The 121,896-nt window shown below is 44.4% G+C and overlaps 3 protein-coding genes across 4 annotated transcripts; 1 reads left to right on the top strand and 2 right to left on the bottom strand.

The window, feature by feature from the left end:
- The first annotated feature begins 28,877 nt into the window (after positions 1-28,877).
- On the top strand, positions 28,878-44,778 carry SENP5 (SUMO specific peptidase 5). Of its 2 annotated transcripts, none has more exons than XM_044289855.1 (10): positions 28,878-29,421; positions 36,484-37,908; positions 38,791-38,896; positions 39,801-39,948; positions 40,167-40,214; positions 40,901-40,978; positions 41,097-41,234; positions 42,293-42,376; positions 42,880-42,930; positions 43,964-44,778. In XM_044289855.1, the coding sequence occupies exons 2-10, from the start codon at positions 36,510-36,512 to the stop codon at positions 44,072-44,074; spliced, it is 2,163 nt and encodes a 720-aa protein (XP_044145790.1). In that variant the 5' UTR covers positions 28,878-29,421; positions 36,484-36,509; the 3' UTR covers positions 44,075-44,778. The 2 variants fall into 2 exon arrangements, with proteins under 2 accessions (XP_044145790.1, XP_044145789.1); XM_044289854.1 differs by having other exon boundaries at positions 28,881-29,421; positions 36,479-37,908; positions 43,964-44,777.
- A 13,821-nt stretch (positions 44,779-58,599) lies between these two features.
- NCBP2 (nuclear cap binding protein subunit 2) lies at positions 58,600-78,599 on the bottom strand. The gene is made up of 4 exons (XM_044290624.1): positions 78,449-78,599; positions 72,991-73,172; positions 64,833-64,971; positions 58,600-58,854 (listed from the first exon to the last, which is right to left on the bottom strand). Exons 1-4 carry the CDS (start codon positions 78,578-78,580, stop codon positions 58,783-58,785), a joined length of 525 nt encoding a protein of 174 aa, XP_044146559.1. The 5' UTR covers positions 78,581-78,599; the 3' UTR covers positions 58,600-58,782.
- Positions 78,600-89,150: 10,551 nt separating this feature from the next.
- Positions 89,151-116,204, bottom strand: PIGZ (phosphatidylinositol glycan anchor biosynthesis class Z). The gene is given in 4 exon segments (XM_044291071.1): positions 89,151-90,371; positions 90,373-90,698; positions 102,081-102,200; positions 116,154-116,204. Coding segments are annotated over 3 exon segments (1,665 nt in total). The 5' UTR covers positions 102,199-102,200; positions 116,154-116,204.
- Positions 116,205-121,896: the final 5,692 nt, after the last annotated feature.

A 121,896-nucleotide genomic window follows, 5' to 3' on the forward strand; every position in this document is an offset into this window, starting at 1 on the left:
GGGGGTTCTAAATGTTTCTAAACAGGGGTCGTGCAACATTATTACACCAAAAATTGTAATAAAAATGTTTGTAAATGACCCACAGTAAGTGATGATGATGTCTGCACTACATAAGGGCTCATGTACACAACCGTAAAAAACCCGGATCGGATGCAGACCCATTCACCTCAATGGGGCCACAAAAGATGCTGTCCTCATCCACACGTCTGTTCCATGCCGTCTGCAAAATTTTAGAACATGTCCATGGAAAAAACGTATTCTGCAACATGCACAGGTGGCCTGAGGCTACTTTCACACTTGTGGCAGAGTGATCCGGCAAGCAGTTCCACTGCTGGAACTGCCTGCCAGATCCGGCAAAACGTATGCCAACTGATGGCATTAGTAAGACTGATCAGGATCCTGATCAGTCTTAAAAATGCCTGATCAGTATGTCATGGAACCATGAACCAGACGTACAACAGAGATGAGTGGAAATAAGAAGGCTTTATTGGAAATCAAGCCGTAGCAAAAGTCCAAACGGATGGCTAAACCGAAGCAGGGTCTTGCGTAGACAGAGGTCAGGAACCAGGAGGGTGGTCAGACAAAGCCAGGATCAGGAACCAACGGGGTAGTCAGACGAAGCCAGGATCAGGAACCAACGGGGTAGTCAGACGAAGCCAGGATCAGGAACCAACGGGGTAGTCAGACGAGGCCAGGATCAGGAACCAGAAGCAGCAGCAGTCTTAGAAGCATGTGAACACAGGAGGACCAAGCAAGGAACTGAAGCCACAGACCTTCTATATATATGAGCTAGGCATCCAGCTCCTCCCAGTGGGAAGGAGAAGCCGCAGGGTGGGAGGCTACAAGAAACCCAGAAACCAAGATGGCCGCCAGCACATGTCAAACGAAGGTAAGACCATGACAGTACCTCCCCCTCAAGGGCCCCTCCTCCGCGGAGTAAGGAACGGTTTCTGAGGGAAGCGTGCGTGGAAGGCTCGGAGCAAAGCAGGAGCATGGACATCTGCGGAGGGAACCCAGGAACGCTCCTCTGGACCATAACCACGCCAATGGACCAAAAACTGCAACCGACCGCGCACCAGGCGTGAGTCCAGGATATTGCTCACCTCATATTCCTCATGATTGCCCACTTGGACCGGACGGGGCCGAGGAACCGAGGAAGTGAAACGATTACACACCAACGGCTTCAACAGGGAGACATGAAACACGTTGGAGATCCGCATGCCAGGAGGAAGCGCAAGGGCATAGGCTACCGGGTTTACCCTGCGAAGCACTCGGAAGGGACCAACAAAGCGAGGCGCCAGCTTGGGAGTGGGCACTCGAAGGTTGAGGTTGCGGGTGGACAACCATACACGGTCTCCGACCTGGTAGGAAGGAGCGGGCGCTCGTCTGCGATCAGCCTGGAGTCTCTGGCGCTGCGCAGAGACCTCAAGGGACCTCTGGATCTGTACCCAAGAAGCACGTAGGACGGAAAGGTGATCCTCCACAGCCGGAGTATCCTGGGGAGAGAATACCTCCGGTAACACGGCAGGTTGGAACCCATAATTGGCCATGAAGGGAGACGTCCCAGAGGAAGAGTTCACCGCCGTGTTCCTGGCAAACTCAGCCCAAGGCAGGAGGTCAACCCAATTGTCTTGGTGATCGGAGACATAGCAACGAAGGAATTGCTCCAAGGCCTGATTAGATCGTTCTGCGGCCCCATTGGACTGAGGGTGGTAGGCCGAGGAGAAAGGGAGATGAATCCCCAACTGGGAGCAAAAGGCGCGCCAGAACCTGGACACAAACTGACTCCCCCGATCCGACACAATCTCCTTGGGCAAACCGTGCAACCGGAAGACCTCCCTGGCGAAAATCGTGGCCAACTCTTGTGCAGAGGGTAACTTCTTGAGAGGAACACAGTGGCACATTTTGGAAAACCGGTCCACAATCATGAGAATGACCGTATGGCCTCGGGATGCAGGGAGGTCCACAATGAAATCTATCCCCAGGTGTGACCATGGGCGCTCCCCGGTGGCTATGGGTTGCAAAAGGCCCAACGGAAGGTGCCGAGGGGACTTACTCTGGGCACAAACGGAGCATGCCGCTACATATGCGGCGATGTCGGAACGTAGAGAAGGCCACCAGAACAGACGTGAAACAGCCCAGGACAGCTGGTTCTTTCCAGGATGCCCCGCGGCCTTGGAGTTATGGTAGGTTCGCAACAACCGAGTGCGCAACTCCTCAGGCACAAAACACCTGCCGTTGGGTCTCCCAGAGGGAGCACCAGATTGAGCTGCCAAAATCTGCTCACCCAGGAGAGAGGTCAGGCTGGTGCGAATGGCGGCCAGGATCTGATTCGGAGGTATGACCGAAGTCGGAATCGACTCCTCCCCGGACAGCTCGGAGTACTGCCGTGATAAGGCATCCGCTCTGATGTTCTTGGAACCGGGTAGGTAGGAGACCACGTAATTAAAACGTGACAAGAACAGAGCCCATCTGGCCTGACGTGGTGTCAATCTCTTGGCCTCAGAAAGGTAGGTCAGATTCTTGTGGTCCGTCAGGATGAGAACCGGAACCACCGATCCCTCGAGCAAGTGCCTCCATTCTTTAAGGGCATGCACGATGGCCAATAACTCCCTGTCACCAATCTGATAGTTGCACTCCGCGGAAGACAGTTTCCGGGAGTAAAACCCACAGGGAAGCAGAGGACCCTCTGGTGTTCTACGCTGAGACAGAAGGGCGCCTACTCCCGTCTCAGACGCATCCACCTCGAGGACAAAGGGCAACCCAGGGTTGGGATGCGACAGAATCGGAGCCGACACAAAGGCGGACTTTAGAGCCTCAAAAGCTCGGATGGCCTCGAGCGGCCAGACCTGGAAATTACTGCCCTTCCTGGTCAGATCCGTGAGAGGCTTGGCTAGCATGGAAAAGTCCCTGATGAACTTCCGATAATAATTGGCGAAGCCCAAAAAGCGCTGCAGGGCACGGAGACCACTGGGCTGGGGCCACTGTAAGACAGCCGAAACCTTCTCAGGATCCATGGAGAACCCCTCAGCGGAAATGATGTAACCTAAGAAGGTTACCTGGGATCGGTGAAATTCGCATTTCTCAAGCTTACCGAACAGCCTGTTCTCTCGTAACCGTTGCAACACTCGTCTGACATCCATAATGTGGGCCTCCATGGATTCAGAATATACCAAGATGTCATCCAAATAGACCACCACACACTGCTGCAACAGGTCACGGAAAACATCGTTGATGAATTCCTGGAAGACTGCGGGCGCATTGCACAACCCAAAGGGCATAACCAAGGATTCATAATGACCGGTCCTGGTGTTAAACGCGGTCTTCCACTCATCGCCCGCCTTGATCCTTACCAGGTTATATGCCGCCCTCAGGTCGAGTTTGGTAAAGACCGTGGCCCCTTTGAGGCGATCGAACAGCTCGGAAATCAAGGGTATCGGGTAAGCGTTCTTGATCGTGATGCGATTGAGACCCCTGTAATCGATGCAAGGCCTCAACTCACCGCCCTTCTTTTTCACAAAGAAAAATCCAGCCCCTGCCGGGGACGAGGATTTGCGAATGTGTCCGCGTGAAAGCGCCTCCCTCACGTACTCCTCCATGGCCTCATTCTCCGCTACCGACAGTGGATAGACTTTGCCACGAGGAGGAACGGCACCGGATTGTAACTCTATGGCACAATCGTATGGGCGGTGCGGAGGTAGGGCAACCGCGCGCACCTTATCGAATACATCCCGGTACTCTTCGTATTCAGGAGGCAACAGAGAGTCCGAGGAAGTACACAGCAACTTGACAGGCCCATGGATGCAACTAACCCCACACTGCGGTGACCACGAGAGGATCTCGACCGATCTCCAATCGAAAGTCGGATTATGCTTCTGGAGCCAGGGGTACCCCAAGACCACCGAGTAGTGTGGAGACGAAATAACCTGGAGACAGACTGACTCTCTGTGAACGGCACCAATGGCTATCCCCACTGGAAGGGTCTCATGAGTCACGTGTGGCGGCAGAAGGGGTCTGCCGTCTATCGCCTCAAGAGCCAGTGGGGAACCTCGAGGCTGCAGAGGAATGGAATTGGCGGCAACGAACACTCTATCAATGAACAAACCACCAGCACCAGAGTCCACCAACGCCTGGGTCGTCACCGAGCCCCCGACCCAGGAGAGGACAACCGTGATCAGTGGTTTGTCAACACGGGAAACCGGGGACGAGGAGACTCCACCCAAGATCTGCCCCCGACAGGACCTCAGGTGCGAGCGTTCTCCCGGACGGTTCGGACATGCCAACCGAAAATGCCCACCGAGACCACAGTACATGCATCGGCCCTCGCGTCTCCGGAGTGCCCTCTCCCCCTCGGACAGGCGAGCAAACCCCCGCTGCATGGGTTCACCCCCAGACAAGTCATCCCCAGGAGGCGTGGGAGGAGAGGGAGGCACGGGTGGGACAGCAAACGTAGGCGCCAATCTGTTAGGAGACCTCCGCAGGCTCTCCTTAAAGGAAGGTCTCTCCCTGAGTCTGGTGTCAATCAAAATCAGGAAAGAAATAAGAGACTCGAGCTCCACTGGTAGGTCCTTAGCTGCAACCTCATCCTTCATTCAGGCAAGTTTTCTGTTTTTTTTCGCCGGAGATAAAACCATAGCATGCTACGGTTTTCTCTTTTGCCTGATCAGTCAAAATGACTGAAATAAAGACTCTCCATTCAGAATGCATGGGGATATGCCTGATCAGTTCTTTTCCGGCATTGAGCCCTTTTGATGGAGTGGGCAGGAGGGTCCAGGAATGGGGCAGTGCTGCAGGACCACGGCCAGGTGAGTTTTCTGTCCCAAAATCTGCCACGTGTAAATGCACTCCTAGGACAGACAACCCATTTAACGATTGTTATTTCTAGTTCCTTCATACACAGAAGCTGTGGAAATGTTAAACTCTGATATGCTATTTTACCTACTGTGGAGTATATTTTAATATTCATGTAAAACTATATAAATGTGGTAGCGCTATAATCGTACTGACCAGCAGAATAAAGCTGACATGTCAGTTTTACCACACATGTAACACTGTAAAAACCAAACACATAAAACTATAGCTCAATTGCAGTTTTTCCCCCAATTCCACCCCATTGGCCTTTTTTTTTTTGTAGCTTCCCACTACTTTATAAGGCCCCTTTCACACAAGCGGGTTTTCCGCGCGGGTGCAATGCGTGACGTGAACGCATAGCATGCGCACTGAATCCTGACCCATTCATTTCAATGGGTCTGTACACAGTTCTGCGTTGCGTAAAAATCGCAGCATGTTCTATATTCTTCGTTTTTTAAGGCAACGCAGGCCCCTTAGAAATGAATGGGGCTGCGTGAAAATCACATTGCATCCGCAAGCAAGTGCGGGTGCGATGCATTTTTCACTGATGGTTGCTAGGAGATGTTGTTTGTAAACCTTCAGTTTTTTATCACGCGCGTGAAAAACGCATCAAAACTAATTGCACCCGCTCAGAAAAAAATGAACGCAACCGCAGACAAAACTGACTGAACTTGCTTAAAAAAATAGTGTGAGTTTCACTGAACGCACCCTGAACACATCCGGACCTAATCCGTCACGCTCGTGTGAAAGGGGCCTACGCAATAATAAATGGTGTGATTAGAAAGTACAACTTGTCCCACAAAAAAAAGCAAGCCCGGATACATCTATGTGAACGGAAAAATAAAAAAGTTATAGCTCCAGGAAAGCAGAAAGTGAAAAACAAAAACCGAAAAAAAATTTTTTTTAAAAAATGAAAATTTCTCAGTCAAGAAGGGGGCTGCTGTCTACCTGAGTGAAACCAGCTTTATGCCGCTGCACATGAATACACTGGGGCACATTTACTAAAGTGTTTTCACCTGTTTTCCGTCTAAAAAATTCTGTTTTAGATAGTCTTATTTATTTAGTTGTATTTGCTTCTGAAATTGTGCCTGTTTTGGAGGCTTTTGCACCTCGTTCGTCCATTTTTTGATTTTTTTTTTAGACCAATTTAGGGGTTTTCTCATTTTTGCGACTTTTTTTATGTAGGTGCGCCTTTTATTGTGCTGAAATTGTCGCAAAAACAGTCAAATGTCTACTCCACCCCAGGGCAGGTGTAATTTTCTTCATCTGTTTTCAGTGGTGAAGTGCATTCTTTTTTGCAGTAAAAACAAAAACAAAAACACACTTTCTGGGAGACATGTGACTTTTCTCTGCAAAAGATGCTACTTTTATCATGCACAAATATATTAGACCAGAAGTAAATATGAGCCTGTTATACTGACAAACATCCACCAGAGGTCAGACTAGTAAAAATACAACTAGTCTAATTCATCAACGACTGTGACTTTTAATAAACACTCTACAAAAGAAAGACAGACAAATGAAATACGTCTGTCTAATTTTATGTCGAAAAACAGGTGCACATGATAAATGTGACCCAATGTGTATTTATGAGTAGGCATTAACCCATTCAGGAACAGGCCATTTTCCGTTTTTGTTTTTTACTCTCTGCTGGTTTAAAACAGCAGGCACCCGCTCGTGACCAGGTGCCATGTTTAAAAACTCGACAGCTAAAAATAAATGTGGAGGAAGGGGTTGTCTCATCTTAGACACTGGTGGAATATCACTAGGATATGTCACCTATATCAGATAGGTGGGAGTCCCACCTCTGGAGATCCACAGCTATCTCCAGAAATGGGACCCTCTAAGTGAGTGGTGTGCAATCGCGCCTGGAAATCCTCCCTTCACTCATTTCCATGGAACTGCCTAAGATAGCCAAGCACTGGCTCCACTATGTCTGGTAGTCCCACTGAAGTTAATGGCGCGGGGGGCTGCACTCTCAATTCTTTAACATGGGACTTCCGAAAGTAGCCAAGGGCATTCACTAGGCTATTTTCAGGACTCCCATAAAAATAAAATGGACAGCAGGTCCTATTCTAGAGATAGGTGTGGATCTCAGTGCTGGCTGCTCGTCATGGCACTTAAACTGTCATAATGAGGGAGGTCTCGGACTGGTGATCACTCTGACTGGCTAGTTTGTATAGACTAGCCAATCAGAGTATCCTAATGCTGACTGAAAGATTCTGATCCCCACAGTCCGTGACAGATTCTTCTAAAATATTTTAATACCCAGCGGTGCTTAATGTGTGAAGACCCCCCCTTTCAGGATGGCTGTCAGCAGTGCTGCCCCCCCCCCCCTCTGCGTTCTTTTTCAGGATGGCCGATCCGCGGTAAGCAGAGTGTCAGCTGTAATATACAGCTGACACTCTACTTTAAACGGCCGATATCAGCCGTTTAACCCCTTCCATGGAAGATAGAGCTCCCTCTCCCATTGGGCTGCTGCTGTGCCGTGGCAGCGACCCGATGCTTGACGAGTTCACAGAGGAAGGGAGCTCCCTCCCAAATTGGGCCGCTGCACTGCTGTGGCAGCATCCCGATGGCTACCATGGCATCCGGACGTCTTCACAGGCATCCAGCTTGCCATGGTACATCTGAGCCTGATCAGGCTCCTGCTAAAGGCAGTAAATGAAAATACACTGCAGTACACTATACAGTGTATTGTAAACCATCAGACCCACTGGATCTTCAAGAACCAAGTGGGTCTGGGTAAAAGTATAAAAATAGTGAAAAGAAGTAAAATAAAATAAATAAAAATGTAATTTCTTCTTATAGCTGCACATTTATAATTGATTAAAAATAAAAAATAAAGTACACCTATACATGTTTGCTATCACCGCGTCCATAACGACTTGATCTATAAAAAGATCACATTACTTTCCCCGAACGGTGAACACCATAAAAATAAAAATGATGGAATTGAAATTTTGCCCACATTTTTTTTTATTAAAAGTGATCAAAAAAGTCGCATGTACCCCAAAGTAGTACCAATCAAACCATCACCTCGTAAAAAATTTGCCCCTTCATAAGACAATCCCCCCAAAAATGAAAAAAATATGGTTTTCAGAATATGGGGATAATAAAACATAATTTTTTGGGTGTCAAAATGCTTTCACTGTCCAAAACCAAAAGAAAAGAAAAAAGGAGACATATTAGGTATAGCCGCTTCGGTAACAACCTGCTCTATAAAAATACTAAACACTCTACCCCCAAAAGGTAAATGCTGTAAAAAAGAAAAAATTAATAAAAACTGTGCTGAAAAAGAAATTGTCACCTTACATCACAAAAAGTGTAATACCAAGCAATCAAAAAGTCATTTGTACCCCAAAATAGTACCATTAAAACCATCACTTCATCCCCCCCAAAAAAATGAGCCCCTACATAAGACAATCGGCTGAAAAAATAAATAAAATACGGCTCTCAGAATATGGAGGCACTAAAACATGATGTTTTTGTAGACAGAAAAGTAGACATATAAGGTATCGCCTTTTCTGTATCGACCAGCTGTATTAAAATATCACATGACCTAACCCCACAGATGAACACTGTAAAAAAAAAAAAAAAAAAAAAATTATATATATATATATATATATATATATATATATATATATAAAAACTGTGCCAAAAAAGCCATTTTTTGTCACCTTACATCACAAAAAATGTAATACCAAGCGAACAAAAGGTCATATGCACCCCAAAAAAGTACTAATCAAACCATAGCCTCATCTTAAAAAAAATTAGACCGTACCTAAGACAATCGCCCCAAAAAAATAAAAAAAATATGCCTTTCAGAAAATGGAACAGTCCAAGGAAGCACTACTTACTAATTCACTTTTAGTAGATCCAAGCAGTGGCAGTGCCAGCAGTAATGAACTCTAGCCTGTCGAGTTCCAAATAATTGTACGATGAAGAGAAGACCGCAGCACTCAATGTCTTCACAATGTCTTCACCAACCGTGCAACGTTTCGACTCCTAAGGCCTCGTTCACACTTCAGTGTTTGGTCAGTGATTTCCATCAGTGATTTGTGAGCCAAAACCAGGTGCAACTCTAAACACAGAACAGGAGCAGATCTTTCCCTTCTACCTCATGTCTGTGGAGGCTCCACTTCTGGTTTTGGCTCACAAATCACTGATGGAAATCACTGACCAAACACTGAAGTGTGAACGAGGCCCAAGAGTCTTTCTCAAGCAAGTTTGTTAAACCAAAGTGAAGCAGATATATACACTAAAGTCCTAGCAGATCATAGGTTTCAGGAACTGCCCATAGGGGTCAGTCCCACCCATACAAAGTACCACAATAAATAGTAATAGGGTACATATTAAAGGGCTTCTGTCACCCCACTAAAGTGGTTTTTTTTTTTTTGGCTAGTGAAATTAGTTATATTGCGATATATCACAATATAATTGTGTTACTTACTTTGATCCAGCAGTTTCTGCAAAAAACGAAGTTTTATAATATGTAAATTCGGTCTCTACCAGCAAGTAGGGCGGCTACTTGCTGGTAGCTGCTGCAGAAATCCGCCCCCTCGTTGTGTTGATTGACAGGGCCAGCCGGGATCTCCTCCTCCGGCCAGCCCTGTCGGCATTTCAAAAATCGCGCGCCTGTGTTGATTCGGCGCAGGCGCTCTGAGATCAGGAGGCTCGTCTCCTCAGCACTCCCTCAGTGCGCCTGCGCCGATGACGTCTTCTATTTCGGTGATGTCATCGGCGCAGGCGCACTGAGGGAGTTCTGAGGAGACGAGCCTCCTCATCTCAGAGCGCCTGCGCCGAATCAACACAGGCGCGCGATTTTTGAAATGCCGACAGGGCTGGCCGGAGGAGGAGATCCCGGCTGGCCCTGTCAATCAACACAACGAGGGGGCGGATTTCTGCAGCAGCTACCAGCAAGTAGCCACCCTACTTGCTGGTAGAGACCGAATTTACATATATTAAAACTTCGTTTTTTGCAGAAACTGCTGGATCAAAGTAAGTAACACAATTATATTGTCATATATCGCAATATAACTAATTTCACTAGCCCAAAAAAAAAATATCACTTTAGTGGGGTGACAGAAGCCCTTTAAAAAGGGAACAAAACATATACCATAATCAGACTGTTGGAGATTAGGGGGGGGGGGAGAATCAGTTCTTCAGGATCCGTAATGGTCGTCTATTTGTGATGACAAATAGAGCTCATGATGGTGGGTGTATTTCAAAAATAAAGATTGTGGGGATTGTTAGGATTAGCGGGTGCAGCACAGAGGCAAACTATAAGTTCTTGGTTCAAAACATCAGTGTTTATTCACATGTGAAAGCAAAACAAAAACACAAGTTGCTGGGTGATCATTCACACACACATGAAAAGTTAATATACAAAACAGTTACCTTTTCTCCTGAGTGTTACTTCACAACCTGTTGGAGGTTCTGCCTTTTCAAGTCCACAGGCAGGCCTGTTCACCCACACAGGGGTCTGAGCTCTCTAGCCCGGCTCAAGCCGCAGATCCCAACACAGCCCTCAGATCACAGCACCCAGACCTCCTGAGCTCCACTGTCAAATGGAGGTAATCCTCTCCACCTGGCAGTGCTGGCTGGTTTTTATGCCTGGCAAAACCAGGCCTGGAACATGGGGAGTAGTCCCCCCCCCTTCCCCCCCCCCCCAGCACTTTGACTAAGAGCTGTCCCAGATCAGCTATTATAGCCATACTAAGTATCAAGGTGTCAAACAGAAACTGCTGCTGACACATAAAAACGGCTCTTACTCCACTGAGGCCAGGAACCATGGTGACACGTACCTATCATCCATGATGATTCCTAGTACCTTCTTACAAGATGTAAAGGAACATATGGTCTTGGCATCCAGTGTCCGAAGCGGAACATGTGCACGGGCACTTCCACTGTTGGCGTGCACGTCTCCAAGCAACAGGGACGCTCCTACTCCCGTGCGTCCTAAAAAGTATGGGCAAACGGGAGGTTGATGTTCCCTGTATAAGGTGCACTTGTAATGTGTGTACAGGGCATATATCTGATGTTAGTATGTATCTTACTATATTGCTAGGTATCTGTTGATAGTATAGGAGTTGGCCTACTGTAGATATATAAGATAATTCAACATGATTTGAGGCATCAGAATGAAACTATGTGAGAACAGAGAAATTTTTATAAAAAAAAGAAAGATATTGCCCTAAGGCCTCATGCACACGACCGTTGTGTTCCGTTCCGCAAAATGGGGTTCCGTTGTTCCGTGATCCGTTTCCGTGCTGTCTTCTTTTATTTTTGGAGGACCACCAGACATGAAGGAAAGTAAAAAAAAGTCTAAGACAGGTTTGCCATGCAAATGATCGGAAAAAAAACGGACACGGATGCACGGACACGGATGACAATCTTGTGTGCCTCCGCGTTTTTTAACGGTCCCATTGACTTGAATGGGTCCGTGAACCGTTTTCCATGAAAATAATAGGACAGGTTATATTTTTTACGGACTGGAACCACGGATCACGGACGCGGATGGCAAACGGTGCATTAGCCGAATTTTCAACGGACCCATTGAAAGTCAATGGGTTCGCAGAAAATCACGAAAAATAGCACAACGGACACGGAATAAAACAACAGTCGTGTGCATGAGGCCTAAATCAGAAAAACCAGAGGAGATCCCCGGAGGTACAATAAATATCACTTTACTGGCCTATTTTGGGGGGGTTGCTGTCAATCATATAGTGTGACCCGCCAGATGTGCTCCAAATGTGCAGTGATATAAATCCTGGGCATGGAACAAAGCAGTTACCATACACACACCGCTTCTCACACTATCCTGGCTAGTGTTCTACCCCATTTATATGATGAGCACCTGCAAAGGAACCGTCCCGGTCACAACTTACATGTACGAACGCAGCCTAGGAGTATTATAATCTTCCAACAGTTGAGGCCAGTAATAATTAATCCTACGGTATCAGCCCAGTGGTATGGATGATTCACATTTAGTGGACCATCCACAACCCCCGGGAATCACTGATCTTACACACATGTTATATATCTCCTCGCCTGTAAGGATCTAAGAACCATGTACCATGTAGCCAGTGTACTCGGGGGGTTCCAGAGGATATCTTCAAAGTATTGTAATCACATAGATCATTATTGGATTAGGGGTGTTTAAATAGTAGGCCAAATCCGTTCTATGACAGTACCAGGCTTAATTATCAAAGCTTTGTATAGTCACCATATATCAATGGAGGAAGTCCAAATAGTCTGGTCCACCAGGTAGCTCGTAAATGGAATATGGTTGGATAACTATGAGTCTGATCCCTCCTTTGCAAAGGTTGTCCATCAGCATGAAAGTGGTACCCACTAAAATATAAAAAGAGAAAAAGTATTAAAAGCAAAAAGAACACAGTGTGAGCTGGGCAAATACTTATTAGGTATAACATACAGCAACTAGATATGCATAACTTATTTGGGAGTTTAGAAGAGAGAGCCATCAGATTCAAAGATCCATCTGAGTTCCAGTCTCTTCAGTAGAAATTCATGGTCATCCCCTCTCTTTAGAGGAGGGATGCCGTAAATAATCCTAAATCTGAGCTGAGCTACATTGTGTTTATCTTTCAAAAAGTGCTCTGGTACCAGTAATTCCATCTGACTATTTTCCTTTGTTTCATGTTTCCCTATCATAAATTTCCATATAGAATACCTGTGTTGGTTGAATCTATGCTTACACGGTTGCGTGGTCTACCCACATATAGTAAACCACAGGGCCTTTGCAAAATATAGATGACAAAGTCTAAAAATCTTTGATAGAATATCGTCTTCCAATTCTTGGGTGAAAGTATTACCCTCGATGAGACTGTTGCAATTGCAGCAGTTCAAACAAGGATATCAACCTGTCCTGCCATTTTTATGTCTTGTATTGTCAACTATGTCGGCTTGTATCAACCTATCACCTAAATTTCAAGATCTCTTATATGAGGGGTGGGGCTTGGAATTTCTCTATGTCTGGAAAGACACAAAAAAATGATTTTTTTCAAAAATGCTTCATTATGTAAAACTGAAACAAACAAAAAAGTAGTTGTAAAGGATCTCCTGGCACCCCGACTGGGTACCTCCGTTGATGTATGCTCCTCGTGCTTCCCGAGGACTCCAAGCACTCCACTCGACACTGTAACCACCACAGGAACAAGGAACAGGAACAGCTCTTACAAGAGCTAGGGGTTATAGCCAGGCGAGAATACGGTGTATAGCAATCCCCACACACATGAGATGAGGCTCTATGTTGAAGGCCAAAACAGGAACTCTTTAATGACCAGACAAGCATTGCCTTTTATACACATTTTCCACCAAGGTTACCACCCCAGTGGACCTGGTTGGGAACTGAGGACATAACATAGCAGCCAATAATTTACAGTTTTACAGTTTAAACACAAAAACTATACATTCAACAAACACAATGGCATTGCCTGTGACGCAATTAATAACAGAATAGTCATTGTCTGCGACGCAATTAACAACACAATGGCACTGCCTGTGACATATTTCACAAACACAATGGACTCTGCCTGTGATATAGTTAACAAACACAATGGACTTAATTACTCACAGGCATAAAATACACATTTTTTCCCAGCCACAGAAAACACCCCAAAACACCACATATCCCCAAAAAGTCACATCTCCTCGATCTGGGTGAACAACCTATCCAAAAATTACCCAGATTGGCTCAGAAATTTCCTGGAAGTCTTATTTTTGCCCCACCGTGCACATTGTCACATGCCCCAAATAGTTCCAGTAAAAAGTCCACGGGCAGAAACAGAGCCTTTGAAATCCAATATGGCCAAATAATGTCCCAGGGCCATAGTCACAGGGCAAGAGACTGGCAAGCAGGCCTCTCCAACTCCCAGTGACGAAGGTGCTTTCATCACACATCTTCCCTCCCAGGGGGAGATTAACCAGGTACCTGACCTCCTGTCGGTAAGTACCTGAGTTAGTCGAAAAGCCCACCCATAACCAAGTACTGCACCTGTACAGTCGTGGCCAAAATTTTTGAGAATGACACAAATATTAGTTTTCACACATTTTGCTGCTAAACTGCTTTTAGATCTTTGTTTCAGTGGTCTCTGTGATGTAGTGAAATATAATTACACGCACTTCATACGTTTCAAAGGCTTTTATCGACAATTACATGACATTTATGCAAAGAGTCAGTATTTGCAGTGTTGGCCCTTCTTTTTCAGGACCTCTGCAATTAGACTGGGCATGCTCTCAATCAACTTCTGGGCCAATTCCTGATAGCAACCCATTCTTTCATAATCACTTCTTGGAGTTTGTCAGAATTAGTGGGTTTTTGTTTGTCCACCCGCCTCTTGAGGATTGACCACAGGTTCTCAATGGGATTAAGATCTGGGGAGTTTCCAGGCCATGGACCCAAAATGTCAACGTTTTGGTCCCCGAGCCTCTTAGTTATCACTTTTGCCTCATGGCACGGTGCTCCATCGTGCTGGAAAATGCATTGTTCTTCACCAAACTGTTGTTGGATTGTTGGAAGAAGTTGGTGTTGGAGGGTGTTTTGGTACCATTCTTTATTCATGGCTGTGTTTTTGGGCAAAATTGTGAGTGAGACCACTCCCTTGGATGAGAAGCAACCCCACACATGAATGGTCTCAGGATACTTTACTGTTGGCATGACACAGGACTGATGGTAGCGCTCACCTTTTCTTCTCTGGACAAGCCTTTTTCCTAATGCCCCAAACAATCGGAAAGAGGCTTCATCAGAGAATATGACTTTGCCCCAGTCCTCAGCAGTCCATTCACCATATTTTCTGCAGAAGATCAATCTGTCCCTGATGTTTTTTTTGGAGAGAAGTGGCTTCTTTGCTGCCCTTCTTGACACCAGGCCATCTTCCATCTTCTTGGACGCCCTGAAGCCTTCTTAACAAGAATTGAACCTCTTGAAGTTCTTGATGATCCTATAAATTGTTGATCGAGGTGCAATCTTAGTAGCCACAATATCCTTGCCTGTGAAGCCATTTTTATGCAACGCAATGATGACTGCACGGGTTTCCTTGCAGGTCACCATGGTTAACAATGGAAGAACAATAATTTCAAGCATCACTCTCCTTTTAACAGGTCAAGTCTGCCATTTTAACCCAATCAGCCTGACATAATGATCTCCAGCCTTGGGCTCGTCATCATTCTCACCTGAGTTAACAAGACAATTACTGAAATGATCTCAGCAGGTCCTTTAATGACAGCAATGAAATGCAGTGGAAAGGTTTTTTTGGGATTAAGTTAATTTTCATGGCAAAGAAGGACTATGCAATTCATCTGATCACTCTTCATAACATTCTGGAGTATATGCAAATTGCTATTATAAAAACTTAAGCAGCAACTTTTCCAATTTCCAATATTTATGTAATTTTCAAAACTTTTGGCCACGACTGTAGTTCTTGGGTGTCCAGCTTTTTTCGGTCTGTCCTAGGCTGCAGAGGGTAGGTCTGCTGCCTCTTATCTTCCTTGTGTACCCAGGCATGGAGCTGTATGTACATGGTGGGCAGAAGCCAACTGTGCTCTGCCCTGGTGCCAGCACTTCTGCTAGGACAACCTGTAAGCAGTCAGGCTCTGGATCATGGGAAAGGGTAGGGCAGAGGCTAGCAGCGCTCTGCCCAGATGCCAGCTCTTCCGCTGGGGTATCCTGTGGGGAATCAGCCTCTGGACAAGAGGATAGGGGAGGGCAGAGGCCGACTGCGCTCCACCCAGATGCCAGCTCTTCTGCTGGGATGGGGTCAGGGAATCCTACCCCCAGGATCTTGTTGCGGATCAGCTGTGGAGAGGAGGGATCGCTTACCTCCTCCTCCTGGCATTCCTGCAGGGCTGGTGGGGGATCTGTACCGGCCGTCCAGCATCCCGGTAGGCATAGTGCAGAGACCGCGGTCCCATCTGCACCATCGGAGTTAGGGGTGCTGTCCCCCTGTGGTTGGGGAGAGAGACCAGTTGTCTCCTCTCCCTTCAAGGTACACTGCTGCTGGGGAATGAATCAGATTAAAGGAGGAATGGAGCTCAAAAAGCCAAAGTAATAAATGTTGTGAATACTTTATTATATTAAAAAAAAAGACATCAATAATTACATACACATAGATGCAATAGGACAGGGAAACAAAAGAAACAGGGAAAGAAACAACAGCGCCACCCTGGGTGGAGAACTCTGGTCATGAGTCATAGAAGGTGTAGTCAGCAGGATAAATACATAATGGTAAAAAGAAATGCTATAACATAATGATGCTGCCGATACACAATAAGTATGGTAACAAGGGTGAGTCCCAAAGTAGGGAAGGAAAGTAAAGGACCCAGACAAGGGACCACTGGAATCCGACTTGCAAGTTGAAAACCTAACAACAGAATAATGATCCGTGTGGAACAAGACCGGATGTACAGGTGAATGGATGGAACTCACCAGAGAATTGGACCAAGAGAGGACCAAACCAAGATGGCGCTACCCCAACGCGCGTTTCGGCGTGCCTTCGTCAGGGGGTAGCGCCATCACTGCGGATCAAACATTTTAAAATCTGTACGAACCAATCATACTCCAGCACTTGCTTGTCCCCAGGTGTGATGTCTTCAGGCGCGCGATCACTCCGGAAGCAAACCACATACGGACACCCCGGACCCGGCGTCAGACCAAAGAACCTGCCCCCCACGTGACCAAGCATATGATCGGGCGGGGATGATGCATAGACGCACAGGCCCAGGGCGTCGGAGGCGGCGCCAGATGACGCGCGCACACGTCACACTAGGGGAGGAGCAACAGACAGCCGTCTGTTTAGAATCTATGCCAAGGACTCAGAGCACCCTTATCGCAGAAAAGAAAGGAAGGAGGAAAAAATTGAAGAAGTGGGAAGGGAAATGGAAAGCATTATAAGTAAAATACTTATCTGATAACTACAGAAGTGAATGTAGAGACTAAATATATAGGGTGACATGTGATAACATGCCCGGAATGGTGAGTAAAATTCATTAAGATACGCATGTATATACAAACATATACAATGTACAAACATATACAGACATATACAGACATGTACAAAATTAATAGGTACAAGTGACGGCGATTATAATACATAAAGTGCAAATGCATGTGTATACATGTCAGATAAAACTAATAAATACATATCAAATAAACATGGTAATAGAATCCCATATAGGTAATATGCATCAAGAATACGCCATAGATTATAAATATACAATGGATGAAGATGAAAAAATGAGGAGAAAAATAATGAAAAAGACCTGAATGAACACAAGATATATGTAAAACATTATGATGATACAAAAGAATGGTGAATGTGGGGTAAGACTGTGACAAGAGTGCATAGATATAAATTCGTGAAGAAAAGGACTAGAAATAGTGAAAACTACAACCAAGCAAAGTGCTGACATAATCCGTGAGTGAATTGAAAAGACCCCAAGGAAAAGGGGAGTCAATTGTAATGATTGCAGGTAGAAACCTGCAGATATGTAAAGTGCTAAGTGCAAATAAGTTGGGATATTTAAACAAGGAAAAAAACACCAGAAAATGGATCATCAGGAAAAATAGAAACGAAAAAAGGGGAGGGGGACAAAAAAAGGAATGAGAAAAGAAAGAAGGAAAAGGGAAGTAGGAAGGGAAAGAAACCTTCATGCGTCAATATATTGATGCAGATATAGCTGTACATTCTTCTAGGTCCAAGATGTTTTACGGCTATTTCAAGCCCATGAAGGGGACCACTTATACGAAAAATGGTGCATAATAGTACATAGAGAGAAGTACTGATAAAGACAGTATCTTGCAAATAAATGATGCAAATACAGCTGTGTATCCTTGTGGATCCAAGATATTGCAAATATTCAAGCCCGTAGGGGAGGGCCAATGGTAAGGATCAAAGAATGAATCGAACATTGGCATCGATAGAAGAGGAATCCTATAAAAAAACTTAAAGAGTGCTGGAGAAGACAAATAAAAAATAAATAATAAGTCAATAACATATATTCATAAAAATGACATACTAACTGTTAAAACAAGATGGAATCCACAGTCGTAGACCCAGCGACTACAAGAAAGCGGAGAAGCCCAGATTTTCGTTAAGACCCCTGGGGCGTAATGTCCCCAGGGTCCAAATCCAGCGGCTTTCCCGTTGGGCTAGCCGCTTGGAAGTATTGCCAGCGCGCAAGTCTACTTGGATACAATCAATTCCCCTCACTTTGAGAAGCCTGGGATTGCAAGAGTGGTGTGCCTTAAAATGTCTGGCGATGGGTTTAGAGACCTCAATCTCCTCCAACTCCTGCACCTTCAGGATATCCCTCACGTGTTCCCTCACGCGGACCCTCAGCTCCCGTGTGGTCAGCCCCACGTAGATCATGGGACATGGGCACTGGGCATAATACACCACCTGAGTGCTGGAACACGTGAGGGAATGTTTAATCCTGAAGGTTCTAGTGCCAGAGGAATTGGCAAAATCAAGGGAGCGCTCCATGTTTGGACACGAGGCACATCTACCGCATGGTCTGAAACCCATCCTGGGGCCATCCTGTCCGGCAAAGAGTTGGGGAGAGGTAGGCTGTAAATAGCCTCTTACCAAATTATCTCGCAGGGTGTTAGCCCTGCGTGCCGTGACAAGGGGACGTATGGGCAATATTTTTTCCAGAATTGGATCAGTGCGCAAGATAGGCCAATGCGTGGTCAGACAAGACCTCATATCATCCCAGTGCGAGTGGAAGGTGCTAATGAATCGTATTTTGCCGTCCGGTATTCTTTCTTTCTTAGTAGATAGCAATTGGGACTGGCACTGTTTTTTTGCGCGTCGGTAGGCCTTCTTAATGGACCGATGACTGTATCCTCTCCTGAGGAACCGATCCTTGAGGTCACTGGCCTGTTTCTCAAATGTCGCATCATCGGAGCATATCCTGCGAATACGCAGGAACTGACCCACCGGAATCGCCGAGATAGTACTTTTGGGATGGAGAGAGGTAGCATGTAGATATGAGTTTACGGCCGTCTCTTTCCGGAAAACATCCTTCCTGAGTTGGCCACCACTGCCTCTGAACACCGATACATCGAGGAAATCGACCCTTTGTTTATGGTACGTATACGTCAACCTGATGTTTTTAGAGTTGGTATTTAGGAGTTTAAAGAAATCATGAAGCTGTACCTCAGTTCCTTGCCAGATCAAGAAGACGTTGTCTATGTACCGCGCCCATAAAATGGCGCGGTCCATAGCGACATGTCTATCTGACAGGAACAGGTCCCTTTCCCACAGCCCCAGGAACAGGTTGGCATACGCGGGCGCACATGCCGCCCCCATAGCTGTCCCCTGGAGCTGCAGGAAAAAGGACCCGTTGAACGAGAAAAAATTCCTCGTGAGTACGAACTTAAGGAGTTGAAGTAAGAACGATGTGAAGTCTCTCGGTAGGCTGCTGGTAGAGAGGAAAAACTCCACTGCCAGCAGCCCATCTGTATGTTGAATGCTCGTATAGAGAGACTCCACATCGCATGTCACCATGATATGGTCCTCCTCCAAAATGATCCCCTGTATCCTCTGTAGAAAATCAGAAGTGTCTCTGATATAGGATGGCAGAGTTTCTACAATTGGTTTCAGATGAAAATCCAACAATCTACAGATATTCTCCACCATACTGTTACAGCCAGATATAATAGGCCTACCTGGGGGTACTGAGGCACTCTTGTGTACCTTAGGTAAGAGGTACAGGGTTGGGATGGATGGATCCTGGATGATAAGGGTTTCGTACATTTGTTTTTAAATGGTGTTCCTCTCTAGACCAGTGTCCAAAATTCTCAATAGCTCACTTCTAAAGGAAATGGAAGGATTAAATGTAAGTTTTTTATAACATATAGGATTATTGAGTTGACGATACACCTCCGTCAAATACATATTGCGTGGTTGTCTGGCCACGCAATATGTATTTGACGGAGGTGTATCGTCAACTCAATAATCCTATATGTTATAAAAAACTTACATTTAATCCTTCCATTTCCTTTAGAAGTGAGCTATTGAGAATTTTGGACACTGGTCTAGAGAGGAACACCATTTAAAAACAAATGTACGAAACCCTTATCATTTGGTAAGAGGCTATTTACAGCCTACCTCTCCCCAACTCTTTGCCGGACAGGATGGGTTTCAGACCATGCGGTAGATGTGCCGCGTGTCCAAACATGGAGCGCTCCCTTGATTTTGCCAATTCCTCTGGCACTAGAACCTTCAGGATTAAACATTCCCTCACGTGTTCCAGCACTCAGGTGGTGTATTATGCCCAGTGCCCATGTCCCATGATCTACGTGGGGCTGACCACACGGGAGCTGAGGGTCCGCGTGAGGGAACACGTGAGGGATATCCTGAAGGGGCAGGAGTTGGAGGAGATTGAGGTCTCTAAACCCATCGCCAGACATTTTAAGGCACACCACTCTTGCAATCCCAGGCTTCTCAAAGTGAGGGGAATTGATTGTATCCAAGTAGACTTGCGCGCTGGCAATACTTCCAAGCGGCTAGCCCAACGGGAAAGCCGCTGGATTTGGACCCTGGGGACATTACGCCCCAGGGGTCTTAACGAAAATCTGGGCTTCTCCGCTTTCTTGTAGTCGCTGGGTCCACGACTGTGGATTCCATCTTGTTTTAACAGTTAGTATGTAATTTTTATGAATATATGTTATTGACTCATTATTTATTTTTTATTTGTCTTCTCCAGCACTCTTTAAGTTTTTTATAGGATACCTCTTCTATCGATGCCAATGTTTGATTCATTCTTTGATCCTTACCATTGGCCCTCCCCTACGGGCTTGAATATTTGCAACATCTTGGATCCACAAGGATACACAGCTGTATTTGCATCATTTATTTGCAAGATACTGTCTTTATTAGTACTTCTCTCTATGTACTATTATGCACCATTTTTCGTATAAGTGGTCCCCTTCATGGGCTTGAAATAGCCATAAAACATCTTGGACCTAGAAGAATGTACAGCTATATCTGCATCAATATATTGACGCATGAAGGTTTCTTTCCCTTCCTACTTCCCTTTTCCTTCTTTCTTTTCTCATTCCTTTTTCTTGTCCCCCTCCCCTTTTTTCGTTTCTATTTTTCCTGATGAATGATGATCCATTTTCTGGTGGTTTTTTCCTTGTTTCCCAACTTATTTGCACTTAGCACTTTACATATCTGCAGGTTTCTACCTGCAATCATTACAATTGACTCCCCTTTTCCTTGGGGTCTTTTCAATTCACTTACGGATTATGTCAGCACTTTGCTTGGTTGTAGTTTTCACTATTTCTAGTCCTTTTCTTCACGAATTTATATCTGTGCACTCTTGTCACAGTCTTACCCCACATTCACCATTCTTTTGTATCATCATCATGTTTTACATATATCTTGTTCATTCAGGTCTTTTTCATTATTTTTCTCATTTTTTCATCTTCATCCATTGTATATTTATAATCTATGGCGTATTCTTGATGCATATTACCTATATGGGATTCTATATGATATGTATTTATTAGTTTTATCTGACATGTATACACATGCATTTGCACTTTATGTATTATAATCGCCGTCACTTGTACCTATTAATTTTGTACATGTCTGTATATGTCTGTATATGTTTGTACATTGTATATGTTTGTATATACATGCGTATCTTAATGAATTTTACTCACCATTCCGGGCATGTTATCACATGTCACCCTATATATTTAGTCTCTACATTCACTTCTGTAGTTATCAGATAAGTATTTTACTTATAATGCTTTCCATTTCCCTTCCCACTTCTTCCATTTTTTCCTCCCTCCTTTCTTTTCTGCGATAAGGGTGCTCCGAGTCCTTGGCATCGATTCTAAACAGACGGCTGTCTGTTGCTCCTCCCCTAGTGTGACGCGTGCGCACGTCATCTGGCGCCGCCTCCGACGCCCTGGGCCTGTGCTTCTATGCATCATCCCCACCGAACATGTGCTTGATCACGTGGGGGGCGGGTTCTTTGGTCTGACGCCGGGTCCGGGGTGTCCGGATGTGGTTTGCTTCCGGAGTGATCGCGCGCCCGAAGACATCACACCTGGGGACAAGCAAGTGCTGGAGTATGATTGGTTCGTACAGATTTTAAAATGTTTGATCCGCAGTGATGGCGCTACCCCCTGACGAAGGCACGCCGAAACGCGTGTTGGGGTAGCGCCATCCTGGTTTGGTCCTCTCTTGGTCCGATTCTCTGGTGAGTTCCATCCATTCACCTGTACATCCGGTCTTGTTCCACACGGATCATTATTCTGTTGTTAGGTTTTCAACTTGCAAGTCGGATTCCAGTGGTCCCTTGTCTGGGTCCTTTACTTTCCTTCCCTACTTTGGGACTCACCCTTGTTACCATACTTATTGTGTATCGGCAGCATCATTATGTTATAGCATTTCTTTTTACCATTATGTATTTATCCTGCTGACTACACCTTCTATGACTCATGACCAGAGTTCTCCACCCAGGGTGGCGCTGTTGTTTCTTTCCCTGTTTCTTTTGTTTCCCTGTCCTATTGCATCTATGTGTATGTAATTATTGATGTCTTTTTTTTATATATATAATAAAGTATTCACAACATTTATTACTTTGGCTTTTTGAGCTCCATTCCTCCTTTAATCTGATTTATGCTCGGGAGCTTTGGCCGAGTCATTTTCTTTGGGGGTAGCATCTTGGGTATATTATTGGGGGAGCACAGGCCCCCCCGGACTTTTCTGTCCCCCTTGTTGTCCGATGCCCCTAGGGTAACCCCTTTCCCTTTCTGCTGGGGAATGAAGACAATGCTCTCCTCTCCCTGCAAAACATACTGCTGCTGGGGAGCAGGACCAACTGTCCCTACTCCCTGAAACTCTGGGTGCCGTTGGGGATCTGGGCCGACCGCTGAGAATCCCTGTAGGGGTGGTTGAGAGACCTCGGTCCCATCTCCACCTGCCATATGGGGTTCCCCCCAGGACCAGTCTATGAGGTCCCCTACCTCCGTAGCTGGTACTGAAGCAGGGGATACTTCAGTCGGGTCTTCCCAGCTGTAGGGTTGTAGGTCTGGGACTGACACCCAGCTCTCTGGCAGTGTATATTGGGGCAGAATTGAGCTGAAGAAGTATTGGTAATTTTGCTCCAGCTCCCCCTCCATTGTCGCTAGAGATGCCAGGTCTTGTCTCACCTCTCTCGCTGTAGCCCAATCATGCATAGCCTCCCTGTAGTCATGGATATCCCAGAATCGGGACTCTCCAGCATCTCCGAACTCCGGTTCTGCGAAGGCCTCAAGCAACAGGCCAGGGCCATCATAATCTTCACCCTCAGGTCTGTCATGCTCAGCCATCCCGGGGGAGTGCCGAATCACGTACCACCAGAGTGCCTGGTAGACGTCGTCTAGCCAAAGCTCCTTCCATACCAGGCTCTCGAGTTCTGTCACCCACTCATCCAAGGGCTGCTTTCCCAGAAGGGGCATTCGTAGGGCCACTCGCATCTGCAACCGCTGCTCCTCACTGGGGAGACTCTCGCCTGCCGACGCTGTATGTCTTCCAGGGCCTCGTGCCAGACGCCTTTCCGGACTGCATCCCTCCAGTCCGGGTCATCCTCCTCCTCATAGTGGAACACTGTCTGAAAACTAGCAGATTCCATCCTGCTGTAGCCAGGGGCTCTGTATGGATACTAGCGTTGCCCTCAATATACTCCACGAACTGTGTCTCTAAGCTGCTTCTCCTCGCACTAGGACGCTATCCCACTGCTGCCACCACTGTAACGGATCTCCTGGCACCCCGACTGGGTACCTCCGTTGATGGATGCTCCTAGTGCATCCCAAGGACTCCAAGCACTCCGCTCGACACTGTAACCACCACAGGAACAAGGAACAGGAACAGCTCTTACAAGAGCTAGGGGTTATAGCCAGAGGATTATACGGCGTATAGCAATCCCCACACACGAGACGAGGCTCTATGTTGAAGGCCAAAACAGGAACTCTTTAATGACCACACAAGCATTGCCTTTTATACACATTTTCCATCAAGGTTACCACCCCAGTGGACCTGGTTGGGAACTGAGGATATAACATAGCAGCCAATCATTTACAGTTTAAACACAAACACTATACATTCAACAAACACAATGGCATTGCCTGTGACGCAATCAATAACAGAATAGGCATTGTCTGACTCAATTAACAACACAATGGCATTGCCTGTGAAATATTTAACAAACACAATGGACTCTGCCTGTGAAATATTTAACAAACACAATGGACTTAATTACTCACAGGCATAAAATAAAAAAATTTTCCCAGCCACAGAAAACACCCCAAAACACCACATATCCCCATAAAAGTCACATCTCCTGATAGCCTCGATCTGGGTGAACAACCTATCCAAAAATCACCCAGATTGGTTCAGGGGTTCAGGAATTTCCTGGAAGTCATATTGTTGCCCCACCGTGCACATGGTCACATGCCCCAAATAGTTCCAGTAAAAAGTCCACGGGGTAGAAACAGAGTCTTTGAAATCCAATATGCCCAAATAGTGTCCCAGGGGCCATAGTCACAGGGCAAGAGGCTAGCAAGCAGGCCTCTCCAACTCCCAGTGACGAAGGTGGTTTCGTCACAGTAGTCATACTTGATATAGTCATGTCCGTAACAACTTGCTCTATAAAAATATCACATGATCTAACCTGTCAGATGAACACTGTAAAAAAAAGAAAATTAAAAACTGTGCCAGAACAGCCATTTTTGGTTACCTTGCCTCACAAAACCGTAATATAAAGCTATCAAAAATCATATGTACCCTAAAATATCAAGAAAACTGTCATCTTATCCTGTAGTTTCCAAAATGGGGTCACTTTTTGGAGGTTTCTACTGCAGGGGTGCCTCAGGGGGCTTAAAATGGGACATGGTGTCTAAAAACCAGTCAAGAAAAATCTGCCTTCCAAAAACCATATGGCGTTCCTTTCCTTCTGTGCTCTGCCGTGTGCAGTTTACAACCACATATGGGGTGTTTCGGTAAACTGTAGAATTGAGGTAATAGAGTTTGAGTTTTCTTTGGCTGGTAACCTTTGATGTGTTACAGTAAAAAATGGATTAAAATGTAAAATCTGCCAAAAAAGTGAAATTTAGAAATGTCATCTCCATTTTCTTTTAATTCTTGTGGAATACATAAAGGGTTAACAAAGTTTGTAAAATCAGTTTTGAATAACTTGAGGGGTGTAGTTTTTAAAATTGAGTCATTAACCCTTTCATGACCAAGGGTCATTGATGCCCCAGTGTCCAGGTCAAAATTTACAAATCTGACATGCGTCACTTTATGTGGTAATAGCTTTGGAACACTTTTACTTATCCACACCATTCTGAGATTGTTTTCTCGTGACACATTGTACTTCATGATAGTCATATATTTGAGTCAATATATTTCACCTTTATTTATGAAAAAATCCCAAATTTACCAAAAATTTGGAAAAATTCACAATTTTCCAAATTTTAATTTCTCTGCTTCTAAAACAGAAAGTCATACCTAATAAAATATTCATTACTTAACATTCCCCATATGTCTACTTTATGTTGGCATCATTTTTGAAATGTAATTTTATTTTATTAGGACGTTAGAAGGCTTAGAAGTTTAGAAGCAATTCTTACAATTTTAAAGAAAATTTCCAAAACCCACTTTTTAAGGACCAGTTCAGGTCTGAAGTCACTTTGTGGGGCTTACATAGTGGAAACCCCCCATAAATGACCCCATTGTAGAAACTACACCCCTCATGTTACGCAAAACTGATTTTACAAACTTTGTTAACCCTTTAGGCGTTCCACAAGAATTAAAGGAAAATGGAGATGAAATTTCTAAATTGCACTTTTTTGGCAGATTTTCCATTTTATAATTTTTTTTTCTTTAACACATTGAGAGTTAACAGCCAAACAAAACTCAATATTTATTACCCTCATTCCGCGGTTTACATAAACACCCCACATGTGGTCGTAAACTGCTGTACGGGCACACGGCAGGGCGCAGAAGGAAAGGAATGCCATACAGTTTTTGGAAGGCAGATTGTGCTGGATTGGTTTTCTGAACGCCATATGTTTTTTATTTTTCTGCCCATCGTCTTGTGCAGGGGCTCGTTTTTTGCAGAAAGTGTCGAGGTTTATATTGGTACCATTTTTGGGTACATAGGATTTTTTGATCATTCATTATTACACTTTATGGGGCAAGGTGACCCAAAAATTGGCTGTTTTGGAACAGTTTTCATTTATTTATTTTTACAGCGTTCATCTGAGGAGTTAGGTCATGTGATAGTTTTATAGAGAAGATCGTTACGGACGTGGCAATACCTAATATGTATACTTTTTCTTATTTATTTAAGTTTTACACAATAATAGCATTTCTGAAACCAAAAAAATGATGTTTTAGTGTCTCTATAGTCTGAGAGCCATAGCTTTTTTATTTTTTGGGCGATTGTCTTAAATAGGGTATCATTTTTTGCGGGACGAGGTGACGGTTTGATTGATGCTATTTTGGCGGTCAAACGCCTTTTTGATCGCTTGCTGTTGCACTTTTGTGATGTAAGGTGACAAAAATGGCTTTTTTTTACACAGCTTTTATTTTTTATTTTTTATGGTGTTTATCGGACGGGGTCTATCATGTGATATCTTTATAGAGACGGTCGTTACGGACGCGGTGATACCTAATATGTGTAGTTTTTTCATTTTTAATTTTTTTATAGGAAAATGTTATTTTTTTTAATTTTACATTTTTATTTAATAATTTTTACTTTTATTTTTTTTTCACTTTTTTTTTATCAAGTCCCTCTTGGATCATGAAGATCCAGTGGGGCTGATGGCTGTACTATACTTTGCAATGCTCTTGCATTGCAAAGTGTAATACATTCAGATGCCCTGTAGGTGGCAACAGCGGACGCTTTTGCAAAGCGTCCGGTTGCCAGGGCAATCATCGGGGCTGCCATCGCAGCGCAGCAGCCCCGATGGTGGAGAGAGGGAGCCCCCTCCCTCTATTAACCCCATAGATGCCGCTGCCGCAGCATCTATGGGGTCACAGAATTTACAGCAGAGTGTCAGCATAGAGCTGACACTCTGATGATGGCGGCGGCTCAGGAATGGAGCCGCCGCCATAAAACAGCAGGGGGGCAGACGGGGGTCAGCGCTGGAAGGGGGAGGGGGGGGTGGTATGACAAGGCAGCAGGGGGCGGACTCAAGGAGGGGGCAGTGCCGCAGCACTAGGAACAGACGGAGGGGGCACAGATGGGCCTGCACAGATCGGGGCAGGGGGGTAAGTGTCTGCAGGCACAGATTGGGGGCGGGGGGCTGCACAGATGGGGGGCTGCAAGGACACTGATTTCAGGCTCTGATCTGCAGAGCGCAGATCAGAGCCTGAAACCGGCATTTTAACACTGCCGCGATCCGATTGGTTAGTCTGCACAGACTAACCAATCGGATCGATTGCCGGCAAGGGGCCACTCTGATTGGTCCCTTGCCGGCATTACTGCACTGTATGCTGTCCGTGACAGCAGCAGGGCAGGGGCAGAAGCTTTAATCCAAGCGCTTTGCAGCGCTTGGATTAAAGAGCTGCCAGAACGTATATATACGTGGTAGCTGCACGGGGTATGTGCAGCTATCACGTATATATACAGATTGCGGTCGGGAAGGGGTTAATCGGTGTTTCAATCATGTAAGCCCCACAAAGTGACTTCAGAACTGAACTGGTCCTTAAAAAAGTGGGTTTCAGAAATGTTTTTAAAAATGTAAAAATTTGCTTCCAAAATTCCAAGCCATATAACATCCTAATTTTTTTTATTTTTTTTTATAATTAAAGGTGAATTATATCGACTCATATTTTCCATTATTATGAAGTGCAATGTATCGCGAGAAAACAATCTCAGAATGGCTTGGATAAGTAAACGCATTCCGAAGTTATTACCACATGATGTGACCAAAAAATGTCAGGGTCCTGAAGGTAAAAAATTGCAGGGTCCTTAAGGGGTTAAAACAGCAGGCAACCGACGGCTTTGGTGTTGGCTGATCTCGTGCGCCATGCTTAAATAGCTGACATAAATGTGGAGGAAGGGGTTGTCTCATCTTAGATACTGGTGAAATATCACTAGGCTATGCCACCAATATCAGATAGGACCTCTGAGATCCACACCTATCTCCAGAAATGGGACCCCCAAAGTGAGTGGTGTGCAGCCGCGCCTGGAAATCCTCCCTTCACTCATTTCCATGGAACTGCCTAAAATAGCCAAGCACTGGCTCCACTATTTCCAGCAGTCCCACAGAAGTGAATGGCTCGGTGGCTGCTCTCTCCAGTCTTTAATATGGGACTTCCTAAAGTAGCCGAGTGAGTTCACTAGGCTATTTTCGGAACTCCCTTCACTGTCCTGTAGGTTTGCCCCATTCACTTTAACTGAGCTGCAATACCAGACATGACCTGCAGACATGTGTGGCGCTGCTAATCTCTTACAACACCATCTTTATACTTTGAGGACTAAGATTTGATTTTTATTAAAAACACACTTCCAGGGGTGGTGTCTGTAAAGTGCGCTCCCTAGAGGCACACCCGAGTACTGCAAGGAAAATGAGATTGCCATGAAAGCTCTAGGCTTGTTTTCGTCTGCACGGTAACGGTAAGGGCTCGCGCTCACGGGTTGCCACGGTAATGTCATTGTGACATACCTGAGAACCCCCAGACTGACGGTTCTCCACACAGAGCGGACGCCCGCCTCGCTGCTCCGGCAATTATTCTGGTAAATTTGGGAATTGTTTCGCTAGAACCCCCCGCAGGACAGTAAGTGAAGTACCATAAAACTCCCCAACATCCGACGGACGAGCGCAGTGAGTCCTCGCGGCCACTAGGGGGCCCCGCGCCTCGTCTGACCTATCAGACGAGCCGAGACCACGTGACCACCGCAAACACTTCAGTGTTTTTTTGGCCAAAATCGAGCGCTTTCTGTCTGGCGCTTGGTGTCTCCCCTTCCACACTCAAAATACGCGACCAATTCGCGTAGGGGGCGGTAGAGAGCCCCGCGCACGGTCAGAAGCGCCTCATGTAAATTGCCCCAAATTCCCATGGAGGCTTCGCCCCTTCCATTAAACTCGCAGGGGGCTGGACCACTGGCGGATCACTTTCACTGTGCCCTTCCCCCCAGAAGAACAAGGGGCAGCCCCGGGCCAGTGCTCAGGCGGTCACGTGCTCCTCGCCGGCTATGGTTCGCACTCTGCTGGTTGTTTGTCCCTTGTGAGGCTCCGTACAGGAGGCGTCGTGCTGTGTTTGGCCAGGAGGAAGCCAGGGGATTGGGGCAGTTGTGTAGTGCGCTGAGTGTACCGGGTGCCCCCCCTCCTCTAGAGCGGACATAGCGGCGGAGCTCCGTGTTACACGTACCGGGCACCGTGCTCCCAGCCTGCCGCTGTACGGGCCTCGTTCTGTAGCCCCAGTGGTCTCCCCTCACAGGCTCCCCTTTACCCTGGATCCAGAAGCTGTGGCCCGTGTATTGACGTGTGCTAGCATGGATGCGAGTTGGACACGCCACATGGCTTGCTCTGCTGAGGTAAATGCATGCAATGTTCTGTTTACCTGGGGTAGACTGCATCCCAACACCTGCCGGGTCAATGAAGGAGGCGCAGCTGTGGCTCCTTGTTGCTATGGGTTACAGCACCATACACTCACATACTGATCAGTTGCTTCTTAGGATTTTCTGTACATTTGATTTTATCATTAAAGGTGATCTGTGTATTGTGGGAACTGGAAGCGTTCCATGTAAAGCCTCTGATTGCTGATCTTGGGGCGCAGTGCAGGGGAATTGGGGGCTGAGATTGCACATACACATTCCTATGGATGAGATCCCCCATCAATGGATAATCCCATGTAAAGGAATGTGCCCTTTTTCTGCCGCCCCCTCTGGATCATCATCCCTTTGTTAAAAGGATTTCCACCAAGGTCTGAAGGTTGGCCATATATTAAGTTTAGATTCAGCCCATGTTAGGTATTTGTCTTATCTACTGTCTGACAACAGGAAGTGCAGCCATTTTGGTGGTTGAGCAACTGGTATTTCTTTCTTAACAAGTACAAAGATATACCAGTTGGTTGGCCACCAAAATGGCTGCACTTCCTGTTGTCACTTAGAACTATGGCCGCTGAAGCAAAAAAACGCTAATTCAAAGTTAACCGAACGTGGCGGAGGACTTCAGACGGATAAGAAACGAGTCTGATTTCTAGATGGTGAAGACGGGCAGGTTTTTAAGCATTCACTTCAGTGGGATCCGAGCTGGATGGTGCATGGCACAATTTTCTTGGCACCCTTTCAATTTAATGGGTCATGGTTTAACTTGGGCCTGATGCATCATTTATGACTTGTGCATCTGACACAATTTTCATGTGTTTGACTCCAAGAGGCTTCTACATAGCTTCGGTGATCCACCGCCAGATATAGGGTTTATCAAGACCAGCGTCTAAAATGCCGGTCTTGGGGTCCATTCACACGTTCGCATCCGTGCAGACCTATTCATTGTCAATGGGGCCGGAATATGCTGTTTGCGGATCCACACTTCCGTTTCCGAAAAAAAATAGAACATGTCCTATTCTTGTCCGCAATTGCGAACAAGATTAGGCATTTTCTATTATAGTGCCGGCGATGTGCGAATGCACATTGCGCGTGTCCGTGTTTTGCAGAACACTTAAGGATGTGTGAATGGACCCTTAAGAGGACCTGTCGCCACTCCTGACGTGCCTGTTTTATTAGCTCCATGCATTCTCCATGTAATAACAATTCTGGAACATCTCTTCTTATGGCTCTATGTTGTGCTGTTCTTTTATTATTTCTACAAGAAGTTATGAATGAATTGCTGGCAGTCTGCAGTAAGGGTACAGAGGGGAGGTAACCAGTTGGGGGGGGGGGGTGTACAGTCTGAAAATGGCAGCACTGATTGGATAGAGTGAGTCTGTGGCGGTACACACCCCCAACTGGTTACCTCCCCTCTGTACCCTTACTGCAGACTGCTAGCAATTCAGTCAGAACTTCTAGTAGAAATAATAAAGGAATGGCACAACATAGAGCCATATGAATAGATGTTCCAGAATTATTACATTGGGAATACATGTAGCTATGAAAATAGGCATGTCAGGAGTGGTGACAGGTCCTCTTTAATAAATGTGCCCCAAAGTCTTAAACCAAGTCTTAAAGGGTTATTGTCATGAGATCGGAACAGCCGGGCACGCTATGTTACGCTGTTGCTATAACTTCCATAGATGTAAGCAACTTGCAGCCAGTTTAGATTACATTCAGAAGTTAAGGCGCATTTATACAGGCACAGGAGCAGCCAACAGTCAGCTGCTCATTCAGTTGGGGTGAAGCACTGGATTTAAATGCAGTGATCTCCTCCACAGTATGCAGATGAGGGATGGCTATTGTGATCGCTCGTCCTCATACAGTTGCATTGTTTCTGGGCAGCAGATTGCTGTTTAGACAGCACGAGCTGCTGCCCAGAAATGATAATTTAGGTGCCCGCACGAATGACAGGATCGCCCAATTAACGAGCGTTTCATTTGTTCATTGCGAGATCGGCGGCACCTTTACAAGGACAGATCGTCAGGAACGACCGCTCGCAGGAAGTTCATTCCCTATAATCTGCCCCATCTAAATCCAGATATTGATGACCTAACTTCAGGATAAGTTGTCAGTTTTAATTTGGTGGAGGTACAGCTCCCAGCACCCCCTGATAGACTGCGTCAGGCTGGTTCTGTAGAGCCGCAGTTTAGCCATCACAGACCTATCCTGAGGAAAGGTTATCAGTATCTAAATCCCCCCCCCCCCAAAATAAAAACCTTTAAAACCAAGGTAGATGCAGAAAACGGCCCCAACAAATGGTTTTACCACAGATCAGTTTTTTTTAATTTTTATTATTTATAATTGTTAAAGGTTACTTGCAAAAACTGTGTCCCCTCACCAGTTGGTAATAAAGCTGCTTTTTGCCACCGTTGTGTCTGTCATTACAAGTGGCATTTAATTGTGCTAGCATAAGGGGGTATGGTTAGAAACGTCTTGTAGACGATGCCATGTTTTCTAAGAGGCATGCGTGCAGCGTTACTCCAGTCTTATTAAATCTTCACCATTGGGTTATTGATTAAATAGCAGTTGTCCAGTATAAATTGGCTTAGTTTAGGAGAGACACAACCCTGCAATATCTCAGGCTACGCTGCAGTAAAATATCCCTCCAGTGTTCTGCCTGTGTATTAATATTCTAGATTTTCTATACAATCTGTGCACTGACATTTACATTTCCCAGTATGTTCAGCAAAGTAGCCCATAATGGATCTGTAATGCCTTAAAGGGCTTGTGTCATCATGGACAATGGGGGCATATCGCTAGGATATGTCCCCATTATCTTATAGGTGTGGGACCCACATCTATATCGAGAATGGAGCCCTGCAAGTGAAGAAGGGCACACTGTACATGCGCAGCCGCCCTCCATTCTTTTTCTATAGGGCCGGTGTAAATAGCCGAGCTGGCTCAGCTATTTCTGTCGGCCCCATAGAAATGAATGGGAGCGGGGGCCGCGCATGCATGGTAAGGTACGCTCCTATTATTTTCTATGGGCAGCCGGTTAGGTGGTGGCTGGACCGGAGTCCTCCAGCCACCACCTTGCGGGGCTCAATTTTCGATATAGGTGTGGGTCCCAGTGGAGGGACCCGCACCTGTAAAGACAATGGATCTGTGTTTTGGAGTTCCACAATTTGTGGACCGCAAAAACGGCTACAACTGTGTGCATGACCCTTTTAGTTGGAGCTCAGCACTAACTGAATCCGGGCTTCCGCGGTAACGGCCAGAATCAGATATAACTATAGTGACAGCGGTATATAAGCAGTTAGAGGGACAGCGCTCCCTCTGCCATCATCAACCAGTTCAGCCGGGGACCTAACAAAGGCCCCCAGGAACGCCATGACTGTGTGTCTATTAGACTGTGCAGTACATACGGCCTAATAAAATGCCTGTCACTGGTACAGTGCTAGGCTATAATTCAAAGTATACCAGTACATTATAAAAACCATTTTTCCCTAGTGAGAGTAAAATAAAGGTGAATAAAGTTTATAAAAAAATATATTACTTTGTAAAGTGGTAAAAAAAACAGACACAGCATATGTACCACATCACACCGGAACCCATAAGGCTGCTTTCACATCAGCGTTTTCATTTGCGCTAGAGATCCGTCACTGAACGGAATGCACCAAAATGCATTCTGTTCCATTTGGTTGCGTCCCCATCAAGGACAGAATAACACTGTAAGCAGTGTTTTTCTGTCCGCGATGTGGTGCGGAGCAAGACTGATCCGTCCTGACACACAATGTAAGTCAATGGGGACGGATCCGTTTTCTCTGACGCAATAGAAAACTGATCCGTCCCCTATTGACTTTCAATGGTGTTTATGACAAATCCATCATGGCTATAGAAGACATAATACAACTGGAACCGTTCATGACGGATGCATGCGGTTGTATTATGGTAACGGAAGCGTTTTTGCAGATCCATGACGGATCTACCGAAAAACACTAATGTGAAAGTAGCCTAAGTGCTCTTGCACACGACCATATGTATTTTGCAGTCCGCAAAAAAACGGATCCGCAAAAAATACGGATGACATTTGTGTGCGTTCCGTATTTTGCGAAACAGAACAGCTGGCCCTTCATAGAACAGTACTATCCTTGTCCGTAATGCGGACAATAATAGGACATGTTCTATTTTTTGCAGAATGGAAATACGGACATACAGAAATAACTGAGTAACTTCAGGTTTTTTTTGCGGACCCGTTGAAATGATTGTTTCTGCATACAGTACGCAAAGAAAACGGAACAGACACATAAAATGCGTTCGTATGCATGAGCCCTTAGACTATTACTAAAAGGATACTAAATCGGTGCTTCTTATTTCCATTTTTCTGCTTAGTTATAGAAGCAGAAGAACAAAAATAACGGAATTGCCGGATTCAGCAGATAACTAAAGCTAACGGGCCCCATCTCCTATAATTGGATCTGTTAGATTTCCATTCAGGAGAACATTTTTTGTAGCGGATAAAGTCCTGCAACAGGACTTCTCTCAGTTAATTTTATCGAATTCTGTGATGGAAGCTCCAAATGGCGCTTGTGACACATGTGAAAGCAGCCTGATAAAAATAACATGTTATTTAACCTGTCCTGTGAACAATGTAAAAAAAGAAATAAATACAGAATATTTCTTTCCCCCCCTATTCACCCCGGCCCCCAAAATAAATGTTAATGAATAAGTCCCATGTACCCCAAACAATGGTACAAAAAAAAAACTACATCTTGCCCTGCAAAAAGCAAGCCCTCATCCAGCTACAACCGCATAGTTCTGGCTCTTGGAACATGGCGACATAATGAGACACACCTAGTAGTAGAAAACACCTAAAACAATACATATTTGGCAGTGCTCCACTCCAGACAAAAATAAATAAACAGGAGCCATTGGCTCCTAAACTGAATATTTTTGGAGCCAAATTACATTTTTAGTCGCCAAATTGAAAATATATATAATTATAATAAAAAAAGAGACTTGGATAAGATGAGACGCAGGTCACAGTACTGAGCCAGCACTACATATAAGGGTCCATTCACACGTCCGTATGTGTTTTGCAAAACACTGACAACGGCAGTGTGCGTTTTGCATTTTGCAGACCGCACATCGCCGACACTCTCATAGAATATGCCTTTTCTTGTCCGCAATTGCGGACAAGAATAGGACAAGTTCTATTTTTGCGGATCCACAAATGCAGATGCGGACAGCACATTCTGGCTCCATTGAAAATGAATGGGTCCGCACCTGTTCCGCAAAATTGCAAAACGGATGCAGACCCATTTTGCAGACGTGTGAATGGACCCTCAGGTTTGTCACGATACCAAAAATTTTATTCGGTTTCGATACCATAAAGTATTGCGATACTCGATACCATGCAAAAAAAAAAACATTCTGTATTTTATGGAATGTCCGGCCCATAATAGAACAGTCCTATCCTATTGGTGACCCAATTATTATTATTTTCTTTTATGACGTTCACTGCATAGGAGATATTTTTTTTCTGTTTGGACTTTTCGGATGTGGCGATATGTAATAAGTTTATTGTTTATATATTTTATAAGCAAAATTGGGTAGGGGGCGATTTTATACAAAATATTTTGGTGTGTTTTTTTTTTTTTTTTTTTTACACTATTTATTTACTAACTATTAGCCCCCGGCTACAATCCTTTTCCTATTAACCCTGATAAATCTGTATTAGGGTGAATAGGACTTCACACTCTCCCTGCTGCCCTGTGCATAATGCACACAGCAACAGGGAGATTACCATGGCAACCAGGGCTTCAGTAGCGTCCTGGCTGCCATGGTAACTGATCAGAGCCCCGCGATTACACTGCTGGGGCTCCGATGGGAACTGCCACTGAGGAGGAGGGGACCCTGTGGCCACTGCCACCAATTACTTTAACACTTTGGTGGCGCAGTGCTCCCCCCCAAATGTTTTTAATGCTGGGAGAGGGGAGGCTCAATGCTTCACCAATGATGTTAACTCTCCCATTATTTCAAATACAGGAGGCGGGTGCTGGCTGCACAATCACATAGCCGGCACCCGACCTCTGAGAGGTAGCTGCGATCTGCGGCAGTTGACCTCTATGCGGCACCTGAGGGGTTGAGTGCCGACTATGTGATTCTGCAGCCAGCACCCGCCTCCTGTATTTGAATTAATGGGTGAGTTCACATCATTGGTGGCGCAGTGGCCACAGCCCCTCCCCTCCTTTTTCCTCTCATTGTTGGGAGAGACTGCTTCCTTCTCCCCTGTGCTGCTGAGCGAACGCCTGCCCTGGGGCAAGGAATTAGTGGCTGCCATGCTCCGCCGCAATATTCAGCTTACAGCGTGGCAGCCCTGACGCAAATGGCGACAAGGCTAAAAAGTCTTGTCGCCATCTGCAAATTTCAAGGCGCATTGGCGACCATTTTGGTCGCCATCTGGAGCGCTGTTTGGTATCGCCATAATTGTAATGACCCACAGAATAACAGTAACGCACAGTTAAGTCATAAATTTAAAGTGCAAAAACCAATGGGAGGGCTGCTTTTTATTTCCCCATTACCACCCTAAAAAAAGGTAATAAAAGTTAATATAAGTTATATGCAGCCCAAATTGGCATCACTAAAAATACAATTCGTTCCACGTGTAGAAAAATCACGTCACTCACCAGTATCTAAAATTGCAGCCTCTATTAGATCCATAGCCCAAATTTTTTCAATTTTTTTTTTTTTTATGGGATAATTCAGTACGCACACAGGATGGCCTACAACCGTTTCGTGTACACAGATGATTTCTCAAGCCCTCATACGGCTACATTGACAGAAAAATAAAAAACTGCCAAGAGCAGTAGTTTTACTCTTCTAGACCCATTTATATCCACCATTCAGTCCATTTAAAGGATCCCTTTTCTGTTTCTCTGACAGAACAGAAATACTGAACACAAAATGCTGGTGTGACCGATGATATTAGGAAAGGAGCATCAGTTATAAGTTCAGGTTGATTTACTCAGCATTTGTGTTTTTTGTTTTTTTTCTTAAGGGTAGCGTCAAGCTTGTTATGTGGCAGAAAAATGAAAGAACATAAATTTTCACACCTCCAAAAAAATCGATTTTCTGGCCGTCCCTTAAAATGGTCAAGACAGATTGGAGATTTTAACAACTTTATCTCCGAAAAACAAAATCTTCCTCTATTCCCAAAAAGCAATGATGACATCCTGAAGAATGCCCACCCAGACCAGCAGATTGCAGGCAAGCAATCCAAACCTCGGAAGAGAAAGAGATTTGCTGGTCAGCCCTCAGGGACAGAATCTGGACAAGACGCCGTAAAGGAAGGAAAAATTCAGAAGACATTTTGTTTTTCTTCTGGCGATTCTCTACTTACAAATACAGTGACCCCATCGCAAGCCACAAAGAAGAATAAACTTTGTGGTAAGAAGTTGACTTCAAGACTCGTGTCCGGAAATAATATCGTACATGAAGACTCTGCTAGTGTGCCACCAAAGATCATCACCCAGGTGTGGAAGCACAAGGATGAACGTGCCCGCAGCTTCGCGGCTGCTCCGAGTCAGAGAAAGAGACGTCCTCTTTCATTAGCACAAAGACGCTCTGGAGGTTTATGGCTGCTGAAAAGCTGTGATTTGCTTAATATTGGAAGAGTACCCTTATTTATGATGCAGAGAAAACTCTTTCAGATAGCAGCCTGTGGTAAATTACAGTCTGAGAAGCTCAGAGCTAAAAAGACAAGCTTTAGACTACTGGATTTTAACTGGATGTGGTTCCGGAAAGGTTTTTGGAACTGTTGCAAGAAGACTCTGAGAAGCAGGATTCGTAAAGTCATCTCTTATCTGAAGTTTCAACTTCAGAGACACCTAAGAGCTGGACGGAGGGCATACGATATGAACAATAACACTTCAGGAATTTTATATGCACAATGCACAACCAAAAGCTGCCTACGAGGTGATGCTGTCCAGCTGCAGAGTGTGGAAGCTCAGTTTGGAAATGCTGCCGCCAGCCAGCAACCACTGCTCTGCACACCTAGCCAGTGGTGCGGCACGGACGCCATCACCAAGAGAACCAGTGATGTTCCCATTATTACCAACCAGCCTGATGACTTGTGTGTGTTGCTTACCGAAAGAGAAGTATATATATCTTGCCAGGAAGAAACAGCTGCTCATGGCGAGAAGGACAATGAACAGATTCCCCTGACTCCTGACAAACTGCAAGAATATGCAAGCGATACTTTTGGGTGTCAGGAAAATGCTTCCATGGAAATGGTAGAGAATGGTGACGAACCCTGCCCCATGGATTTGGATGACAGTACAGACTCTGACATATTCAGTGCAAAGTTGTTGGATCACCCTTACTGTAAAAGTCCCATGCAACAGACCACATGTGATGGACTGGATCTACAGAATGGACAGAAAATCACCAGCAATGTCCCAGATGAACAAGTTGCCGCCAGTATTTCTGGTAAGTTTTATTATTTTATATTCTTTACTGTATTTTTATTGTTAGTGTAGGGTGACGAGGGTGGGTCTCAGGTGGGAGTCATGTCACCTTTTAATAGTTCCACACTTTATGGCTTAATTGTCAAACTTGTCTTTGCAGCCATCGTCTCTTACGATGACAAACATTTGTAATGAGCTTTTCTCACATGGACTCAAAGTGCAGGGATAGTTGTGTGGCTGGGGTTGCCATATTGGCATTGGACAGCGATCACTGGGGTCAGTTTTGTAGGAAGCCACTGTGCCCATTTGTATATTTTTGGACTGTGGGAAGAAACCTATGCAGATGTTGTTCCTCCCCCATGAGCCCTCATCCTTACTGATGTTGTTAGGGTTTACACACAGCGGCCACTATATAGTTTTACCCCAAATTGGCATGGTATACAGCTGCCTTACCACTAAACCATACAGGCATTAGGAGCCAAATTGCATACAGCACCAGTTTGATGAAAAACCACACGTAGGCGCAGTGTTTGACCGTACCTCACCTGTGTATGTAGGATCAGTCATCTGATCCTTCTAAGATAAGGTGCTATTAAGTAAGCCTTGCAGCTATGTAATATTGTATTGCATGACACTGATCACACAAGAGGGGCGATACTCGGCTCATTTTAACCTTTCTTTAGGCCTTGTTCACATAGTGCCGCTGTCGACACCTCATAACTGCACTGTGTGAACGTGACTGATGGGGACATATTTCAGAAACCACATTAGGGTTTTTTAGCACAGAAGAGATAATCTAGTGGGGTCATAAAACCGTACCATGAGTGGACACTAAAGACAACCATAGAAGTGTACTGTATTTCTGTTCATTTAATGGGGAATGTTTCTTCCTTTTTCCACTTAGATTTTCTCGATGAACTTGTGAAGAAATACGGCAGTTTGATTCCAGTGACTGAAAAGGACATACTTACTCGTTTAAAAGAGGTTTTCAACCAGGACTTTTCCTACAGGTAGGATATTACCCTAACACAGGGCAAATCCACATGCCACACTCAGAACACTTTTATATTGTGCCCGGACAGTTCCTCAGACTATCTTTCCTTCTATCGTACATGGGGAATGAATGGTAGTCTGAACTCTCTGGTGCGTCAAACCCTTGAGTGACTAGTACATGTTGGAAGCTTTTTGTGCAAGTCTTCCTCTCTGCTGATGACCACTGATAGAGGGCCACGTGACCAGACCTGTCCCTTAGAGGTCTCCTTTGAATAACACTGACCCTGGCTTGCGCTAGTTTCCCAAAACATGTGCAGTGCTATTTAGCAGAGGCTGCGGATAGGCAGGTCTGGTCACATGTCTCTCCATCAAGGACCATGTTTGGACCAGGATGCTGCACAGAGACTGGAGAAGAGGCTACTAAACGATGGGGGTTTAGAAATAAGGCTTCATGGCTGATCTTGCATTAGTAAATGCCTTGTAATGCCGTTTACAGCTAATCTGAGAAAATGGCAATAAAGTGGCCAACTTCTTCAATACATATTGGGGGTCATTTATCACACTGGTGTGCAGTAGAACTTACCCATAGCAACCAATCAGATTCCACCTTTCATTTTTTCCGTTCCTTTGGTAAATGAAAGGAGGAATCTGATTGGTTGCTACTTTACACCAGCTTGATAAATGGCCCCTATTGTCTGTCATTTTTCATACTGCTCTCTTTACTTGGTTATTAGTTGGCTACACTTTGGACCATGCAAGTCTACACTACATAAATCGTATTCACACGACATCAGGATGATTCTTTGGATGGGCTTTGTCTGCTGACTTTTTGTACATGGTCGAGATATATAAACGCAAAAGACACATTTTAGTTTCAGCGTACAACTAGTGATTTCTGTTTTATCTTGCTTTCTCTCTCAGGATGCCCTTCATTGGCAGGGAAATGGCAAAGTACAAAGCCAAGAATTCCAGAAATACCATTTGCGGTTTCCAGATTTGCTATAATAAACACACACTTTATCTGGATGATCTTGTTACCCTCGATGAGCAACAGTGGCTCAATGACCAGGTAGAAAACACGGATATTCCCTTTTTCTTGTTTTTATTTTAACAATCTCATATATGAAATAAAATCCCATGCTACCTTGGTATACAGCCAGTACTTGAATGACCGCCACTTTTGGGATCAATCCTGGAGTACTTACTCTGTCAAAGGACCTTGCTGTTAGGATTTTAATCTTTGATATTTTTCATTACTGTTCTAATATTTTTCTTTTTTTTCCGTAGGTCATTAACATGTATGGTGACCTTATAATGGATTCTGCGCCAGATAAGGTGTGTACAGAGTTATTGGTTGTATGTCTCTGTGCTACAGTTCTCTCCATGTAACTTATTTGGTGTTGGAGTTAGGCTAGGCTCACATCTGTAGAGGACTATTGCAGATGCTGGCAGAAATGAAGGGCAAAATATCCCAAAGGATTCCATAATAATGGGTTCCATCTGGTGCCATTGGTATCCAGCATACCGGCGAGTTTTTAATTATTATTTTTTTCTTCCTGTTGCTATACTGGAGCAGTATACACATGTGAACCTAGTAAATGTGACGTTATCTCATGAAAGGACTTGGGGCACCCCTGTGCTGCGGATTGTGCAGTAAATATCCATGGTGTTTACAAAAGCCTATTCACATGTCGCTAAAAAAATTCGGAGTGAGCTTTAGGAAATGTTGCTGTAGATGTAGAAAAGAGGAGCCAGTGCTGTAATATTAAAAATCGCTGCCCTTTTAGTATTAAAAGGTTGTACAATAGTCAGACTTGCACCTTCAGTTGGTGATATTCTACATGTTAAAACTATAGCGTATTACCTTAGCTTTGATTAAGTGCAGACTGAGCCCATCTATGCAGTTATAGGGAATAATTGCTGGTGTTGTAGACTTAGTAGTCCTGCACACCAGTGTATTTTTTTTTTTTTTTTTTTTTTTTGCACGTTCATCACCTAGTTCTGTTTTTTGTTTCTGGCAGATTCATTTCTTTAACACATTTTTTCATAAGCAACTCGTGACCAAAGGATATGATGGAGTGAGACGATGGACTAAAAAGGCAGGTTTATTTCCTTTTCATCCAGTGTGGTTTTATTGTAAAGGTTTCTGAACGTTTAACACACCTTTACGTGTACATTGAATTGATTTTGTTTTCCTTATTCCTGCGCTTTCTCTAGGTGGACCTTTTCAAGAAGACCTTGCTGTTGATTCCAATACACTTACAAGTCCACTGGGCCCTCGTTGCTGTGAACATCCCGAATAAGACGATTACCTTCTATGACTCCCAAGGCTTACATTTGAAATTTTGTACAGAGGTGAGTGGCAGCCATCTTGAAGGCCATCTTGTCTGTCCTGTTTCCAGGAAACCACCTAAACGCAATCAGATGCTACTATGCGCAGCCTAATTCTATTGACACGGTAGTAGTCAGGAGTGTTCACAAGCAGGCGTACAATGCATTTATGTACCGGTAACTGTTTCACATGAGCAATCTTTCTGTCCAGATACGGTTAATTTTTTACAATGGACAGTATCTGGACTGAACATTGTTTTCACTGCGGAGGTGGCGCTGACCCAAAAATTGCATCTTGTTCTGTCTTCATTCTTTTCTCATGGAGGACTGGTCAATTCATTCAGTGGGTCAGTGAAAAAAAAAACTGAGCATCCTGGTATGATCTGTTTTTCACTTGTGGTTACTAGGAGAATGTTGAGTGTTTCTCTTCAAAAAAATACAATTCCATACGTGTGAAAATCAGAGCAGGTGCAATTTGGACAGAAAAAAACCGGAACGCAAGAGCAGAAAAAACTGATGCAACTTGTATGGAAAATCGCCCAATTTTGACTACACAGACTGACAGGTTCTGTATCGCTCATGTGAAACAGACCTAAGGCCACCTACACATGGGGCAGTTTTCTACTGCAAATGTGCAGCAAAATAGAAAAGAGCTCTACATTATGTTTATGCTTGCTTATGACTCCATTGAGGGGTCGCTCTTAAATACTGCTGAGTTAGAATAAAAATGAATAAGAACTCGTGCACACGGCCATAGTTTTGGTCCGCATCCGATCCACGTTTTTTGCCAATCTGATGCGGACATGTTTACAGAAGTAAAAATAAATAGGTGGCTTGCACTTGGCCATCATGAGCGCTAAGAAGAATGAGCAAGGCCTACCTACCACCAGTCTGTTATGGTCTTCAGTGCACAGGAAAACTTCAGCAGGACCTATTGATACAGGTGTTCTTAAAATCATATTGCAAAACACAATCAATAAGGGTGGAAATATCCAATTTTTAAAGCTATGTTGTCAACAGAGGAGGAAAAGAAAGATTTACCATTGATATTCTTAACCCTTATTTCTTTATACGCCCTACAGAACATCCTCAAGTACCTTACGACAGAAGCCAAGGAAAAGAACCATCATGAGTTTCTTCAAGGTTGGCAGACTACTGTAAAAAAGGTAAAAAGTTCAGTCATTGTTAAAAGGGGTTTTCCGGTGATTATTTATATTTTTTTACTCTGAATCGGTCATCAGTATCTGGTGGGGGTCTGACTCCCTGGTCCCCTGCTAAGCCAAGTGACGACACATTAATTGGTTACATGGCCTAGGCACAGCTCTATCGCTCTCTTAGAAAAACCCTTTGACCGAAAAACACAAATTCTTGCCTCTTGTTTAGGAGAATAACATCATTGTGTCTACTATCTATAAAGCTCAAAGCATCATACCAAGAATTGTTTTTGTCATTAATGCATTATTCCACCTTTTTAAGGCTATAGGTGTGGTATTTTATAGCTGGCCCAGTTAACCCCTGCATTCACTGCAGTGAAATGTTATATAGTCTTGAGAGTATAATGTCTTTATCTGTCACATGCAATGTTGACAATAACTGGTTGCATAACCCTACATTGTAAGTAAATTGTATGCCTTTTTTGCCCGTTGAGTAAATGCTTCTTGTCTTTCAGTGCATTCCACAACAGAAGAATGACTTTGACTGTGGCGTGTTTATGCTTCAGGTACGGCCATAGCTATTTACCAGAATATATGCATTAGCCATATAAAACAGCTTGAGACTTGGCACAGATCCATCACTATGTATCCCATTTAGAATGTGCCATATTTACCCACTTGGTACAGTTTCCATATATGGATAAGCTGTCACAAAATCTGAGCAGTTATTTGCATTGATAGGTGTATGTGTTTCAGACCTTAAAGGGATTCTGTCATGAGATTTTACCCCTATAACCTAAACATATGCTGATGTCCAGAGAAATAAGAATAATTCTAAGCTGGCCTTATTAAACTTCACTGTGGCTATATTTGCTTAAAAAACAAGTTTTTACAACCTGTCAATCACTCACTTAAGGTGCCCAAGGGGAGGTCCGTTAATACAGGGTGCCCGGCAGCACCCCTCACCTTCCGGTGCCCAGCGCCGCCTTCTACAGCTCAGCGCCGCCTCCGCAATCCTACCCGTCCCTCTGCCAGATACCGCACCTGCGCACTAGGCTTAGCCTGATGCGCCGCGGACTCCTGGCAGCAGATTAGTTGAGTGAAGTGCGCATCAGGCCGGCGCATGCGCACTTCGCTCAACGAAGCCGCTGCCAGGAGTCCACACGGGCGCCTCAGGGTGAGCCTAGTGCGCAGGCGCGGGATCTGGCAGAGGGATAGGGAGGATTGCGGAGGTGGCGCTGAGCTGTAGAAGGCGGCGCAGAAGATGGCGAAGGCGGCGCTAGGCATCGGACGGCGAGGGGTGCGGCTTTTTTTTGGGCAAATAGAGCCACAGTAAAGTTTAATATGGCCAGTTTAGGATTTTTCTTAATACTCGGGACATGAGCATATGTTTAGGTTAGAGGGGTAAAATCTTATGACAGAATCCCTTTAACCAATGGTTTTCTCCACCAGTTCAAGTTTAGAAAATTTACCAAAATTTAACTCTGTGCCTGTTCAGACAAAAGCTGATACCCGTGACATTGACGCATGTGACCTGTGTTGTATTGTCTGTATGGCTTATGCTTCATAAGTGACATTTAGTCGTTCTTCTCTTCTCAGTACTGCAAGTGCCTCGCTCAAGAACAGCCTTTCTTGTTCTCGCAAGAAGATATGCCTCGTATCCGAAAATGGATCTACAAAGAACTCTGTGAACGCAGACTCATGAATTGAAAAAAAAAAAAGCATTAAAGCTGCTCTTTTGTGGCCCATTTGAAAACATTCAAGCTGTACTTGAATTATGTAATACTTCCACAACTTTTAAACATCACTTTCGAAGGGTGGCTGGCCCTCCATTGTTACCTCAGATGCTCCTTTTATTTTGTTAAATTCATCTGATTTGGACATGAATTGGTTAGCTTGTGGGACATCAAGCCAAGCCACCATGAAATCTTTGTGGCTTCATTTTGATTCTGGTATTTATTATTTATTATGTACGCATGCAAATATGCAAAAGCATGCAGCAGTAAAACAAGGACTGTATATTTGATGCACCTTTGACTTGTAGATAGAAGTAATAAAGAAAATTTTAATTTTGTTTAAATATATGAAATAACAGGTACATTTTTTTTCCTGTAACTATTAAAACTGTATTTACTTTGAAATGTTTTTCCAATGGAAAAATGATTCATTACATATATTTTGACCAGGCGTGTTTTATTTATTGCATTTTTCCACTTTCCTTTTGCAGCCCATGTTTTATGGGAGGTTTATGGGATAAATGTGAACGTGGTCAATTGCGCTATGTTTGTGATTCAACAATGACACTGTTTTATTTCATGTGCCTCAGTCTGTCTTTAAGAAACAAAGTGAAAAATCAAGTCAAGGGTGGTAATAAGGTCTATATTCCTTTCAAAAGCCAGGGATGTTATTTGAAATAAAACAATGATAAAATATCATTTATTTCCTGCTCAAAATCACGTAAGACTGCTACCACACTTGTTTTTGGGAGGGGGGGGGGGGGGGGGGTTTAATCCTTTTTTTTTTTGTTGTTTTTTTTTGGGTGATGTTTTGTTATCGGTGTCTAAAGGTGGATTTAGGTGGGCAGATTATTGGGAGGGAATGTTCCTGTAAACGCTCATTCCCAACAATTTGTCCATGTAAAGCTGCCACTGAAGAACAAGGAAAATGGCCGTTCGTGCAGGCACCCAAATTATTGTTTCTGGGCAGCAGATCGTGCTGTCTACATAGTGATCTGCTGCCCAGAAACAATGCAACTGTGTGAGGATGAACAATCGCAATAGTGATCCCTCGTCCTTAGGCTTCATGCACACGACCGTTTTTTTTTAAGGTCCGCAAAAACTGGGTCCGTAGGTTCGTGATCCGTGACCGTTTTTTCGTCCGTGGGTCTTCCTTGTTTTTTGGAGGATCCACGGACATGAAAAATGAAAGAAAAATCTAAGTCAAGTTTGCCATTGAAATTATAGGAAAAACGGACACGGATCACGGACACGGATGACAATCTTGTGTGCATCCGTGATTTTTCACGGACCCATTGACTTGAATGGGTCCGTGAACCGTTGGCCGTGAAAAAAATAGGACAGGTCTTATTTTTTTCACTGCCAGGAAACACGGATCACGGATGCGGCTGCCAAACGGTGCATTTTCCGATTTTTCCACGGACCCATTGAAAGTCAATGGGTCTGTGAAAAAAAACGGAAAACGGCACAACGGCCACGGATGCACACAACGGTCGTGTGCATGAGGCCTTATACTGTGGAGGTGATCACTACATATAAATGTGGCTATTCACCTCCACTGAGCTAGCAGTCGTCTGTCTGCTTCCTTTCCTGCAATTTGCTCTTCCTCGGCGCATGCAAATGCGCCTTTACTTGCAGCTTTTCCAGACTTTTGGGAAAACCCTGAAAAAAAACCCACACCTAGAGCATGCTACAATTTAAAAAAAAAATAGAAAAGGACCCAGGAAACAGTCCTAAAATGCTTACCATTGGGTTGTTTTTTTTTTTTTTTTGCTTTTTTGAAAAAAAGTGTGAAGCTACTCTGAAACAAGAGGAGAATATATGCCCTTTTACATGGACCGACAATCGGGTGATTGCTAATTGCCCTGTATAAACAGGGATCTGCTGCAACAAGCTTTTCCAAGCAGAGAGGATAATTGCTGCATGTAAATGCAGCTCCCCCCCCCCCCCCCCTCTGTCCATTTCCAATAAAAGGACCTTACAAAGGAACTAAAGGGGGTTGTCTTACTTCAGCAAGTAGCATTTATCTTGTAGAGAAAGTTAATACAAGGCACTTACTAATGTATTGTGATTGTACATATTGCCTCCTTTGCTGGCTGGATTCATATTTCCATCACATTATACTGTCGTCATTTCCATGGTTACGACCACCCTGCAATCCATCAGTGGTGCTTGCACACTATAGGATAAAGTGTCAACCTCTCTGGTGGCCAGGACCGTGCGAGTGCACATAGGCTGGTGCTTTCTCCTATGGTGTGCAAGCACGGCCACTGCTGATGGATTGCAGAATGGTTGTAACCATGAAAACGAGCAGTGTATAATATGATGGAAAAATGAATCCAGCCGGCAAAGGAGGTAGTATAGAGGATAATACATTAGTTTTTTTACACTGTCAATACCACTGTGTGAAGCTGGTTTTGGATCATATCAAAAAAATCCAAGAAATGTTCACTGATTTCTAAAGACTTTATCCAATTTTATTTTCAACACAATGGGGGACATTTCTTAAAGCTCTTAGGCTTTTTATCACACTAGCGTTAGTCTGGTCTGGCAGGCTGCAGCGTGCTGTGGTATTTGGCATGGTGGGAATTGTAGTTTTACAACAGCTGGAGAGCGCAGGTTGGTCATCCCTGGCCTAGTCTTTTGTGCAGTTCACAGCGTTCAGTCAAAGTGTTCAGGATTTTTGGCCGGAGGTAAAAATACTGCATGCTACGTTTTTCTGAAAAGCCTGATCAGTCAAAAAGACTGAACAGAAGACATCCTGATGCATCCTGAGGGACGGACTCTCCTATCGAATGCATTAGGATAAAACTGATCAGTTCTTTTCCGGATTTGAGCCCCTAGGACGGAACTCAGCGCCGGAAAAGAAAAACACTAGTGTGAAAGTACCCTTAGTAATTGTCATATAGACATCTTGTATACACATTGGTCATAAGTAGCGAGAAAGTGGTCAACCCCTTTAACATTGAATGTATTCTTTACTATTCATGTTTTCAGCTTAAGGCCACAGTAATTGTGTGTTCAGCAATCCTATGTCATGGCTGTGGCATGCTATGTTACTCTATGGGTTTAAGGTGTATAGAAATCCAGGTCTTGATTCATTGTCCTCCTATGAGAGCCATTTTAATCAGAGGACATATGGTGCATATTCAGTTGCGGCCATTGTCTACTTTGTATATACCTCCTGTGGGCGCAGACACAGTAGAAAATATTAAGCAGCTTGGAGCCTTTCCTGCCCACGCTACGTACATTGGTAGTTAATATACAGCCTGGTTTCACCTCAAAATGGCAGCAAATACAGTCGTGGCCAAAAGTTTTAAGAATCACACAAATATTAGTTTTCACAAAGTTTTCTGCTAAACTGCTTTTAGATCTTTGTTTCAGTTGTTTCTGTGATGTAGTGAAATATAATTACACGCACTTCATACGTTTCAAAGGCTTTTATCGACAATTACATGACATTTATGCAAAGGGTCAGTATTTGCAGTGTTGACCCTTCTTTTTCAGGACCTCTGCAATTCAACTGGGCATGCTCTCAATCAACTTCTGGGCCAATTCCTGACTGATAGCAACCCATTCTTTCATAATCACTTCTTGGAGTTTGTCAGAATTAGTGGGTTTTTGTTTGTCCACCCGCCTCTTGAGGATTGACCACAAGTTCTTAATGGGATTAAGATCTGGGGAGTTTCCAGGCCATGGACCCAAAATGTGAACGTTTTGGTCCTCGAGCCACTTAGTCACTTTTGCCTTATGGCACGGTGCTCCATTGTGCTGGAAAATGCATTGTTCTTCACCAAACTGTTGTTGGAAGAAGTTGCTGTTGGAGGGTGTTTTGGTACCATTCTTTATTCATGGCTGTGTTTTTGGGCAAAATTGTGAGTGAGCCCACTCCATTGGATGAGAAGCAACCCCACACATGAATGGTCTCAGGATGCTTTACGGTTGGCATGACACAGGACTGATGGTAGCGCTCACCTTTTCTTCTCTGGACAAGCCTTTTTCCTGATGCCCCAAACAATCGGAAAGAGGCTTCATCGGAGAATATGACTTTGCCCCAGTCCTCAGCAGTCCATTCACCATATTTTCTGCAGAAGATCAATCTGTCCCTGATGTGTGTTTTTTTTTTGGAGAGAAGTGGCTTTTTTTTTTGCTGCCCTTCTTGATACCAGGCCATCTTCCAAAAGTCTTGGCCTCACTGTGCGTGCAGATGCACTCATACCTGCCTGTTGCCATTCCTGAGAAAGCTCTGCACTAGTGGCACTCAGATCCCACAGCTGAATCCTCTTTAGGAGACGATCCTGGCGCTTGCTGGACTTTCTTGGACGCCCTGAAGTCTTCTTAACAAGAATTGAACCTCTTTCCTTGAAGTTCTTGATCCTATAAATTGTTGATTGAGGTGCAATCTTAGTAGCCACAATATCCTTGCCTGTGAAGCCATTTTTATGCAACGCAATGATGGCTGCACGCGTTTCTTTGCAGGTGACCATGGTTAACAATGGAAGAACAATGATTTCAAGCATCACCCTCCTTTTAACTGGTCAAGCCTGACAATGATCTCCAGCCTTGTGCTCGTCAAAATTCTCACCTGAGTTAACAAGACGATTACTGAAATGATCTCAGCAGGTCCTTTAATGACAGAAATGAAATGCAGTGGAAAGGTTTTTTTGGGATTAAGTTAATTTTGATGGCAAAGAAGGACTATGCAATTCATGTGATCACTCTTCATAACATTCTGGAGTATATGCAAATTGCTATTATAAAAACTTAAGCAGCAACTTTTCCAATATTTATGTAATTCTCAAAACTTTTGGCCACGACTGTACATGACAGATGTATGCTGGAGTCTTGATCTTCCTGTTAGCTAAAGACCTGAAAAAAATGTTACATGAGCAAATCGTGTGACCATATCACAGGTCATCAAGACTCCAGACAGGACAAATAGCCGTGAAATATCTGGGGAAGTGTGTGTGATATATGCTGGCAATACCACTTCTATTGTCCTGTATACTGTGTGTGATTCTCAGTATCTGCTCTTATCCTGTATATAGACATAGCACAGTACCACTTCTATTGTCCTGTATACTAGGTGTAATCCCGGGTATCTGCTCTCATTCTGTATATATGGACACTGCACCACTTCTCCTGTTCTGTATACTGGGTGTAATTTTAAGCATCTGCTCTTATTCTGCATATTATGGACACTGCACATTACCACTTCTCGTGTCCTGTATACTTGGTAATTCCCAGTATCTGCTCTTATTCTGCATATTATGGACACTGCACAGTACCACTTCTGCTCTCCTATATACCGGGTGTAATCCTCAGCATCTGCTCCTATTCTGTATATATAGACACTGCAGAGTACCACTTCTATTGACCTGTATACCGGGTGTAATTCTCAGTATCTGCTCTTATTCTGCATACAGTGAGGAACAGAAGTATTTGAACATCCTGCGATTTTGCAAGTTCTCCCACTTAGAAATCATGGAGGGGTCTAAAATTCACATTGTAGGTGCATTCCCACTCTGAGAGACAGAATAAAATAAAAAAATTCAGGAAATCACATTGTATGATTTTTAAAGAATTTATTTGTCTTGCACTGCTGAACAGAAGTATTTGAACACCTGAGAAACAGCTAGAATTCTTCCTCTCAAAGACCTGTTACTGTGCCTTTAAAAAGTCCACCTCTACTCCACTCATTTATCTAAGGCTACTTTCACACTAGCGTTGTTTAAATCCGGCGTTCAATTCCGACACCGGAACTGCCCGCCGGATCCAGAAAAACGTGTGAAAACGGGTTACATTTGAATCCTGATCAGGATTTTGATTGCAATGAAAAAATGCATTGGAAAAAACGGATCCGCCATTTATGGAGTTTAACTTTTTTTTTTTTTTACATTTTTCGGGTTTAACATGCAAAAGCCGGATCCGGTTTGACTGAACACACGACGCCGGATCCGCCGTTAATGCAAGTCAATGGGAAAAAGACCGGATCCGGCGTACAGTCAAAGTGTTCAGGATTTTTGGCCGGAGGTAAAAATACAACATGCTACGGTTTTCTGAAAAGCCTGATCAGTCAAAAAGACTGAACTGAAGACATCCTGATGCATCCTGAACGGATTACTCTCCATTCAGAATGCATCAGGATAAAACTGATCAGTTCTTTTCGGGATTTGAGCCCCTAGGACGGAACTCAGCGCCGGAAAAGAAAAATGCTAGTGTGAAAGTAGCCTTAGGCCTCTTTCACACTTGCGTTGTCCGGAACCGGCGTGTACTCCACTTGCCGGAATTACACGCCGGATCCGGAAAAACACAAGTGTACTGAAAGCATTTGAAGACTGATGCGTCTTCAAAATTCTTTCAGTGTTACTACGGCACCCAGGACGCTATTAAAGTCCTGGTTGCCATAGTAGGAGCGGGGGAGCGGTATACTTACTGTCTGCGCGGCTCCCGGGGCGCTCCAGAATGACGTCAGAGCGCCCCACGCGCATGGATGACGTGCCATGCGATCACGTCATCCATGCGCGTGGGGCGCCCTGACGTCACTCTGGAGCGCCCCGGGAGCCGCACGGACGGTAAGTATACTGCTCCCCCGCTCCCCACTACACTTTACCATGGCTGCCAGGACTTTAGCGTCCCGGCAGCCATGGTAACCATTGAGAAAAAGCTAAACGTCAGATCCGGCAATGCGCCGAAACGACGTTTAGCTTAAGGCCGGATCCGGATCAATGCCTTTCAATGGGCATTCATTCCGGATCCGGCCTTGCGGCAAGTCTTCAGGATTTTTGGCAGGAGCAAAAAGCGCAGCATGCTGCGGTATTTTCTCCGGCCAAAAAACGTTCCGGAACTGAAGACATCCTGATGCATCCTGAACGGATTTCACTCCATTCAGAATGCATTAGGATAAAACTGATCAGGATTCTTCCGGCATAGAGCCCCGACGACGGAACTCTATGCCGGAAGAAAAGAACGCAAGTGTGAAAGAGCCCTTACTTAGTAGCACCTGTCTGATCTCTTTAAAGACACCTGTCCACCCCACAGTCAGTCAAACTACTACCATGGGCAAGAGCAAAGAGCTCTCAAAAGACACCAGAGACAAGATTGTGGACCTCTTCAAGGCTGGAAAGGGCTACGAGGCAATTGCCAAGCAGCTTGGTGAAAATAGATCAACTGTTGGAGCAATTGTTAGAAAATGGAAGAGGCTAAAGACGACTGTCAGTCTCCCTCGGACTGGGGCTTCATGCAAGATCTCACCTCATGGGGTATCACTGATGATAAGAAAGGTGAGGAATCAGCCCAGAGCTACAAGGGAGGAGCTGGTCAATGAAATGAAGAGAGCTGGGACCACAGTTTTAAAGGTCACTGTCGATAGAACACTACACCATCATGGTTTCAAATCATGCATTGCACGGAAGGTTCCCCTGCTCAAGTCATCACATGTCCAGGCCTGTCTGAAGTTTGCCAATGACCATCTGGATGATCCAGAGGAGGCATGGGAAAAAGTCATGTGGTCAGATGAGACCAAAGTAGAACTTTTTGGTCTAAACTTCACTCGTCGTGTTTGGAGGAAAAAGAAGGATGAGTTGCATCCCAAGAACACCATCCCTACTGTGAAGCATGGGGTGGTAACATCATGCTTTGGGGGTGCTTTTCTGAGAAGGGGACAGGACGACTGCACTGTATTAAGGAGAGGATGAATGGGGCCATTTATTGTGAGATTTTGAGCAACAACCTCTTTCCCTCAGTCAGAGCATTGAAGATGGGTCGTGGCTGGGTCTTCCAACATGACAACGACCTGAAGCATACAGCCAGGATAACCAAGGAGTGGCTCCGTAAGAAGCATATCAAGGTTCTGGAGTGGCCTAGCCAGGCTCCAGACCTAAATCCAATAGAACATCTTTGGAGGGAGCTGAAACTCTGTGTTGCTCAGCGACAGCCCCGAAACCCGACAGATCTAGAGGAGATCTGTGTGGAGGAGTGGGCCAAAATCCCTGTTGCAGTGTGTGCAAACCTGGTCAAGAACTACAGGAAACGTTTGACTTCTGTAATTGCAAACAAAGGCTTCTGTACCAAATATTAACACTGATTTTCTCAGGTGTTCAAATACTTATGTTCAGCAGTGCAAGACAAATACATCCTTTAAAAATCATACAATGTGATTTCCTGAATTTCTTTTTTAATTCTCTACCAGAGTGGGAATGCACCTACAATGTGAATTTCAGACCCCTTCATGATTTCTAAGTGGGAGAACTTGCATAATCGCAGGGTGTTCAAATACTTCTGTTCCTCACTGTACAGGTCCTTCTAAAAAATATTAGCATATTGTGATAAAGTTCATTATTTTCTGTAATGTACTGATAAACATTAGACTTTCATATATTTTAGATTCATTACACACAACTGAAGTAGTTCAAGCCTTTTATTGTTTTAATATTGATGATTTTGGCATACAGCTCATGAAAACCCAAATTTCCTATCTAAAAAAATTAGCATATCATGAAAAGGTTCTCTAAACGAGCTATTAACCTAATCATCAAAATCAACTTATTAACTCTAAACACCTGCAAAAGATTCCTGAGTCTTTTAAAAACTCCCAGCCTGGTTCATTACTCAAAACCGCAATCATCGGTAAGACTGCCGACCTGACTGCTGTCCAGAAGGCCATCATTGACACCCTCAAGCAAGAGGGTAAGACACAGAAAGAAATTTCTGAACGAATAGGCTGTTCCCAGAGTGCTGTATCAAGGCACCTCAGTGGGAAGTCTGTGGGAAGGAAAAAGTGTGGCAGAAAACGCTGCACAACGAGAAGAGGTGACCGGACCCTGAGGAAGATTGTGGAGAAGGACCGATTCCAGACCTTGGGGGACCTGCGGAAGCAGTGGACTAAGTCTGGAGTAGAAACATCCAGAGCCACCGTGTACAGGCGTGTGCAGGAAATGGGCTACAGGTGCCGTATTCCCCCAGGTCAAGCCACTTTTGAACCAGAAACAGCGGCAGAAGCGCCTGACCTGGGCTACAGAGAAGCAGCACTGGACTGTTGCTCAGTGGTCCAAAGTACTTTTTTCGGATGAAAGCAAATTTTGCATGTCATTCGGAAATCAAGGTGCCAGAGTCTGGAGGAAGACTGGGGAGAGGGAAATGCCAAAATGCCTGAAGTCCAGTGTCAAGTACCCACAGTCAGTGATGGTCTGGGGTGCCATGTCAGCTGCTGGTGTTGGTCCACTGTGTTTTATCAAGGGCAGGGTCAATGCAGCTAGCTATCAGGAGATTTTGGAGCACTTCATGCTTCCATCTGCTGAAAAGCTTTATGGAGATGAAGATTTCATTTTTCAGCACGACCTGGCACCTGCTCACAGTGCCAAAACCACTGGTAAATGGTTTACTGACCATGGTATTACTGTGCTCAATTGGCCTGCCAACTCTCCTGACCTGAACCCCATAGAGAATCTGTGGGATATTGGGAAGAGAAAGTTGAGAGACGCAAGACCCAACACTCTGGATGAGCTTAAGGCCGCTATCGAAGCATCCTGGGCCTCCATAACACCTCAGCAGTGCCACAGGCTGATTGCCTCCATGCCACGCCGCATTGAAGCAGTCATTTCTGCAAAAGGATTCCCGACCAAGTATTGAGTGCATAACTGAACATAATTATTTGAAGGTTGACTTTTTTTGTATTAAAAACACTTTTCTTTTATTGGTCGGATGAAATATGCAAATTTTTTTAGATAGGAATTTTGGGTTTTCATGAGCTGTATGCCAAAATCATCAATATTAAAACAATAAAAGGCTTGAACTACTTCAGTTGTGTGTAATGAATCTAAAATATATGAAAGTCTAATGTTTATCAGTACATTACAGAAAATAATGAACTTTATCACAATATGCTAATTTTTTTAGAAGGACCTGTATATGGACACTACACAGTACCACTTCTCCTGTCCTATATACCAGGTTTAATCCTCAGTATCTGCTCTCATTCTGTATATATGGACACTGCACAGTACCACTTCTATTATCCTGTATACTGGGTGGATTTCTCAGTATCTGCTCTTATTCTGCATATATGGACACTGCACAGTACCACTTCTCCTGTCCTGTATACTGGGTATAATCCTCAGTATCTGCTCTTATTCTGCATGAATGCTATATTTCCCCATCTCCCCAGGAAGAGTTAATAAAGGCTAATCAGTAAGTTACAGTTCCTTGAAAAAGTATTGATACCCCTTGAAGTTTTCAACATTTTTTTATGTTACACCCACAAATGTAATTATTTTATTGAGATTTTATGTCATAGACCCACACAAAGTAGCAAGTATGTGTGACGTGAAAAAAAAAATGATACATGGTTATCAAAATTTGTAATAAATGAAAATCTGGAAAATGTGATGTGCATTTGTAATCAGCCCTCTGTACTGATAACTCTAAATAACTACAGATTTTCTGTAAAGGCCTCTCAAGTTTGTTAGTGAACAATAAGTGATCACACAGCATCATAAAAACCAAGGAACACACTAGACAGGTCAGGGATAAAGTTGTGAAGAAGTATAAAGCAGGATTAGGTTATAAAAAGATATCCCAAGCTCTGAATGTCTCCCAGAGCACTGTTCAATCCATCACCCGAAAAGGGAAGGAGTAAGACACAACTGCAAACCTACCAAGGCATGGCAGTCCACCTAAAATGACAGCCCAGGCAAGCAGAGCGCTAATTAGAGAAGCAGCCGAAAGGCCCATAGGCAGTCTGGGGGAGCTGCAGAGATCCAGGTAGGAGAATCTGTCCATTAGTCGTGTACTCCACAATTCTGGAGTACATATTAACCATTTGCTACTTTGTGTTGGTCTATCACATAAAAGCCCAATAAAATACGAGAATACAAATACAAAATTTTGTGGGTGTAATGTGACAAAATGTGGAAAAGTTCAAGGGGTATGAATAATTTTTCAAGGCACTGTATGTGTACCACAAAATGGTGCAATTAAAAACTACAACTTGCCCCACAAAAACAATGGCTATATCAATGGAAAAATAAAAAAATTATAGCTATTGGAATTTGATGATGAAGAAAAAAAAATTGCTTGGTCATTTAGGCAACAAACAGGCTGGTCACTATGAGGTTAACAACACACGATTGTTTTAGCCAACTGATAGCAGACCATTATCGTCTGAAAATAAGTAGTGTTTAAAGGGAATCTGTCATCAGACCGGGGCTATGTAACTAATTAAATGCAGCCACTGCTCTCATTGTACAGCTCCCATCAGTAAGTGTTTTTATCTCCTCATAGCCATTTTGAAGAAATCCCCTTTATAAAATGTACCTGACATGCCCAAACTCCGTGACGTGGAGGCTCTGTGCGATTGGCGAGTCACAGAGCTGCCACTGCAAGACCACCCATCCAGCTTTCACTGATATTTCTCTAGCTTGATATCAGAATCGTTGTTAAGTCTTTTTCACACGTCAGTGTTCCACGTACGTGTCCTCCACGGACAGCACACACAACCATTCATTTTAATGTGTGTATTCACACTTCATTTTTTTAACCACGGTCAGTGTTTTTAGCACGGATGCATGCTCTATTTTGTCCGTGTTCACGGATCCATCACGCCCATTATAGTCTAGGGGGCTGTTAAAACCACGGATGCCATCCATATTTCACGGATCATTAGGAAGACATGCTTTTAAAATTATTTTTGAGCTGTGCAGTGTCAGCGAAACACGGACCACACACAGATCCTTCACGGATTTGAGCACAGATACGGACGTGTGAATGAGGCTTTATTCCTTGGACTTTGCATTTTTGCCACTTTGACTCATATGCCTCCTTTCTGGGTTATGCTTACTGGTCCTTATGCTGATGCTTTGTAGCTCCTGGTTCTCTGTGGGTACGGAGGTAACAGTATTAAATCATGGAATATTTTTATTCTGGATTTGTTAGAATAAAGATTATGGGGGTCATTTCTGACCAGATATACACCACCTTTGTGGCGCAGATTTTGTCACACGCCATGTTGCGTCAGAATCTGCGACTTCTTCCCCGCTCACACCAGGTTTTAAAAAAGGGGTCGTGGCATGGTCAAGGAAGGGCCAGCAGGCCTGTCTTATTCATCATTTTCTACGCCTGGTTTAGACATAGAAAAAGGTCTAAATGTAAGGCAGCGGTCTGATATTTAGAATTATTGGTCAGCGCCTCTACATAACTTCAGCGATCCACCACCAGCATAGAGGCTTATTAAGACCGGCATCTAAAACGCTGGTCTTAATAAATGTGCCCCTATGTTTTTGGAACATTTGAATATATTGTGTGGTGTCACTATTCTTAGTGTTTTATATATACAGAGCGCCACATTGTGGATGAGCAGGCTTGCAGTGGTAGCTTCATGACACAGCGATTGCATGGGGCCTCCCCACAGACTCCAGGTCACAGAGTGCAGGCGTGTCAGGTACATTTTATAAAGGCGATTTCTTCAAAACGGCTATGCAGAGATGGAAACAACAATTACCGATGGGAACTGTATGATGAGCGCAGTGGCAGCATGTAATTAGTTACATAGCCCAACATCTGATGACAGATTTCCTTTAATATTTAGTTGGACGAAAGATTTTTTTCATCTACTAACCTACCCAAAACTGATATCTCCTTCTCAGTGTACAGCGCCATCATAACACCTAGGCAGCACGCCGGCTGTCTTAGTGTTGACCATACGACCGTATGTATTTTGCGGTCGGCAAAAAAACTGATTCTCAAAAAAATACGGACGACGTCCATGTGCATTCCGTATTTTGCGGAACAGAACAGCTGGCCCCTAATAGAACAGTACTATCCTTGTCCGTAATGCAGACAATAATAGGACATGTTCTATTTTTTTGTGGAACGGAAATACGGACAAGCGGAAATGTTTTTTGCAGACCCATTGAAATGAATGGTTTTGCATACGGAACAGAAAAAAAACAGAACAGACACGGAAATAAAATACGTTCATGTGCATTGAGGCCTTACTATGGAAACTACAAAAAGTCTCATTGTTGCCCTGATGCATTCCCACCTTGATTACTGTAACTCCCTATTAATTGGCCTTCCCCTCACCAGACTCTCCCCTCTCCAATCTATCCTTAATGCACCATTCAGGGTCCAAGCACTATTTTGATGCCTCTGCCCTGTGCCAGTCATTGCAGTGCTTGCCCATACAATTTAAACTGCTCATTCTCACCCACAAAGCTCTCCACAGTGCTGCACCCCCTACATCTCCTCCCTCATCTGTTTACCATCCTACCCGTGCTCTCCGTTCAGCTAATGATTTACAACTTGCATCCACCGTAAAACGAACCTCTCACTCCTGGCTCTGAGACTTCTCCTGAGCTGCACCAGTTCTCTGGAAGGCCCTACCCAAGAAGCCATGTTAAATCACAATATACAGTTTTAGGTGCTCCCTAAAAACACATCTTTTTAGGGTGGCCTATCACATCCCCTGATCTAACCCCTCTCCATATATAGACCAATTGTTATCTGAACCTGATCCTCCAGCAAACTCTCCACCGCACCCAGGAGCACTACAGATATCAGATGGTGAGTGGCTCATGCAGCTCCCCTATTTTCCCAAGATGGCTGGACCATCGTACAAAACAAGCACTTTTACCTTTTGTGTAACCCCTAGCTCCTCATAGATTGTAAGCTCTTGCAAGCAGGGGCCCTCATTCCTCTTGTTGTAATTACTGACTTGACTGTTGCTATGTTATTTATGACCGTTTGTACATGAATCCCCGATTGTAAAGCGCTGCATAAAGATAATTATTATTTTTATATTTCTCTGAAAGAAGGTTCCTAGAAATATCTTTCATCCATGGCCTGGTTTTAGTGAACAGGTATGGGAAGTTTGTACAACTGTAACAATAACGACTAAAATATGTATGGTCGTGTCTGAGGAACAGTTGTTCACACATCAACCAACTTCTGCCCTGCTGTAAGCTGATAGCTGTTCGGGCATGCTAGAAGTTGTAGTTTTGCAACAGCTGGAGGGCCACTGGTTGAGCATGCCTGGTCTAATGCGTATGACCACCTTAAGGCCAGACACACATCAGAAAGTTCAATGTGAGAAACTTGCAGCACGTGTCCGTTCTGACCTCCACACCTCTGAAAGGATCACACAGCACTAAGCCTCATTCACAGGTCAGTGTTTTTGTCATCGATTTCCAGGGATTTTTTAGCCAAAACCAGGTGTGGCGCTAAACACAGAACAGGTGCAGATCTTTTCCTATACCTTATGTCTGTGGAGGCTCCAGTCCTGGTTTTGGCTCACAATCACTGACCAAAACACAGCCGTGTGAATGAGGCCTTATAGTGATTTATACAAGCTCCACTGGTCACACTGCGCTAACCCTTTAGTACCAGTTTAGAAGCGTCACTAACTAATCCTCAAATGTTGGGCGAGATACTTCCTGGATATAAAAGTAGAAAAGAACTTGTCATTTTTCAAGTTGTGAAATGAAAGACAACCCAAGCTTGAAGTAAAAGTGTTCAGTAACAGTTTATTTCAAAATGTAATATACGATATTACGATATTGTGTAAGCAGACACACGGAAGTATTTGTACTTTCCTTTCCATAACAAAGGACAACTTAAAACGTTATCATGGAAATGCTTAAAAAACACCAAACTCCTGTTGTAGATGTTGGAAAGATCTTTGCTTTTTCAGAATGTCTGTACGATTTTACCATAACCACCTCTTCCTGCATCGTAGTCTTTGCGATATTCATCTCTAACCTAGTAGGGAAACAAATACAATAAAAAAAGATGAAATATTAGGCTACTATGACATGTATACATCAATGTATAAGACACATTTCCAGTTTTTAACAATTAGTTTCTATAGGCTCACATGGCTCCCTACCGGATCGGTCCTAGTTAACCACAGACTGTCACTGTGAGAGCGCATACATGACGTATCAAACATGAACGGTGGGTGAGCTAGGACCCTGGCAGTATGAGATCAGAAGATAAACTGTAGCGCCGGACTATGAAAAAATGTAATACTTTTTTTTTTCTGGGTAACTACAATCCAATTCAGAGAGCTAATAAAAATACATTACAGAGTCTTATACTTGAGAAAGAAGATATCCAGCACCTCGATTTTTCATGCTTAAACTATGTTTATTCCATAAACCAAGTGTACAGCGGTAAAATCCTCAGAGTACAAGCCCCGATACGGTCTACGCGTTTCGAACCCAGTGGTTCTTAACCGCCTCCGGACCACCTAACGCAGGATCGCGGTCCGGAGGCGGCAGCTCCAGGCAGAGTCACGCAGCGGTGCGTCATCTCGCGAGATGACGCGCTTAGCCGGCCCGCGCATGCACATCGCGGGCCGGCATTTGTTCGAGGGGGGTCACGTCATCAGCTTGCCAGCCAATGATCGTGGCTGGCAAGCTGATTATTTTTAAAAAATCCAATCACAAGCCATCTAACACATTATATTTGTAAATATAATGTGTTAAATGGCTGCTGTGCTCCTCTGCTGGTCCTTTTGGTCGGTTGGTCTCAGCAGAGGAGCAGGAATCACAGTGAGTAGCACCAAACACTACACCTTAGCCCCAGATCACCCCCCAGCACCCCAATTAACCCCTTGATCACCCCTGTCAATCACCTAGTGAAAGGAAAAAAGTGATCAGTGTAAACTGTCCCTTTTTTTTTTCCCACTGGAATTGACTGTTAGGTTTTAGGATAGTTTAGGCCCCTTTGTTAGGTAGTTAGCGATCGTTTAGCGCCCAGCCCACCGCACCGCAGTCACTTATTCGCTGATTACCGTATCGCTAATCAGAATTTGTACTTTTATAGTATCTGTAAGTGATCAGAACCGATCACAATCAGATCTATAATAGTATTAGTGTCACCTTAGTTCGCCCTCCACCCAAAACGCAGTGTTCGCCCGATCAGGCCTGATCGGTCGCCCACACATGCGTTCACCCACGCCCGCCCCAGCGACAAAAATTATTATTATTTTTTTTATCACTGCACAATCACTTTACAAGCGCTGCGGCGATAAAAAAAAACCCCAAAAAAAACAGTTTTGATATTTTTTTTTATCAACCGCAGCGGCCTCCGGTACTTCGCTAGCCTCCCGTTTGTAAGACAGGCTTGCTTTATTTCTTGGGTAGTCTCAGGGAATACCCCTAAATTTAGTTGCCCAAATGTCAAACAGGGGGTATTCTTCTGAAGAGGCCTACAGGCTTCTGACCCAGTCGGATGAGGAATGGGAACCCTCATCTGAGGGATCTAGCGGGTCAGAATATGAACCTGTAGAAAGCAGTGGCAGTCTGACACAAAGTTCGGACGAGAAGGTTGAGGTCCCTGATACCACCAGGCGTACCCGGCCCCGTGTCGCTAGACCACAGGTTGTGCAGGATCCGCTTCAAGGGCAGCAGAGTGGGGCTGGCGCTGTCAGATTACATGGGGAGGCATACACCAGCAGCGCAGCCCTCCCTGGACCTAGTACCAGCACTGCCGTACAACCTGGTGAAGTGGTGAGCACCAGAAGGGCAATTGAAGCTGGTACGGTGGCACGTGCAGTAGTTACCCCGTCGCAGCCACCAGAATCCCTGAGGTGCTGGCAAATCCTGATTGGCAGTCCCCAACTTCAGCCGCACCATTAGTTCCCCCTTTCACCGCCCAGTCTGGAGTTCGGGTTGAGACAGCGCAGATCGGTTCGGCCCTGGGATTTTTTGAGCTGCTCTTGACTGCGGAGTTCATGGACATAGTCATGGCAGAAACAAACCGGTATGCCACACAATTTATAACCGCTAACCCGGGAAGCTATTATGCCCAGCCTTTCCAGTGGAAACCAGTCCAAGTTTCCGAAACTTTTCTGGGCCTTCTCAACATGGGTCTAACCAAAAAGCATGAATTGCGGTCATATTGGTCCACGAACCTAATTCATCACATGCCCATGTTCTCTGCTGCCATGTCCAGGGCACGATTTCAGGCCATCCTGCGTTTCCTGCACTTTAGTGACAACACCACCTCCCGTTCCCGGGGGCCACCCAGCTTTTGACCGGCTCCACAAAATTCGGCCCCTCATAGACCATTTCAACCAGAAATTTGCAGATTTGTATACCCCCGAGCAAAACATCTGCGTAGACGAGTCCCTAAAACATTTTACCGGGCGCCTTGGCTTCAAACAATACATCCCAAGCGAGCGCGCCCGGTATGGGGTCAAATTGTATAAGCTCTGTGAAAGGGCCACAGGCTATACCCATAAATTTCAGATCCATGAGGGAAAAGATCAGACCCTGGAGCCGGTCGGTTGCCCTGACTACCTGGGGAGCAGTGGGAAGACAGTCTGGGACTTGGTGTCACCCTTATTTTTACGTGGACATATCCATATCCATCTTTACGTGGACAATTTCTACACAAGTGTGGCCCTCTTCAGGCATTTGTTTCTAGAACAGATTGGCTGCTGTGGCACCGCGCCAACTTCCCCCAACGGCTCGTTACCACTCGTCTTGCAAGGGGGGAGAGGGGTGCCTTGTGTAAGCAAGAACTGCTCGCAGTGAAATGGAGAGACAAGCGTGACGTTTACATGCTCTCCTCCATTCACGCAGACATGACAATACAAATTGAGCGAGCAACTAGTGTGATGGAAAAGCCCCTCTCAGTCCATGACTATAACCTTCACATGGGAGGGGTGGACTTCAATGACCAGATGTTGTCTCCGTATTTAGTTTCCCGACGCACCAGACGCTGGTATAAGAAGGTGTCTGTATATTTAATTCAATTGGCTCTGTATAATAGTTTTGTTCTCTACAGTAAGGCTGGGAGAACAGGATCCTTCCTCAAATTTCAGGAAGAGATCATCGAGAACTTCCTGTATCCAGGAGGTTCCGTGGCCCCATCCACCAGTGTAGTTAGCCCCATCCCCAATGTCGTTGCTGGTACCTCAACCCAACCGTCACCCCGAAAAAGATGTTGTGTCTGTAGCAGGAGTGGAATAAGGTGCGACACCCGCTATTTCTGTCCTGACCACCCTGCCCTATGCTTAGGGGAGTGTTTCCGGAAGTACCACACACAGGTACACTTAGCATAGGGATCACATCTCACAGGACAGGCACACAGGGCTATTAGGGCCTATTCACTCACAGCTGCTGCAAACCTCTCATAAAAGGTTAAAAAACAAAAACAAACCACACACACACCAGTAAGCAGAAAAGTTAACGTTCAGTTCCAAAAGTTAAATAAAGCTTATATGTTCTGTTCAAAGGTTATTATAAAGTTAATTAAATTATTGCGTTGCGGCCTGGTTTTTTCTTTTTTGTTTTTTTTTACCTTCCAGGTGGACCAACCGATCGACTAGCTGCAGCACTAATGTGCATTCTGACAGAAGCATTGCGCTGCTGTCAGATTACACGCAAGTCGGTGTATGCGGCGCTGCAAGACGAGATTTCTCCTCTGCAGTAAAAGATACGTTTGCCGAGGCATATGAGCTGAGGAGGTGGCGGTGTTCATATGCTTTGGCAAACATTTTTTTTTTTTTTTTTTTTTTTATACAAAAAGTAAAAAAAAATCCCGGCAATCGATTGATGTGAATTGAGAAAATCGGGTTTGCCAGGGCATACGAGCCAAGTGGGTATGGATGTTGGGCGGAGCTCCTATGTCCTGGCAGACGCCTTTCCCCCCTCTTTTTTTTTTTTTGGGCAGAGATTTTTTCATCCACATTGATCGATGCGAATGAAGAAATCTGTGCCGTTCATTTTTTTCTTTCAGCCCAGAGGCTGAACGGAAAAAAAAAAAAAGAAATCTCATTACCCGTATGCTCAATATAAGGAGAATAGCAGAAACTCCTAATGCTGGCCATACATGTAATGATTGCGGAGACCCTCAAATGCCAGGGCAGTACAAACAACCCACAAATGACCCCATTTTGGAAAGAAGACACCCCAAGGTATTCGCTGAGGGGCATATTGAGTCCATGAAAGATTGAAATTTTTGTCCCAAGTTAGCGGAAAGTGAGAGACTGACAAAAAAAAAAAAAAAAAAAAAAAAAATATATATCAATTTCCGCTAACTTATGCCAAAAAAAAAAAAAAAAAAATTTCTATGAACTCGCCAGGCCCCTCATTGAATACATTGGGGTGTCTTCTTTCCAAAATGGGGTCACATGTGGGGTATTTATACTGCCCTGGCTCTTTAGGGGCCCTAAAGCGTGAGAAGAAGTCTGGGATCCAAATGTCTAAAAATGCCCTCCTAAAAGGAATTTGGGCACCTTTGCGCATCTAGGCTGCAAAAAAGTGTCACACATTTGGTATCGCCGTACTCAGGAGAAGTTGGGGAATGTGTTTTGGGGTGTCATTTTATATATACCCATGCTGGGTGAGATAAATATCTCGGCAAAAAAGACAACTTTCCCTTTTTTTTTTTTTTTTTTTTTATATATACAAAAAGGGAAAAGGAAAGTTGTCTTTTGCCGAGATATTTATCTCACCCAGCATGGGTATATGTAAAATGACACCCCAAAACACATTCCCCAACTTCTCCTGAGTACGGTGATACCACATGTGTGACACTTTTTTGCAGCCTAGGTAGGCAAAGGGGCACAAATTCCAAAGAGCACCTTTCGGATTTTACAGGTCATTTTTTTTTTTTTTACAGATTTAGATTTCAAACTACTTCTCACGCATATGGGCCCCTAAATTGCCAGGGCAGTATAACTACCCCACAAGTGACCCCATTTTGGAAAGAAGACACCCCAAGGTATTCCGTGAGGGGCATGGTGAGTTCCTAGAATTTTTTATTTTTAGTCACAAGTTAGTGGAAAATGCAGATTTCTTTTTTTTATTACAAAGTCTCATATTCCACTAACTTGTGACAAAAAATAAAAACTTCTATGAACTTACTATGCCCATCAGTGAATACCTTAGGGCGTCTACTTTCCGAAATGGGGTAATTTGTGGGGTTTTTCTACTGTCTGGGCATTGTAGAACCTCAGGAAACATGACAGGTGCTCAGAAAGTCAGAGCTGCTTCAAAAAGCGGAAATTCACATTTTTGTACCATAGTTTGTAAATGCTATAACTTTTACCCAAACCATTTTTTTTTTTTTTTACTTAAACATTTTTTTTAAGTAAAAAAAAATAAAATAAAAAAATAAATATGTTTGGGTAAAAGTTATAGCATTTACAAACTATGGTACAAAAATAGAACAATAAATTTAGCGAAAAATTTATATATGGAGGTTGTTTTAAAAAAAAAAAAATTTACAACAAAGTGAAAAATGTCTTTTTTTTTTGCACAAATTTAGTTACATTTCAATTAATAACAAAAAAGTAAAAATGTCAGCAGCAATAAAATACCACCAAATGAAAGCTCTATTAGTGAGAAGAAAAGGAGGTAAAATTCATTTGGGTGGTAAGTTGCATGATCGAGCGATAAACGGTGAAAGTAGTGTAGTGCAGAAGTGTAAAAAGTGGCCTGGTCATTAAGGGGGTTTCAGCTAGGGGGGTTGAAGTGGTTAATCATGACCGTTCATGATTAAGAACCACTGGGTTCGAAACGCGTAGACCGTATTGGGGCTTGTACTCTGAGGATTTTACCGCTGTGTTGGTTTATGGAATAAACATTGTTTAAACATGAAAAAGCGAGGTGCTGGATATCTTCTTTCTCAAGTATACGAATCTGGGTCTCTTCCCATCCGTGCCCTCTCCAAATTACTGATGCAGGTGAGCTGGACTTCTACCATTGATTACAGATTCTTACCTGACCGCCTGATCTCCCACGTCCATACTGCCTGCCTTCTTGAAATCCTGCATCCCAGTCTGTTCTGATGAGTCGATCATCTAACCGAGTGCCATTAATAAATCGCATTGCGTTCTCAGCATCTCCTCTTGTGTAGTATCTAAGTATAGCGTTAGGGCTCTTCAAAGTCTTAAAAGGTTGCAAAAACAATGGAATTCATAAAGGGCGGTACACAAAAGCGACATTCAAATTTTATGCCACTCCTGCCAGTTTTTGAAAAAGGGGGTGCGCTTAGTGGGAGGGAATGAGGCCTCCTACGACAATGTATGCCAGAAACTGGTGTACGTTACAGTGCAAACCTAGGATACTTCGTAGCTTGTAATGCCATTTAACTTTTTAATTTAGACTGGAGTATAAAAAGTCTTCGTAAGCTGCTCTAAGGGCTCATGCACACGAACGTATTTTCTTTCTGTGTCTGTTCTGGGTTTTTTGCAGATCGCATGCAGAAATAATAATAATAATAATAATAATATTATTATTATTATTATGTTACTTCGTGCATTCCATTTCCGTATTTCCATTCCGCAAAAAAACAAACAAAAAAAACACACGTGCCCTATTATTGTCTGCTTTATGGGCAAGGATAGTACTGTTCTATTAAGTACCAGCTGTTCCCTTCCGCAAAATATGTTTTGTGGATAGCAAAATACAGTCATGTACATAAGCCCTAAGTGTGTTAACCTTAGGCCTATTTCACACAAGCGATAGACAAGTTCCCCGAGTTCTGTCAGTAAAAAACTGAACTTTTGCTTTACTGATTTCTACAGTTCTGTTAAAGGTGTTGTCCACTTTTGATGACCTATCCTCAGGATAGGTCATCAATATCAGATCGGCAGAGGTCCGACCCCTAGCAACCCCACCAATCGGCTGTTTGAAGAGAATGCAGCACTCATAGGAACACTGCTTTCGCTTCACTGTTCACCTGCTCACTGTCACAATTGCTCCACCATCCGATTCAATTCAATGGGGCATCTCCAAACAAGCTTCAGTGAAAAACATTTCATTTAGGGCTCATTCACATGACCGTGGTTAGGTTCCGCATCCGACCCGCATTTTTTGGGGCTCGGGTGCAGACCCATTCATTTCAATGGGGCCGCAAAAGATGCGGACAGCACTCAGTGTGCTGTCAGCATCCGTTGCTCTGTTCCGTGGCCCCGCAAAAATTATAGATCATGCGCTATTCTTGTCAATTTTGCGGACAAAAATAAGCATTTCTATAATGGGCTGTCCATTCCGCAAATTGCGGAAGACACACGGGCAGCATCCGCGGACCGCAAAACACGGCACGTTCGTGTGAACAAGCCCTTAGTGAATTAAAATAAATAATCCAGAAGGACATAATGTTCACTTTCATTACCATAAATAGACCGCCCACATGTGTTGTCAGTTTTTTTTTTTCACTGACCCACTGACTTGAATGGACCAGTCCTACTTGAAAAAATGAATTAAGATAGAACACGCAGAAATGTTTACTGAACAGACAGATGGTCTGTGAGAAATTTAAGATTACTTGCCGGTAATCCCTTTTCCATGAGCCCATGACAGCACCCTTGAGTGACGACTAGAATAGTACCTAGCTTAGGATGGGAGACCACTGCCTGCAGAACTTTTTTGCCAAAGGATAACTGCTCCATAGAGTCTAAATCGAATCTGTGGCGAAAGAAAGTACACAGAGACTCCCAGGTAGCAGCCCTACAAATCTGCTCTAGAGATGCATCAGCACTCTCTGCCCAAGTAGTAGAAATGGATCTGGTAGAGTGAGCACCAAATCTGAAAGAAGGGGATTCCCCTGCTGAAGAATAGGCTAAGAAGATGCCCCCTACTATACATCTAGACAATGTTCTAGAAGAAGCTTTATCACCCCTGTGTTTACCACAAAACTTTATAAAAAGCCTAGAGGATTTTCTCTATTGACTAGTGACCCTCAAATATTCTGATAGGCATTTTTTGACATCTAGACAGTGGAGCCTCCTCTCCTTCTCATTCTTTGGGTCCCGACACAAGGAAGGAAGAACAATGTCTTGGGTCCTATGAAACATAGAGACCACTTTATGTAAAAAATAGGGATCTGGCTTAATAAGAACTCTGTCTTCCAGGATGTTAGTATAAGGATGAACGGCAGAGAAGGCTGAAATATCACAAACACGCCTGGCCGAGGTAATTGCCACTAAAAAGGCAGTTTTAAAAGATAACATTTTAATAGGCAAATCCTGCAAGGGCTCAAAAGGAGGCTCCACCAATCTAGATAAAATTAGATTAAAGGGCTTCTGTCACCCCATTAAACCGTTTTTTTTTTTTCTTTACTAATAATCCCTACACTGCGATCTCATCATACATAAGCTAATGATTTTTGTTCAGTAGAATTTGTTAAAAATCGATTTTTGAAATATGTAAATTATCTTGCTACCAGTAAGTAGGGCGGCTACTTGCTGGTAGCAGCCGCATCCTCCGATGGTAATGACGCCCCCTCTGCTTGTTGATTGACAGGGCCAGCGGACGGGATCTTTCTCTGCTGGCCCTGCCTGTTTTGATTCAATATCTGGCGCCTGCGCCGCAGCCGTACGTCTCTTCAATCTGCGCAGGCGCACTGAGAGGCGGCCACTCGCTCGGCCGCTCCATCCTCAATGCGCCTGCGCCGATGACGTCACATCTACACCCGGCGCAGGCGCATTGAGGAGCGAGCGGCCGAGCGAGTGGCCGCCTCTCAGTGCGCCTGCGCAGATTGAAGAGAGGTACGGCTGCGGCACAGGCGCCAGATATTGAATCAAAACAGGCAGGGCCAGCAGAGAAAGATCCCGTCCGCTGGCCCTGTCAATCAACAAGCAGAGGGGGCGTCATTACCATCGGAGGATGCGGCTGCTACCAGCAAGTAGCCGCCCTACTTGCTGGTAGCAAGGTAATTTACATATTTCAAAAATCGATTTTTAACAAATTCTACTGAACGAAAATCATTAATTAGCTTATGTATGATGAGATCGCAGTGTAGGGATTATTAGTAAAGAAAAAAAAAAAAAAAAAAAAAAAGGTTTAATGGGGTGACAGAAGCCCTTTAAGGTCCAAAGGGGACTGAGGATCTAATCACAGGCTTAATCCTACTAATTGCGCTAAAGAATCTCCTTATCCATGGATGATTGGCGATAGGGGAATCAAAGTAGGCACTAAGGGCAGAGACCTGCACTTTAAGAGTACTCTGTTTTAAGTTTTTAATCCAGACCCTTTTGCAAAAAATAAAAATATAAAAAATTTTGGCCTGGGAGGAGAACGCAATGGATCAACCTAGATTTTACAGAAGTTTAGGAAAGTCTTCCATATTCTGAGATAAATTGTAGAGGTTACTTCTTTCCTGCATGATAAAAGGGTAGCTATAACTTCTTTAGAAAATCCCCTGCGTTCTAAGATTTCCCACTCAAATACCATGCTGCTAGATGAAGACTTCTCACTTCTGAATGGAGGATAGGGCCTTGAAACAGACAGATCCTGCCTCCCCGGCAGAATCCAGGGACCCGTCAGGGAAAGCTTCCTCAACCACGTGAACCAGGTCCTCCTTGCCAAAATGGAGTGATTAGAACAAGCTTAACCAGTTCCTGCCTCAGCTTCTGTGGTACCTTAGAGGAGAAAAGGGGTTCAGGAGCCGATTCGGCCATGGAACAGAGAACGTATCTATCCCTGAACGGATCTTCTGGATTTAGAGAAAGGTTGCATTTATTGTTCTGTCTGGTCGTAAAAAGGTCTATTTGAGGAGGACCCCAGAGTTGAATTATCTGGCTGAAGACTCCTTGGTTTAAGCACCACTCTCCTTGATCTAACTGGTTTCTGCTTAAAGAAAAATCTGTCACCTTTTTCTCTGCTCCCTTTAAAATGTACAGCCTTGACGAAAGGAACAAAAAAAATAAATAAATAAAAAAAAGTCTGCGGTTAAGGACATAAGGTTTTTTGATTTGGTTTCTCACTGCCTGTTTAAAAACAGTAGCATTGTCTGAAAAGATTTGTATTCCTTTCCCTTGTATTTTGGGCAGGAATTATCTTAGTGCTACAAGGACTGCTGAGTTCCCTCATATTTTGCGACTCCTGACTTTCTATAGAGCTCCATATCCCCTGACAATAAGCGCCCCACCCTGACGGACTGGCATACGTAGTGATAGATATCTGTTCCTGGGGATCCCAATGTAGTCCCCGAGATAGATTCGCAGGTTCTAGCCACCATGTTAAAGACTGTATCACCCGAGGGGTAGGTGGGGCATCAAATGGGGATAGTGATCCCTGCCATTCTCCCAGAATCTGCCACTGAAGAGACCTGGAATGAAAAAGGGCTAAATTGACCGCAGGTATTGTGAAGGTCATTCTGCCCAATACGGTCAACCCGTGTCTGATGGTTCGATTCTTTGAGGTTACAAGGGACTCATGCCTTCTCTTATTCATGATACTTTGTGTTGAGGAAGGATACAACACCGGTTCACTGAATCCAAGATTAGACCTAGAAACATACATCTTTGGGAAGGTGTCACATTTGATTTCCCCCAGTTTATCTGCCATCCTAGTTTTGTTAAGATTCTTATTACTTCCAGAATAAGAGCAGTTAGGAGATCTTCAGATTCTGCCACTAACCTTATGTCATCCAAATAAGGGATCACCAGGATGTCTCCCTTATGTGGGCCATAACCTCTGCCATTAATTTTGTAAACAGTCTGGGGGGACAGATATTCCAAACGGAAGCGCTCTGTATTGGAAGTGATGGACTTGACCTTCCATGGATACCGCCACTCAGATATTTTTGGAAATCTGCATGAATTGGAATGTGATAATGAGTCTTTTATGTCTAAGGTAGCCATGATGCAGTCTTTATAGAGATGCTTTATTGTGGACTGGACAGACGCCATTCTGAATTTTGGGTATTTCAGGAAATTATTTAGATCCCTTAGATTTAGGATCATCCTGCATGACCCATCCGGTTTGGGTACAAGAAAAAGGGATGAATAAAACCCCCTGATCCTTTCCAATCTGGAACAGGAACCAGCATGCTTTTTTCTATTAGAGAAAAGATTTCTTGTCCTAAAGCCAGGTTTCTTGCAGAATTGTGAGTGAGATTTGTAATTCCAGACAAAACCCATCTTTTATGATGCCTAAAATCCACAGGCTTAAACGAGATCTCTTTAAATGTCCAAAAAAATAGAGAAAGTCTTCCCCTCACTGGACAGAAACAGTCATTGCTGACTGTCATTGGGTCTAGAGGCAGACTGACTTAGAGGAATCCTTTATTTCTTCTATTTTTGTTTTCGCGAAAAAAAAACTGCTGTCTTTTTGGAGGTCTGGAAACAGGGAAACGCTTTTTGTTATTAGAAGCCTTTTCTAAAAGGTCATCCAATATAGGCCAAAAGAGATAATCTCCTTGACAAGGGATAGAGCAAAGTTTATTCTTTGAACCAGAGTCAACCGACCATCCTTTAAGCCAAACAGCTCTTCTCGCCGAATTGGATAGGGCAGCTGACCTGGCACTTAACTTTAAAGCATCCGCCGAAGAATCGGAAATTAAAGGGAGTCTGTCACCACATTTGAGCATATTAGACTGATCAAATAGCGTTATGTGCCACCGAGAACTTAAAAGCGGTACCTTTGTTGTATCTAATGGAGTTTTCTTTCAGCCAAAAATGAAATGATCCTGTAAATGCGCCCTCTCAAGTGCCCAGGGCGGCGTCTCAATCGTCCGAGCCCCAGGCAGCACCTCCTCAACGGCTCATAACCCCGCCCCTCCGTGTGCCTCTGCCCGCCTACTCTCCTCCTTTCTCCTTTTCCACTGCGGCTGCGCGGTCAAATTCGTAACGGGCGCAGTGGAAAAGGAGAGAGGAGGAGAGTAAACAGGCGGGCAGAGGCACACGGAGGGCGGGGTTATGACCCGTTGAGGAGGTGCTGCCTGGGGCTCGCCTCTCCATACGATCGTTTAGAGTACCAAGATCCTCAAACGGTAAGGCAGACTTTGACATTTTGGCAATAGGGGCGTCTAGTTTAGGAGGCCTATCCCAACAGGAGGACTCACCCTCAAAGGGATATTTTCTTTTGACATTCTTAGGAATAAAGAATTTATTGTCAGGCTTATTCCATTCCCTCTGAATTAATTATTTTATGTTTTCATTTAAAGGAAACACTTGATTTTTTGTGTCCCAGGTCACCAAATATTATAGCCTGGACAGACTTTGGCTCTCTAGGTACATCTACTTTCATAGTAGCTCTAATGGCTTTCAGCAGGGATTCCATGTCCTCAGGGGAAAATAGAGGTCTACTCATGCCGTCTTCATCAGAAGAGGAGCTGGAGTTTTCCAGGATTTCTCCCTGCTCATTCTCATCTGAATCCAATATTATACTAGCATGACCCTGTTTGCTCGAGGCTGAAGAAGAGATACATTTCTTAAACATTTTCATTGAATCAAATTTCAGATTTGACAATATCTTTGATACTCTGACGTAAAGATGGGGATTCCTCTTCTACGACTTTGCCCAGGCAATCCTGACAAAGTAACAGACCAAGGAGTGAGCTTTTTCTTGCACACAGCACATTCCCTCCCTTTGGATTTAGTAGTAGCTTTCCTGGGGCCCTCTTTGATATTCTACAAATAAGAGAATAACTGGAATACCGGTCTAGGATCATGACTCTCCTGGACTTCAGCGCGCTGGGTACTCATCACCCATGATAGTGGACCAGGATTGAGAGTGTCACAAGAATCCAATGAGTATCGTAGGCTGGCTGGGCTCCCTCTGACAGGCGCTGAAGGGTTTAAATACCCAGAGGTCGGGTCCCTGCCGATTCACCCATGCGGTCTCAGTAGGAGATTCTCTTCCTACTTCCAGAACGCACACCGCGTGCTTTCCAAATACCAGAAGTTGCATGTTCAACTTCCGGTTCGCGCACTGGGCACGTGAATAACTCAAACCCCATGGGACAGGGAGGAAGGCAGAGTAAAGGCCCCGGACCTCTTGAACACCGCCAGGATCCGGCGTGTCAGCATCCCCTCTCTGTTAGGCCGAATGCACTATACGAGTGTATTACTGTAGTCCAGCGGCGGCAAGAAGCGTACGGCGTCATAGCAACCAATGACTCCGTGCGCTCCTGCTCTCAACAGGATGCCAGGCCGTGTTACCACGGACCGCTCTGGGCCGCGGAACACGGCCGTGTGCATTCGGCCTTATGCTGTAACTGCCGGGGAACACCGGCCCAATGAAAATCCAGGACCCAGAGGGATGAACCCCAGACTCAGCAGGCAGCTCCTAGAGGAGACTTACGCTGCACCAAGTAACCCCTGAAACAAAGTGCCTGCGGGGCTCCTGCAGCCAAATTCAGCTCTCAACAAAACGTCCTATCCATAGGACAGGAAACAGGTGGTATGGGGGAGGTATACCTCCTTAAGTGCTCTCCACGAAAGTTTCCTGTCCTGGAAGGAGGCGGTCTCTCAGGAGTGCTGTCATGGGCATAAGGGAAACACTGCTCATGTACATATAGTTCAAGCGTTCAGTATGGATGCTGACTGTTGTAAAAAATGGACAGCATCCAGATGGAAACGTTGCTCATGCGAAATAAGTCTGACCCATTCGTTACAATGGTAAGATGCACGAGTGTTGCTTTCACTGAACATCTGTACGTTCAGGAAATTGCAGCATGTTTTATCTTGATTGGGGGAGGTCCCAGTGGTAGGACCCCCACCGATCTAATAGTTAGCCCCTATCCTGTGGCTAGGGGATAACTTTCTCTAACTGGAATACCCCTTTAAGTGTCAGAACAGGGAATCACTGTGGACCTGGTCATGGCTGCAGTCTGACAGGCCACAGCTTTCCCCAACAATAAGTCCTGGAGGTTTTAGCAGCTGGACCCGCCGCTTTATTTCTCCCCCCCCCCAATGATCTCTATGACAGTAAATTACACTAAAAGTCTTTTTTCTTGCTTTTTTCCGTGTGACCCAGCTATATAAAAAAAAATTAAAAAATTTTTTTACTAAAGGTATGGGCTTCTCGTAATCAATGAGGGTCCCAGTGGTCAAACTTCCAACAACCTAACAGTTGTCTCCTATCTTGTAGATAAGAGAATTTCTTACAGCCAGAAAACCCATTTATCCACAACGTGATCAAAGGATACTCTACAAAGCAGAAGCCACATGCTGTCTTCTTAACCTTATCAAGGCCCATAACGATTTTCTTCACATCTCCACTTTTACTGAATAATTCATGGATTTGCTCTTCTGTGGTGTAAAATGACAGATTTCCAACATATAGAGTGCAGCTCTGTTTCAGGAGCTTCTCTTGATCGCCCATTTTACCCTGGGGGTTAAAAAATAAAATTAACATTTCATCTGTGGAGAATTGGGTTGATCCGATACTACCTGCACACGTTGCGGATTATACATGGTTTTTCCCGCACAGATTTTAATGCAGAAAGAAATGCAGCATAATACAGTACCAGCAAAGTGTATAAGATCTGACAAACCTCATGTACACTTTGCTTTTTTTCTTATGAGCAGAAACCAAATTGCTGCGTGGGATTTTGAATTAGTCAATTGTTTATGCAATTCTGCACCTTAGGCTGCTTTCACACTAGCGTTCGGGTTTCCGTTCGTGAGCTCCGTTTGAAGGAGCTCACGAGCGGACCCGAACGCAGCCGTCCAGCCCTGATGCAGTCTGAATGGAGGCGGATCCGCTCAGACTGCATCAGTCTGGCGGCGTTCAGCCTCCGCTCCGCTCGCCTCCGCACGGACAGGCGGACAGCTGAACGCTGCTTGCAGCGTTCGGGTGTCCGCCTGGCCGTGCGGAGGCGTGCGGATCCGTCCAGACTTACAATGTAAGTCAATGGGGACGGATCCGTTTGAAGATGCCACAATGTGGCTCAATCTTCAAGCGGATCCGTCCCCCATTGACTTTACATTGAAAGTCTGGACGGATCCGTCCCAGGCTATTTTCACACTTAGCTTTTTTTAGCTAATATAATGCAGACGGATCCGTTCTGAACGGAGCCTCCGTCTGCATTATTATGGGCGGATCCGTTCAGAACGGATCCGCCCGAACGCTAGTGTGAAAGTAGCCTTACATACACTACTCACAAAAAGTTAGGGATATTTGGCTTTTGGGTGGAATTTATGGAAATTCCATATCACTGTAGCGGGAACTTTTTACATCATGAAAGTAGAACATTTAGGTATTAGCATGCAATGGTGTTTTCCTCATCTCAAACAATTTATTGACACAAAAGCCAACAACAGTGGTGGAGACGCCCCCACAAAAATGTCAACGTCTCAAATAACTTGTCATGTGGCCTTCAGCATCAATTACAGCTTGTTCACAAGTCGACTTATTGTCTGCTGAGGCCTGGCATCTCACTCTTCTTGAAGAGCGGCCCTCAAGTCATTGAGGTTCTCAGGTACAGAGTTTTGAGCCTCTACACAGCGATCCCATAGGTTTTCAATGAGATTCAGGTCTAGAAAAAAAAAAAAAGTGCAGGCCACTATTTGAGGCACCCCAGTCTCCAGCAGCCATTCCCTTATGATGCGTCCGAGATGAGCTGGCGCATAGTCATCCATGAAAATGAAATTAGGCCTGTGTTGTTCATGCAGAGCCACAATGACTGTATTAATGAGGTTATTCAAGTCATATGGGCTTGTCACTGTACCAGTCACAAAGTGTAGGGCAGTTCTGTATTGACTAGACACCTACCCACACTACTACCACCACCAAAGGATAACAGTGGCTGATGCACCACGCTCTCCTTGACGTCTCCAACATCGTTGGCGGCGATCATTTCTTCCCAGAGTGAATCAACTTTCATCAAGGAACAGCACCAGGGCCCACTGGTCCCTTGTCCAGCATAGATAATCCCTGGACCATGCAAGACGATGACGCCTATGCTTGTTCACAATGAAGCGGTGGGGTGGAGTGTGGCCAAAGGACATCCACTTCTATGCCTTTCTGTGACTCTCTGTATCTCTCCTGCAACCTGCTGATAACACTCTAAGCTCAGTGGCCACTTCCGCCTAAGAACATCTTGCTTGAAGCCTTGCAATGGCGAGGTACTGTTTATCAATTGTTAGGAGTCATCTTGGTCTCATGATGTCTGAATGTGAACAGCATGATGAGGAGGACTGTTTAATTGAACTAGGAAATTTACTGAGCGATTCATGGATCAAACACCTGTTGTGATTTTTGTCTTGTTAGAGAACAGCAAGTTGTACAAAAAGTACTGAAACACTATACAGTTGGACATGTGCATTCAAAAGTTTAGAGAAGGTCACCTGTAAAGGTTCATCCTGAAAGCCAAATATCCCTAACTTTTTGTGAGTGGTATAGAATAGTTTTTGTATACACTTTAAAGAGGTTGTTACCATAAACAGTAGATATGCATTAAAAAACAGCGATAAACAGAGCGGATTTGTGCACATTTTTATGCGGATTTAACAAAACTGCACCGTGTACCCTAAAGATGAAATGAGACTGTGCAGTTTGCCCTTCCTGCCACCAATTTTGTGGTAAATGCCAACTTGCCTAGGTCTCTAATGAATTCACACATGACTCTGCAGTGTCTATGGCACACTACAACTATCAGGCAGGAAGAACTGGGTGCCAGGAGCATGAGGGGGTGAGTAGTACCTTTCTTCTTAAAGGGCCACAAACCTACATTCCAGACCTGTAAGAGTTACTGCTTGTACCGTTCATATACGTCTGCAGCAGTATTGGGAACTGGATATAGACTACATAAAACAGTAGTCTTAAAAGCTGAAAATCATCTAGATTTTCTACAAGCAAACTCATTATATAAGAGAAAGTTCACACAAGTTGGATTTAATGTGGGAAATTTCCAAAGCAAAACTTCAAGCAACTGTCAGCAAATTTACACCAAACTGTAAATTTTGGTTCAGATTTGACAATGCAGATCTTCCTTTCAATTATGGAAAAGGTAAAGCTTTGTAATCTACAGCAATATGGTTGCTTTGATTTTGACTGACTGCCCGATTAAAAATAATGAAGTACAAACTGCAGCAAACCCGACAGAATGTCAGTATTCATGCTGGAAACCTGACGCCTCCATCCCCATTAAAGTGAAAGGGATCCATCGGGTGTCGGCGGTTTTCAGCATATGCCTGAGCCAGTGATTCTATTATTCTACTCCTGTGCAGGCTCAGAATACCAGAAATTGGCTGGAGAGGTGAGCCTGGCTTAAAGAGGACCTTTCACCTGGCTATCCTTAATCTAATTATTATTATCCTACCTTAGGGTCCATTCACACTTCCAAAAATGGGAACGGGTGTGGACCCATTCATTTCTATGGGGACGGAATGGATACGGACAGCACACAGTGTGCTGTCTGCATCTGCGGAGCGCGGCCCCAGCTCTGCAAAAGATAGAACATGTCCTATTCTTGGCCGCAGCTGCGGACAAGAATAGGCATTTCTATAGGGGTGTCGGGCGGGTGTGTTGTGGATCCGCAACACACCACGGACGTGTGAATGTAGCCTTATAGTGCGGCCCCCACTGATGTCTGCAGCCCCTTCTCCCTGGCTAAGAGCGGGGAGCTCTGATTGGATGCGCTTGTAGCCAGGGAGAAGATAACCGCGCCAAAGAGAAATACAAGTCCACGCCTAGTATAACTGAGTCGCCTCATTAGCCTATGAGGTGCCAAAAGATACGGGGACCACAGCGGGCGGGCGAACAAAAGGGGATTGGTCTTTAGAAAAAAAAAAACACCAAGACATCAGTGGGGGCCGCACTATAAAGGTAGGATAAGAATTCGATTAAGGATATCCAGGTGAAAGGTCCTCTTTAAAGGGGTTGTCTCACTTCAGCTAATCGCATTTATCATGTAGAGAAAGTTAAAGGGGTTCTGCAATTCTTTATTACTGATGATCTATCCTCTGGGACCCCCACCAAACAGAGGCGCTGGCAGTAGCCAGCTATACTAGTCATGATATCACTGGGCCTGTGGTAAACAGAGAGAAGTCAACGACGCTACTGTCAGCGCTTCTGCCTTTTCACACAGCTGATCGGTGGGGGTCCCGGGTGCAGAACCCCTTTAACTTTCTCTACGTGATAAATGCCATTTGCTGAAGTGAGACAACCCATTTAAAGTTGGTGTCCCAGTACGTGGTGTACAGTGGTAGGGATGAGCGAACTTCTGTTTTCAAGGTTCAGGTTATATAAGGCCCCTGGGCCTGACCTCCCAGCACTGCCGGGGGTCACATAGCATTATATAGATTTTTATAGATTGTCCAAGTTATATTTATTGATGACCTATCCTCAGGATAGGTCATCAATATCAGATCGGCTGGGGTCCGACACTCGGCACCCCCGTCGATCAGCTGTTTGAAGTGAAGGCGTGCGCCATGCCAGCGCTGCCTCCTCTTCATTGTTTACCTGCCAGCAGTTGCATCTGCATTCATTTGAATGGTATGGATAGCTATAGAAGCAATCCATACCATTGAAATGAACGGGGCGGCTTGGGTGTAATTTTACCTGCTGACCGCCGCAGATGCAACGGCAAGTAGGTAAGGCTACTTTCATACTGCCGTTTCTGGGTCCGCCTGCGAGATCCGTTTCAAGGCTCTCACAATTGGCCCCAAACGGATCAGTTCAGCCCTAATGCATTCTGAATGGATAAGGATCCGCTCAGAATACATCAGTTTGCATCCGTTCTGCCTCCATTCCGCTCTGGAGGCGGACACCAAAACGCTGCAGATGCGAAGCCAAACGGATCCGTCCTGACTTACAATGTAAGTCAATGGGGATGGATCCGTTTACGTTGACACAATATAGTGCAATTGTAAATGGATCCGTCCCCCATTGACTTTGAATGCAAGTCAGGACGGATCCGTTTGACTCAGATTTTTTTGGGACAGAATAATGCAGACAGATCCGTTCTGAACGGATACCAGCGTTCGCATTTATAAGTGTGGATCCATCTGTGCAGATACTAGACGGATCTGCACCTAACGCAGGTGTGAAAGTAGCCTAAACAATGAAGAGGAGGCAGCGCTGGCACGGCGCGCGCTCTCTCTTAAAACAGCTGATCGGCAGGGTGCTGAGTGTCAGACCCCAGCCGATATCCTGAGTATAGGTCATCAATAAATATAACTTGGACAAACCCTTTAAAAAATTAAAATAATATAATACTAGGTGACCGCGTCAGTGCTGGGAGGTCAGGCTGGGAGCTGCGCTGCGGACTCGCAGCGTGACAAACGTTCATCAGCAAGGGGCCTAAGAATTCCACTACCACGGTCCATAAATTACGGTCCGTGGTAGCGGAATCCATAACAGAATTCTCAGATAACCCGAACCTTGTACGCCAAACTTGAAAACAGATGTTTGCTCAACACTAGTAGGCGGCCATCTCTGGGTAGTCCCATATAGCTGAATGGAGCGCTGCCACTCTATTAAAACAAGGAACATGGGCTCCCATTCTAGGACCCCTACCCGGTGGGCAGATGATACGCTGACGACGCTGAGCCTTCCCCCAGCAGGTAGTGGCTGATAACAGAGAACGATAGATAGCATCCACTGTAGGGTACATGGAAAGGAGCGGCTCTGCAGTTATCACTGTGCGCTATACTCATTACCCTAAAGTGCTGGTCCCGGTACAGACCCAGCTCCACGAACGAGTCACTCTTCATTGCGCTCAACATCTTCGCAGCCGAAAACCTTCCACCAGAAGCGCACGACACTGCCGCCAAGCAAAGGCTAAATCCCATGAAGGGAAGGACCTTCTGACGTCAAGGAGGCACGTGACATGCTGAAATCACGTGACCGCAAAGCGCATGCATCCTCATTCACAAAGTGAGCGGACAGCAGAACCAGTGCCCGTCTTTACCACAGGTATTTACACTGGGTTCACTTGACTTCTAGCGGCGGCGGGGGAAGAACTTGGCTGAGGGAGCCCGAAACAAACAAAGCACTTCTGCCGCTAAGCGACACCGGTTTAACGACAGTCATGAACCAATCACAAGAAACACCGTACAGAAGCACTTCCTAGTTCAAAGCGGAAGAGCCCGCCGCCATCTTTGATGTGGGCAACCAGCTGGCTGTGAGTGCGCTAGCTTGCAAGGACAGAGGTAAGTACCGTGCACCTATTACAGCTGCACACAGGCCGGTGTCATAGGAAATAACCGGCTGTATCTCTGTGCTTCAGGTCAGACGTCTGCTCGGCCAGTGGCAATGGTGCTCAGGAGGCTCCTGTTCAATTTACTCAACAACCCTCAGCTGATCGAGAAACTCGCCGAGTCCCGGCCCATCCGCAGAGCCGCGCAGATCACCGCCTTCGCCGTCACCAAGGCCCAGCTGACCGGCAAGGACGCGGCACAGCGCATGCTCCGCTCTGATACGGTGCAGCAGCTGAAGCGGGAGGCGTCTGCCACCCCACCGGATCTGGGGGAGATGGGGCGCAAGATGGGAAGGATCAGGGAAACCTTCGTGAAGGAGCTCAAAACTGGGATGAAGGAAGTAAAGGGGCAAATGAAGAGGAAGAAAGGCCAGTGATGCACTAGGAGCTTAGGAAGGTTGTCAGGCAAGTTACTGTAGCTGGTACAGTTGTCAGCCATACTTTACGGATCCTGCCACTCAGCTGTTTCCTGACTGTGGTGCCCTCTAGCGGCAATGAAGCCAGTTACAGCCGTCTTATCACGTTGGACTTGATGCACTAATGAGACAATTCTGGAATGTGCAATCATTGTACATAAACATAAAGAAAATGCACTGTGGGTCATTTCTATAGGATTGCTGCTGCGTAATACTGCAGTTAGAGATGAGCCACGCAACTTCAGATGGAACATCCAAAGTCGATTCGCTTGGAACTAAGTTTTATGCAAATCAACTTTGGATGTTTCACCCGAAGTCGATTCGCTCATCCTCCATTTTGAGTAGAAAATGGGAGTAAATAAATGAAAATGCGTCAGAATTCTGAGTGTCTTAGACACATTTTGCGCCTTGTTGGGACGTGGCTTAGCGGAAAGGTGGAAGGGCTTAGGTTGTACCAGGATTCTGGTGCCAACTAATGGTATAAATTCAGGCCTTCTCCACAGACAGCTCATGTGCCCATTGATGTTAATGTTTCTGTACACATCAGTGGCTTTCCATTGACCGCGAGCCACTGCACAAATCACGGAGCCATGCACTACTTTGGTCCAGTATGCTGACCAAACACGCCCATTGAAGTCTGTAGATCTGCGGAAAATGACTGACCCAACACTGATGGCATCCATGTTCATTCAGTGGTTTTTCGTGGACCATTGTGGTAGGAGATGCTCTGAAAATTCATTTTCACCTGAACGTTATCCGTGGAATACAGATGACACATAAATGGTCGAAACACAGACTGATTTTTTACGGAAATGTGAACGAGCCTTAGCATAACATAGCTAGCCACGCCCACTTTCACACCACGTATGAAAACTGGCTGGGGAACGACGAAAAGTCACGCATTTTTGCACAAACTGGCTCTTGGGACAAAATTTGTGAGTTTATTCCAGAAAACTGGCGTCCAGTAACGATACGTTCCCTCATTAGACTAGACAACCTAAAATATACGCCACATTTCTCATCTGGCATCAGCCACGGTGATAGCTCCGGTACATCTTCAGACTGTCTACTCTAGTCGAAAGACCCTTTACATGGCAAATATTAGGCTATAACCGATTCGTTCACAATAATTGACTGCTCATTGGAGGAAACGAGAGGCGCATTTACGCGCAGCAATCACCTCTTCTGTATGGTGATAAGTGATCGCTCATCCTCATAGACAACATTTGCTTCTGGGAGTCTGATTTATCTTTACACAGGGAGGTGCGCTGCACAAAAACTGTGCTTTTGGTGTCCATATCAAGGATTTTTTACCCAATCAGATTATCAACAGGGTCTGGGGCATTCCTAGGAACACTCCTTCCCCCCCAAAAAAGGGGGCTTTAAATGGGTTGTGCGGTGCTACCATATTGATTAACTATGCTCAGGATAGGCCATCAGTATCGGATCTGTGGGGGTTGGTCTCCCGACTCCACTGCCGATCGGCTGTTTGGAGAGGTAGTGGTGCTGTGCAAGCGCCAAACACTGCTCCCACTTGAAAATGACCTGCGTGTCGTCTCCTTTGTCGCAGCGGCACAGTTTAATATCGCCTCCCTTTCACTTGAATGGGACAAGTAGTTGTAATTGCACTGCTACAAAGGAGGCGACGCGCAGGTAATTTTGAAGAGCAAAAGGCACTCGCACAAATACCAGTACTACTCCAAACAGCTGATCAGTGGAGGTTCTGGAGTCAGACCCCCGCCGATATCATATTGAAGACCTATCCCAGTGATCGCTAACCTCCGGCACTCCAGTTGTGGTGAAACTACCTCTCCCAGCATGCTCCATTCATTTCTGTTGAGTTCAGAGAACAGCTAAGCTAGTGTGCATCTTGGGAGTTGTAGTTTTACCACAGCTGGAGTGCTGGAGGTTCGCCATCACAGACCTATCCTGAGGAAAGGTCATCAACATAGTAGCAAGACCTCTGACTAAGGGCTTGTTCACACGAACGTGTGCTACCCCTTGCCGTATTGCAGACCGCATTTGCGGATCCGCGATACACGGGCACCGTTCCATGTGCATTCCGCATCACAGGTGTGGACCCGTTCACTTAAAAAAAAAATCCGGAGATGCGGAACGGAACACTACGGAGTGCTTCCTGGAGTTCCGTTCCGTGCCTCCTCACCGCAGAAAGATAGAACATGCTCTATCTTTTTGCAGAACGGAGGGATCGCAGACTTATTCAAGTGAATATGTCCGCGATCCCTATGCAGCTGGGCCACGGTAGGTCCCCGTGCATTGCGGACCACGACATGGGCTTCACACGGTCGTATGAACGAGCCCTAAATCCTTGTATTAGTAAATCTGCAATAAATCCCTCAATATGACTGGACCTGATGGAGCATTCCACCCCGTAACGCATAGTCCCAATAAAGACACTCTTTGGAGCTATTTCCCTGCTGATGAGTATTTCCTGACAGCTTGGTCACAATAACGGATCATCCTATGCTGTACCAATTTCACCCACTCCTGTGTTTGGCGCGTGGAGCTGGGGGCATGCAGCAGCCGGATACTGGTAATTTGCTATACATGGTGCTGTGCCTTATCGCACAACCATTGAAGGTGAGCAGCCCATTTTCTTTCATATCGTCCTATACTGAAACGTTTTACACTGGGAGCGCTGTGTCTGAGGAAGGTACTGGTACAGTCCCGAAATTAGTTGTTTACTATATTCTTAAAGGGAACCTGTCACTGGGATTTTGTGTATAGAGCTGAGGACATGGGTTGCTAGATGGCCGCTAGCACATCTGCAATACCCAGTCCCCATAGCTCTGTGTGCTTTTATTGTGTCAAAAAAACGATTTGATACATATGCAAATTAACCTGAGATGAGTCCTGTCCCTGACTCATCTCACCTACAGGACTCATCTCAGGTTAATTTGCATATGTATCAAATCGTTTTTTTCACGCAATAAAAGCACACAGAGCTATGGGGACTGGGTATTGCGGATGTGCTAGCGGCCATCTAGCAACCCATGTCCTCAGCTCTATACCCAAAACCCCGGTGACAGGTTCCCTTTAATAAAGAAGTAGAAATAGATACAAATGTTCCTGGAATTTTTTTGGATGGCAGTGCTAGAGACTGAGAGTATTTTTATTTTTTCTCCACTAGCTTGTCAATGCCTGACCCTTTACAGGATTTGGGGGGTTATTCTCTTCTTGAGGAGTGAGCGCCTTAATCCTCAACGAGAGATAGTACCCCCAAATCCTGACTTAGGCCTCTCACTGACACTCTTCGGTGTGGGAGGGAAACGCCACACCGAGCATAGGAGGGAAGGGGGAAAACAGGGAATCAGGCCTGAGAACTAGGGAAGAAAAATGGACACCTCCTAGTGAAAACCCTAACCAAAATCCTGACTGACTACCAATATGAACAGACCCCAAAGGTAGGTAAGTTCATACGCAGGAATACCTAGAGTCCTATCAAGCCCTATAGGACGCTGGTACTAATGCCAGGGACGAGACTAACTGTTCCTCCAAAAGGAAGGACAAACAGGAGTCTTCTTCAGGCATAATAAAAACAATAGGAAAATGCTACACACAGGACCCAAACAAAATACAAAAGGGAAAGGAAAGACTTAACTTCAAAGGAGCAATGGAAGCACCAGGAACTAAGCCGAGATCCAAACAGAAGCTATAAACCGCACAGCATTGTGGAAGAAACAACTATAAATAGAGAAGGTTAAATGACCCTAATAGCCACACCTGGGGAAAGAAGGTGTGGCAAGCACCAGAAACCACACATTTGAACCAAACGGAAAACATGTCACATCCAACCACGTGTTGCCAGTCTCGCCTATCTCCTGCCGCCTGTCGCGGGAACGTCCGTGACACTCACCCAATTAAACCAGTACGGTTGTCTGCAGATTAGATGCTGGGTTATTTATTATATGAGTCATGTCTCAAGGCCTATTTAAAGAGTTGAACATTGACTTATAGGATAGCTGCCTTACATCTGGTGGCATTATAGGCAGAGCTCGTTATTTGCATCCCTTTCTTAACAGGTCGGTGGACATAACTTGGGATATATGTCAAAACCAGAAAAAAGACACCTATTTATTGTGCTTTCCCATTTCCTTGTTTATTAGGTGTTTCATAGTGCTACATACAGAGAGAGTTCATGCCCCAGACATCTGTATGTGTGTATACAATCTATAAGGACAAGCATGCAAAAATGACAGATTTCTTAACATTTTAATTAGGATTTAATACATGAATCATATCTTTCAATTTATCCCACTGTAATGACTGGAATTATTCATTGACCCTATTCAGTTACAAATACATTCATAAATACAACATTATTTCTTATTGCACCAAAACATTAGTCTACATGAGGTTGTTTTGAGGTGTAGGACAAGTGCATGAACAATACTTTATATTGCCATTTTTACATTCTTTATTTGATACAAATAACTATAATCCTATGATGGTTAGAGTTCATAGAGCAGTTTATGACACTCCTTTATTGCTTGTTTCATCTTTAGCAGTTAAAGGGGTCGTCTCCCTTCAGTAAGTGGCATTTATCATGTAGATGCAGTTAATTCAAGCCACTTACTAATCTATTGTGATTGTCCATATTGCCTCCTTTGCTGTCTGGATTCATTTTTCCATCACAGTTATACACTGCTTGTTTCCATGGTTACGACCACCTTGCAATCCAGCAGCAGTGGTCATGCTTGCACACTATAGGAAAATGCAGTACCCTATGTGTGCTCCCTTGATCCCCAGGACCAGAGAGGCTGGCGCATTTTCCTATAGTGTGTAAGTACTGCCACCGATGCTGGATTGCAGGGTGGTTGTAACCATGGAAACAAGCAATGTATAATGTGATGGAAAAATGAATCCAGCCAGCAAAGGAAGCAATATAGAGAATAACAATACACTATTACAATACATTCTCTACATGATAAATGCCACTTGCTGAAGTGAGAGAACCCCAAAAGGAGACATTCCCATGTCATTGATTCTAGTTTAAGCACAGATACAAGGAAAAGTAAGTGAAACCCTCTGGCATTGCATGGACTTTCTGCTTTGATTACTAATAAAATGTTTTCTGATTATTATCTAAGTCACAGTGAGGGGACACACGTTTTTGAAGCCAAATCCAGAAGTGGAATTATAAAAGTGGAGAAGTAGTATCTGCCCTTAAAACTGTCTCTCCTTTTATGATCCACACTAAACTTTTTGATGCAGTTTTTGAAGCCAAAATCAGAACGTGTAGCAGCAGCCTTATTGAGAAGCACCATTTTACTAAACAACATGCAGACAGTTCATGTATTTTATTGGCACAGTTCAAAGAGAAAAAGTAAGTGAACCCTTAGCAGCAGTCCCTCTCCACCAAGTGTTTCCTGGAATTGCAAATAAGATTCACACAATAAGGAGCCATTCACACATCCGTGTGTGTTTTGCGGATCTACAAAACACGCACAGCGGCAATGTGCATTCCGTATTTTGCGGGCCGCACATTGCCGGCACTAAGAGAATATGCCTATTCTTGTCCACTATTGCGGAAAAGAATAGGACATGTTCTATTTTTTTCAGGATCGGAATTGCGGACCCGCAACGTCGGGCGGCCCCATAGAAATGTATGGGTCCGCAAAATGCAGAATGGAATTGCGGATGTGTGAATGGAGCCTGATGAGGAAATCTGGACCAATCCTCCCTACAAATGTCTGAAACGTGTTTCAAATGTGTCATACCACACAGGGGCATACATAGAAATTGAGGGCCCCATAGTGAATCTCAACTGGGCCCCCCACCCACAATTATTGTACTAGTCTATGTGTGTGTATGTGTATATATATATATACATATATATATATATATATATATATATATATATATATATATATATAAAATATGCATGGGGAGGAAGTTTGCTGTATGGCTCTAATAGCAGCAACCCTCTTACAGACACAGAATGTCCCCCATAGACAAATGTGTGTGTGTGTGTATATATACAGTACAGACCAAAAGTTTGGACACACCTTCTCATTCAAAGAGTTTTCTTTATTTTCATGACTATGAAAATTGTAGATTCACACTGAAGGCATCAAAACTATGAATTAACACATGTGGAATTATATACATAACAAAAAAGTGTGAAACAACTGAAAATATGTCATATTCTAGGTTCTTCAAAGTAGCCACCTTTTGCTTTGATTACTGCTTTGCACACTCTTGGCATTCTCTTGATGAGCTTCAAGAGGTAGTCACCTGAAATGGTCTTCCAACAGTCTTGAAGGAGTTCCCAGAGATGCTTAGCACTTGTTGGCCCTTTTGCCTTCACTCTGCGGTCCAACTCACCCCAAACCATCTCGATTGGGTTCAGGTTGTTTGGGGTCATTGTCCCGTTGAAAAATAAGTGATGGTCCAACTAAACGCAAACCGGATGGAATAGCATGCCGCTGCAAGATGCTGTGGTAGCCATGCTGGTTCAGTATGCCTTCAATTTTGAATAAATCCCCAACAGTGTCACCAGCAAAGCACCCCCACACCATCACACCTCCTCCTCCATGCTTCACGGTGGGAACCAGGCATGTAGAGTCCATCCGTTTACCTTTTCTGCATCGCACAAAGACACGGTGGTTGGAACCAAAGATCTCAAATTTGGACTAATCAGACAAAAGCACAGATTTCCACTGGTCTAATGTCCATTCTTTGTGTTCTTTAGCCCAAACAAGTCTCTTCTGCTTGTTGCCTGTCCTTAGCAGTGGTTTCCTAGCAGATATTCTACCATGAAGGCCTGATTCACACAGTCTCCTCTTAACAGTTGTTCTAGAGATGTGTCTGCTGCTAGAACTCTGTGTGGCATTGACCTGGTCTCTAATCTGAGCTGCTGTTAACCTGCAATTTCTGAGGCTGGTGACTTGGATAAACTTATCCTCCGTAGCAGAGGTGACTCTTGGTCTTCCTTTCCTGGGGCGGTCCGCATGTGAGCCAGTTTCTTTGTAGCGCTTGATGGTTATTGTGACTGCACTTGGGGACACTTTCCAAGTTTTCCCATTTTTTCAGACTGACTGACCTTCATTTCTTAAAGTAATGATGGCCACTCGTTTTTCTTTACTTAGCTGCTTTTTTCTTGCCATAATGCAAATTCTAACAGTCTATTCAGTAGGACTATCAGCTGTGTATCCACCTGACTTCTCCACAACGCAACTGATGGTCCCAACCCCATTTATGAGGCAAGAAATCCCACTTATTAAACCTGACAGGGCACACCTGTGAAGTGAAAACCATTTCAGGTGACTACCTCTTGAAGCTCATCAAGAGAATGCCAATAGTGTGCAAAGCAGTAATCAAAGCAAAAGGTGGCTACTTTGAAGAACCTAGAATACAACATATTTTCAGTTGTTTCACACTTTTTTGTTATGTATATAATTCCACATGTGTTTATTCATAGTCTTGATGCTTTCAGTGTGAATCTACAATTTTCATAGTCATGAAAATAAAGAAAACTCTTTGAATGAGAAGGTGTGTCCAAACTTTTGGTCTGTACTGTATATACACACACTGTGTATATGTGTGTGTGTGTGTGTATATATATATATATATATATATATATATATATATATACCCCAGACAGAGGCCATGGTTCACAGCTCCCTCCCCTAAGGCATTGCAGCACAGTGTGTGTGAATGAGTGACCAGGATTGCTGCAGTAGACCTCAAGCCTTTGCTACTCACTGAGTTCGTCAACATGGTGGTCACAGAGGCAGACACTGGGAGGGCAATATAGAAACTTCTCTTGGCACCTGCTTCCCATCCCTGCAGTGGCACTGGCATCCAGGAAGCACGTGCCTGCCGCGCCAGAGTTCAAATAGGATGATGCTCCCCAGTGGTGTGGTCCTTTCTCTGGCACCCTCTCCCTCCCAATACTTAAAAAAAAATGTACCCCCTCACATTAGTAATGCCCTCATTTACAACTTTCACAGTAGTATTGTACAGATGTGTGCCTCCTCACAGTAGTTATGCCCACATTGTGCCCTCTCACAGTAGTTATGCCCACATTGTGCCCCCATCGTAGTAGGTATGCCATCTCTGTGCCCCTTTCACAGTTGTAATGCCCTCTTTGTGCCCCCTTCACAGTAATAATACCCATTGTGCCCCCTTCACAGTAATAATACCCATTGTGCCCCCTTCACAGTAATAATCCCCATTGTGCTCCCTTCACAGTAATAATCCCCATTGTGCCCCCTTCACAGTAATAATCCCCATTGTGCCCCCTTCACAGTAATAATCCCTATTGTGCCTCCTTCACAGTAATAATCCCCATTGTGCCTCCTCCACAATAATAATCCCCATTGTGCCACCTTTATGGTAATAATGCCCATTGTGCCCCCTTAATAGTAGTGCCCACTGTGCTAGTAATGCCCACTGTGCCCGCTTCATAGTAATAATGCCCACTGTGCCCCCTTCACAGTAATAATGCCCTTTGTGCCCCCTTCATTGTAGTAATGCCCTCTGGCCCTGTGCTCCCTCCATAGTAGAAATGCCCATTGTGCCCACTTCACATTAGTAATGCCCTCTGTGCCCCCTCCATAGTAATAAAGCCCTCTGTGCCCCTCCATAGTAATAAAGCCCTCTGTGCCCCTCCATAGTAATAAAGCCCTCTGTGCCCCCTCTGTATTAAAAAAAAAACACAGTAACTACTCACCTTGTCCCCTTCCTGAAGCTCACAGTCCTCTCTTCCCTGCAGACACAGATCTGTGCCTGCAGGCTGAATGGTGGAGCGGGGAGAAGTCTTCCTGCTCCCCATTCACAGCGCCACCGGCCTGAAGGAGGGGAGGAGCGCGGGGATCTGAGCGGTGAGGGAGGGACAGGACCGCAGCTCCCAGCGCTCCAGCAATGAGCCTTGTTTGGGTCATTGCCTTGTTGCATCACCCAGCATCTCTTCAGCTTGAGCTCACTTACTGCTTCCCTCACATTCTTCTGTAAATTGTTTTGATATACCTTAGTATTCATTATTCCCTTGATGATCCCAAGACGTCCAGGTCCTTTGGTAACAAGGCAGCCCCAAACCATGATGCTACTTCTATCATGCTTCACGTTTGAGTGGTTGGTGCTGGTGAGAAGTGTTCTTTTTCCTCCATAGTGTTGCGCATTCGCACTAAAAAGTTGCACTTTTGTCTAATGTTCTCATAGAGCATTTTTCCAGAAGCATTGGGGAACATCCAAGTAGTCTTGGGGAAACCTTACATTAGTTTTTTGAGTTTTTTTTTATGTATTTTATACACTGTCTGATGCAAACTATCTGGGGATAAGGAAGCTTTGCAAAAAAAAATTGCAATTAGCCAACAAGTGTTTTCTCAAACCAGTGATCGGGGACAATCATTCTTAGCAATGGTTGCTCATCCAATAATATGTCCTTATAAAGGGCCTTCAACACTAGAATATATATTTTTTTCCAAACACATTTTATTATATATATTTCTTTCAACACTAGAATGTATTTTTAAAAGAATTCAGAAATGTTCCCTTACGTGTCAAAAAAATTGAGTTTTAATGGTCTGGAATCTGGATTAGCAAAATACTACAGTATGTTCATAGCCAAATACTGACCATTTAAATACAAAAAAAGCTGCGGATGTGTACATTTACCATTTGAAATACTTATGGAATGTGATTGTCCACTTTCTAGAAATAGAAATGTACATTTGTTTTAAACGGGGGGGGGGGGGGGCACTAGCACAATTTTGCTCAATTCTATCTCCTGGTTGTGCTTACATCAACCTCAATTACATGCAATGATAAGTGACTCATTAAGTTTCCGGTGAGCAAATGGAACATTTTAGGAGGGTCCTCCATAGACAAATGTGGTGTGAAGAACACTTCAGCCTTATGGGCTAACTTGCAGCTTTCAACAACTGATGCAATCGTGCCAGGGAATACAGCTATCAGATGATGCATTGTCTTCCCCAACACTTCTTTGTTTCTCAGAGAAAGTTCTTCTTGCAAGCCTCTAAGTTTTTGGCACATGAGATCTTCGGTACAGCCAGCAAGATCAATAATCTCCACCGATGTTTGCCCTTTCTTTAGGTTCAGCAGGTACAGGGGAGGCATGTATGTGTGTGTGAAGAGGACAGTGTGATGGCATGATATATTGCCACAGGCGGATTTAGACAGCACAATTTGCTGGATATGGAACAAGCTGGGAATTAATCCAGCTTGATGGAGACAGCCAAAGAAAAGGGACCCAGTGACACTGAACAAGACAAGAAGACATTTTGTTTTCATTGTTCTAGTGTAATTGGAAACTAATAAAACCAATGGTACTATCAGCGGGATGAGAAAGCGAGGTTCCTGGTGGTTAAACAATGACAGGAACATGAGCGGTACAAAATAAAGCATTAATAGCAGCCTGGTTTGTTGGGTAGAAGGTTTCTTGGAGTGACTACCCCATATCATGTTTTTTAACATATTAATACCAGAGCACAAAGCGGACAGATGAAACAAACCAAACAACATGAATCCATTAACTGCCATGTGAGTTATTCTAGGGTGAACCCCATGCTGGGCAAGATTGTCAGGGTTCATGTTATAATACAGAAAATTAACAGGTGTTAGGATGAAGTTCTTTAGCTGCTCAATGAAGCCTTCTTTGCTATTCATAGAAAGTGGCCAGTGTCCTCTATAGTATATGGTATCAGCCATTACACATATGGCAGAGAAGAAGACTGCACTGGGCACGGTCTTCATTGCAGTAAGAATCATGGATGTACGTGAGAAATACGACTTGTGGGTGGCACGTTGAGCAGCCCAGTATATTAATGGCACAAAAGCAAAACAGGGAAAAGTGGGTCTGTTAAAAAAACCAGCTGTTAAGATTAAGCCAATGAAATGATGAGTGTTTGCTCGACAAGAACTCGAGACTGGGTTACCAGGTGATATAAGTAGCAGGATAAGCGCAAACAGCACACCTTCTATAGGCATTGCTGATTGTCCTGGTGTAGAACACCAGAGTCACTGGAGACATTGCCAGGAGAACCATTGCTTTCCATGGGTTAGAGCCCCAAGCTGTCGCTACCTGATGCACTGTATAGTCCAATAGAAAGGAGAGGGTTGTCATGATTAGACGTGGAAGTACCAAGAGAACGTAGCTGTAATTCAATGCTATTTCAGACCAGAATCTAGGTAAAATGTCAATAATCCAGAAGGCTGTGCCAGATGTAAGAAGAGGTATGAGCACTGTCCTACAGGGAGAGGAAGCAAGAAATTCCCAAGGGCGATTTGTTTCCAGATCTAATATGTCACCTAGCAGAAAAAAAAACTGATTAATAAATTTATCAAGGCTATTAAAAAAGTTTGGGCTTAGAAACTTAGATTATGTAACAATCCTACATATGATCAGATTATTATTTATCAGTTTATTATGTGTATTGCTTTCAAATTTTTTGCGGAACGGAGCAACAGATGCGGAAAGCACACGGAGTGCTGTCCGCATCGTTTGCAGCACCATTGAAATGAATGGGTCCACATCCAAGCCGCAAAAACTGCGGCTCAGATGCGGACCATAACTACGATCGTGTGCATGAGGCTTTAAAGCGCATCTATGACTATAAAATGTGCTAATCAATCAGTCACAATGTCTTGTAGGGCTAGCTGAGCTGAATGTAATATCTTTCATTTAGCGATGCATAAAAAAAATACTTTGAGCCCATATGCAGGGCATGCAAGATGACTATGCAGAAACCTGGCCTTTTAAAGTGGTGGCTTTTCAATAATAAGAATGATTTTACTTGCGTTTACCAAACTTGGCCTTTTTATAGCTTTTGACTTAAAGGGATTCTGTCACCAAGTTTTAGGCTATAGAGCTGCGGACATGCACGGCTAGATCGCCGCTAGCATGTCCGCAATATACCTGTCCTATAGGGCTGTGTGCTTTTATTTTCTTTAAAAAAGGATTTTAGAGATATGTAAATGAGTCTTGTAAGGTGCCCAAGGGGCTGTACAAACCTTCCTGGTGCCCAGCGACGCCCGCCTGTGAAGGAGCCCAGCACTGCCTATGTCCTCCGAATCTCCTCCTTTCGTCTTTCGTTAAAGAAAATAAAAGCACACAGCCCTATAGGACCGGTATATTGCAGACATGCTAATGGCGATCTAGCCGTGCATGTCCGCAGCTCTCTATAGCCTAAAACTTGGTGACAGAAGCCCTTTAAATGAACACTAGATCTAGAAGTAATTGAGGGGAATATGAAAACCTGCTTACTGATCAGTCTGCAGAGATCTATAAACTCGTAAAACAAAAAGTATTGTAGAATGCAGAGCCCCGCCGGAGAAACACTCCATGCTTTGGCTAGAATGTCCATAAGGTGGTAAGGATTAAAGGGGTTTCCATAAGTTCAATATTGATGACCTATCCTCAGGATTTGTCATAAAAATCTTATTGGTGGGTTAGCCATTTAAAGAGACTGTGGTGCTCAACTGAGTACTGCTGCCTCTTCACGGTATATTAAACTCGCCACCATACATTATATACCATTTGTGCTTGGTACTGCAGCCCAGGCCCATTCACTTGAATGGGACTGAGCCTCAAATCGGCCATGTGACCAGTGGCCTAGGAAGTTCGTCAAGTAGCTATTAAACAGGGGTCTAGTAAGTTGGAACACCACGGATCAGATATTAATGACCTTTGCGTTACTGTATCCTCCCAGCCGGACAGAAATCAGTCTAGATTGGCTTTTCCCAAACCTGATCTCTGGAGAAAGAGGGAACCATTGATGCCTTAGGAAATGTTTTAATTTCTTACCATTTAAATTTGGATTTATCAAGGAAGAGGTAGGTGTAATGGAATTGTGATGTATTCAGTAGAGGGGAGGGGGCTATTATCTATAATTGGTGTTGCTTTAAAATTAGATTCTTCACAATAGTCCTGTCTGATGACACACGTTTTTAACATTGATCTCAATGAAAATGGAAAAAAAGATCTTTGAAAGCAGACATCACAGGTAATGACCATGTTGAGTAAATTAATCATTGGTATTAGATTAGAACAAAGTCAGTGGGCCAGATTTATCATTACTCTGACAGCTGACTCCACTTTAACATATGGCTAAAGTCAGATTTATGATCGGCCCTTTAAGACTGTAATAAATGTGGTTTGACGGTAGAAGTTTATCCGTCAGTAAGCAGCTTTACAAAAGTCGCACGTCTTTGCGAACAAGTCGCACGTTTTTATGAAAAAGTTGCATGTTCTATTAAAAAGTCTCATAAGATAAGCATGGTCCTCACTGGAGTGAAATTGCGACTTTTTGTGACTTTTTTGCGACTTTTTAAATAGTCCCAATAGTAAATCTGTCTAGAGATTCATTTACATAAGAAAACACGCCCCCTTTTAGAAAACTGGCGAGCATAGTGCAGAGCAGAAAAAAGTCGCAAATTTGTGCACAGTTTTAGCGTTTGGGACTTTTTGGGGGACTTTTTCACTCCATTATTCTGACCTGAGCTAATGATAAATCTGGCCCTATGTGTAAACCAAATCTAAGTTGCGAGTTAGGGTGCATTTACACCAAACGATTATCTGACCAATATCTGTCCACTCAGACAAATAGTTGGTGTGTTTCTAACAACAGATCTGTGTGTGTAATTTGTCATCTGACCAATGATTGCTCAAAAAAATGTGTCAGATATCTGTTGGTGTAAATGCCCCCTTTATTCACACATCAGTATTTGGTCAGTGTTTTCCATCAGCAAGTGTGAGCCATATGCGGGTCAGACAGAAACACAGAGCGAGTGCAACTCTTTCCATTATACCTCATCCCCGCTGAGGCTTGGCTCCTGGTTTTGGCTCACAATTAGGGACGGAAATCACTGACCAAATGTATACTGTAAACATACAGTATATGTACAAACCGGATTCCCAAAAAGTTGGGACACTAAACAAATTGTGAATAAAAACTGAATGCAATGATGTGGAGATGGCAAATGTCAATATTTTATTTGTAATAGAACGTAGATGACAGATCAAACGTTTAATCCGAGTAAATGTATCATTTTAAAGGAAAAATACGTTGATTCAAATTTTCACGGTGTCAACAAATCCCAAAAAAGTTGGGACAAGTAGCAATAAGAGGCTGGAAAAAGTAAATTTGAGCATAACGAAGAGCTGGAAGACCAATTAACACTAATTAGGTCAATTGGCAACATGATTGGGTATAAAAAGAGTTTCTCAGAGTGGCAGTGTCTCTCAGAAGCCAAGATGGGTAGAGGATCACCAATTCCCACAATGTTGCGCAGAAAGATAGTGGAGCAATATCAGAAAGGTGTTACCCAGCGAAAAATTGCAAAGACTTTGCATCTATCATCATCAACTGTGCATAACATCATCCGAAGATTCAGAGAATCTGGAACAATCTCTGTGCGTAAGGGTCAAGGCCGTAAAACCATACTGGATGCCCGTGATCTCCGGGCCCTTAAACGACACTGCACCACAAACAGGAATGCTACTGTAAAGGAAATCACAGAATGGGCTCAGGAATACTTCCAGAAACCATTGTCAGTGAACACAATCCACCGTGCCATCCGCCGTTGCCAGCTGAAACTCTACAGTGCAAAGAAGAAGCCATTTCTAAGCAAGATCCACAAGCTCAGGCGTTTTCACTGGGCCAGGGATCATTTAAAATGGAGTGTGGCAAAATGGAAGACTGTTCTGTGGTCAGACGAGTCACGATTAGAAGTTCTTTTTGGAAATCTGGGATGCCATGTCATCCGGACCAAAGAGGACAAGGACAACCAAAGTTGTTATCAACGCTCAGTTCAGAAGCCTGCATCTCTGATGGTATGGGGTTGCATGAGTGTGTAAGAGGCAGCCCTGATGATCCAGCAACATTTCCAACACATATATATATAGCAGACTGTCATGTTTCCCTCCAGCCACCAGAGGCCACTGTGGCTGAGTAGGACAGTGAGAGGAGTTGTTTCCAGAGGACAAGGAGTTAATTGTTTTTCCCGGGCAGAGCAGAGAGCCTGGGGTGCAGGTGTCTGAGTACACAGGAAGAAGGACGCTGTGCACTGAGAGGGAGATCCACAGGGAAGATTAGAGTGATTTCTCCCTGCCAACCTGCTGTGACATGGTATCTGGGACATTAGAGTGTGTTTGCTCTCTGACTGAGCTGATGTGTCCTGGTGTAGAAGAGAGACTGCTGTAGTGTGAGGCACTTACCAGAGGAACTGTGAGTGAATTCCAGGCCCTGCCTGATTACACGTCCAGAGCTGCTGATTATCTCTAACCAGAGTTACAGAGACTACAAAGAGAGGCCAGAGCTGAGCCACGCTGAAGCAAGCAAGCAAGCAACCAGATCGGGACCCAGACTGTATCTGCCTGCATGTGCCGGACACCGAACTGTGAGTGCACTGATGCTAACCGGAGCTAGGGCATAGTGGGATAGGATTTAGTTTAGTGCACCGTAGAGGTGCACCCCGGGTAGCGGGGACAGATAGGACTACCTAGAAGAGAGTAGCCTGCTATTGTCTGTACTTGTGTTTGTGATTCATTTGTTTTCTTTATGCAAATTTCCATTATCTTTGTTGTGAATTCTCAAGCTGTTCATATTGTAAATCTGCTTCTCCGGCAGTTAGAGTTCTCCTTTAATAAAGCCGATTTCTACTTCAGCCTCCTTGTCTGCTGCACTGTACTTGAGTCCTGCTCTACGGTCTCTTCCTCTGCTGACCGTTACAAGTGGCGCTGCGAGCAGGGTACAGTCTCAGAGATGGAGGCGGCTGAAGGCAATGTGCATGATGTTAATGTGAGTACCTCAGGCAATGGTGGAACCCTTGCAAGGGCCCTTCCTATTGGCACGTTGTTCAACTTGCTACCCAAATTTGATGGCCAGAACATGACACTGTCAGACTGGGTGACAAGGTTACAGAGTGCTGTTAGGATTTACAATGTCAGCCCAGAACTACAAGTAGAAATTGCTTTGGCCGCTCTCGAGGGTGAGGCCCGAAGAAATGTTCTCCTACAACCAGAAGCCACGCGCAATACATTGCAAGAGATGGTGAGATTCCTGGAAGAAATATATGGGGAAACAGCCAGTGCAGGGCACCTCCGGGCGAAGTTTTTTTACCGGATTCAACGGGAAGACGAAGGTGTCTCTCAGTACGCTACAGCCCTACAGGAAGTGTTGGCCGAGGTACAAAAAAAAGAGGCAGATGGGGTTACTGGCATGGGACCCATAGACCGGATACTGCGGGAACAATTTATTCTGGGACTCTACAGCAATCCCCTGTAGTAGACCCTACCCTAACCTTTCGACAAATTTTGGCAGAGGCCGTGACGCGAAACAAAGAAGACGGCTATGCTTCTGGAGTAATACGGACCCAGACCGTTACACCCCCCGGGGTTACAAGAAATGAGGAAGCCCTGGTCAGAGTGGTACAAGACTTGCAGAGCTCCCTGAGTGCTATGCACGAAAAGTTGACACACCTGGAGAAACGGATAGAGTCGCGCCATACTACTGAGGCTGCCTATCCAGCCCGACAACAAACCTATCAGGCGACTCCGTGGGTTCCTACACCCGAATGCCCTTATGCTAGTTTACCATACCATCAAGCCCCTCATTACCCTTCAGTGGGGCCATCCAGCCAAGCTCTGAGGGCACCTCCCACTCGTAGGCAAAAAGTGGGCCGTCAAGGGGCACAGTGTTGGCGGTGTGGAGATCTAGGACATTTCGCCAGAGAGTGTCGGAATAATCCAGCTGGACGCCAAGAGCCGCCGTTAAACTACCGACCCCTGCAGTAGTGGGGCGTACTGCAGGGGAGGCGGAGAGCCAAGTTACCCAGCAAAGCTCCGAACACCTGGTCGCAGGGTGCCCCACTATACGAGCTGAGTTCGAAGGTGTTCCTGTCGACTGCTTAGTGGATACTGGGTCTCAGGTGACAACTATGCCCGAGTCATTCTTCTACCGTTACTTTCAAGCGCTGGCCAAGCCAGAACGAGAGACACTGGTCCGGGTTACAGCGGCTAACCAACAACAGATTCCTGTCACAGGGGTCGTGTGGATGAATGTACGGCTATGTGGACAGGAAGTGGGGCGGAAAGGTATCTTGTTGGTCCCCGAAACATTCAAGGAAGATGTGCCGGTGATAATGGGCATGAATATCCTGCGAGAATTGGATCAGATCATGTTCACCAAACGGGGGCCGGGTTACTGGAAACAAGCCACCCCGCACAAACCTACCCAGAAAGCATTTCAACGGCTAATCCGTTTTTGTGGAACACAGAAAAGTGTACCAGCACACCAGGCGGTGGGAACGATCCGAGCGCCAGGAAAGGCTACCTTCACCCTTCCCCCTGGTCGGGAGACCGTGCTGACGTTACCCGTGGGAACTTTCCGTAATCTTGAAGGCATGGAGGTGTTCGTTGAACCAACAGGCCTAGGAGAGCTGGGTCAGGACGTCCTGGTGGCCCGGACACTGGGAGTGGTCCAGAATGGACGAGTACCCATAAGAGCTGTGAATGTGGGATATCTAGAAGTTCCCTTGACGCTCGTGTGTACCTACATCAGGGAGAAATCCTGAGTCAGAGAGAAGTGACTCTAGCTCCGGTAGGGGATGCTGGTTGGACCCTGGCAGTTACTGCCAGTGCAGAAGAGGCGCCGACCCCAGAATGGAATGGGGGAACCATCTTGGATCAAATGGAGATAGATGTTAAGGCTCTCAGTTTAGACCAACAGCGAGCAGTTGAAACCATGCTGTGGGAGAATCAGGCTGCGTTTGCCCGCCACGCCGATGACTTTGGCTGCACGAATGCTATCACACATGATATACCGACGGGGGACACTCCACCAATTCGGGAGAGATATCGACAGATTCCGCCCAAGTTGTACCAGGAAGTGAAGACGCTATTGAAACAGATGATAGATTCCGGAGTGGTGCGGGGAAGCCAGAGCCCTTGGGCAGCCCCAGTGGTGCTTGTCAAGAAGAAGGACGGCACTATTCGATTTTGGGTGGATTACCGGCGGTTGAATGCTTGCACTGCGCGAGACTCATATCCTCTGCCACGCATCGAGGAGTCTCTGACGGCTCTAGGACGAGCCAAATACTTCTCCACCCTGGATCTAGCAAGTGGGTACTGGCAAGTACCAGTGGCTGAGCAGGACAAGGCAAAGACAGCATTCATACTCCCCATGGGGTTATTTGAATTCAACAGGATGCCATTCGGACTGACTAATGCCCCTGGAACCTTCCAGCGGCTGATGGAGAGATGCCTGGGAGACCTGAATTTTGAAGCCACTCTGATATACCTAGACGATATCATCGTATACTCTGCTACTTTTCAAGAACACTTGAATCGGCTAGGGCAGGTACTCGAGCGACTGCGATCCCATGGCCTGAAGGTAAAGCCAAAGAAGTGTCATCTCTTCAAGAGGGAGATCGAGTACCTGGGCCATAGGGTGTCCCAAGACGGAGTGCTACCGTCCCAAGACAAAGTGGCTGCAATACGACAATGGCTAGTGCCGAGAACACTGCGTGAGTTGAAGTCCTTCCTGGGACTGACTGGGTACTACCGGCGGTTCATCAAAGACTACGCAAAAATAGCGGGCCCTCTGAATGAGTTGTTGAGAGGAACGGCTGGGCAACCCAAGGGCCAAAGTATCCCCTGGGGACAGAAGCAGGAAGAGGCCTTCCAGGCCCTGAAAGAAGCCCTGACATCGGCCCCCATCTTGGCTTATGCAGATTTTGATAAACCATTCATCTTAGCTACTGATGGCAGCCTCTACGGACTTGGGGCAGTCCTGTCGCAGGTACAAGATGGACATGAGAGGGTGATCGCTTATGCCAGTAGATCCTTGCGAGATACGGAGCGAAACCCCCATAACTACAGTTCCTTCCGGCTGGAACTCCTTGCCCTGGTGTGGGCTATGACGGAGAAATTTGCAGGATATCTGACAGGAGCTAAGATCTTCGTACGGACGGATAACAATCCCCTGGCCCATCTGGGTACTGCCAAGTTGGGAGCCCTGGAGCAACACTGGGCGGCTCGCCTCGCAAAGTATGACTTCTCAATTCGCTACCGCTCCGCTACAGAGAACACTAATGCTGATGGTCTCTCGAGGGTTACTTTTGAAACTCCAGTAGGGGATATGGATGAACAAAAGGAAGAAGATGAAACTCCTGACTTCCGCAAGTTCGCGGCCCAGACAAGTGGGGAGGCCCGTAAGCTACCCAAAGCATTGGGGAGAACTAATGAAGAATGGGGCAGATTGCAAGATGAAGACATTGGACTGCAGCAAATGAAAAGCTGGGTAACCCAGTGCAGGAAACCCAACAAAGAAGAAAGGACTGATCTGGATGCCGAGATGAAGTCCGTTCTACATCAATGGGACAGACTGGAAGTGCATGGAGCTGTTTTGTTCCGCAAGTGGCAACAGCCTGCCGACCTAGAGGCGAGGTGGCAGGTAGTGATACCCAGAAGAATGGCACGGGAGATAGCCAAAGAGGCTCATGAGTTTGGAGCTCACTTCGGGCCAGTCAAGACATACCAGTGGCTGCAGCGTTATGTGTATTGTCCGCGACTGGAGGCCACAGTTGAAGAAGTTTGCCGACAGTGTCGAGTGTGTGAACTCACGAAGAGCACAGAACAGAGAGCACCCCTACAGTCCATCCAGACCACAGAACCGCTGGAAGTGTTGATGATAGACTATCTTCTTGTGGGACAATCGTCAAGAGGTCCACAGTATTGCCTGGTCATGATCGACCACTTCTCCAAGTTTGCAGTAGTCACCCCAACTCGGGACCAGACGGCCGAGTCCGCCGCACGAGCCATTTGTCAAGACTTCATTCGGGTCTATGGGTGTCCAAAGCGGATCCATTCAGATCAAGGGGCGTGCTTTCAAGGAAAAGTGATGGAAGAGCTACATCGACTGTACGGCATTGAAAAATCCAGGACAACTCCTTATCATCCCCAAGGAAACGGAGCCTGTGAGCGCTTTAACCGCACATTGCTGCAAATGCTGAGGACGCTAGAGGAAGACAAGAGGGCACACTGGCCTGACTACCTGCCAGAATTAGTCTGGGCTTACAATAATCGTGTCCACACCACCACCGGTTACACCCCATACATGTTACTGTTCGGTAGGGCTGGTCGAGAGATCGTGGAATTAAACCTAGAACAGCCAGAAGACCTAATAGAGCGATCAACCACCTCATGGGTGAAAGAACACCGTCGGCGTCTCCAGACCATTCGCCGGTTGGCAGGTCAGCGGTTACAGGAGAGAGCTCATACAGACCGTCCTCCAGTTCAGGAGGTTCCATTGCAGCCTGGGGATCGGGTACTGGTACGAGAGAAACGTCCCAGAGGCAAGTTGAGTGAGCGTTGGGAAGTACAGCCGTATAAAGTGATCAAGAGAGTGTACCCTAATGGTCCGGTCTACGAAGTGCAGGTTGAGAATGAGGAATTTGCTTCACGGACTCTACATAGGAATATGTTACGGCCATGCCGGTCCAAAGATCCCGCACCTGTTCAGAGGACACCTCCTCCTGCCCCATACTCAGAACTTGTTATCTCTGATGGAGATTATGGTGAAGACTGGTGGACTGCTCCCAACACTGAAGAAGCCTCCCAGGTTACAGGTGATGAAGGCACTGTCACAGAACCATTGCCAGCCCGTAATGGAGAGGGGCCCTCGGACACACCCGAACCTCCTATTGTGGTGGATGAATCCAGACTGGCAGTTCCTAGTGGAGAGAGTCAGGTCGTAACAGATAGCCAGGACCTCCGGAGATCCAGTAGGCTTACTGCAGGGGTTCCACCAAACAGGTACGCTGCTGATGAGTTCATTTGGTCCACCTGTATGTATTGTGGACAATGTTGTACTGCTGTATAAAAAGTTACATTAACCATTATTTCTATGGACTATATAGCAAGGCCGAGGACGGCCACCTTTAAGTGGGGAGGCATGTAAGAGGCAGCCCTGATCATCCAGCAACATTTCCAACACATATATATATAGCAGACTGTCATGTTTCCCTCCAGCCACCAGAGGCCACTGTGGCTGAGTAGGACAGTGAGAGGAGTTGTTTCCAGAGGACAAAGAGTTAATTGTTTTTCCCGGGCAGAGCAGAGAGCCTGGGGTGCAGGTGTCTGAGTACACAGGAAGAAGGACGCTGTGCACTGAGAGGGAGATCCACAGGGAAGATTAGAGTGATTTCTCCCTGCCAACCTGCTGTGACATGGTATCTGGGACATTAGAGTGTGTTTGCTCTCTGACTGAGCTGATGTGTCCTGGTGTAGAAGAGAGACTGCTGTAGTGTGAGGCACTTACCAGAGGAACTGTGAGTGAATTCCAGGCCCTGCCTGATTACACGTCCAGAGCTGCTGATTATCTCTAACCAGAGTTACAGAGACTACAAAGAGAGGCCAGAGCTGAGCCACGCTGAAGCAAGCAAGCAAGCAACCAGATCGGGACCCAGACTGTATCTGCCTGCATGTGCCGGACACCGAACTGTGAGTGCACTGATGCTAACCGGAGCTAGGACATAGTGGAATAGGATTTAGTTTAGTGCACCGTAGAGGTGCACCCCGGGTAGCGGGGACAGATAGGACTACCTAGAAGAGAGTAGCCTGCTATTGTCTGTACTTGTGTTTGTGATTCATTTGTTTTCTTTATGCAAATTTCCATTATCTTTGTTGTGAATTCTCAAGCTGTTCATATTGTAAATCTGCTTCTCCGGCAGTTAGAGTTCTCCTTTAATAAAGCCGGTTTCTACTTCAGCCTCCTTGTCTGCTGCACTGTACTTGAGTCCTGCTCTACGGTCTCTTCCTCTGCTGACCGTTACAAGTGCGTGTGGCATGGGCAGCTTGCATGTCTGGAAAGGCACCATCAATGCAGAAAAATATATTCAGGTTCTAGAACAACATATGCTCCCATCCAGACGTCATCTCTTTCAGGGAAGACCCTGCATTTTTCAACAAGATAATGCCAGACCACATTCTGCATCAATCACAACATCATGGCTGTGTAGGAGAAGGATCCGGGTACTGAAATGGCCAGTCTGCAGTCCAGATCTTTCACCTATAGAGAACATTTGGCGCATCATAAAGAGGAAGGTGCAACAAAGAAGGCCCAAGACGATTGAACAGTTAGAGGCCTGTATTAGACAAGAATGGGAGAGCATTCCTATTTCTAAACTTGAGAAACTGGTCTCCTCGGTCCCCAGACGTCTGTTGAGTGTTGTAAGAAGAAGGAGAGATGCCACACAGTGGTGAAAATGGCCTTGTCCCAACTTTTTGGGGATTAGTTGACACCATGAAATTCTGATTAAACATATTTTTCCCTTAAAATGGTACATTTTCTCAGTTTAAACTTTTGTTCCGTGATTTGTGTTCTATTCTGAATAAAATATTAGAAGTTGGCACCTCCACATCATTGCATTCAGTTTTCATTCACAATTTGTATAGTGTCCCAACTTTTTTGGAATCCGGTTTGTACTTGAGGTCATATAGAAGACACTGACTGCCCGATCAGACTACATAGTTTACCATGGAGATGCGCATATCTGTCTAGCAGCTGTATTCACAAAATAGGATTTTTTATTTTTTAGCAAGACTTTTTTCAAAGATGATGAGAAAAAAAAAAAAGTTCTGAACAGGTTGGCATAGCCTTTAAACATATACAATTTGTAAACAATACATACCTGCTATTACTTCAGGAGACTGAAAGAATTCATCAGGATGCAGGTAACCTGTTTGCGGAGCAAGGCACCAGATGACGCGCAGAATGCTCAGGGCTCCCCAGAGTATCTTTTCCTTCATTGCTACAATAATTTAAAAAAAGCATCTGGTAAGAAATAGTAGTCAATGCTTTTGTATTCTGCACAAACAACTAATGACATCAATGGTGAAAATACAACATATCTGATCTAGTTAATCCAGGTTCCACAAAATCTAGTTAATCCAGGTTCCACAAAATCTTGTGCAAGGCTGGCCCAAAAAGAGGCAATAAAAATGGTTATTAATAATTAGAATATTATTATTATTATTATTGTTATCATCAAAATAATTTGCCATGGGATAATTATTTCTTCTGATCATACAGGAATCTCATTGCATCTTTGAGTTAATTAAACTGAACACTTAAAAAAATCTGTAAAATAGAGATTAAGGTCAAAACTGCACCAGACGCCAAAAGATTCTGTTCTGATCTATGTTTATTCAGGAAGTATCAAAATGTATAAGATAGATTTACATAGGAATCCAATCACACCCTCTTGGAAAGCATAGTCATTCAATAATAATTAAAGGCTATGTACACCTTTGGGGGCCATTTTTTTATTATTGCATTACACTAATTTTGAGCTAAAAATCTTAATTTTTTTCAATTGAAACTATACTTTTGCAGACTCAGCCATATACATTTTAGTCCATATTGGTCATTCAGACAGGCGATATATGTTCAATGAAGGAACAAGGGCGAACAAACTTTCTGAGAATGGATGAAATGGAGAAAAAATGGCCATGAAATGAACATGTAATGGTTTACTCCTAAAAGACCAAGCCAATTTTTCTTGGTTCTATGTAGAATTAGATTTAAGAAAAAAAAAACATAATTCCGCCATGCTTTTTGGGGTTTTGTTTTTATGACATTCACTACGCACTAAACATGAATTGACCTAATTTTGTTGGTTAGTACAATTACAGCAACACAACCCATTTATATTATTTTTATATTTAATTACTTTGAAAAAATCAAAACCATTGAAAACAAAAAATGTACATCACTATATTAAGACATGCATAACTTTTTTTTATTTCTGTCTACAGAGCTGTGTGAGGCTTTTCATTGTGGGGCAAGTTGTAGTTTTTATTGGTAGCATTTGGGGTACATACCACTTTTTATTAAAGTTTTCTCGGGCAAAATGATCACAAAAATGGCAAATCACCTTTTTTATTTTTCTGTTATGGCATTTACAGCACATGCTCATTTTTTCAATATTTTAACCCTTTAAGGACCTCCTCCATACATGTACGGCGGAGGTCTGGTCCCCAAACATGGCGCCCACTCGCACGTGCAGCGGGCGCCATAGCAGCAGGGTTTCCGCTATTTTAAATAGCAGAGACCCGTGGCACATGTATGCGATCAGCCATAAGGCTGATCGGATACATTTTCCCTTTCAGATGCCGTGTTGAAATGTGCATCTGCGCAGTCTGGAAGCGGAAGTCGCGCACTTCCGCTCCGATAACAGCGTTCCCCGGCAGAGATGGGGGAACCTGTTACCTTGCGCTAATAAGATGAAGCCTCAAGCAGGCTTCAGAGCCTATTAGATGACTATACCAATACAGGCCACTAGGTGGCAGCATTGTATTGGTATAGTGCAAATGAAGCGTTCAATGAACACAATAGGCAATCTAATGATTGCCAGTTATTATCACCCAAGGTGACTTAAAAAAAAAAGTTTTTACAAATATAAAAAAAAAAAGTTCAAATTACCCCCTTTCCTTAAAATAAAAAAACTTAAACAATAAAAAAATAAACATGGGCATCGCCACGTGTGAAAATGCCTATAAATTTAAATTTGACCATATTAATGGCATACAGCAAAAGGCGTAACGGGAAAAAAAAATTAAAACAGGCAATTTGACATTTTTTGTCACTTCAACTACCCAATTTTTTTTTATAAAAAGTGATCAAAAAGTCACACACACACACAAATTGGTATCACTGAAAAAAACTGATCATCCCGCAAAAAATGAGCTCTCACACATCCCCCCGTACACATAACTACAAAAAGGTTATAGGGGTCAGAATATGGTTCCGAAATACATTTATTTTCCCTCAAAGGTTTTAAAAAAATGTTTTCAGTATTAAAACGAAAGACAAATTATACCAGTGTGGTATCGTTGTAACCGTACTGACCTGGAGAATTAAGATAACAGGTCAATTTTACCGAATAGTGTACAGTGTAAAAAAAAAAAAAAAAACTTTAGCAGAATTGCATTTTTTCCCAATTCTACCCCATTTGGAATTTTTTTCCCGCTTCCTACTACATGGTATGCAACCGTAAATGGTGCCATTAGAAAGTACAACTTGTCCTGCAAAAAAAATAAGCTCTCATAAGGCTATTTGAATAGAAACATTAAAAAGTTAGGACTATGGGAAGGGGGGAGTGAAAAACGAAAACGCAAAAATGAAAATTCCAGGGTCCTTAAGGGGTTACTAGTTTAAACATTTTTGGATGCAGCGATACCAATTATGTTTATTTTTATATCGGGAAAGGAGGTGATTCCCGCTTCCTACTACATGGTATGCAACCATAAATGGTGCCATTAGAAAGTACAACTTGTCCTGCAAAAAATATGCTCTCATAAGGCTATTTGAATAGAAACATTAAAAAGTTAGAACTATGGAAAGGGGGTAGTGAAAAACGAAAACGTAAAAATGAAAAATTCCAGGGTCCTTAAGGGGTTAATAGTTTAAACATTTTTGGATGCAGCGATACCAATTATGTTTATTTTTATTCATCGGCAAAGGAGGTGATTTAATTTTTCTTTATGTTTTTATAAACATTTTTCATTTTTTACTGTAATTTGAAGTGCCCTTAGGGCCACAGGCAGGGTTTACATGGAGTTTGCTGTGACAGGCCAGGAAGCCTTCACAAGGCTCAGACTGCCATAATAACTGATTATAAACCTGCAATTTTGCTGGGTAAGCTCCGTTCATAAAACAAAGGTAGCACTTACCTTCTATGCGTTTTTTGAGGGACGGCGCGTTCCCTATCCAGAAGGTTACACCTCTTCAGTCTTGAAGTATCCAATATTTAAGACACAAGCAGATAAATCAGGTACCACTGCCACCAAACTAAAGGCTCCTGTGGGATGTCAGAAAATATACATATAGTGAAGCACTGCAGATCACCAAAAATTCCTTGTGTGATTGTACTCACAAGCGCAGCTTGACATATAGGCACATCAGAAAGCTCCACAGCTCCCCCCCCCCCCCCCAAACGTCTTTACCACCACTAGAACATAGGATCACTCCAATAGTGACGCACCTCTAACAGGATCGGCATATAAAAGTTTTTAATATACTCACAAACATGAGATAAAACAAGCAGTGAAGGCTGTCTTTACAAACAGAGCTGTAAAGACAGCCTTGACTGCTTGTTTTATCTCATGTTTGTGAGTATATTAAAAACTTTTATATGCCAATCCTGTTAGCGGTGCTTCATTATTGGAGTGATCCTATGTTCTAGTGGTGGTAAAGACGTTTGGGGAAGGGGGGGAAGGAGTGCCGTTAAGCTTTCTGATGTGCCTATATGTCAAGCTGCGCTTGTGAGTACAATCACACAAGGAATTTTTGGTGATCTGCAGTGCTTCACTATATGTATATTTTCTGACATCCCACAGGAGCCTTTAGTTTGGTGGCAGTGGTACCCGATTTATCTGCTTGTGTCTTAAATATTGGATACTTCAAGATTGAAGAGGTGCAACCTTCTGGATAGGGAACGCGCGGTGCCTCAAAAACACATGGTCTGAACTGTGATCTGTACCCACTTCACGTTTGGGAATCGCTGCGACACACCATTGTCATACATATTGGGTCTCTTTTTCTTCAGCACTTACCTTCTGTCTAACCCCTCAGGTGCCACAATCAGTATTGACCATGGCATCTGAGGGGTTAAATGACTGTTACCAGGTGTTAGCTGTGTTACACAGCCAGCACCTGCCACGTATAGAGCGGGGCTCAGGCCGCTCCATACATCACTCACACAACTCAGACTTGGCACGTCCGAGATCCTGAAACAGAGGCGTACAGTTTAGTGTTTACTAATGGATATTTGAGTTAATGTGACCATATTTATGAATTGACAAAAAACAGATTTTACTACATATAAAATCCCAGCTGAACATGGGGGTACTGTGAGTTGGGTCCCAAACTAAATGATATTGATGGCCTATCCTAGGCATGGACCATCAACTTTCTGAACCCATAAAACCCATTTAAGTAGGGGATTAAAATATCATTCAGGTGTATATACAGTAGATATAAAAAGTCTACGCACCCCTGTTAAAATGTCAGGTTTCTGTGATGTAAAAAAATGAGACAAAGATAAATCGTTTCAGAACTTTTTCCACCTTTAATGTGACCTATAAACTGTACAACTCAATTGAAAAACAAACTGAAATCTTTTAGGTGGAGGGAAGAAAACAAAAATAAAACTAAAATAATGTGGTTGCATAAGTGTGCACACTCTCTTATAACTGGGGATGTAGCTGTGTTCAGAATTAAGCAATCACATTCAAAATCATGTTAAATAGGAGTCAGCATACACCTGTCATCATTTAAAGTGCCTCTGATTAACCCCAAATGAAGTTCAGCTGCTCTAGTTGGTCTTTCCTCAAATTTTCTTAGCCGCATCCTACAGCAAAAGCCATGGTCCACAGAGGGCTTCCAAAGCATCAGAGGGATCTCATTGTTAAAAGGTATCAGTCAGGAGTAGGGTACAAAAGAATTTCCAAGGCATTAGATATACCATGGAACACATGGGTTACGCCGCAGGGTTCGGGAAAGGCCAACTTTTTGCTTTTGTAGTGCATATTTTTATGGACTAGTTTACGAACACCATGTTGCTTTTGAACAGCCTCTGGGTTAGCCATTCAGCCATTTTCTGAGAACTATGTGTTTTTTTTTTTTTTCTTTCATGGAGCTTTGTGAGGGCTTATTTTTGGTGAGATGAGTAGCTTTATCATTGGTACTATTTGAGGTACATAGAACTTTTTCATCACTCAATATGCTTTTTGGCACAGGTTTTTTTTTGGCAGGTTATTATGGATGCAGCAATATCTAATATGTTATATATATTTTTTTTATATTCTCTTTATTGAATTGAGAATTTTCATATATTTCACATATAATAAGCATATATTGACGCACAAAGATGGCATTTTTGTAACAAACATCAGTTTACAACAAAACCACAAGATATCCTTTCATGGTTCTCAATTCACAATTTTCAATTTTTTTTCCCAATTCCAGTTCCCTCCCCCCGTCCTTTCCCCCAAACCCCTCTTTCCCAACTGCACCCAACCCCGTGAACACTCGTCTGAAACTATGGTGGTCTCTTCTCCTTATTAGTACAGGTTATATCCTATCTTAAGATTAGGTCTCTCCTATATCTTCCTATGCTGCCAACTTCCCCAATCTGTTCGCCAATTGCGCCTCTAGGTACCACTAAGTTCCTGGATTTCGCAATTAGACAATTGCTTCTCGATGAATTCCCTCCACTTCTTGATGTATTTTTCAATCAATCCTTCCTTGTCCTGTTCTACCTCCAATCTTTCCAGATATAGCACATTCTTCATAGTCCCAACTACCTCTTCCCATGATGGTACTTCTGCTTGCAGCCAATGTCGCAAAAGGGATTTTTTCACTGACATCAATAATATATGTACTCCTCTTTTCGCCACTATTGTCCCTAATTCCTCTTCCTTGTTTTTAGGCATGTAGTGAAAAATACACTGTTGTGGTGTTAGCCCCACTATCTCTCCCCGAATCTCCTGTATTGTCTCCACCGCCCGTTGCCATAGCGGTTGCACCTTTGGGCACTCCCACAAAGCATGAAGGAGTCCAGCTTTCGAGAGGTCGCACTTGGGGCATTGCCGTAGATAATGGGCCGGGGCATCTCGGTATAACAAATTAAAGGCGTATGTCGCCCTGTGGATAATCCTTAGTTGTGTCTCCCTCCATTGTTCGCTGTAAATTTCTCGTCTTACTAATTCAAGGCCTTCCCTCATTTGTTTGGCTATGTTTTGATCACCCAGTTCCCTTTCCCCGTCTTAAAAACTCCTTTTACCAAGCCTATCGTTTGTATGCTATGTAACTTTTGGTACATTTCTGAGAGGGACATGTTCGTGCCATCCTTGCCTAGTATAGCCGCGAACCACGCAAGCTTTTCCGGGTCACCCAAAGAGCCTGCCTGGGCTTTGCAGTAGCTCCTAATCTGCTGGAAAGGGAGGTAGTGTGCGTCAGTCAGATCATATTTTCCTTTCAGCTGTTCCCATGACATCAATTGTTGGCCATTGGTTCCCAGCAAATCTCTAAGCCTAGTAATGCCTTTATTCTTCCATCCCCGAAACAAAATATTCTCCCTGCCTTGCGGGAATGCAGGTAGCGTCCATAACGGCATCATGGGTGATATATAGTAAGGGAGTCCATATATCTTCCTAACCGACTTCCAGGCCATTATGGTGTCTTTTAGCAGAATGGATTGTCTGGTTGGTATGGGAATATCTCTTAATTTTGTATGTAGCAAAGCCTCTAGATTCCACAAGCCGGCTAGTTCCTGCTCTATCTTAATTGCCGAATAATGTCCCGTCCCCCACATCCAATCCCTTACATGGCGAAATAGGGCCGCTAGGTTATAATGGCGAATGTTTGGCAGTTGTAGCCCCCCTTCACCTTTTAAGCATCGTCAGTTTCGCATATGCGATGCGGGGCCTTCTAGCTTTCCACAAAAAGCGGTTAAACGCCCTCTGCATCCGCATAGTATCTGTGTGTTTTAATAGTAAAGGAATCGTTTGTAGCGGGTAAAGCAATTTCGGGTGTTATTTTATATTTTTGTTTAGTGTTACATAATAAAAGCATTTTTGAAAAAAAAAAATCATGCTTCTGTGTCACCATTTTTTTTTCTGGCCACAATCTTGTGTTAGGGCTCCTTTATTGCGGGATATGTCAACATTTTCATTAGTACCATTTTGGGGTATATAGTACTTTTTGATCGCCTTTTGTCAGGCAAGGTGACCAAAAAATGGCTATTCTGGCACTGTTATTATTTATTTTTTACGGTGTTCACCTGATGGGGTAGATCAGGTGATATTTTTATAGAACAGGTTGTCATAGTGATTGGCTTGATAAGGGGATAGGGCACTTTTTTCTCCTTCAAACTCTTATTCTTTATTTTTTAAAACACTTTTTTCCACATTTTTTTTACTTTTTATTTTTGTCCCACTATGGGACTTCAAAATTTCAGGGTCTGGCCCGTTTCAATGCAGTACAATACATGCTGTATTGCATACCTGGGATAATATGTGCAGTGTGAGTAGCGCGCTGTGGCAATTCTTTTTATACTAGACCACACCTCTAACTCCTCCCAAATCATAACTATACACACCACGCCCCTTAATGCCCCCACACAGTAATTATTCCCCCTTTGTGCCAGCACACAGTATAAGGCTGCTTTCACACTAGCGTTTCTCTTTTCTGATATTGAGATCCGTCATAGGAGCTCAATACCAGAGAAAAACGCTTTAGTTTTGTCCACATTAATTGTCAATGGGGACAAAATGTAACGGAACAGAACGAAATGCTCCAAAAGCTGCGGTTTTCTTCCCGTCATGGGATGAGGAGAAAAATGGATCCGGCATGATCCACTATGCAAGTCAGTGGGGACAGAACCGTTTTCTCTGACACAATAGAAAACTGATGCATCCCCCATTGACTTTCAATGGTGTTCATGACCGATCCATCATGACTGTTTTAAAGATAATACAACCAGATCCGTTCATAACAGATGCAGGCGGCTGTATTATCAATAACAAAAGCGTTTTTGCTTATCCCTGCTAGAGCAGGCAAAAACGCAAGTGTGAAAGTAGCCTAATGCACACTGTGCAACCTTGGCGGTAGTAATGCCCATTTGTGCCCCCTTCACAGTAGTAATGCTCACATGTGCCCCCTTCACAGTAGTAATGCTCACATGTGCCCCCTTCACACTAGTTATGCTCACATGTGCCCCCTTCATACTAGTTATGCTCACATGTGCCCCCTTCATACTAGTTATGCTCACATGTGCCCCCTTCACACTAGTTATGCTCACATGTGCCCCCTTCACACTAGTTATGCTCACATGTGCCCCCTTCACACTAGTTATGCTCACATGTGCCCCCTTCACACTAGTTATGCTCACATGTGCCCCCTTCACACTAGTTATGCCTACATGCGCCCCCTTCACAGTAGTAATGCCTACATGTGCACCCTTCACAACAGTTATTCCTCTCACAGTAGTTATGCCCAGATGTGCCCCTTCATAGTAGTTATGCCAAGATGTGCCTCCCCTTCATAGTAGTTATGCCCAGATGTGCCCCTTTAACAGTTATGCCCAGATATATCCCTTTCACTGTAGTTTTGCCCAAAAAGTGCCCCCTTCAGAGGACATAAAAAAAATGTAAATACAGCAGCAGCACTTCACGCTTGCTGTATAAGAGGAGAAGCACAGAGGCTGAATTCCAGCCGGCACGCTTCTTCTACACAGACCAGCAGTGCGATGTCTGAGCTGAATGGTGAAGCGGGGAGCAGACGGCTCCCTGCTTTACTATTACAATTGGGACATACCTCAGCCATTCCAGGACCGCGGGACAGCCACTAAAATCCATGACTATCCCGCCGGATCTGGGACATTTGGGTGGAATGTGTATTGTACTGCATTGAACTGCCAGCATTACACTGACAGTTCACCTATGAGACCCAGCCTGAGGGCTGGGTCTCATAGCCCTCTGTAGCTGGCAGGCCCAGAAGCCTTTGTAAGGCTTCCAGGGCCATAGTAACCATCAGCACCCCATCATTGCAGAGTAGGGAGCTGATGGGATCAGAGAGGGAGCCCCCTCCCTCTGCAAACCTCAGAGATGCAATGGTCAGCATTGACTGTGGCATTTGAGGGGTTAATCCAAAGGCATCTGCATTTTCAGTGATGACGGTGATACAGTACGCTGCCTATCTGTATGTAGTGCAGTCCATTTATTGTGCCATGTACCACTTGTACAGGGGCCGAGGGATTTGGTCCGATCCTGGCTACCACAGTGAAGCAAGCATTTTGGTTCCACGATGCAGCCTTATAGAAGGGCCACATATCTGAGGCGCAGCAGTATATTTTTTAGCAGAAAACTGGAATTTATGCTGGATACCTACCAGATGCCATTTTAGTGATACAGTGACTCCGGTGGTCTTCTGCTCTGTCAAAACTGACCACTGGATTCATTGAACAGAGTTGTAACCCTAGCCTAAGCCCACTGTAACCATTTCTAAATTCCTTCATTTTGGTCTGTCTGAGAGGACTGTGTATCTGGGAACGCTGTTTGACTCCCAACCTGCAATACCTCAGAAAATGTGAGACTGTCCTGAATTACCTCAGGAAAAGTGATCTGAGCCTCCTGCGCTCTGGCCAGAGAAGAAGCGACAGTGAGTTTTCTGATGATTCCTTTCTGAGGGATGTGATACACTGGGGGACATTTACTAAGCATGTTGCACCACAATTATGGCATAAAAAAGCCCAAAATAATGGCGTTTTTATTTGTGCCATATATATCAACTGTTTTCTCCAGAATTTTCACCATAAAGAATGCATTACTCCAGAAATGAGTTATAAATGTCAAAGTGGGCGGGGCTATCAAATAGGCGCATTTTACACCTCATTTATCACCTCTAATCGTCAGAAATGGCTCAAATTGTAATGTTAGTTTTTTTGGGGGCGCAAATTACCCCATTATTGATAAATGTCCCCCACTATGTGATGTCTTTGTGTGGGAAAAATGACCGTTGTGGTGGTCAATAATGTCACACTTTTCCAGGTCCCTTCCTCAAAGGCTGATCTTATGAGGGGTTTTCATGTGCCTTGGCCCTTTCCTGCTTCTTTCCTTTCAGTAGTGTCTTCTGTTGAAGGAGATGGAGAGGGTATATACGGTATATACTGCAGGGAAATCACATTCTGTGGGGATATCCTATAGAAAATGACACAGCTTCTTGTCCCTATTTCTTCATACTCTGACCCTAAATGTTGTTCACATATAAGGCTACTTTCATACTTGTGGCAGAGGATTCTGGCAATCTGGACGCAAACTGATAGCATTTGTCAGACGGATCCGGATCCGTCTGACAAATGCATTGAAATACCGGATCCATCTCTCCGGTGTCATCCAGGAAAGCGGATCCGGTCTAAATTTTTTGGGGATTTTTAAAGGTCTGTGCATGCGCAGACCGGAAAGCCGGATCCGTTCTGCCTGAACACTTAATGCCGGATCCAGCACTAATACACTTCAATGTAAATTAATGCCGGCATTCCGGCAAGTGTTCAGTATTTTTGGCCGTAAAGAAAACTGCAGCATGCTGCGGTATTTTCTCCGTCTAAAAAACGTAAGAGGGACTGAACTGATACATCCTGATGCATCCTGAACGGAATACTCTCCATTCAGAATGCATTAGGATAAAACTGATCAGTTTTTTTCCGTTATTGAGCTTATTTGATGGAACTCAATACCGGAAAACAAAAACGCTAGTGTGAAAGTGCCCTAATATGGCCCTTTCCAGGCTTAGGCTACTTTCACACTAGCGTTCGGGCGGATCCGTTCTGAACGGATCCGCCCATAATAATGCAGACGGAGGCTCCGTTCAGAACGGATCCGTCTGCATTATATTAGCTAAAAAAAGCTAAGTGTGAAAATAGCCTGGGACGGATCCGTCCAGACTTTCAATGTAAAGTCAATGGGGGACGGATCCGCTTGAAGATTGAGCCACATTGTGGCATCTTCAAACGGATCCGTCCCCATTGACTTACATTGTAAGTCTGGACGGATCCGCACGCCTCCGCACGGCCAGGCGGACACCCGAACGCTGCAAGCAGCGTTCAGCTGTCCGCCTGTCCGTGCGGAGGCGAGCGGAGCGGAGGCTGAACGCCGCCAGACTGATGCAGTCTGAGCGGATCCGCCTCCATTCAGACTGCATCAGGGCTGGACGGCTGCGTTCGGGTCCGCTCGTGAGCTCCTTCAAACGGAGCTCACGAACGGAAACCCGAACGCTAGTGTGAAAGCAGCCTTACATGTGTACCTTCTTTATAATAATTTCTTCCCCTTCTGAGGCAGAAGATGAAAAGGTGACAGACATACACATATCCATTATTAAAGTGGCTATCCCATGAATAATGTAAAAAATGAAAATCAGATATAATTTAGTACATGACAATACCTTTCTAACAAAGCTAGAACCAGTCCTGTACCTGTCCATGCTCTCCCTATCACAGCTCAGGAGGCAGTGGAAGGATAAAACTGAGCATGTGCGGCCTTCTCTGAGCAGGTCAAAGAAATAAGAAATGAAGTGGCACTATTCAGATACATTTTATTAAATAACTCAGTAGCTATAGAACATTTTCAATTACATGCAATTACAAAAGTATTCAGATCCAAGTGCTGGTTTGAAAACTGCAGAATATTTTTCGTGGGACAACCCCTTTAACCCCTTAGGGATCATGTTTTCCGAGTCCCTAAGGACCCAGGACGTACCGGTACGTCCTAACTTTAAAACAACATTACGGTGCGGCGGGGGTTAATCAGAACAGGATGTCCGCTGAAATCATTCAGCGGGCATCCTGTCACAACGCAGGGGGGGTCATGTGACCTCCCCGCATCGGCGATCGCCACAAACCGCAGGTCAATTCAGATCTGCGGTTTGTGGTTTTACCTTATCCCGCGGGCGGTGGGTGGCGGTGGTGCCATTGGGTCCCCATGTGGCTGTAGGGAGGACCCAATGGCATGGAAGGCAGCGCGATTCTGCAGTAGTGTCTTCAACAGAAGACACTACTGCAATTTTCAAACCAGCATCGCGCTGCCTTCCGGTGACGAGCCTGTGATATCCAGCCCCCTGGATCTCACAGGCAGGAAGCTGTATGAGTAATACACACTATATTACTTATACAGCCAATGCATTCCAATACAGAAGTATTGGAATGCATTGTAAAGGGGATTAGACCCCCAAAAGTTCAAGTCCCAAAGTGGGACAAAAAATAAAGTGAAAAAAAGTTAAAAAAATAAAGTTTCCCCCCCCCCCAAAATTAAAAGTTTCAAGTAAAAATAAACAAAAACTTCATTTTCCCCAAATAATATGGGGAAAAAAGTATACATATTAAGTATCGCCATGTCCGTATCGACCGGCTCTATAAAAATATCACAAGACCTAACCCTTCAGATGAACATCGTAAAAAATAAAAACTGTGCTAAATAAACCATTTTTTGTCACCTTACATCACAAAAAGTGTAATAGCAAGCGATCAAAAAGTCACACGCACCCCAAAATAGGGCCAATAAAACCGTCATCTCATCCCGCAAAAATCATACCCTACCCAAGGTAATTGCCCAAAAACTGAAAAAATTATGGCTCTCAGACTATGGAAACACTAAAACGTTTTTTTTTTTGCTTCAAAAATGAAATCATTGTGTAAAACTTACATAAATAAAAAGAAAGTATACATATTAGGTATCGCAGCGTCCGTGACAACCTGGTCTATGAAAATATACCACATGATCTAACCTGTCAGACGAATGTTGTAAATAACAAAAAATAAAAACGGTGCCAAAACAGCTATTTCTTGTTACCTCGCCTCACAAAAAGTGTAATATAGAGCAACCAAAAATCATATGTACCCTAAACTAGTACCAACAATACTGCCACCCTACCCCGTAGTTTCTAAAATGGGGTCACTTTTTTGAAGTTTCTACTCTAGGGGTGCATCAGGGGGGCTTCAAATGGGATATGGTGTAAAAAAAAAACAGTCCAGCAAAACCTGCCTTCCAAAAACCGTATGGCATTCCTTTCCTTCTGCGCCCTGCTGTGTGCCTGTACAGTGGTTTACGACCACATATGGGGTGTTTCTGTAAACTACAGAATCAGGGCCATAAATATTGAGTTTGGTTTGGCTGTTAACCCTTGCTTTGTAACTGTAAAAAAAATTATTAAAATGGAAAATCTGCCAAAAAAGTGAAATTTTGAAATTGTATCTCTATTTTCCATTCATTCTTGTGGAACACCTAAAGGGTTAACGACGTTTGTAAAATCAGTTTTGAATATCTTGAGGGGTGTAGTTTCTTAGATGGGGTCACTTTTATGGAGTTTTTACTCTAGGGGTGCAGGGGTTTTTGAAATTGAAAAAAACACACAATTCCAGCAAGGTTTTTTGGGGTTTTTGATATTACAGTGTTTACTTTGTGCTAGAAATGACATGACAATTACAGTGATATCAAATTTGTATAGTGTTTTTTTTTTACTACTTTAAAAAATAAAAAACCTTTGGAAAAAAAATCTACTTTTTTTTGCTTCACAGCCTTATCTTTTTTATGTTTACAGAGCTGTATGAAGGTTTGTTTTTTGCAGGATGAACTGTATTTCTTTTTTATTGGTACCATTTTCAGGGTACGTCCGACTTTTTGTTTACTGTTAATAACTTTTTTCTTTTTTCTTTTTTAGTGGGCAGGGTCAAGGTGACCAAATATGGCGAATCACACGTTTTTTCCCCCGTTATGGTGCACAATGCTCAGGACAGATAGTTCTATAGTTCTGCTCCATTATAGGAGCAGAACAATTAAATACCCGTCCATGAGGGGAAAGTTAGAGTCATGCCACAGAGTCCTAGTGTTATAACTATAGCGGTCGCAGCAGCTGCAGTTGCAACTGCAGTAGGGACTGGTCCCACAGACCCCCTAAGCATGCTATTTGTTTGATCTCCTTTCTGATTTCCTTTGATGTCCGGCATTCAAAGTATCATAAATCTGAGATACAGCAGTAAAGGAGACAGGGAAGAAGAGTATGATGCTGGACATCCCCCATTATCAGAAAGGAGATAAATAACCTTTTAAGTTTTAATGCTAAAAGTAGCAGTAGGTCAGTATGTAGTCAAGCAAGGGAATCTGTTGAGAAAAATGCAGACTGGTGGCTGAAGAGGTTACAGTGTTCTTACCTTCTGAGTTCTTGCATAAAAACTTTAAAGGGAACCTGTCACATTGAAAATTGTGTCTCAGCTGCAGGGAAGATGGTATGGAGCAGAAGTTGCCGAGCAGAAGTGTTACAACCCCTTTAAGGGAACATGGTCAGGATCTGCGGGGATGAATAGAAGCCTTTAACACTCATACAAGTGATGCCTTGTGTGCTCTCAGCTCTGGAATGCCTTAGCTGTTTTCCAGGATTTTATGAATGATATGTTCAGAGAATATTTGGGTCAATATGTTGAGCAATTGTACCAACCCAGAGTTGTGTTACTACACTCCTCTACCCCGCTACTATCTCTTAAGAGCCTTTACCTTGTCATCTGATATGATTTTGCTCATGTCTTCACAACTGTGCTTTTAAAACCTATGTTAAATGTAAATTTCCTTGTAATTTTCCATGTTCACCAGCAGGTGGCAGCAATGGATTGGTACGGAACTAGTTACAGTTTAGTACATCTAGGTTGGAATGGTTCATTCCAGCTTAGCTCCTCCTCTGTGGAGGTGTGGACTGTTCCCACATCCTACAGCATGGGAGGAGAAGGAGGTTAGAGTGAGTGTGCCAGCCACCCCTGTTGGGGAAGGCTGTGTGATAGAGTTCAGGAGTCCCCCTGCATAGGGAAGAAAGCCAGAATCTTGTCTCGACTGAGACATTGATCACATTCCCAGACTGAGCCCTGCAGCCTTAGCTGGATGACAAGAAAGCAGACAACCTCCAGAGTTCCAGGACGAAAGCATTCCCTGAGAATATATCTGTGAGTAAAGTCCAGAGACCTAGAAGAAGCCATATTCCTCTTCAGCTACTCAGTCCCCACCAAGCAGAAGATAAAGAGAAGCGCAGAAGATAAATTCCTGCCAACGTTACAGAGCTACTAAGCAAACGCCTTATCCTGCAAGCTCCAGATTTATAGTGCAGAAGATTTATTCCTGCCAACCATTGCCAAAACCTGCTGGGACCAAAGACCAAAGCTGTATTCGGTTTGGATTCAAGTTATCCTAAGTAAAGAGAAGTTTGAACTTCACCTAAAGGTCTGGACATCAATTTCTGCTGCAAAATTCCTCTATTACTCCTACTATCACTACACTCAATTTATTGCAAGTGAGCCAGGAGTCCAGCCGTATCCAGGTAGGAGACACCATTGACACAATTTTCACCACCTATAGAGACATTATAGGCCATTACACCACTCTGGCATTCCAAAACTGTGACGTGCGTTATAACATCTTGGGAGGGCCCTGTGATAGTACCCTGCACATGCTGCAATTGGTGTCACAAACAAAACATAGACTATCATCTACACCTGACCCAGTCATTGCATAATTTGGCATCAGCGTATACCCGTATCCTGCTTATTGCACAATATCTTGATGTTTTCCTTTTCTTTCGAAGAACATTTTGCTCCTGTCAAAAAAGTCCTGCTTCAGTCAAAAGAGAATTGTCTCATTGCTAGGATGGATAAATGTGAGTTTGAAGTCGAAAGTGTCCTTTTTGGGGTCCATCATTTTATCTAAATAATTTTCCATGTATCCAGCCAAGGTGCAGGCCATGGATTGGACACTTCCTTCCAATCTTTTCAGTCACTATAGGAGCTTTATTATATAATTTTCTTCCATAATACCTTTGATTACAGCTGTAAAGGGGTTCTCCAGGATTTACAGATTATATTACCTGTCCTCCTGGTACCTCTGCCGGCCTCCTCATAGCTTACCAAGCACAGCACCCTACATTGTATAGTGGCTGTGCTTAGTGGAGCAGCTCAGCTACATTCACATGAATGGGGCTCAACTGCACCTAGGAAGAAGCCTAAACGCCTTTCATAGAGCTGTTCAGCGGGGGTCCCGGGAGTTGAACCCCCAGCGATCTCATATTGATGACCTATCCTGAGGATAGGTCATCAATATGTAAATCCCAGAGAACTCCTTTAACTAAGAAAGGAGTGAATCAAGCAGATTGGTCTCCTAATGCTCTTGAAGGGCATCTGTCAACACATATGTACCCATAAGGCCTCATACACACGACAGTATGTATTTTGCAGTCTGCAAAAAACGGATCCACAAAAAATACAGATGACGTCCGTTTGCATTCCATATTTTGCGGAACAGAACAGCTGGCCCCTAATAGAACAGTACTATCCTTGTCCGTAATGCGGACAATAATAGGACGCATTCAATTTTTTTGCGAAACGGAAATACGGACATACGGAAACAGAATGCACACGGAGTATCGTTCTTTTTTTTATGGACCCATTGAAATGAATGGTTCCGTATACGGTCCGAAACCCCCCCCCCCTCCCGAAACGGAAAGAAAATACGTTTGTGTGCATGAGACTGATGTTTTTATGTATGCAAATGAGTCTCTAGGAGCAACGGGGGTGTTTCCATTACATCTAGAGGCTCTGCTCTCTCTGCAACTACTGCGCCCTCTGCACTTTGATTGACAGGGCCGGGTGTGATGATATTTACACTGCCTGACCCTGCCAATCAAAGTGCAGAGCATGCAGCAGTGGCATAGAGAGTCTCTAGGTGTAACAGCAACGAATATATTAAAACATAATTTTTCTCAACAATGTGGGCACATATAAACATGGGTCCAACCCAGATGCCTTCAGCTGGCAAGCACACATGTAACAGGTCAGCCAGTTTCATAGGTGCAAATCTGCTGATGGATGCTCTTTAAGGCATTTTCTGCTACCAAGACATTATTCGCTTTGGATCCCATTTTGAGACATCCAAATGTTGAGTTGCAGTTTATTTTTGAGGTGGACTCCTTTGATGTGGAAGCAGAGGCGATGCTTAAACAAGAGCATCCTCAGGATCACAAGTTGCATCCATGTGCCTTTTTTCCCTGACAGTTTTCAATGGAAAATGAAACTATGATGTTGGTAATCAGAAGCTGTTGGCAATAAAATTTGAAGAATCGAGGCACAGTTTGGAGGGGCCATATTTTCTGTTCTGTATAGAGATCATAAGAATTTATTGTATATTGAGTCTGCTAAGAAGCTTAACCCCAGACAGGTTAAATGGGCCTTGTTTATCACACACAATTCATAATGGCCTGTTGAACGATACAGTCTACACAACTTATAACAGTATAGTCCAGAATTTAAGATCCAGGAGGTTATATTGAAATGCATAGATAAATGCCACATTGCATTATGCACTTGGCTTAACAATACGGCGATTCAGATGTTCTTGGCATTTGATTTCACTATAAATTCATCCAGAGTCATACTTCAGTGCCTATGACCCACCAGTAAAGTTCATTCTGGTGGCCCACTGTACAGCTACATGCAAATTCTATCTGCCCACGCAGCAGCAAGACAATCGACATAAGATACCTTGGCGGGGTGCGCAGGCTCCAATATGTTCCTGACAGGATTATATTGGCTAAAATCTCATTTTTTTACATTAGTGTGAGGGTTTAGCCTTGTATTGTCAGTTGCATATTAGTGTGGTGCACCACTTGCAGTGATCTATTTACTCTTATATTTTCATCCACACATTATTTCATCTTGTATAGGATGTTTTTGTGGTACATGTGGTCCACTGCCGGCATCTTCCATTGTATGCATTTTTTGCTGGAGATTGCTGTTAGCAATGGATTAAATGTGGAGGATCTGCTCCCCCGGTCAGGGCCGGACTGGGGATAAAAACAAGCACTGGAAAAAGCTGCATACCAGCCCCACAGCATTGCGTCATTATTTACTTGTTTATAATAGGAGAAAGAATTCATTTTAAAACACGTGTGTAAACACGAATATGAACTTTGCCCCACGATAGCTCTTTTGTAGAACCCCCATTGTTCATATTATCACAGTGTTTTCCCAACCAGGTTGCCTCCAACTGTTGCAAAACTACAACTCTCAGCATGCTCAGACAGTGTTTTACCACGCCCTTTGACCCGCCCCTTTTTTGTTGGCCACCTATTTAATGATTGTTGCATGCAACATTTTACTTGACCAGCTATTTTAGATATTCTACGGCAGTCCTGTTACATTCCCCCCCAATGAGCCTTTCGACCTAAATAATAAAAATATTTATAAAATCTCACCCATATGCTGAAAAAAATAAAAATAAATCTGCAATGTAAAATCGATAATAAAGATCAACTACAAACATAAACATATTTCACATAAAAACTTACAGTTACTTGGCTTGGCCCTTGGGGATCTCGGACACCACTTCAACACTTGGCCGGGGGCTCGGCGGAGCTGATGTTGTGCTTTATCCTAATGAGAGATTTCATAATAAGGATTAGGAGAAGGGGCAGAGGGATAGCAGAGCAGGGAGAGGCTGGTGCTGCTGCTAGGGGGCTCATATCATGGGGGAGTAATAAAGCCCACCATAATGCCCCCCAGTAGAAATAATTCTCTTTATAATGTGCAAAACATACCCCTTTGTAATGCCCCCAGTTGAGCTAATGTTCGCATAATGTGCCAATATAAAATACCTCTTCTCAGTGCCCCGTAGATGACCCCCATAGTGCTCCTCCCCCCCTTCCCCATAGTACCCACCATAATGTGTCCCAGTATAAAATGCCCCTATACAGAGCACCCATATAAAATACCCCTTCTTTTTAGCCTCAGTAGATGCCCCTATAGTGCCACCCAATAATCTGCCAGTAATAGGTGCCCCCAATCATGTGCCAGTAAGATGTGCCCCTATAGATGCCCCCGAACATGTGCCAGTAATAAGAGCCCCCCATATCATGTGCCAGTAGCCAGAGTGCCCCCCTATCAAGTGCCAGTAGCCGCCCCTTATGTGCCAGTAGCCGCCCCTTATCATGTGCCAGTAGTCCCCCCATCATGTGCCAGTGCAGTAGTCCCCCTTAGGTGCCAGTAGCCCCCCCTTATGTGCCAGTAGCCCCCCTTATGTGCCAGTAGTCCCCCTTATGTGCCAGTAGCCCCCCTTATGTGCCAGTAGCCCCCTTATGTGCCAATAGCCCCCTTATGTGCCAGTAGCCCCCCTTATTATGTGTCAGTAGCCACCCCTTATGTGCCAGTAGCCGCCCCTTATGTGTCAGTAGCCGCCCCTTATGTGCCAGTAGCCGCCCCTTATGTGCCAGTAGCCCCCTTATCATGTGCCAGTGCAGTAGTCCCCCTTAGGTGCCAGTAGCCCCCCCTTATGTGCCAGTAGTCCCCCTTATGTGCCAGTAGCCCCCCTTATGTGTCAGTAGCCCCCCTTATGTGCCAATAGCCCCCTTATGTGCCAGTAACCCCCCTTATCATGTGCCAGTAGCCCCCCTTATCATGTGCCAGTAGCCCCCCTTATGTGCCAGCCCAGTAGTCCCCCCTTATCAAGTGCCAGCCCAGTAGTCCCCCCTTATCAAGTGCCAGCCCACTAGTCCCCCATTATCAAGTGCCAGCCCACTAGTCCCCCCTTATCAAGTGCCAGCCCACTAGTCCCCCCTTATCATGTGCCAGTATTGTACCTATATAAAAAATAAAACACTTATACTTACCTCCAGCGATGCGATGCAGGCCTCTTCCAGCCTGTGTCCCTCGCTATACGGCTCAGGCCTGCACCGGCCTCTGATAGGCTGCCAGCACTAGGCCGGCAGCCTATCAAAGGAACAGGAGGGGACACACCTCTCCTTCCCCTGCCGCAGCATAGACATCTGTATCACCATCCTGAGGACGGCGATACAGATGACTTTGGAGATGAGCGCTTCCACAATGGAAGCGCTCATCTCCTGCTGCTGTGCCCTGCCGCCGGCCA

Source organism: Bufo gargarizans, chromosome 4 (assembly GCF_014858855.1).
Source record: "Bufo gargarizans isolate SCDJY-AF-19 chromosome 4, ASM1485885v1, whole genome shotgun sequence".
NCBI classification, from domain to species: domain Eukaryota; kingdom Metazoa; phylum Chordata; class Amphibia; order Anura; family Bufonidae; genus Bufo; species Bufo gargarizans.

Bases quoted from the DNA above. Each gene is read 5' to 3' on its own strand.
- SENP5 (XM_044289854.1), top strand. From the start codon at position 29,384: ATGCGAGTTGGACACGCCACATGGCTTGCTCTGCTGAG. The intron at 41,235-42,292 runs GTGAGTGGCAGC...TACGCCCTACAG, and splicing joins ATTTGAAATTTTGTACAGAG to AACATCCTCAAGTACCTTAC. The intron at 42,377-42,879 runs GTAAAAAGTTCA...CTTGTCTTTCAG, and splicing joins GGCAGACTACTGTAAAAAAG to TGCATTCCACAACAGAAGAA.
- NCBP2 (XM_044290624.1), bottom strand. From the start codon at position 78,580: ATGGGATTTAGCCTTTGCTTGGCGGCAGTGTCGTGCGCTTCTGGTGGA. The intron at 73,173-78,448 runs GTAATGAGTATA...TTTAACCCCCAG, and splicing joins ACCGGGACCAGCACTTTAGG to GGTAAAATGGGCGATCAAGA. The intron at 58,855-64,832 runs GTAAGAATCTGT...TTTCCCTACTAG, and splicing joins GTGGGAGATCAGGCGGTCAG to GTTAGAGATGAATATCGCAA.